This window comes from Podarcis pityusensis (assembly GCF_964106645.2).
Source record: "Podarcis pityusensis genome assembly, chromosome: 7".
Lineage (NCBI taxonomy): Eukaryota > Metazoa > Chordata > Lepidosauria > Squamata > Lacertidae > Podarcis > Podarcis pityusensis.
Genome location: NC_138031.1, coordinates 37,774,294 through 37,901,920, shown reverse-complemented (window position 1 = coordinate 37,901,920; position 127,627 = coordinate 37,774,294). Strand labels below are relative to the sequence as shown.

General features: G+C 41.0%; 1 protein-coding gene and 1 long non-coding RNA gene across 5 annotated transcripts in view; both read left to right on the top strand.

Annotated features, from left to right (window-relative positions):
- The first annotated feature begins 35,970 nt into the window (after positions 1-35,970).
- Positions 35,971-111,627, top strand: FAM110B (family with sequence similarity 110 member B). 4 transcript variants are annotated; one of them, XM_081013554.1, is made up of 3 exons: positions 35,971-36,637; positions 62,920-63,086; positions 108,468-111,627. In XM_081013554.1, the coding sequence occupies exon 3, from the start codon at positions 108,808-108,810 to the stop codon at positions 109,918-109,920; it is 1,113 nt and encodes a 370-aa protein (XP_080869680.1). In that variant the 5' UTR covers positions 35,971-36,637; positions 62,920-63,086; positions 108,468-108,807; the 3' UTR covers positions 109,921-111,627. The 4 variants fall into 4 exon arrangements, with proteins under 4 accessions (XP_080869680.1, XP_080869677.1, XP_080869679.1 ...); XM_081013551.1 differs by lacking the exon at positions 62,920-63,086; XM_081013553.1 differs by lacking the exons at positions 35,971-36,637; positions 62,920-63,086 and adding an exon at positions 73,410-73,540.
- A 14,390-nt stretch (positions 111,628-126,017) lies between these two features.
- Positions 126,018-127,627, top strand: part of LOC308481159 — a 1,626-nt gene continuing 16 nt past the window's right edge. Inside the window, exons 1-3 of the long non-coding RNA XR_013988488.1 lie at positions 126,018-126,083; positions 126,939-127,073; positions 127,335-127,627. The exon at positions 127,335-127,627 is cut by the window's right edge and continues 16 nt beyond it. This is a non-coding gene — a long non-coding RNA (uncharacterized lncRNA). The remainder of the gene's footprint in view (positions 126,084-126,938; positions 127,074-127,334) is intronic.

Sequence of the window (127,627 nt, the reverse complement as noted above, 5' to 3'; positions counted from 1 at the left end):
CCTAACATCCAGATCAGTCATTTGTTTCAACCATATCCTAGCAGGTGAGGTTCGAGGTTATTGTGTAAATTTACAAGGTCCTTAACTTGGGTCTAGGATTCCTCAAGGACCACATGATTCCTCAATTCCCTGCTCAAGATAACTGAGGTCTTTGGGGGAATCACTGTTAATCATCTCCTTTGGCTTAGATGCATGGTTTGTATCTACCAGTATCTAGTACTATGAGCCCCATTTTATGGAAATCCCTTCCAGTTGAGGTTAGATAGGCCCCCTTCCAGCTGAATGTGTGGCACCTACTGAGGACTTTTCCTTTCCAGCAGGCATTGAATTCTAATTTTAGAGTTTTAACTGATTCTTATCTTTATTGAACTGGGTTACTTGTTCACTACATAATAGATAAAATAAAATAAATAATAACATCTTTTATTCTTGAACAGGAATTTAGAGCTCAGTAATACTGATAGACAATTTTTCCATGTGAATTTGTTTTCTCTTTTTTATTGTGTCTTCTGCAAAGTATTCTGGGTTTAGTCCTTGCAATGTGGAGTCTTTCTTTGAATGCCCTGTTCTTTAATCGGACACTGCCTTTCTTGTCCAATCCAATAATCCAGCAGAGAGATGGAAGGAGATGAATGCAATCACTTTCTGGACATGTTTTTCACAGAAAAGATTTTCAGGACTGTCTTTCTAGGTCAGTAATTCACAAGACATTTCATAAAAACTCAGTTTCTTTTCCCCTCTTGGCCCATTGGTGATAAATGAAAGAAAGACTGCTTTCAGAAACTTCTCAAATCCCATTACTAGAAACTAAGATCGTCAGAGACTAGCTTTCCTGGGTATCTTTCATGTTTGAGAGTTTGCAGTCAGAGCAGTCTTTTATGTTACAGAAAGAAAAAACACCCTGGAATGTCCAGGAACACCTCTAAAAGTATTCATTTAGAACATAGCATCTGCTAGCAGTACCGCAAATATAAGAACATTAAAAAGAACCTGCTTGATCAGACCAAAGGCTCATCTAGTCCAGCACAGCCTGGATGACACCCTTGCACCACCGGCTTGCAGAGGTACTGTAGGTTAGATGGCGCCCTTATATGTGGAGGTAGTAGAGTCATTAGATCCTGATTGCCAGGAATCCCAGTTCAAGACACACACATCCTTATGGATCCATGCTCTCATTGGCTTAGCTTCTTACTTTGTATTATGGGAAGGAAGGTTTTTATTTTCTGGCAAATTTATTGATTTTTTTATAATTCTCTTATACTGATACTATCATGTCTATCATGAAGCCTAACTCGGTGGATATATTTTCATTTTGTTGATGGTGATCTCCTAGAGTTGATGGTTAGTGAATCTGTCTGTTGTGGTTTGGGCTTGGTTTAAATCAGTTATCTTGACTATTTTTTCTTATTGCCACGGGGCCACTGTAGACATGGGCTGAATAGAAATAAGGATAACAGAGGAAAATAAAGGAGCCTGACCTTTCCACTGAGGGCAAGGCTATCACTAATATGATTCCAGACTTGATGCTATTTCTAGTGTCAAGGACTGGGGTTAACAAATAGGTTTATAGGGGACCAAAGGGGACCAGAGCACATGTTACCCTCTCATTAGAAGGGGATGGGTGGTGTAAATGAGTAACCAGGAAGGCCAGGTTTGACCAGGGGAAGGGGTGTTTTTGGTGAGTATGTGGACAAATAGAACACAAATAGAGCACAAATGATATATTTCACGCCATTAAATAGTCTTCAAAAGTCCAATGTGGAGTGGGTATTTTCTCATCTTTCTGTTCATTTCCATTGGACTTGAAGCACACAGAGAAAGGAGGCAGAGTCCAGTTAAGAAGTCAGACAAACACAAAGACCAAAGTATATTTTGAAAATGTATTGTCCGTGTTTATTCAGTACATCTGAAATGGCAATGTTGTCCCCTTACCACCAGCTACCCATGGCTCACTCTGGGACAATCTGTTAAGAAGAAAGTGTAGAAGACCTTTAACTGCTATAATCAAACCTGCATGACTGTATCATTTACTCTGTATATGCATGGAAAGATTCTTGTGGGGTGGGAGTGAGATGGGGATTGTTTGTTGTATGTTTTTCATTAAATTGAAAAAGGAATTTTAAGAAAGAATTAAGTCAGATGAGAACAGCACCTTGGACAGCTCCAAGAGGGTCTCTGCTCAGAAACTTTCTTCCCCCCTAAGACAGCTACAGAAGATGTTATCTCTGCAGGGACCTAGAGCCATCTGAAACTGTCTAGACCTGCAGTGTAGGACGCTCCACCTCTCCGGAGGAACTGGCTAAGAGGCTAAAAAGTCCTCACCTTATTTTGCAATCTGGAGCTTCTGCATGGCTGGGGATATAGTGGGGATATTATCCTATGGGATAGTGGAAGGCTGTGTTTTCAGGCCAGGGGGTGTGACGGGGTGTGCTGGGTGGTTTGGGTCACCAAGTGTTTTCTTTTTCTTTTTCCCTGCCAGCAAACGGTTAATGAAATTCAGCTTCTGATTGGCTGGGGTTCCAGGAGAGGGAGTTGAAAAGGAGAGGTTGGGAGACATGTTGGGAGAGGAGAGAGAGTTGGTTCTGGGTAGAAACATCCACTCTGAGGAGTGTAACAAAAGCTACAGAAAGGAGTCTCTGAGCTTAGTGTGAAGGACAGTGTGTGGTGTCCAGTGAGAGTAATAGGCCAGGAATTAACTGGGAGACTGAGGCTGAGCCAGGAGAAGTAGAAGCTGGAAAGATACAGTCTACTTAGGTCTCATTCCAGTCAGGAGGGGGGAGATTCTGCTACAAAAAGAGAAGACTCCCAAACCAGTTAAGAGGGGTGTGGTGATCCCTTGGGTCTGTTACTTGGAGGACCTCAGGAGTAAGGTTGTCAAAGGGGTGTGTAACTATCAGAAAATACCTTGTTAAGAATCAAAGCATTAAGCGGCAACAGCTGTACAACAGCTGAGAAAGAACTGAGGTGAAATAACTGGAAATAAGCTGAGCATTTACCCTTTAGTCTATAAACCTGTAACATCTACCTGAAGCTAAGTAACTGAACATAAGCAACTGAAGTTTAAAAGAAGCTGTGCTTGATTAGAAGTCCATAACAACAGTTAGATTTAGTATAAATATTATTAGGTGAATGGTTACCTGAAATAACATTATAACATGAAGTGTCCTTTGTTTAATACAATCTTTCTTGTTTATTTGATCAACTCCTACCTGAGACTCCAAATCATTACGTTTTCCCTCACACAAGTCCCCCACTAGATAATCTGGGGTAATTTGTAGAAATTCAGGTAATTGGTGTACTGTGAGGTGGTGGCACTATATTTAATTGAGGGCCGGCCCAACGGCACCAGGGTGAAAAAGTGCTGTTGCGCCGTCACAGGGGGCACCAAATACGGTCCTGATAGTTCTGCACCCAAGGAAATAGCCTGAAAAGCATCCCCTTTAGAGTCCACCACACGCTAGTCTCCAGATCATGGGCCATGACAATTTCTGCATTCTGATTTAATTCATCACATAGCACTTAATGAATCAATTCTTCTTACTTTTTAAAAACGTTTATAAGATTTTTAGTAAGTTTCATGTGGAATTTGAACAGATTTAGGTTGGAATATATTATTTAAAATTATATGTACATGACACATTAATATTTTCAACATTGTGTAGCTACATTACTAGTTTCTGCTCTGTGGGATGATTGTTATTTTAAGAATGCAACCTTGAAGAATGTACTGGTGGCATGGAAGACCTCCCTCTCCACCAATACATAGCCTAGGCCTAAAGTTTTAAAAAACTTTGTGCTGGGATTGGTTGATTTAAATGAGAATATCTGGCTCCTGCACTTTCGCCTTATTCCTTCATGCTTCTTCTGTCCAATTATCAAATCCCTTGCTGTACTGAGAGAATTCTGCTGTGCTAAGGGATTAACTGAACCCTCAAATATAGAATGTGCAGCGCTCTGCATCTTGTAAATTACAATAACATGCACATCAGCCAGTTTTATCAAACACGCAATGATACACTCTTACAAACTAGATAAAGGAGAGCTCCCAAAGATCACCAGAAAAGGTATGGCACTATGGATAATACAGCAAAACGCGTATGTAAACACTTGACGCATCAGTAGGTACCAAAATTTTCTTACCATTGCAATATGAGCTGGAAAAACCCATCAGGTAAAATGGCTTCCCATTTACTCTGCACAGCCTGGCAACATTAAGTAAATTTTCTCTCTGTGACTGCAGAGGCAGATTATGGGGAGTGCAACCAGTTTGCCCATACTGGGTGCTGAGGGGCACCACAACAATGATGTAGAACAGAAGGTGAGAGGTAGGGGACTCTGAATTTGGGCGTTGCACAGGGTGCTGCTGAAATTTGAAAGTCCACCACTGCATATTGTTGCTTCAGGCATAAACAGTAGTACTCAGAAGTTCAGAACCTTCAATCAATATCTGCAGAACCAAAGCAATTTACTATATTTTCTTTCTCTGGTATGATCATATTGAAATATCAGTAGCGTTCAAGGACAAGGCCCAAATGACACCCATAACAAATGCCTTCCCCACCTCTCATACTGGAGAATTTGGAACACATAATGCCTCTTTTCTTTTTTTTTAGGATTCAGTTTATTGGCACACAACCAGCCATTACCACCTCCAAGAACCAGGATAGCACCTCAACTGCCTCTCCTGAAGGGATACAGGTTAACTGTACTGTCTTCAAAGTAGACATCTTGGGGTTGACTGCATACCGGTATATTTTCCCTAGGATATTCCTGCATGCCAATTTTTCTTTGGACTCATCCCTACTTCCCAGGCCATTCAGGAAAAAGTGGAAGGAATAACTCATTGGTACCTCAAACACCAGGGGAACTGTGACATCTAGAACAAATACCATCCTGGCCTTTCATAATTCAACACTGTCAGCCTGCAATATGGATTCTCCATCTTAAAGATGAATTGCACCTTAGATTGCTCATGGCAGTTGTGTTTGTAGGCATGAAGCCAATGCACAATGGGTCCATTAAAAATGATGGGGGGGAAATAAATAAAGCTCATTTGAACTAGCTTTATAGACAGATCATTGAAATTTTCTAACCACACAGGATGCACAATTTCAAATTTTTCATTTAAGAACATCACTTTAGAATTAGCACACACATCTTAACTACTTTCATGATGGGTATAGATTATTGTTTCATTTCAGCCCCTTCCTCAAGCAGGAAAAACCACAACATAAAATCACTATTTTATTGATGTTTTCATTGCTGTATTTTTGTAAGTCATTTGGAGACCTTTGCTGTGTAGAAAATAACTAGTAAGTTCAAATAATAATCATTCATAAAGGAAGGAGTGCATTTAAAAAAAGGAACACAGACTGAAAGTATTGCTTCTCCCTACTAAAAGTTTTGTTTTGTTTTGTTTTGTTTTGTTTTGTTATGTTATGTATTTTGACTAGCAGTGTCAGAGCACACAATAGATCCATTCTTCATTCTATGAAACCTTCAGTTGTCTTTAAAAAGCTGAACCATCGAAACCCATTATCCTCATGAATAAAATCAAATTGGAAATCGGTGCAATACTTATAGAACCAAAATGCCGCTTTCCCTTCCACATTATTCCAAAATATTATAGACATATTGCTTGCTTGAAGAGCTTCATTTTAAACTAAATAATAAATAGTAGTAGTAATAATAGTAATAATAAATAATTGGCATGTGGCATTTATTCCTTCTTGAAAGTAGTTGCATGAGTGATAGGAAGTAACAAGTTTTTCCTTGGAATATATAGCAAGAAGTTGCTTGGCTGAAGAGGAAATAAATAAAAGGAGACAATATTCACTTTTCATTCTAAGAAAAATACTAAAATACTTTTAAAATACTTAATTTTAAAAAATGTTTGCTGAGGATCATTTGGATGAACTGGAACTCTGATTTGAATGTGACCCAAATTAGTTTGTTTTGTAAGTGGTCAAATGTGAACTGGAATTAGTTTGGACATGTTGCACTAGAACTATTTCCTTTTTTAAATGATCTTTCCACCCTCTGGGGTGGCACCCCTTCCCTATCCCATGTACAGAAGCCGACTGGCCTGGCAGTTACATCTTACCTTGACCATGGTGATGGGATCGGATCCCGCACCAAATCTAAAGCAGTGGGACAGATTGGGGGGCATAATAGTCTGTGTGTCAAAAGAAGGGAATGAACTGGGGCTCAGGAAGTACAGCTGCTTCTCTCCAGTATCTGTTGCCTCACTCTGCCTAATAGTATGACTGGCCCTGACTCTCAAGTTTTCAGTCAGGGGTGCTTGCATTTACAAGCACTCTGATCAAATGCTTGCAACACCCATAATCACAGCTGACATAGTTTTTTTTAAAAAACAACAACGTTTAAAGCAGCTGCTACTAATTATATCCAAAAAGATTACAGAGCCAACCAGCACCAGCTACCAATTACTGGCAAAACACCCGGCAGCAAAAGTGTGGCTTTTTCATTCTCCTTAACTCATAAAGGAGTACTGCCAGGTGAACTTCTTTCGGAAGGCACCCCAAAAATGTAGATCAAAGTATCTTAGCCCACACCTCTGCAAAGCTGGAAGCAGGGCCTCATCTATGGAGACTGGTTAATGGCTGTTGCTGCTTTGACACAGGAATTTGGGCATAAGGTAGCAAAGTGCACATGCAAATCCTAGCATAGCTAGGCCTAGCACTGGGAACTCAGTATCTGTAGAGAGGGGGTTACCTATAATTTATTTATTTTATTTGCAGATTTTTCTATGCCATCAATATTAAGCAAAAATACCAGGGTGCATAAAACAGCATAAAATCAACAAAATTAGTCACAAATCAGTAGATCAGCTTAGGACATTCAACATAGCTGGCTTATCCACCAGAAAATGGAAACCCTGGGTGAACAAATGAGTTCAAAAATTCAAAAGAAGAAGTTATAAAAACTGCGTAGTTTATCCCAACAAAGTTACATAAAGAAATATGGAAATTTATTCCTTCTCTCCTCTCTTCTTCACTCCAATTAGTAGGTTATGCTCATTATGCGTTTATAGCTCTAGGTATAAACCTTGTGTAAGGATGAAGGTATGGCTTGGGGAGTCAGCACAAGAGATCAGTGTTAATAGTACCTGGCAGAATTTCTCTCGAGATGCTCAAAGCTTCAGGTCAAAGAATAAGTACCATATGCTGCACAGCTGGCAAATGCAGAAGGGTTTTAGTCATTTTAAATGGATGACGCCATCTCTGGGCATGAAAAGAATAATTTGCTTACTATGCTAGCATTGATACGTTGACAGAATGTTTACGACTGTATCTGCTACTGCGCCTGCTCCAGTGTGAGACTGAATGCATATTTAGTATGAGGTGTGGACAGAGGGAATGCACAATAAATTGCTAATCTGTTCTAATGGAAGCAAAGTAGCACAAAGTAGCACGGCTACACTAGAATGTGAGGGTGGATGTTTCCATTTGTCTCCAGGAGACAGAGAGAACAGAAGGGAGAGTGGGAGGGGACAGGGAGGTCAGTGTGGTGCAAACATATTGGCAGAGGTGCCAGATTGGCTCTGTTGATGTGTTTGTGTTGTGTTGCCTCTCGTCTCCTGGTAAGCAGCAGTGTCTCACCTGCTGTGAAGCTGGTGTAGTGACTCTGCTGCATCTCATTAACTGCTTTTGGGAAGTAGGGAAGTGACTGCTTCAGAAGCAACATGGATGGAGCACCCCTCTAAAAATGACTGATGGGTTGAAGGGATCATTGAGTGAGAGTCAAGAAAAGGCACCCCAGGATGGGAGATTGAGGTGTAGACTGCTTCCGGTGGGGAGGGCAACCCCTGACGTGACTGGAAGAGAAAAAATGTGATCCTGTGGAGAAGACTGTAGTTACCAGTACTGACATCAATTGTGGAAATGGTAGTGGTTGAGCTGCTAAATCCTGTATAAGCCTGTGTGTGTGTGTGTGTGTGTGTGTGTGTGTGTAAAATGCTGTTGCTACTGAGGAAGGGAAAGGCAGAGGGTAAATTATAATGTGTGCTTTTATTTCTGTTATTACTTGATTATTTGGGATTTATTTTATTGTTCCACTATTAGCTGATGGTTATATTTTTATTGCCTCACTTATTAGTTGAATTGCTGTTGGATTATTAAGTGCTACACACTGAAATCTCAGCTGTCACTTGAGACAGAGTACAATTTTGTGGTTTCAGTTATGTGTTATTTTGTATAATTGTTTATCTATTGGATGTTAGATGCTCTATGCTCCAGATAGGAGCAATAGTGAGATGTAAGGATCTTCCATGAACGAATAAACAAATCATAACATCTCACCTGTCTTGCCAAAAGACATAATCACCTATACTACACTGATATTAAATTCATGTATTAAGAAGTAAACAAAACACAACAAAATGTCAATATTGCTGTTTCAGATCAAAACCAAATAAAAAGTAAACATTGTACTCCAAGCATTGTATTTCAGCCCTGCTATGCCCCGTTCTATTCCCTGCAGCCCCCCATTCTGCCTTCTACCGGGTCCCAAAGCACCCACGTGTTGCCAATCATGTGTCAGTTGGATGCGCCTAAAATGATTGCCACCAGTTTTCCCTACAAGTCACTCATTTGCAACGGTAATCCTATACTTGGAATTATGAGGCTTGTAGGTGCATTTAGAATGGCACTCTCAGCACTGTTAGTCCTTTTCCTTTCTTGCAAATTGTGTACTATATTTCTGCACATTAGGCAATCTAGCTCCACCTTGTAGGATGTTCAACAATTTTTCTGTTTGATTGTATGCTGTTCATATTTCATATTCAGTAAACCAACCCTGTGTGATAATGTTGTGGCCACTGTGTCATGAGACAAAGATTCTTGAGAGCAGAAGAAGCAGTAAGGCCTACAAAATCATTCAAGCCTAAGCCTGCTAACTGTTAACAGCAAACTGCTAAGTCACTGTGACTCGTGACTCATTCTCCCTATAAAAGTAGCCAGTCTCGCTATGGGCCTCCATCAGAGAGCTGTATGGATTGTGTATGGAGTAGTCTGTGGAATGGTGCTGTTGTTGCTGCTGCTGTGTAAAGCTAAGGCAGACAGAGTGGCTCCAGGACTCTAGTAAATCACTAACTAAGACTGTGCCTCTGTGAAGAGGCAGATAGCAGCTATGAGCACTCTGTGTATGCGCTTTAACTATCCTGTTTATGAACAAGTTTATTTTCTCCAGTAAAGTTTTAATTTGTTTATGAAGAAGACTCTGCGTGATTAATTTACCGCTGTGTGACACACTGAACAGAAAAGAAATCATTTAGAAGAAAATTATGCCCAGAAGTAACACTCAGTGCACACCTATGTATCCTGTGTATTCTGATTACACAAAGATCTGCATTTTTACATTTATTTGTTTTTTAATAAAAGCTTTGCTTGCGAGGCTTCAAATTAAAATTGGGTAACTGAATGAACATAGTACTGTTTGGAAATCAGCTGTATCTCTGTGAAGATAATTTTGCACTAGTCTTCCAGCTCTTTCTTGTAATAAGTGTTGTTGTTTTTCCTTTGTAAATATGGTCTTCAGTTGAGTGGCTTTGCAAAATAAAGACAGATGGCAGTGGATTATCTCTAACACTTCTTTTGCAGCAATGCAGTCATTACAGATCTTTCTAATGCGCTCACTACTGCCTTGTCCAACAGAATTTTTTATAACTCAATCACCAGCATTTAGGGAGTAGCAAACTCTATGCAAATTGTGATTTATGAGTTTTCAAAATGGCAAGGACACCACACGCTTTCCCGCAGAAGTTAGGCTCCTACACTGGTTCCAGATGCATATGTAGCCCTCTCCAGGCATCATCTAAATGTGTTAACTGAACATGTAAGGGGGGTAGTTGGGAGGAGCATGCTAGCTCCAGGCCCACATCATTATTCTCATTGCCCTTCACAAGTTGGAGGGCAACAGTCTGAAGTCGGGAGACCCCTGAACTTATGTAGCTAACCAGCACTTTTTAGAACTTTGCCAGGGAAAATGATAATAGTGGGTGCCACACTCATCTCTGCTAACCTCCTTGTGTGCTTAGTTAATACATTTAGAGAACACCTAGAGAGCGCTTAAAGGACATGTTGTTGTTGTTATCAGTTTTATTATTTATACCCTGCCCATCTGGCTGGGTTTCCCCAGCCACGCTGGGTGGCTCCCAACAAAATATTAAAAAGAACATAAAACATCAAACATTAGTCATTGTTGGGCTTTCACTGTTTGACAGAAATTTAGTTGTTTTTTCCCTAGCTTTCGGTGTCTACAGTTAGACTGTGTTTGAACCTTGAGCATCTTTGGTTTTATAGCAATTGTTTTGCATGCATGGTTTTATTATTGCTATTTTAATTGTGTTCTGTGAGTTGTAATGATGTGGTTTATCTTTTTTTTTTTATGTAAACCACTCTGTGGACATTGGGTGATTAGAATCAATATACTAGGAAAGAGGGCACAGGGGCCTCCAACTCCTTTTACTTCATTTGGTGATCTTACCCTAAAGTTGTTTTATTTTTGCTGGAAAGGGTTTCAATGAAATCAAACACATAACTAAGAAGAAAATTTTGCCTGACCCTAAGTCCACTCTCCATTCTCTTTTTGATCCCGTCTTTGAAACATTGTTCTATAAAGACTTAGTGATATACAGTACTGTATCTTATTGTAGCAACTGGTCTGACAATTGCTAAGCACTGGAGAACTGTGGTCGGAGACTTGTTGGAATGAACTACCTAAATATGGACCTGGGCATTAATGGGAAACTTGACTCATGAGAAATGAACATTCAACTGACAAGTTCTATACCAAGTTCTTTCAAGTTTTATGACATATGCTACAGCAAAAGATCATGGATTGCATCCACCGGGGATGCATAGACACATGTGGGAAAGCATTTTGGGATGGGATGGATTACATAATGCTCACTGGTGCAACCAAGGAGAGGGTGAAGAGGGAGAGTTGGGGATTTGTCTTTCCTTTTCTTGTTCTGCACCTATAAAACTAATATTATTAAATAAATAATATTTGCAAGACAGGAGTGCCTGGCATGCTCTGGTCCATGGGGTCATGAAAAGTTGGACACGACTAAACAACAACAATTTGCAAATAGATGCATGCCCAAAGTGATCTGAAGCCACCCCCATTCTTACTCTCCTCCCTCCTTGTTTCATGCATTTCACCTCCTCCCCAGCCTGGGTTGCTTCCAGTATCAGAACAGTGTTGGGGAGAAAGTCCCTTTAATACAGAGTTGGGGCGCTGCATTATTTGCATTTCTCATTCCTCTGTTTCTTCATGCATCTTTTGAACCGTCAGTGTGGGCACATTTCTCCCTATTGCATGCCACTTCTGCTGCCAGGATTCAGTCTTCATAATTGGATATTCTGCTTTCCCTGATTTGAACCTCTTGCTTATTGATTTGATTAATTGCATTTCTATGCCACTTTCCATTCAAAATAAGCCGAAGGGGCCTGCAAGCAATAAACAACAACAATAAAACAAAAAACACCATAGTTACAGCACAGCTTATATAATTAGTAGGTCATTAATAAGACAACTATAAATAATTCTAACCTATTTTAAAAATACAGCATCTAAAAAGTGAGCTAAGCATTATTAAATTCACCACTACCACCAAGAATAGTCCAATAATTATTCTCTCCACTCACTTCATAAAAATACATGGCCAGCATACAAGAGGACTATGATCCAACAGAAATGCCTACAAAGAGATCTGTAGTGTAACAAGCATCCAAATCATATAGATGCATGGGCAGCAGCCCTACTCCCAGCCAAGCTGCTGTCCCTTAAACTCAAGCTCTCATCTAGAGACTGGGATAAACTCTACACCTCTTCCTCTGGGACTTCACTCTCACTGAAATGAATCCTCTTCCAGGCCCCACAAACAGTAGCAATATAAAACAACCAACAAAGTTGGTGATATTCCGCAAATGCAGTTCTGGTTCTAAACGCAGCATAAGGAGTCTCTATAGTATACTGTATTTTAAAATGGGGTTTCAGAGTTTTTAGGGGTTTTTGAATGTTTTATATAGATTTTCAATTTCATTGTTCTGTATGGGACAATGACAATAAAGATATTGTATATCAATATTCTTGTGTGGCCTCGTTGTCCAACAGTTATGACCCCCGTGTAGGATAGCTCTATCTACCTATTTAGAAAATGTCCCAATTGCTTTAGAATCTCAAAGTGATGTACAGAAAATCAAAATCAAATACAATAAACCAGTGTTTCAAAGCATAATACAAAGTAGAGATCTTGTAGCATATGAAAGAACCTCAAAGCCATGGACAAAATATAGATCGAATATGGAATAAACAAAAGCTCAAGTTGATATAGAATATGAAAATCAAATATAGTATGTATAAAAGAATCTGAAAACTGCATGCAAAGTGTAGGTCAAAATACAATACCAAAAAATCAAACAATATACCAAGCAGAACTCAAAGACAATAAATAAATACATCTCAAAACAGAATACGAAAGAAAAATCAAATAGAGTACGAAATATGAATAATCAAATAAACCATTTTTAAACCAGTAATGATTGGAAAATCCTAATCATTCTGTCAAGCAAAGACAGCTGACCAGATAACAACTTATACAGCCTTGGAATTAAAGTAAAGATAAATCAATAATGTCGTCTCCTTGCCTCATCCCCAAAGGCAGCTCTGTGTCGATAAAATTCTTGCTCCAAACAGCAATAAGCAACTTTATCTCACCAATATTCCAGCTGCTCAGGCTCTTTCCCTGAGCTATAAACTCCCATTCCCAACCACCCATCAGACCAACTACTATAACCTTCGTACCTTCCAAAACAAACAGAAAACTGAGCAGGGAAGAAGAGAAGAAAGGAAGAGGAAAGGGTGGGAACCCAAAATAGAAAGGGGAAGGAAAGAGAAAGAGAAGGTTAAAAAAATAATAATAATCTACTACTGAGAGTTAGGAACTTAGGAAGCGGCCTTATACCAGGTCAGACCATTAGTCCAACTAGCTCAGTACCGTTGGCAGCTCGCCAGGATTTCAGAGAGGAGTCTCTCCCAACCCTAACTGGACATGTTAGGGATTGAACCAGGAACTTCTGCTTGCAAGGCAGACACTCTGCCACTGAGCTATGACCCTTCAAACAGCAGCACCCTTTAAATAAGTCTATGGGCCAGGTCTTTCACATTACCCACAGCTGGTTTCAGTTCTCTCCCTCCAAGATCAACCAAGACAAAGAAATAGCCCAGGTCAGCAGGGTAGCTAAGGAATAGGCAGGCAGATGGATTTAACAGCTTATCTTCCATTCCCAAACTCCTACCCCAGTGAAGCACTGAATTCCAGTCAGAATTCTTATCTTCCTAAGACTCTCATGGTCATGATGGCTCTGCTCCAGGCGTACATCTTCTTATAATCTATACTAAGTAAGTTAAGGGTAGCCAAATAAAATCTAATGCTAAATAATGAGTTGTAGTCCAACAACATCTGGAGGTCACCATGTTAGCAACCAAAGTTGCAGACCTTATCCTGTTTAAATATTGTTATATTATGTTCCCCTAATGTAGCAATCCCCTCCCTTTGCAAATCATCCTGGAATGCCATACAGAAAGATTTAACACATCTGTTGATAATTAGCATGGAATCTTGAGGAAACACGTCTCATAGAATACTAGTATAGCACATCAGAACTTCATTTTGCCACACATTTAGCTATATGAAATGCTCAGGCGAGAGCTCATACTCAGAATAACCTCCAAATGTCAGCTCCATCCGTCACCCAACCCCTGTGGCTGCATCATCGCCATCATCCTATGCCAATGAGTTAAGTTCCATTTTCACATGCAAGTTTGTCACTTCAGGAGATGTGTCAGTGTATTTATCATACTGCGTAGGCAGAGGGTAACCTTGGCATCCCTCTTTTCAATCACATTCATAGCCTTGTGAATATTTGCCTGAATCAGTGTGATGGATTCAAAAAGCCGAGTCCTGCTTGTATGCAGAATGGCATTTCATTTCTATGACGGCAAGTTTCCATTACTGTTATTATATCTGATCCAAGTTGTTTATTCATTCCTGTTGTCTACCCCAAGGTCAGACTCCAATGGCTCTTTTAAACTGATTTCTTTCCCATTCTCTTCAAGTGGCGCTAGGTCACAAAAGATGGCTACACATTTGTGCAAAAATTATTATTCACTGTTAATTGTAAAAGTGAAGGAGAGTTATCTTTTGCTATTCTTTTTTTGTGGTTAGATAACCTGCCTCCTTCCAGATAGCTGAAGCTGCAGTTTATAATGTGCCAGTCACAAAATACACAAGCATGGTGCCATATATTAAATGGTGACATGATCAAAGTGTATAGAGTTATATATAGTTTAGAGAAAATGGACATGGGATGCTTCTAGACTGTTGCTATTTACTAGTGAGAGTCAATCACAAACCAGCAGGTTGCACAATTATACTTGATTGGAAGGTCTTGTGTAACAGACCTGCTTCTTCAAAGTATCGAACGTTTGGCAACAAGGAAAGTGACAGGGAACTGCACTGGAAAGGGTGGGCAACACTTGCTTGGATACAACATTATCTAACCTTTCCACTACAGTGGGACCTCAGGTTACATATGCTTCAGGTTACATACGCTTCAGGTTACAGACTCTGCTAACCAAGAAATAGTGCTTCAGGTTAAGAACTTTGCTTCAGGTTGAGAACAGAAATCGTGCTCCGGCGGCACAGCAACAGCAGGAGGCCCCATTAGCTAAAGTGGTGCTTCAGGTTAAGAACAGCTTCAGGTTAAGTACGGACCTCCGGAACGAATTAAGTACTTAACCCGAAGTACCACTGTAACTGGGGAATGGAGGAGAAATTTGATTCATTTAACACTGTTGAACCCACACTTTCCAAAACAACATATGAACCGGAATACACATTGTGACGCAGTTCTCCAACCAAGCAATGTTTACAAAGATGCATATATTGTGGGGAAGTGTGCACAAAAACAATTATATTCATGAAAGGAACATAAAAAAATGCATTATATTAGGGGGACTTACACACATTAGTGAAAACTGCATATAAAGTGTGTTTACTAGGAAAAATTTGCACTAAAATGGTAATGAATTTTAATGAGGATTTTTGTTGCAAATTGCTGTAAGATGTGGAGAACTTAATTTGATTTGTAAAAATGAGAAACAAGAGAGAACCTAAACTGGCAGATTCTTCCAACCCTACTCTCAGCAAATCAGAATGTATATTAATTTAACAGACAACATGCATATGAAATGGATGCCTATATGAAAAGTAGCTAGGGCAGTGAAGTCCTAAGACCACTATAAATGCCATTGGGTATTTTTCTTTCCAGACTTGAAGTATAAGTGTCCTAGCCACCATAAGGAATCAAAAACTCAACTTTCACTGTCCATCCATTAATCCCCATACTACAGGAATATAGTTTAAAAGTACATGAAAATCTGTAAATATCAAGGATTTCACCAATACAAAAGTGCTGTAACGAATTAAGACCAAAGGGTAGATATCACTGGAGAAGCTGACGTCATAAGAGGCATTCTCAGCATTACATCTTCCACATCTGTATTATAAATGCTTTCCTATGCAAATGTTGTAGTATGCTCAAAAGACTGCCTTTTCCTGCGCCAATCTCAGTTTGAGGTCTAAAGAAACATTTTGTATAGACTCTATACCAATTTTCCATTGTTTCCATTGTATAATACCTTCTAATTCCCTGCTCCACACTTCTGCACAGAGAGCCAGTGTGGTGTAGTGGTTAAGAGCGGTAGACTCGTAATCTGGGGAACCGGGTTCGCGTCTCCGCTCCTCCACGTGCAGCTGCTAGGTGACCTTGGGCTAGTCACACTTCTTTGAAGTCTCTCAGCCCCACTCACCTCACAGAGTGTTTGTTGTGGGGGAGGAAGGGAAAGGAGAATGTTAGCCGCTTTGAGACTCCTTCGGGTAGTGATAAAGCGGGATATCAAATCCAAACTCTTCTTCTCTAAATTTATAAACTTCTACCTTACCAAAATCCATTTAACATGGCTTAAACATGGGTTTAGTTTTCTGTAAGTACCAAACAGTTTAAAGGTAAAGGTACCCCTGACCATTAGGTCCAGTTGCGGATGACTCTGGGGTTGTGTGCTCATCTCGCTCTATAGGCTGAGGGAGCCGGGGTTGTCTGCAGACAGCTTCCGAGTCATGTGGCCAGCATGACTAAGCCAATTCTGGCAAAGCGTGTTCTCATTAAAGAGAGAGCACGTGTTGCGGATGGGGCCAGACAAAACATCCTCAGTTGCCAGCCAGGCTGTTGCAAGGGAATTGAATTGATTGGTGACTGTTGTTACTGGGGTAAATTTGATGTTGCCAAGTAAGGGGTGGAGTCAGAGGTTATTTATACTGGGTCCACAGCTTGTTCCTTTCTCTTTCGCTGTGGACACCGGATCACATGGAGCACTTGGACTGTCTGGAGGACAGTGATGCAATCTTCTCATTGTCTGGTTACATTTCTTTATTTCCCCCTTCTTTTAATCCTCTCTAGTCCCTTAAATAATTTAATTCCCTCTTTTTCCTGTTTGATTTCCCACCCCACCCCTTACCCTGTCCTGTGAGAAGATTCTCCCTGTATCTGTGGCTTGCCTTTCCAATAGGGAGAGAGCCCCATTAGGGGCTTTCTTTCGCAAAAAGGTTTCCCCCATTTCTCCTGTTGTAAATTGTGGGGCTAGTCAGGGCTGTTCCCAGCTTAGCTGGAATCACTTTCGTTTATAGTATCCCCGAAGGTTGGCTTTATTTTGAGTGTGTGCAGTGCTGTTGGCCAAATTTTAATCTAGCCTTGGACAGGAGCACTATTTTGAGTTCCTTTAATATTGCTATGAGACTCAGATTCTCAAGAGCAGAAGCAGGGAGGCCTAGTCGGCCTGCACACAACTTCCAAGCTTAAGTCTGCTACAGGTACCAGTTAATTGTTAAGTCTCTGACACGTGATTCATTCTCTCTATGTATCTGCTTGCAGGCCCAGTTGCTGCTAAGGTATATCTGAGGCAGACAGAGGGTGCCAGAGGCTCTCTGTGCCTCCAGTGACTATGAGCCCGCTGTATATGCTCTTGAACTATACTGTTTCTGAACAAGTTTATTTTCTCCAAGTTTGTTTTGCCCTGATAGTGGTGACTGCCATTTTAGAGACGAGCCATTGTGGCTTAGTGGCTAAAGTGTAGGACTAGGACCTGGGAGACAGGGTTCATATCCCCCTCTTAGTCATTGTTGTAAAAAACCAAAACAAACTGCTCCTTTTGGGCTATTCTGTTGCTGGGTAGTTCGGCCCATTTGTGATAAAAGAATTTTGGGTTTCTTGAAGGGGTGCTTCCCTCTAAAAGGGCAAGCAGGGGTACCTGGACAAGCTGTGGGCTACCTCAACTCTGCTATTTCACTGGAAATATTTATGCCTGGCCTAGCAGGTGATCCTAGGGCTTTGCCCTAGTATTCGATGGCCTGGAAGCGTTTCCGGCCTGAATAGTGTCCCCATGTGGTCCATGAAGCATTGGTTTCACTGGGTCAGCGCATAGTGCCGGTAATGCCTAGGTTGCAGGATTGGTCCCTGTATGGGACAGCTGCATGCTCCCCCATTCCTCTACCTGGACACTTAGGTCCTTTTGGTGGTTACCTCACTGCGAGGGATGTAACGGGCGCCACGTTTGCAATATGCAAGCGGGAGAAAGCACCTTTGCGTGCCCGCATTGCAGTATGCTCTGTGCGTTGCAGGGCACGGTGCTGCACGGGCTGCAATTGCATTGCATTGCGTGAGAGATTTGCAGTTGCATTGCATGGAGGGTGTGTGCATTGCATAGAGGGTGTAGTTGCATTGCACAGAGTGTGTTTTTTGCATTGCACGGAGTGTGTGTGCATTGCACGGAGTGTGTAGTTGCATTGTACGAAGTGTGTTGTTGCATTGCACGGAGTGTGTGTGCATTGCATGGAGGGTGTAGTTGCATTGCACAGAGTGTGTTTTTTGCATTGCACGGAGTGTGTGTGCATTACACGGAGTGTGTAGTTGCATTGAACGGAGGGTGTGTGCAGTGCACGGAGTGTGTAGTTGCATTGCACAGAGTGTGTAGTTGCATTGCATGGAGTGTAGTTGCATTGCATGGAGTGTAGTTGCATTGCATGGAGTGTAGTTGCATTGCATGGAGTGTGTGTGCATTGCACAGAGTGTCTAGTTGCATTGAACGGAGTGTGTAGTTGCATTGCATGGAGTGTAGTTGCATTGCATGGAGTGTGTGTGCATTGCACGGAGTGTCTAGTTGCATTGAACGGAGTGTGTAGTTGCATTGCATGGAGTGTGTGTGCACTGCATGCAGTGTGTTTTTGCATTACACAGAGTGTGTGTCTGAAAAGGAAGCTGGCTCGGCGGCAGCTTTGTCGGGACTTCTTTAGGGGTTCTGGCCAGCGTCGGCCCTGTAAATTTACATATCATGATGGCAGCACAAGATGCCCCCTGCCCAAGCGGGGGGCTGGAAGCTGGCAAGCAATAGCTCAATACCTTTTGCCCATATTCCCATTTTATTTAGGGATCCAGTTGGATATCATTGCTAAAACATACCTCTTGCCTATGGAGAAGCTGTCTGCCTTGAAGGAAGTTATTTTGTAATACTTCCTCTGTAGCAAGTGATGCTTCATCAGATCCGATCTTGCTGGGTCACTTAATTAATCATGCAATGGTTGCAATTCCGAAATGAATGCAATAGTCGTTCGCCATGGCAGGATACCTTGAACCCGCACAGGGATTTTCAGGTTCAGGCTGCTGCTGCTGGATCTTTGCCCTTTGGTTGTTATTTCAAGGGCTGCTGGTGTGCAAAGCCATGGCCTCAAGCCCAGTGTGGTGAGGCAATCATGTGACCTAACTTTCTTGAGTTTTCCCCATTGTAGTAGCAGTTCACATGTGGCCCGAGGAGTCCAGTGACCATCGGATCTGCTTTTGGCCTGATAACCAGGTAGTGGTGAGCGTCTTGGCAAAACAGTCCTCACGCTCCAGCAGAGTCTCCGCCCCTCCGCTCACGTTTTCGAGCTGCGCCTTTTAAGGTTTAATATTGTGCTTTCTGCTCCTGATTACGGGATCCTCTAATGATGTCGCTGACACTCTATCCCATTTTCAGATGGAGCGCTTCAGATCCTGGGCTCCAGACACTCAGCTACTGCCAGAATTTTCCAGACCACCTGTGGCATTTTGACAACAATTAGTAATTACAGAGAGCAGCAGCTTCCATTTCCCCTGCTGCTTTTAGCTCTTATGGGAAGGCCTGGATGGATTTCTTAGACTTAAGCTGGCAGTCCTCGGCTATTCAGATGAACTGGCCCCCATCCTCTGAGCAGATCCTGCAGTATTTGGTCCACCTGCTGCAGATTGGGCATGCGGTTATAACTATTAGAATTCAGTCCGCTGCAATGTCTGTTATACTGAAGCTTTATTTTTCAGAGACCCTTGTATAAAGTTTTTAGTGCGCAGGGCCTTGGAAGGTTGGAATAGGCTCCAACCTCATAGGACAGTGGGCAGGAAGTCTGTCAATTTTTACCTATGCAGTAGCTGCAACAAGTTAAAACTTGTCTGCTGGTTAAAGATCAAGGCGAGACTCCTTTCAGCATTCCATTGCCTTTTGGTGCACTGAGGGTTGGGAGAATGGTTGTTGGTGCCAGCACGGGGCTGAGAGTCTGGAGGCTTATTGCTTCAGGACTTTTCCTTATCCGCTTTGGAGCTGGTCATTAGAGTTGGGAACTCTAAAACAGACTTAGTGGGCAGGAGTGCCACAATCTGGCTTCCCGACACAGGTGAGGAGGGCCCTTGCCCCGTTATGGATAACAGAATATTTGGCTTTTCATTCCCCTGGGGGCTGGCCCGCTCCTAGTGCATGAAAATGGGTTCCCGTTAGCCAAGCATCTATGTGCTTACCTCGTGCACCAGTTATTACGGCCTGCGGCTTGCTTACCGCTGAACACGCCTCATTCCTTCCGATTAGGTGCTGCTGCAAAGGCTGCACACTGGGGGCCTGTCAGTAGACAGGATTTTGAATACGGGTCATTGGAAGTCTGACGCTGACAAGGGTTATATCAGGAAGTGTCACAATGATGTCTGTGCTGATGCTTGTCTGTTATTTCCTTTTTTCATAGGAGCAGCTGTGCACATTTGGGCCACAGCATTGTACACTGGGCTGGCAAGCGCGCTGACGAGTCTGGACTGGGGCGCCATCTCAGTCTTCCTGCCCATGTGAACATATACTGGCTGTCCAGATGGGGAATGCTTTGGGAAGAGATCCTTCCTTTGGTGCGGTCGAGTGTGACCTGTGCAGATCCTCCCGCAGTGCTGGTGGTACAGCTGGGCGAGAATGATTTGCTGTCTTCCCTTAGTTTTACAGGGAGTAGCTGCATTTCTTGCCCCCTCCACTGTTGCCCCCTCTACTTTGAGGTCTTATAAAAAGGCCTGGGCAGATTTTTTATTATTTAATGGACAGACGGTTGAGGAGGTTACTGCCCCCCATTCTTCCTCTCAGGTGCTCAAGTATTTGGCACATCTATTCCAGATGCGCCGGGCGGCCAGGACGCTGCGACTTCATTCGGCAGCGATTTCCTTTTTTAGCAGGGCATTTTTTAACAAGGATCCGTGTGGGAAGTTTGTGGTGCGCAGAGCTGTGGAAGGTTGGGGGCGTCTCACTCCCTCTAAGCCTATTCCTAGACGGCCTATTACATTAGAGTTGCTGGCGCAGATGCATACTAAATTGCGTAGCATCTGTTGGTCTAAATTCGAGGCCCGTTTGTTTTCTGCAGCTTTCTCATTGGCTTTCTTTGGGGCCCTGAGAGTAGGAGAGGTGGTCCTTGAGCCAAAGCGGGATGGAGGTTCCAGGGGCTTGTTGTTGCAGGACGTGAGTATGTCTCCGTCTGACTTGCAAATTAATATCAGAAACTCAAAGACGGATCAGCTGGGTAGGGGAGCCGTTATCAGGCTCCCGGCGTCTGGGGAAGGTGGCCCTTGTCCGGTAAAGGACCTTAAGCGGTACCTGGCCTTGCGACCAGTGGGTGAAGGGCCCCTGTTTATTCACGAAGATGGGCACCCACTAGTACGGCATCAATTCACTAAGGTGATGCGTAAAGCCATTGTAGCGTGTGGGCTTGAGGCTTCGGAGTTCGCTCCTCACTCCTTCCGGATTGGTGCTGCAACTACAGCCGCCCATTGGGGTTTATCCGTGAAGAGGATAAAGGACTTGGGTCGATGGAGATCGGATGCTTTCAAAACGTATGTGAGGAAATAATGTGGCTGTGTACTTACATTTCTGTTTTAACCCTAGGTCCGGGCACTATCCGTATCTGGATAGTGGGCCACAGTATTGTGCATTGGGCCGCTGACAGAGCTCGTCAGTCTGGATTGGGAGATGGCCTGGGCCTTCCGCAGCATGTGCAGGTGTCCTGGATCTCCAGAAGGGGGATGCGTTGGAGGGAATTCTTGCCACTCATAAAAAGGCGTGTCCTCCTGCTTGGCCCACCTTCAGCGATTGTGGTGCAGCTTGGGGAGAATGATATGGTTTCTTTTCCTTGCTATACGCTGCGTACTGTTATTTTACAGGACCTAAGGGAGTTGGCGGCTATGGTGCCTAATACGAAATTGATTTGGTCACAGTTGCTTCAGCGCCGCATTTGGTGGGGCAGTTCTTGCCCAGCATCCACTGAGAAAGTTAGGAAGCGGATTAATTCCGCGGTGGGCAAGTTGGTGGTGAGCTTGGGCGGATGCGTGATTCCTCACCCTCGTATTTCACTTAAGGAGGAAGTCTTATACAGGGCTGATGGTGTTCATCTTTCCACGTCTGGGAATGATGTATGGTTGGATGCAGTGGTGTCCAAGTTGAGGGTGTGGTTTGCTTTGTGAGTGGTTGGCGGCGAGCATAAGGGCTCGGGTGGCGGTTAGGCATTGGTTAAATTGGTTGGTGGAGGGGTATGGATTGGCTGTGCCTACCCCTCCAATGCTGCTGCGGAATGGGAATTCCGTTAAAGGAATTCTGGGGCTTACCATCCCCTTGTCCAAACCCCTGGAATCGGGTGCGGGCCGTGTAAGACCCCAAGGCGCAGGCAGGGAGGAACTGAAGGGTCTGTAACGCAGCCCCAGTTGCCCTGCTTGTTCCTCCACACTGACTTACGCTGGAATCCGGGAGTCAGTGCTATCCCCCAAGGCGGGGGGGATAGCTAGTCATAACCAATGCCTACGCAACCACTCACAATTTTGTATGATAATAAAAGTTGTGGCCAAAATTATGCCAAAAACCTTAAACAAAAATTATGTGTGATGTGTGAGTTATTGGGGTAGGGATGATTTGGGGGACCTCAGCACGCAAAGCGTGTTCTCATTAAAGAGAGAGCACGTGTTGCGGATGGGGCCAGACAAAACATCCTCAGTTGCCAGCCAGGCTGTTGCAAGGGAATTGAATTGATTGGTGACTGTTGTTACTGGGGTAAATTTGATGTTGCCAAGTAAGGGGTGGAGTCAGAGGTTATTTATACTGGGTCCACAGCTTGTTCCTTTCTCTTTCGCTGTGGACACCGGATCACCCGCCCGCCCTCCCTTATTTGGGCTTCGCTCTGACCTTGCTATTGCCTGTCATGGGGTCGTCCGCCTTGGTGCGGGGGCCTAGTAGGAATTTTTCCTTTTGGCTGATTAGTGTGTGCCAATTGGGTTTTGCCTACTACGTAGCAAATCGTCACAACTTGTAAGGTTGGCGGTTAGGCATTGGTTAAATTGGTTGGTGGAGGGGTATGGATTGGCTGTGCCTACCCCTCCAATGCTGCTGCGGAATGGGAATTCCGTTAAAGGAATTCTGGGGCTTACCATCCCCTTGTCCAAACCCCTGGAATCGGGTGCGGGCCGTGTAAGACCCCAAGGCGCAGGCAGGGAGGAACTGAAGGGTCTGTAACGCAGCCCCAGTTGCCCTGCTTGTTCCTCCACACTGACTTACGCTGGAATCCGGGAGTCAGTGCTATCCCCCAAGGCGGGGGGGATAGCTAGTCATAACCAATGCCTACGCAACCACTCACAATTTTGTATGATAATAAAAGTTGTGGCCAAAATTATGCCAAAAACCTTAAACAAAAATTATGTGTGATGTGTGAGTTATTGGGGTAGGGATGATTTGGGGGACCTCAGCACGCAAACCAGAACAGCGCACAGAAACATTGTTTACCTTCCCGCCAGAGTGGTACCTATTTATCTACTTGCACTTGACGTGCTTTCAAACTGCTAGGTGGGCAGGAGCAGCGACCGAGCAACGGGAGCTCACGCCTTCGCGGCGATCTGAACTGCCCACCTTCCGATTGGCAAATCTCAGTCTGAGCCTCTCAGCTGGTATAATGTATATATTCCACATTCTAACCATTTCTCCCAAGACTACTTCTCTGTCTTCAGATCTGCATTACCCCATATGGTTAATTTAATGTGAGCATATGGATTAAATTGTAACTGACAGGCCAATAAATAACATGTCTCTCTAGCTGCTAAAATAGGACAATTTTTGAAACTATTTATGGAATAGGAACTTGTCTAGTTTGCCATGGAGTTCAGTTTCTTCAGAAAATTTCCATATTTTAAAATCTGTACATAATCAAATGTGCATGTGTGTACAGCTAGCACACTGCCAAAATAAGTGAAGTCTTAGTGTGATAATAATATGAGTATGGAATCTTAGGCTGAAGGGTGGGTAATAAAATATTACAACAACAACAACAACAACAACAACAACAGCAACAACAATTCCTTTTGTGCAGCTTTTTATTAATATACACATATGCACTTACGCATTAACAAAAATCTGGATGCAATCATATAATAATCGCACTGAGAGTGCAGCTTTTTGGCAGTGCTTTAGAAATACACACACACATTTGGTAATACAGAGTGGGGTGGAGAAGAGTCACAAATGAATTGAAGGAATCGATAGCTGTGCATTCACAGTGCTCTGAGCAAAGCTGAAAAATAAAAATCAATCAAATCATGATGGATTCAAATTAATCAGTTCTACTTCAGAAACAAGACCAAGTAATTTTGACCTGTACAATCCTGGGGAAAATTTGAATGAGGAGAAAGTGGTGAGCTGTTGGAAGATGCCAGCAGGAGCTGCTTCATGCAGGCAGGTTTCCATATAGTGCAGTGTTGCTGACTGAGGTCCATTTGTTGGCAGCTACCACGCTGCATGTTAAACCATACGATATGGACCCTATGTGTACAGAATGCATATGCTAGGATAAAATTTGCATCAAATGCATATCATAGTGAAAATAAGATATAAAAATGCATTATACTATGCAAAATTGCTTTGAAAAATGTGTGTATTAGGTAAAATTGCATACAGAAATATTGGGGAATTTTGCACTAAAATGCTGGTGAGTTTTCATAAGTTAAAGGAAACTGATGTTGATAACTGAAGACTTGAAAAATGAGAAGCTGCAATTGACGGATTCGCCCATCCCTACTGAATGTGTAATGTAGTTGTTCTCACAAATGAATCCCATTGTGTTCAAGGGGACTTAGTTTATGGCAAGTGAGTGTAAATTTGCTGCTTAGCACACAAGACTGCAATATTATGCCCACTTATGAGTCTCCTTAAATTCAGTGGGACTGAATTCTAAGTAGTATAGAATTGTGCCACATTGCTATGTTTAAAGTCCAAATCTGGAGCAAAAATAGGCAGGCCAGATAAATATAACAGCTTGGAGTAAAAAAAACAAACCAAAACCAAAACTGTGCAACTAGATAAGCCATGTCTTAGGGGAATTTGGTCTCATGTGTCTCAAACAGCTTCTCCTTGTGCCACACGACAAGCCTTTTTTAGATAGACAGATAGATAGATAGATAGATAGATAGATAGATAGATAGATAGATAGATAAATAAATAAGAGACTATAAAATCTAAAAAAGGAAACAAGTCACAACATAGCACTGGTCCTGCTAAATCCGCTGGGTGCACCAAAAGTGGCACTTCCCCCCTCTTCTTTTAATTGACCTTTTTGGGGTTTTGGACAGAGCAGTGATTTAATGAGCTTGCAGCAGACTTAAGTATAGCAGCAGCAGTTCTAACCTCAATTTCACACATGCTGCCCAACTGCTTCATGGCTGACTGCAAAATTTGGCCTCAAACCAACAGGTCAAATTAAACATGCTTTAACTAAACATTTTATCAAGGCTGTGCTATGTAATCTAATTTTCTATTGCCGCTTTGCGTATAACTGTGTAAACCAATGCCACAGAGCTTTCGTTCAAATGGGTCCGCTGTGGTTCTCTCCTAGAACGTCTTAAATAAACAGGAAATAGATGTAGCCTATTAATTCACACTGTATTAACTCCAATTTCTGATGAAATTACATGTTATGTTACATCATTTAAATTATGAAAAGCTGCATTATATTTAGAATGGTTGTGGCCACAGATCACAAAGGAAGTGAAGGTTGCAAACCTTCATTGTGTGCGAAGGTTTATTTTAAGTGTTAATGTATGAGGAGGACAATTTTAAGGCTTAGGAAGGCCAGAATCAAATGTGGCTTCCTTGGGGGCATGGTTCCCAGTGCCCACTCAGAGTTAAGAAGAATATGTAGGAGGGCTGGCTGTGGCAAGGTGACTATCTATTAATTCTCTTTGTGGAATGGGACCAACTTTCCATCCCTCCTCAAACTAGCCTTCTGGAAAAAAAGAGCTCAGGGGCAAAGGCTCTAGTTACTGAATATGTGTGTGTCCATGGACATGTTTGTCTGAATGTGTATGGACATTCTCTCTCTGAATTAGCAAGTACAGTGTGTGTGTGTGTGTGTGTGTGTGTGTGTGTAAAACAGAGGGAGTTTGTGCTGGCCAATTTCAGACCCTCTAAGTGTCCCTAAGTTCTGGATTTTGATTTGATCAAGATCACCCCAGGTTTTGATTTGATCCTGAAATGTCCCGTTTTTCCTTAGGACATCCCTATTTCCATCAGATAAATGGTGGAGGGTACAGAGTTATGCGACCCCTGAGCCAAGCAGATAATTTACTATACTAGCTTTAGAAGACATCTAAAGACAGATGTTTAATGTTTTATTATTTTTTTTATATATGTTGAAAGCCACCCATAGTAGTTGGGGCAACCCAGTTAGATGTGCGGGGTATAAATAAAAAAATGATGATGGTGATGGTGGTGATGAAATAGAACGTCCCTATTTTCATTAGAGAAATGTTGCAGAGTATGCAATTTTGCCATACTCACCACAGACATGCAGCCCTTAGTGCAGGGGTGGGGAACCTCAGGCCTGCAGGCCAAATGTGTCCTTCCAGGCCTTTCTGGTCCTTGGGACTTTCTCCAGGCCACACCACCTCCTCAGGCCATACCTTCTCCCCTCAGGCCACACCTCTGACCAGCTGTGCTTCATACCATCTTGGAATGTTTTTGGTTTTTTTCTGGCTGGAATGTATCCTTGACCTCTGATAATGCTTCACAGTTGCCTGAATAGATGATAAAGGGGGTGGTGAATGTGTGTTAGGGACAATTGTACAAAAGTAAAATTTAGATTCATTGTTCCACTCACTTTAGCCTCTGAACCCATCCACAAGTGGCATGTGCCCTATACAGGGCTGCCTAGAAGGTCATACGGCCAAACAAAAAAGGGTTTGGCCACGTCTGCATCTAGCATTCGGTTTTGTGTCAATTTCTTCCATTTGTATTTCTGCTTTTGTAGGTGGGTATTAATTTCGGCATTGGAACATGAGGGGAAAACCTCCTGATACAAGGCTACCTTCAGATGTATTCTAAAAGTTGTGTAATTCTTTATCTCCTTGACAACTGAAGGGAGTATGTTCCACAGGGAGGGCGCCACTACTGAGAAGGCCCTCTGCCTGGTTCCCTGTAACTTCACTTCTTTCAGTGAGTGAACCAGCAGAAGACCTTCAGAGGAGGAGGACCTCAGTATATCCCACCTTTCTGCCAAGGAGCTCAAGCTGCTATACAAGGACACTCCCTCCAATTCTTCACAACAATCCTGTAGGTTAGGCTGAGAGAAACTGTGACTATCTCTGGGTGGGTTTCATGGCATCCAGTGAGTTTCAGGGCTACACTGGGATTTTAACTCTGATCTCCCAGGCTTAGTGTAACACTGCAGCCACTACATGGTACTGACTCTCTGCAGTCCATACCTATCTTATGAACAGATAGGAACTTATTTGTCCAAGACTTCAACTGGCTTCATCCAGGTTATGCTGGTTTAGATCTTACACAGAGCCCAATTTCAGGGCTGCCTTCACCTGTCACAAGGTAGATCAATACTTTCTTGCAAATGGAATAAAAAAATTCTTTCAGTGATTTACCTTCTTTCAGTAATTAAGCCAATAATTTTAATCCATTCTATAAACACACACACTGCAAAATGTTACTTTTAAGTAGCCAGTTAATGATTTAGCAATACACATAATGAATTTCCTGTTGAGATCATTATTTCTCCCCAAATAGTGGAAAGCATTTACACTAATTCACTTCAAAGTTTATAATAAAAGTAATGGAATTCCTGTTGAGGTTATGTCTTCCAGAATATAGGAAAGCATTTATACTAATTCACTTAAATGTTCTCCCCACAGCTGCTTTGGAAGCTGGTTTTAATGGCATTCCATATGCAAATTGCATGCATTTGGGGAAGGGCTGTAGCTCAGCAGAAAAATAACTTCTACAGTACTTTGCATGCAGAAGGTTATTGGCTCAGTCTCCAGCATCTCCAGGTAAGGCTTGGAATCCTTTCTGTCTGAAACCCTGGAGAGCTACTTCCAGTCAGTGCATGGCAATAGTGAGCTAGATGGGCCAATGGTCTGCCTCAGTATGAGGCACGGGCCTATGTGTTACTCTCGTGTGATTTTTAGAGAGACAGAATAGCCTGACTGATGCACCCACTGAGGCTATCTCAGTCGGCAGAGCACGAGACTCTTAAACTTAGGGTCATGGGTTCGAGCCCCATGTTGGGCAAAAGATTCCTGCATGGCAGGGGGTTGGACTAGATGACCCCCGGGACCCCTTCCAGTTCTACCATTCTATGACTGTATGGTTCTAAGTGGTTCCCAGAAAGTGGTATATGGCCTTCCTGGTCATGGAAACAGAACTTTATAAAACTATTGTAAATACCGATCTGTTGCAAATTTATGTTCCAAGCTATAAAGATGCACAAGCAGCTTTTCCAGATCCATTACTGGTTTTAATTTTGTCCTAATCTAGCTTAATTTTTTCATTATGAAAAATATATTGACTTTCTTCTACTTTTCAGCTTTTTCATTGTATGAAATGAAATACTTTGGGGGGGGAATGTGAAGTGTTGTGGACTATAAATGTGACTGTTGTGTGTTTCAGTGTTTTCCCACAAAACCTGTCAAGATGGGGCAAAGCTTTCTTGATGCAAATCATAAATGGGCTAGGAACAATGAGTGGCATCTGTGAATGGGTGTTTTGCTTTTTAAAGGACATTTTATAGAGTTCTAACTTTGCTTCTTATTGCAAATGCACAACTGACACATTCTCACAATGTTGCTTAGGAGATGCCGTTCAGGAAGGTCCAGCATCAGCATGCATCAGCCTTGTGGGGCAACAGCTAGAGAAGGCTATTGCCCACATGCACTGCACATAGACTTCCCAGAGCATCTGTATAGCCACTGAGGGAACTAGAATAGTCAAGGGAATAAACTTTTGGTCTGATCCAGCAGGGTTGTTCTTACATACTGATCCATGTACTTAACTGTGTTATTAAACCATAATCATAATCAAGCAGTCAGTATCCCATAGCCATTGCTCAAGGGACATTTGCAGAGGCACTAATGCGCACACAGAACTTTGTGCAAACAAGAGTTTCTTCATTTACTTCAGGGTTGAGGAGTATGTGCATTTGTGTTTGGTGTTTGGTATTTTCACTACAGCTCAGTAGAGAGGATGAATTTAACAATCTCATTCAAACCCTGCTGACCTTATGACCACACCACATTATTTGGGGGATTACTCAGAGTTAGCATGTAAACCTAGTCACAAGTCTTCCCAGGAAAGAGACCATGCTTAAATTAGGCAATGCATTCTCCCCTTTACCAGGGTTTGCCTCTTTTGCTGCAGCACAAAGGAAGCCCACATGAGACCCTATCAGAACTGTGTGATTTAGAATTTGCACAGACAGTGGCTCTTTATATGCTCACTTTAACACTAATCGATACAATCTCTCTTTAGTTTTGAATTAAGCCGTGAACCCCACAGTAGAAATAAGTACATTATGAACTGTAAGGAAACAGAATCCTTCATCTACTATTTTAAAATACTGAATGAATAAATATTTGCCGCATTCATATACATTTCCATTTTGGAAGTTGGAGTGGTGGTGGTTCTGGGGTAAAACATTATAAAATGCTTATAGAATGGTAAATGAAGAGAGGTCAGGTTGATTTGATTTTTTTTAGCCTAATAATTTCCAGCTGGTGTATCCATGCAGTTAAATGGTTGATAAGTTCCTGAATTATATGACAATGTATGTATACTTGGAAGCACTTGTTTCAATGTTATGTATACTTACTCGAATACATCTCAGCTAAGTCAGTAGGTCTTGCATTCAAGGAAACAAACAATTGAATGGGTTATGCACACCTTTTGTGAATGAAAGGTTTGTCCATTATTTATTTACTAGGAGAAGTGTAAGATGATGGCATAAAATTAATTTTTTGAAAAACATCAGTTGAAAATAGTGCCAGTTAAGAATTAAATATATATTTTTTCTGCAAATAAGGACACATTCACTAGGGAAAGTTTATTGGTAATAACAATCTTGATTGCCTGAGAGCTTTTGTGGAAACAAAAGGCTATTACATTTGGCATCATGAAAAATTCAACATGTTTTAATTTTATTTTAATGTTCCAAATGTACTAAGCATTTCCCACAAATTAGAAAGCTAGATGATATTTATATCTATGCTGTGCAGCATGATGTCTATGCAAAAATAACCCCCACTGTGTTCGTTGGGTCTTATTTCCAGGTAAATGTGTAATTCCACCTTGTTCATGTTTTAGTGAAGCAGACTGTATGCCCAAAATGAAACATGTGTCCTAGTGTTTTCCTGTATCAAGCTCATAAACATTGCTTTAAGTACCTTTACGGTATCAGTGCTAGTTGAACTTGCCATTATTTAGCATCTTTGCACCAGAAAATACATAAATCAACTGACCTACTGTCAGCATGGTCCATTGTAGGTTCATTTCTGAACTATCTAACAGCAAAGGGCTGCACTGGGGATCCAGAAGAGGCTCACAACCTGTCCTGGCTCATGCTGGAGAAAGGACGATTACCATTTTCTGCCAAAAATGTTATATACCACCAGTCAGTATGGTGGTACATAAGCAAGGCAAAGTTCAAAGGTGCAGCAGGTTCAAGCCATGGCTACACAGGCTGTTCTGTTGATCCAACAGTTGACATGCCCCCTGGCTTGCTGTTATATTATTATTTATAACAACAACATCATTTATATTTTATACCCCACCCATCTGACTGGGTTGCCCCAGCCACGGCAAGCATTAAAAACTTCCCTATAGTACAGTGCTGCCTTCAGGTGTCTTCTAAAAGTTGTGTAGTTATTTACTTCCTTTACAACTGATGGAGAGCATTCCATAGGGAGGGTGCCACTGCCAAGAAGGCCCTTTGTCTGATTCCCTGTGACTTCACTTCTCACAGTGAGGGAACTGCCAGAAGGCCCTCGGATCTGGACCTCAGAGGGGCAGGCATGGTTTTACTGCAGCAAATGGGATGTTTCTTTGGACTGTACAAGTAAACAAGAACCCTTTCAGGTAAGTTGGGTCTCAGCAGTCTGTTCACACTGGTGCTGGTATCTCCGAGTCCTAGGTAATGGAGGTCTCAGTGGGTACATCTTTGGTCACCTCATCTGTAAAGTAAGGACAGAGGCAGGCTTTCTGGCAACATTGAAGGCAGTGCTGGAACTAGCAGTGAGGCTGGCATGGAGTGCTTGAATGACAGGAGGGTAGGCAGAGCAGCGTGTCGGGGTAACACATCACTGGGACCCTCCCTGAGATTGTTGAGCAGCAACTCCTCCAACTCCTCCCATCCCTCATCTTGATCAGGCCCTCCAAGATGTATCATTGGGATTCATAATACAACCTAGGTTTCAATGTAGCTCCCAACAGTAAAAGATCTATATAATAGCTAGAGTGGGAAAAGTTGAGGGATGGAGCTGACCTTTCACCAGAGCTGATGGAGTGAGCCTGCTTCCCAATTTTCCTATGGCTACAACAGTAGACATTCCTCTATAGAAGAGATGTCAGATCTAAACATCCTTTGATTGTTAAGTCTTCTCTTATTTGAAATTGACAAAAGCTTACTAGTTTTAGGTAGTTTCATTACACTAAAATGAGCAAATTCTGTTCCATCAAGTGAGACTTAATAACAAAGGGAAAATACAAATACTAAAATTCATGCTGCTAAAATGTATTCATCTAATCAGGAGCTTTCACTGATGAATATATTATAAATTAAAGAGATTTCTGTTTTGCAGATTTTAAAAAGTGATCTCAGAAGTACAGTGAATTGCCACCAAGATTATCTCATTGGCTTATTAGCAGCTTACATTTCAAGTAGTGCCAGAAGTTATGGGTTCTAATATGAATGCTTTTCTTCAACCTGTGCTATGAAATAGTTTGAAATATGAAAACAAGTGAACTGTCAAGATTACCAGATGGCAAAAGTGTTGCTAGAATATACCAAGGGAACTGATGTTTGGATATAAAGGTTATGATGGCTAAAAGCATAACTACTTATAGCCAACTTTCTTGTGAATGGATCCCATTTGCACTACAATGCAGAAATGGACAGCTTTTACCTCTGAGGGAATGCAGTAACAAGAACAAGGCATATCCAAGCCCCCCTTCTCTGTCTCCTTCTAGAAGAAAACACTAACTCAATAGGTACTGTCCCCCTGTAAAAGTGTATAATGTGGAGTTTGCATTTTTAAAAATGGGCAGAGTTGGAGTTTCATGGCTCAGCAGGAAGTAGTGTGCAAGAGATGCCATACAGAATAATTTCCTAAATATCTAAACTCCCCATCTAAACTCACAGGTAGGCAGTACCTATTTACTGTTTTCTTCTGGAAAGAGACAGAGACCTAGCTAATACATGCCCTGCGCTGTATAGAGGATGCCCTCAATTTTCATGAGTCTCTATCCTTTTGGATCTGTTCTTGGGATAGAGGCCTTGGGTCAATCCCTTTTCCTCCAGCTCCTTTCACTTTGTCATCCAAGCCACAACCCAGTTGGGTGAGCCTCTGCTGGCCAGCAGTAGGGCACTGTGCTTTTGACCTGTTCAGAGACATAGCCTTGCCAACAAAGGTCTGTATAGTTAAAGCTATGGTTTTCCCAGTAGTAATGTATGGAAGTGAGAGCTGGACCATAAAGAAGGCTGATCGCCAAAGAATTGATGCTTTTGAATTATGGTGCTGGAGGAGACTCTTGAGAGCCCCATGGAATGCAAGAAGATCAAACCTATCCATTCTTAAGGAAATCAGCCCTGAGTGCTCACTGGAAGGACAGATCCTGAAGCTGACACTCCAATACTTTGGCCACCTCATGAGAAGAGAAGACTCCCTGGAAAAGACCCTGATGTTGGGAAAGATTGAGGGCACAAGGAGAAGGGGACGACAGAGGACGAGATGGTTGGATAGTGTTCTCGAAGCTACCAGCATGAGTTTGACCAAACTGCGGGAGGCAGTGGAAGACAGGAGTGCCTGGCGTGCTCTGGTACATGGGGTCACGAAGAGTCGGACACGACTAAACAACAACAAAAGCTGTCCTACCTGCATCAGCATACACAACTTGGGAGAAGCCAAGTTAGGACCAGAAATGGAAAGAGCAATAAAATCAACAGACAACAACAAGCATGCCATTAGACTATCTTCCATAGTCAGCCCCTCATTCATCTCAAAGGGACACGTGGAGGAGAGGTACCCAATGACCACCACCCAAATCTAGAAGCAGTTCACTAGATTTGTTTTTCTGCTGGAAGCATGGTTTTGGTACCAAAGCAGGTTATGGATTCATCATTGGCTCTTGAATCTACCTATAGATTCCAAAACAGTTTGACTCCTGAAGCTTGTAAATCTATTATAATACAGAAATCCTGCAACTAAATCCTGCAAGATAAATCATACATTAAAAATGGAGTAAAAGTTTATATATATAGTAAGGCTAAGCCTCAGCATTTAAATTTTATAGTGTTTATCCTAATCTCGAGGTCCTGAGATTTGCAAAATGAAACATGATAAGATGTGGCAAGAAGCACAGCCACATTGTGTCATTGTGTGTATTTGAACAAAACAGTGAAGATTTATCATAGAGTTAGGAGGATTAGCAATAAAGCTTTGCCATGTTCTTCAAAATCAGTCATATTAACAGCAGCTTTGCGAGACATCTGTGCAGTACGCTGTAGATGAAATACAAATAAATACACATAAAGAAAGCGATTATCACTTCTATAAGACTCCCAACCTAATGCTTTATACCCACAACAGCCCTAATTAGATAATTAATGGTCTCATTTTATGGACAGGAAAATGAGGCTTAGCCAGTGACTTGTCTAGACCAGCTTTCCCCCTCCCCTACTGGTTCTGCAGGCTAGGGATAATGGAAGTTACAGTCCAACAACATCTGGAGAGGGGACCCAAGGTTGGGAAAGTCCAGTCTAGGCAACTAGAAAGTCCATGGGTGAAAGGGATTTGAACCAAAAAAAAAAAAAAATCCTGTGGTGCAACATACACAATGAAACATGATTCAGGTAAGTAGCTGAATAAGTGTGCATGCACATGAAAGCTTATACCCAGAACAAACTTAATTGGTCTCTAAGGTGCTACTGGACAATTTATTTATTTATTTATTTCAAAATGAAACATGATGTTCTCAAGAAGTGCAAGTGTGAATTAGAACACTCATATGCTTAAATATGTGTTATTAGGACACTTCTGCATTCTATCCACTGCAGTGGGAACTTCGTCATTCTAGTCCCCAGCATACTTCCATTCTGGGAAAAGTCTAGAGAGCCATAGAAGCAGACTTGAAAATGAATAGAGTGTCCTTACTCCATACAGAGCTCCTTCACTACAAACATATCTATAGGTGCCACCTGTGGAATGCTGAACAGCATAGGGCAGGATGGTCATGGCTTCCATTTATAGGAAGATGGTTTGGCTTCCTACAGGATAACTTGCATGAGGGAGTTGTTCTGAGGTGGTTTGGCCTTTAGCAGCAGGCACAGGTTATACTTTCCTGCACTTCTGCTTGATTTCGTGCAAGCTGCCCTTGCTATATTTTAATCAATATAAGCTTTAAACATATTCCTATGTCAAGTCTTCATTCCAGGTGCACCAACATGCCCCCTTCCCTAAAAAAAAAAGGGGGGGGAGAACGCAGCAAAATGGTTTCTGCTCTTTCTCAATTTAATCTTATTTCATGTGATATTGGGGGGGTGGGTATTTAAAAGTGCAACACTTCTACCTTCAAAAGCAATAAGACTGCTGCATGCAGATAAGGTTTTCATTTGAGCTGGGAAGACTTCCGAGGAGCTGGGAAGACTTCCGAGGAACTTCCGAGGTTTTATTATCAAACCTAATTGTCACTTGTCACCCAAAGGGTCTCCCAGCAATTCACATTTTAAAAATATACATATATATAGAACTATGTGCTATACATAGAAAGGATGGGAATAATGTAACATATTAATATTCTATACAACATATTGGAAAATCAAAAACAATTTAGGTAGATTGACCTTTGCTGCAGCCTGATAGGCTGCTTTGTATCCCCTTCCATCCAAAGTCCCACCAATGACTTGAAATACTGACAACACTACAGGACTGTCATAAACAACATCTTTAACCATGGTCTCCCATCCTGAAATAGCAAGCTAAGAGATTGCATTTTTACTGGAATTGCATTGGCAGGGCCTTTTCATACATTTTTTTTATAAGGAGGGGGGCGGAACCAAAATGAAGCATGGTAGTAACGAGTCAGTATATACAGTGGTACCTCAGGTTAAGAACTTAATTCGTTCTGGAGGTCCGTTCTTAACCTGAAACTGTTCTTAACCTGAAGCACCACTTTAGCTAATGGAGCATCCCACTGCCACTGCGCCGCCAGAGCACAATTTCTGTTCTCATCCTGAAGCAAAGTTCTTAACCCGAGGTACTATTTTGAATTAGCAGAGTCTGTAACCTGAAGCGTCTGTAACCCGAGGTACCACTGTAATTATAATGGGACTTAGGTTGCAATCCTACTTCCATTTACCAGGGAGTAAGTCTATTAAATTCAATAGTGTCTGCTTCCAAGTAGACATGTTTTAAGACTGCAGTCTATGTACACTGTAGGTATATTTGACCCCAATGACATATGCCTTGCAGGAAAACATTTGGCCATTGGCTCATTATTTACAAATCACCGATAACAACCATCCATAGAAAGTGTGAAGAATTCCGTTTCCTAGCGCCAGCTTTAAACTGACTGTATACAGTACTACAATGAGTTTCAAATTGGCATCATAGCCTGGAAGGGGGGGGGGGGGAGAGGTTAAAGCAACAACAGGCCAAACCAAGAACTGGTTCAGGCCACACAAAACCAGTGTGAGAAAACACCCTCGCTTTAATCCTATACTTTTTTTTTTTAACCTGAGAGTAAACTTTAACTGAACCGATGTTACTTCGGAGGAAAAGCTCAGAGGCTTTTAGGCTGACAGTTCTCAGGGGGAGGGCGAGGGCTTGCGCGCAAATCACTTTGCGCAGCTTCGCACATGCTGCTAAAACAACAAAGCCGAATGCGGAAGAATAGATCGTCACACTTCTCGCAATCCAAATTATTTCTGGTTTAAAGGTAAAAAGGGGGGGGGGGACCTTTCCCTGGCTTACTATTCATTTATTTGGACGCCTGCATTGGCTGGCTGCCTTCTCTCTCTTCCTCCCCTCACACGTCTTGGTCCAAACCCAGAGCATTGCCTTTAAAAAGAAAGAAAAGGGAGGGGATGACGAGAGCGCCGCTTTCTCGGCAGCGTCTGCTCCGTTACACGGAGGGGGCCGATTCAAGCCTATTGTGTGCGGGCAGCAGCATCCCCCGCCCCGCCCCCTTCCCCATTTCAGTCTGGACCAAACCATCCCGAAGTCGAGGGGGCCCCGAGAGGCAGCGGGGAAAGGAGCATGCCAGCCCCTTGGCCCAGCCGCGCTCTCCCGAGAGCTCAAGGCCGGAGCTCGAACCGGGGCTTCTGGCTGCTTTTTGGCTAGACCCTGCGAGGCCGCCCATGGAGAAAAGGCAGCCCCGGAGCAAGGCAGCTTCTTTCCCTCGACTCCCCCTCCGCGTTGGCGAGGCAGTGGGAAGGACGGAGCTCGGCGCCGCCGCCGCAGCCAGCGGCTCTAGCTGTGGCAGCAGCAGCAGCAGCTCTGTCGTGGGAGAGTTTCATTCAGCGCGTGGAGGGAGCCCCGCGCGCGCCGGCGGGACGGCTTAGCGGGCTGCGCTGCTCCCGCGCCCCCTCAGCGGTTCCCTTTCCACGGGAGCTGGCGTCGCCTGGCGCGGGGCTTGGTATCTCTGAGGAGAGGCGCGGCAGGTAAGGGTGCTTCTGAGAGAAACGGAGAGGGAATCCGGGCGCCTCGGGACCGGTGGCGGCGGCGGAAGAATACCGAAGGGGTGTGTGGAGAAGGGTGGCTGTCTGTCTGTCGCGCTCGTTGTCTGGCGCAGCTACAGCTCCGTCTCGTCTGCCCTCCCCAACCCCCTCACATCTCGGCTGCTCTGACTGGAGCGCCTGTGCCTTGTTTTGTTGCAATGGCCATAAGCACAGGCAAGCAAGCCAGCAAGCAACGCTGCTGCCCGTTGAAATAGCAGCAGCTGAGTGCTTTGGGAAAGGGTTTGTGCATGCGCCAACCACCTGGACTGAGCCCCCCCCCCCCAAAAGGGCATTGTTCTTCCAGTCTCTCGGAGATATTTGGCTTAGAAGCAGGAAGTGGGGGCAGGTTTTGGGGGGAGGTTGCTCGTGTAAACTGGGTTTGTACTGCAGAGAGGAGGGTGGGTTATCTGCGTGTGCGTAGAGGGAGGCAGGCTTGTTTCCTTGCAGATCTCCAGAGATGGAAGTAATTCCAGGAGAATAGCAAAAGGTTGGATACCCAGAGCTGCCAAGAGGATTCTGTTGGCTCTGCCTGGGAAGGGAAGAGCTGTTGGTTGCTGAGATCCAGGTGCAGCAGCTTCTGGTTCCAAAGTCTTGCTAGTATCACTGTTGCATCCCGAGGCTGGGATCACGTGCATACTTACTCGGGGATGCCTGAACTTGGACTGAAGACAGCCAAAGTTGGGGGGGAACTGCTTTGAACGAACATCCTCCCCGCCCCAAATAATTGCTACAGTTTGCTTGAGAGCACCAGCACCACACTTGTGATGATCAGTCTCTCTTCACCTTAGGTGAGATTATTTTTGAGTAAGCATGCACAGGAATAGGCTGTATGGCTCCTGAGAATATGTATGTTGTGAATAGTTTGCTTTTGGCATTGTGCATGGCAATCCTCAGAAGCCATACTCATTGGAGTTTACTCCCTAGTAAGTATTTTTAGGGTTTCAGCTTTAATGTCATTCTCTCTCTCTCTCTTTATAATAGTTCAGCAGTGTTTTTGGTTGCAGTCCTAGGAACATTTACTTGGGGAGTAAGTGGAACTAAGCACAGTGGGACTTGCTTCCAAGTAAACATCCATAGGGTTGCATTATTGGAGGACAACTGTGTTTTCACATTTGAGGTGCTCCTGTTAGGTGGGAACAGGAGTTACAGTTGCAACTGAATAAATTGTGTTAAGGCAGTGTCCTAGACTTCTAGTAATGGCACGGATCCAGAGGAGGACTTTTCACACAGGCTTTCCTTACCTAAAACATCCATGATACTTGCCTGCCAAACTTCTTTCATCAGTGTCATTTCATTTTAGTGCAGGTCCTTGTAATGGCAATATTATGATCTCAGTCTCATCCATAGATGTGGTATAGTGGCTAGGAGTATAAGTTGTGATGTGGGAAGATTCTACTTAAAATCTCATCTAATTTATGGGGGGGGGACTTTCTCCCTCCCCTTTTAGAATCATGTAATTGTAGAGTTGGAAGGGACTCTGAGGGTCACCTAGTTCATAGGCAGGTGGCCCGTATGGGGCTCAAACTCATGACCTTGGCATTATCAACACCATTCTCTAACCACCTGAGCTAACTGAGCCCATTTGTTGTGTGAGGATAAGAATACAGTAATGGTCTACTGCATAGGGCTGTTACAGTAACTTTTAAGAAAACATGAAATATTCAACCAGTTAGGCAATAGGTTATGTACTAGAACTGCTTAGATATGAATGGGCCTCATGAAGAGGCTATGTAAAATTCTTGCTTGTGGTGGCATTCTATACAGTAGGCTTAAAGCGATTTACTCCATGCCACCTCTCCAGTCATAGTTTTAAAACCCTTCTAGGGAATCCTGGTGTTTTTGGAGAACTTATCAGTGCATTCTTTAGTGAGAAGACCTATGATGTTAGACAAAGTTCATTACATTTAGTCCTCCATTATTGATCTTTCTTTCCTGAACAGTTTTGCCAGAAGATGTTGGGTGCATTTAAGGCATGCTTATGAATAGGATAACAGTGGAACTCAAAATGTATGGCCAGTGCCTGACGATTGCAGTGCATGATCTCCTACAACAGAGATGGGGAACCTGTGTCTGTCCAAATATTGCTGAACTACAACTCCCATCATTCCTGACCATTGGTCATAACTGACTAGAACTGATGGAAGTTTTAGGTCAGCAGTATTTGGAGGGTCACAGGTTCCCCGACCTTGCCCTACAGTATACAAGGATTTTTTGGTCATGTGCTAATGTTCTGTAGCAAGTATGTAGTTGTATGTATTCCTGGCAGATAAGTTGATGCAGAAGAGGTTTCCTGAAGACAGAGAGTTCTAAAACCACTGGTATAAGAGACTCTTCATGCCCATTCCATGTGCAGCCTTGTTTGTAGAGCATCTCTTGCCCTCTGCAAAAGCATTTTTCATTGCTATCCACATGTGGGCTGCAATATTTGAATGGACCTTTTAGTAGCTTTGTGAAAATGGAAGCAAAAATGTTTTGCATTTAAAAAAAAATCTCACTGGTATCAAGAGAAATTGCATTAATAAGCATTTGACTTCAGGATATGCTATGAGCAGCAAACTCAGTGGAAAAACTATTGAGCCAGTGCAAATATAAATCCAGGTTAGTTCTTCCTTACATCAAGAATTTGTCTTGGGCCTGTTGTATGTCTGAAATACTTTTTTTTATTTAATTCATTGAGCAATTTTGCTTCACTTAAATGGTCCTGAGTAAGCTGCTCCTTACAGGACCATTGAAAAGCTGTTAATAAAATTTAAAACTATAACAACACTGGCCTAGAAAGATTACATATTTATGACTTGATCTTGGGGTTGTCCAATGTGCTTTAATTCTTTTATGATGAATGAATAAACACAAGGTTCCTTCCTCTAACCCAGACTTCTGTCCTGTTCCAAATCTGGTACACATCTGTCACAACACTACATGAAATTAGGCTCCTATGAGGGTAACTTTTTTGAATAAAAGGTTGGTAACTGGTCAGATTTCAAAGGGATGCTTTTTCTTTTCAGAGAGGTGAACCTAGTGCGGCAAAAATGCTAAAAAGATACATAGAGACTATACTTCCTTATATTTTCTCTAGCTCTTTAGAGGTTATTTTGTTAGTCAGTCAACTGAGCACTGGTTTCACAGTAGTCAGATATATGTCATGTATCCTTTTTATGGAAATGGCGATGTACCTTTTTTATCTCAATCATGATGTCTCCTGATAGGAAATACAAGGAGCTCCTTGCTGCACCCTGCCACAGTCAGCTTCAGGAATGCCAGGGTCCTAAGTCTTAACCATTTGTAAAACGATCAGACAATTGTGATGGAGGTAGCAAATAATGAAATGGGGGCGGGGAAATCTCTTGGTTGCTACAACAATGTGACGTGAAATTCCAGCGGATCAATCAAGGCAGCTTGCTCCTTCATGATAGTGGAAAGGGTGGAGACTGCCTTATGGATCAGCCATAGTTGCAGAAATTATTGTGTTGCTGCTAGTGCGGAATGGAATCGGTCAGCTTGCAGAATCAACTTTCCAAGAGCCAGAAATCAATTTCAAGCCTTCCATTGTCGTAAGACAGATATCCGCATATCTCAGTTTTAAGTTGTGAAGAATGCCTGATTAAGACTTGTGTCAGTGAGCAGGAGTATACAAGAGGAGGGTGGGGGATACTGATGAGAAAGGTGATGACACTGAAGCATCTGAGTTGGATAATATGAAGCAAAAATGCTTGTGTTGGCCTGACGTCTGCTTAGTGTAACCTTCACCACATTTAAAATCTGGCTTTTGCTGTGCATTCAACATGTGTGTTTCATATGTACTCTGTATTTTATTTGTTTGACTTCATTTTTTAAAATATCTCTTTGGGCTCTTCCTGAGATTCCATGATGAAAACTAAGAACTCTTTATTCTCTTCAGTATTATGTACCTTTGTATTTACAGAACATTATTGGTAATTTCCCTTAAAATAGTTAACCTTTTATTTCATCATGTCATAATAACAGTTGATGGACTTGGTTCTGTTTTGTAAGTGATGTCAGTGTCTCATGCACACTTCTCTTAAGTTGATGATTTAAATACTTGTCTACTCTTTGATAATATTTGACTGGTCAATTGAGCAATATTCCTTTACCAATGAGTTGCCTGAAATCTTGTATTTCATTTCATAATGTTATGTTCTCAGAAGCATGATAATGATTTGCCCTATGTTGAGGTGGAAAAGTAATTGATAGATCATAGTGGTTGATTATAAGATACAGCCATTAAAATTTCATTTCAAGTAAAACTGTGTTATTACCAGAGCAGACAGGTAACCCATTATTTTGTAGCTGGTCAAATGGAATCAGATATCTGTAAAAGCCTATCGAAAGAGAGATGTATTTCAGCTGACACGGAAAAGTAAACTGTTGATGCTTGGAGAGCATTCCATAGTTGGGCTGCCGCTACAGAGAAAACTGTATCCTGTTCACTACACAATGCTACTTATGTGGTAATGGGATTGAGAAGCCACCCCGCTTAAGCTTCTTTGACAAAAATGCAGGAGAAAAGTGCAGTAAAATAAATAAATGTATAGATTGCAAGACAACAAGTTGCAGTCATATATATATATCCATTTATGTTTTTAGAGCATTGTGATGTATTCAAAATCCCAGATTAAGAAAGTCTGTGCTGAGGTGTTTGCCATGCAGTGTCAGTACTCCAAGATCATGGCAGCAAAGGATTTTCTTCAGTCTTGAATCGTCAAACTTCAAAAAATCATGTAAAACCTTTAGGATGACTTTCGTGGAACAAGGTTGATTTTCACTCTCATATCTGAATGCTGGCTTTTGTACTTCTATGCAGATTCAGAAGTAAGCTTTGCATAGATGAGTAGAACATGAGATTAGGACTCTGTGGAAATACTTGATGTGAAAATTAATGGCCATGGTTATTGCTTTGAATCTAACCTTCAAAACCCCTATTTGCAACTCAGCTGGATGGGCAAATTCATTTTGCATTAGTTTCTGTTGGTTTCTTTGTTACACAGATATCTTCTTGTGGTTTCTGGGCTAGTTTTGCTCTCTAGAGTAGCAACTCCCAAACTGTGTTCCACAGGCAACTACAGTGGTACCCCTGGTTAAGAACTTAATTCGTTCTGGAGGTCCGTTCTTAACCTGAAACTGTTCTTAACCTGAGGTACCACTTTCGCTAATGGGGCTGCCTGCTGCGGCCGCTGCACAATTTCTGTTCTCATCCTGAAGCAAAGTTCTTAACCTGAGGTACTATTTCTGAGTTAGTGGAGTCTGTAACCTGAAGTGTCTGTGACCTGAAGCGTCTGTAACCCGAGGTACCATGGTAGTTGTCCACAAGCTTCGTTCAGGTGGTCCACAGCATATCTGTGAAGAACAGTTACAATTTGAATTCCATAAAATTTGATGGCATTCAAATTCTGTTACAATAAAATGCATTACAGTGGTACCTCGGTTTAACAACAGCCCTGTTTATGAACTATTCCGGTTTAAGAATGCCGCAAAACTGGAAATAGTATCCTGGTTTGCGAACTTTACCTCAGTATAAGAACGGAAGCCGAACAGTGGAAGGGCGCCGGCGGCAGGAGGCCTCATTAGGGAAAGCACGTCTCAGTTTAAGAACAGTTTCAGTTTAAGAACAGACTTCCGGAATAGATTAAGTTCGTAAACTGAGGTACCACTGTATAAGAAAATAAGAAGCAATAAAAATACAACTAAAGATCATATAGCATCTAGCAAAGTGCATTACAGTTGCTACAACAGGCAGAAAACAAGGTTCTGCCAGGAACCTTAGCACTTTTCAAGTGGTTCATGGCGAAAGGAAGTTTGGGAACCACTGCTCTGCAGGAGCCAACTAAAGCATGCCTGATTTCTTCTGGCTACAGCCCATTATGTAGAAAGGATTTTCCATGTGGACATCTATGCAGCTTTGTGGTCTGTTCTGTCAACGTAAATAATGTACATTCAGTTAGAAGGAAATATAATAAGCACGCAACGTATGCACATTTAACTTGTGCACATTCCGCTTTATGTGCTTGGCAAAAAACAAACAAATAAGGGGTGGAAAGGCGTCAGTGTCTGGGGGGAAAAGACTTTGGCAATCCCACCTGCCATTGAACCCATGACCATATGCAATTTTGGCTTTAGGCATGATCCCCAGAACTATAGTGAATGTTGAGAAATCTGTGTAGTTACAAATAATGCCCCGCCCTTATCAATATTCATATTGTATTGCCATTGGTATTCCAGGTGACAAAAGTTGCATACTTTCATCTGTATAGACACGCTTGTGTTTACTCTTGATGCTGCATGACATTTTGATCCTAAACAGTCTTACCTCTTGTTTGCTTACTATCAAATCAACTGTGTGAGATATTAAAGATTTATATTGCAGCAAAATTAAGCATTTGCAAAAGCCTCAAAGTAATACTGATTTAAGGTAGTCTTTTAATGTCTATTCATGGCTGTTTATAGCCATAAGACTGCAAATCTATTGTTGCCTCCTTTTATTTAATTTAATTATAAGACAAGTAGATGCCATTTCTTTCTCTTCCTGCCCACAGCGAAACTATACTACTACAACAGAACTGTCTTTGTTTTTATGAATCTATGAAATTGTGTAACTCCAAGAGCAATCCTTCCTTTCAGGAAGAGACTGTTCCGTTTAGGTCAAAAGTGACAAAATTAATAACTGGTGACACAGCATTTGCTAACTCTGTAATCCCACTGTTAGTAAAATAAAATACACCCCCCTCAAGTTCCATGAATTAAAACATAAGCTTCGTAGAAATGAGATAAAACAAAGCTCCCTCTCCTCACTTTTAATCAATGTAAAATTTAGCATGAAATTGGAGAAGATAAAAGGCTTACGTTTAAGGAGTTACCCCTTTGAGTTTAGAAGTATAGCTGAACTGCTAGCTTGACAACTTTCTACATTTTCCCTCACCGTAATGTGCTTTGGCGCTACATAATGGAAATGTTATTTATACATGCCTGGTTGCAGCCTTGCAAGTGCAAATAGTAAAGAAATCCATTTGATCCATGCCTTGCACTTACCATACTTTTCTGTGTATAACATGCCCCCATGTATAAGATGCCCCCTATTTTGGGGGACTAAAATTAAAGAAAATGGGGGAAGATTGCCGAAAATCACTCACCCAACTGACGAACGCTAACAATCGCGACACCCGCCAAATTGCCAAAGCCAATCCAAAGCAGCCCTTGCTGCATCCGCTAATAACCCACCCATTTGACAAAGCAGCAGCCAATCCAAAGCAGCCCTTGCAGCAGACTCCATTCACCCACCCAATCGCAAGGTCCTGCTTGCGGCTGCAACCAATCGCCCGTTGTCGTCCCCCCTCAGCGCTACCCATGTATAAGATCCCCCCCCCCATTTAAAACTTTATTTTTGTGTAAAAAAAACCTTTGTCTTATACACGGAAAAGTATAGTATATTGAGCAAATTTTAAAAGTGGGCATGCCATTGGGTTGCAACCCTGCGCCTTGTTCCACTTGCAAGAAATCCTGCTGATTTTTTTTTTTAATGGCCACCTCCTACCATGATACTCACCGCTTGAACTGATGACAAGCTGCTACCAATATGGGGGAGAGGCAGTCATGTGAGGAGCACCATTGTGTACAGATGTGTTTGCAGTTGCTTGATAAATGTCACTGGGCACTGAGTTCTTAGTATACTGAGAAGAATGTCCATGTATGTATTTTTGTAGTAATTTAAAAAAATGTGCCATGAATTTAGCGTGGTTCCTTCATCCCTTTGGTGTCCGTGTTTTTGGCATGTGTTTTCAGGAAAGAGACTTGTTCGATGAATCATAAAGGATTTCCTATCAATAATATGATAATTTACAAGGCCAGATAGGATATTTATTTGTCTGGAGCCAATGAATGTTCCTTACTCTCTTTTCACCCCGCTCCAAAAAAAAAGATTGTCTAATTCTGACTTCTTTTATTTTTCATTGAGAAACCAGTGAAACCAAATCCTTAATATATGGGACTGGTGTTTAAGGCTGCAGTCCTACAAACACATTGCGAGTTATATAATTGAACTAGTTTTTAAGATATTTTCATTGTTTTATTGTTTGTTTGCTTCCTTGGGCTCCTTTAGGAGGGAGGACAGGGTATAAACTTAATAACTAAATAAACTAGTGGCTTTACTTTTGAGTAAGCTGCATAGAATCAATTGCTGTGCTAGCTAAATATTTTTCTGCTATGGAAATGCATCTGGGTTTGTTTGTTTTTTTATCTCTTGGAATTTAGTGTACTCTTACTAGTCTTTTGGTAGCTCTGATTAGGATGGTTTCAGTTTTATGTCATTATGAAGCTAATATGTTACTTCTTTAGAGTAAAAACTACTTTAGTTTGGGAGATCTATGATTCCCAAGGACAATGAGTTGGATAACTTCCATGTGCTGCCTTACCTGCCACACCCTCTGGGCTCATGGAGCCTTCCCACAGAGTCCCTTTGACATGCAATCTATTGCAAATTATCCATGAACTACAGTAATTCTTTTATAATACTTATCCTAGTGACTGAAATAGCAAAATTTGCTAACTGTGCAGAGAAAGACTTGCTGGTTAATATCTATTAATTTTAACATGCTTTTGTGCGAAAAGAGTTTGCTCTATCAAATGAACCTTAGAAACATCTTACAATGCATCAATATATCATATATACCTGCCTAAATGATAAGTGACAGTCTCTGAACATTACTGTTCTCTGCACCCCCAGGGCCCCGCACAAGCAAGCTGTAGTTGTAGTGGTAGAGCACATGCAAAGCAGAAAGTCCCAGGTTGAGTCCCATTATCTAAAAATCTCCAGGTAGTCCAAGTCCATGTAAATGCTGAGCTAAATACACCAGTAATGTCACTTAGCCTAAGGCAGCTTCCTAAACTATGGGAGGTAATTGCAAAAAGGGGGGGAAAGGAGGGGGATATAAGAACGCAAGTATGTGAGGACATGCTAAAGTAAAGTATCAACTATATTTGTGTAGTTTTGCTGCTGCTCAAGGTGCTGTGTGTTGTGTGTTTGCTCTTTTCATTTAACCCCATTCTCTTTTCCAATAATCTGATAACTCCGGTACAAACTTTCTACCAGTGGGTTTCCATAAGAAGTGAGGTGGGTGGCAGCCTGGGTTCTCATGGCTGAGCAACTGGGTGAATATTTTGCCATGGACTCACTTTTCCAGCTTTAAACATGAAAGTTATCAAACCAGTTCAATTAAAATGTAATCCTCATAAGGGGAAAAGGAACCGCATTGACATAACTCGTTCCAGATGTGCTTACCAATAGGCTCTTTCTTTCTCTGGCTTGGGATTTAGCCAGGTTCATCCGCTCTGTGCCTGTTTTTGGTCAGTTCCTGGGAAATCGGGAAGAGCAGCTAGTGTGGGAAAAGGCAAATGCTGATAAAATTTTGTATTTGCGAAGTGTCAGGAAAGTGGACAACAGAGATGAGAAGCATTAATGAAAGTCTCTTATAGTAGCTATGACAGGATAGCACTCCAAATTGCTATATCGTGTTCTTGTGTTAAGATACTGTATCTTCACTGCTAGGGTCGGGAACCTTGGGTCCAGAGGCCAAATGGGCCTTTCTCTCTGGCCTTGGAACTCTCCTCAGGCAACACCTACTCACCAACTCTGCTTCCCACCCTTGTTGAGTGCTCTTGTCTGGTTGGAATGTGTCCTAGAACTGCAATAACAACTCTTTCTTATCTGGATGGAAAATAGAGGTGGATGTGTGTAGAAATTAGCCTACTGTCACTAAATGTTTCTTCCCTTGTTCCAGCCACTTTTTCCTTTGGTCCCACCCACCACTTGCATATGGGGGCTTGGAAACAGCTTCCCCACTTTTGCTTTACTTGGAGGTCTTGGAAGTGTTGGTCCAGCTGTAGTATTGTTCAACTGGCAAAGGGAACAGAGACAGAGTTGGGAGGGCTGAAGCTGATTTTCAGTTTTGGAGCCTTAGATTGTGTGCCTAGATAGCTCAGTTGGCTAGAGCATGGTGCTGATGACACCAAGGTTTCAAGTTCAATCCCCATATGCGACAGCTGCATTACAGAAGGTTGAAATAGATGATCCCCAGGGTTCTTTCCAACTCTATAATTCTATGATACTAGTGAAATACTTTTAATTGTGTGCTCCCCTCGTAAGTATACAGTGTATGTGTGTGACATTAATGTTTGCACTCTCTTGTGAGTTGTATTTTTAAAACCATAATTCTAAATAGTGATGCTCAGGGTTCAACAATGTTGCTCACCCCAGGGGCTGAGTATGCTCAAAGCTTTCTCTGAAACTTGGAGCCGCAGAGGTGAAAGAGTAAAGCCTGTTGCCTCCCCAACCTCAAATTTCCACTGAAGCTTGTGATTTGTTTTGGTCCTACACTTGCCTAGTGTGTTCTATGTCCCCTGGAGTGAGGACTCCTAGCTCAGAGTCTGCATTAGGTAGAACGTGAGTTTTCATGCTGTGTTTCAGAGGTGTGTCATGAGGTAAGGGGTTAAGGTAGTGTGGTCATAGCAACAACTAATTATTGGTTCAAGCATCTAGAGAACAAGCTGCCTTCAGGTCAGTTCTAGTAGCTTGATGTATTGGAGTGTTCTCAGCAAGCCTTAGGAGACAACTTTTTTGTTGGACCGTTCTTCCTGGCTTGTAGTGTTATTCCATGCATACTGATGGTGCCTAATACATATTTCTATCACATTGTAGTGTAGTTTGGGTTGATACTCCCAAGTATTATTGTTATTATGGAGAGTACAGATGCTGCAACAGAATCTCAGATGCAACAGCTGTTCAGAATCTCTCCAGCTGTTATCCATGCAACACAATATTGCCTTGCAATTTTACATGCTTTTTATTTATTTATTTATTTATTTATTGAATTTAGTTATTGGATATAGTTTTGTTGCAATCTGTGAGAGTTCACTTGATAATAAGGAGTTAACATATAAAGAATCAATGCCCATTTCCCCCAAAATCAATGCCCATTTCCCCCAAAAAGCAGCTCACTTTCATCACCTGGCTGACTATGGACTTTGTGTGCACAGCGTCTCAATTTAGGTTTCAATCCACATAATAAGTTCAGGAGGAAATTGTTGTTGATTAATCATACAGCCAAATGTATATGGTTTTGTATGCTAAAAAAGGAAATTAGGAACTTTGGATACACTGTTAATTCAAAAGTGCATTCCAGTATAGATCTGTTTCTCTGATGCAGATGAATTTGGCTTTCAAAATATGTTTCAGAATAACACAATAGGAGATTTATTATATGATCATTTAAGGTTTTTTGAGGGAGAGCCACAGGTTCAACATCTCCCTTAGAAGGCCTTTTCAATTTAGATTCTATTACTTTGGGGTGGTTTTTTTAAAAAGCCCTGAATTTTTGTGTTAGCTTTGTTTCTGGGTTTGTTTGTTTTTTAATCATTATAAAAATAAATGAGATTATGAGAATGCAAACTATTTTTGATAGCCTAACGTTTAATCTGTTGCACAGATAATATATATTAATATCAAAGCTGTTATAAATAAAACAAAAATCCAGCAAGCATCTCTCTTGGAAGTTAAATCTAGATATACTACTGTGCTGGGGATGCCTACATGTAAACATTTAATTAAACAACAGTAAGAGAAAGAAGAAATCAAATAAGTTTGAAAATAAATCTTTAACCCTAGTCCAAATAAACCGGATTTTGACCCAAAGTACAAGCACTCTTTCAATTATATGCAATCCAGCAGAGTGTAGATATTCTTTTAGTTTTACTTGTTCATATCTGTCTAATATAATTCAGTATGTGGTATAATATGTTGCTTCTTCTTCTTTTTAAAATGCAGTCTCTTTCCTTCTTGTAGCTAGGAAAAAAAATCTAGGTCAAAGAGATGCTGTCTTATTAATAACTTAGGGCTCCGTTCAACAGAAATTATCTTCAGTGGCTTCCTAGGTTCTCTGTTCCATATCCATTGTTCTGAGACCCTTGCTTCTGACCTTTTCCTCCTCTACAGCCTTCTAAGTTTCATACAGCCAAAGGTTGTGTGACTGTGTGTGGTTATGATTGATTTCTTTGGATTTTTTTCAGCTTTTGTTTCTGCATTTACATTGCTGTTCCTCCAACAGAAATACTTGCTAGCATGACTCAGTGGCTAAACATATTTTACTCAGAAGCAAGTCCTTTTGATTTAAGTGAGAATAAGGTCTACTTCACATGCACATTACTATATGTTGGCACTGTGACTATTCCACTGTGGGGTGCCACGGGGTACCATTCTGTCTCTGAAGCGGTTTAACAGTGCTTAGGGGATTTGGCGTACTGTATCATCAAGATGCAAGTGACACACAGCTCTGTCACAACTGAATAATGTGCAGATGTGCAAGTTCTGAGCCCAGTGCCTGGATACATTGGTGGTCTGCATGAGGGCCACAAGCTGAAGCTGAATGCTGACAAAGCTGAGACCCTGGCTGTGAGTGGTGGTCCCCAGTTCTGGGAGTTAGTCTCCCTGTTTTGGACTGAGGTGGCTCTCCCAATTAGGGAGCAGGTGTGTGCCCTGGGGGAACTCACCTTTAACACTGGAGCCCCAAGTGCCTGGCTAGGAACATTTTTTACAGCTTCATTTGGTGTGCTATCTACTTTTATATCTGGACAAGGATAGGTTGGCAACAGTGATCCATGCACAGGTAACCTCATGATTAGATGATTGCAATGTGCTCTCTGTGGCGCTGCCCTTGACATTGGTCTAGAATTATATACTTTGAAGGGAACCTGAGGCTCATCTTGTCCAATGCCCCGCAATGCAGGAATCCTGCCCACAACCATCCCTGGGTGGGCTTGAACCATTAACCTTGTTAACAGCCATATGCACCAACCCTTTACGCCACGAGGCTTCTGCAGCTGTGCAAAATGCAGTGGTAATGCTGCTAGCTGGAGCAACCTACTATGGTCATGTAACACCATTGCTGAAAGAGCAGCAACGGCTGTCAGTTTGCTACCAGGCCAAGTTTAAGGTTTTGTTGTCTTACAAAGCCTTAAGCAGTTTGGAACCTGAAGGAATGTGTTCACCCATATAGACTGGCTATCAAGATATTAGGATATGGCCCGTTCAGTTGTTCACAACATGCAGAAGAGCATTTGGCAGGAATCAGGGTGAGGGCTCTCCCCCCCCCCCTCTTGTGGCACCTGGTCCATGGAAATAAGATGGACACCAATTCTGTTGAGTTTTTGGCACCTCCTGAAAACACGACACAATTGCTGTCCATCTTATTTCCATGGACCAGGTGCCACAAGAGGGGGGGAAAGCCTTCACCCTGATTCCTGCCAAATGCTCTTCTGCATGTTGTGAACAACCGAATGGGCCATATCCTTTTATGGATCACTGGTGCAAGGCATTGACTGGTAATGATGAATTTAGTGTGTTTGTTTATTGTGATTTTACTTTGTTTTCCTGTATTGTTTTGTTAAGTTGTATTTTACTGTTGTAAACTACTTTGGGATTTGTATGAAGGCTGGTATAAAATATATATTAAATAATTGTTCTCATGTTCTCACTCTATATATGTCCTTACAGCTGTAGCTTTCCAAATTAGCTGCTAGTTCAGAATGGGAGGCATGTGTTTGAAGGGTACTATATTTCCCAGTAATAATGCCTAGGGTTGGAACCCTGAACTTCTTGTTGGGAAGTATACTTTATCTATTGTTTTTGGTCAGCATTTAGGAAGGCTGTCCCAGGAGAAGTTTTCTGCAATGATGAGGGTTAATATGTTGAGATTATTTCTGGATGAGGGGAAGGTTTTAGAGAAAACTCATGAAAGCCCATCACTACATCTTAGATGGAGGGAAATCCTTATGCATTTAACTAATATTTTGTAAGAGGCTGGGGGGCATTTGCAGAAATTGGCTACACAAAAGAAGTTGCATCTTTTCGTGATGTAAATGCATGGGTTTGCATGAGCCTGAGATGTGAAAGGAAGAAGTTAATCTAGAGGAATTACTCCCAGCACAACTACTTCCAAGGTGAACCAAAATCTTACTAGGTAGCTCACCTGCAGCATCAATTTTTGGTACCCAGACAGTAATAGAAGGTTCTCCACAGGAGGGTCATCATCATAGGGGAAGGCCTGTTTTCCAGGTCTAAGAAAGCTGTCTTCTGTGATTGTATCTGGGGCAAGAGGTGCCTTTCACTCACAACCCAATATGGCTTCTTGCTTCTACAAGTAGATGACCATATAAGGAGTTAAATGCAAAACTCATATATCAACATTTATTAGATTGTTTAGATTATGTACAATAAGTTAAATGAAAACAGCTTTAAAACGTAACAATGAAAAAAATTCATACTGAAAGTCAAACCAGCACTAAATAATAAAACAATGTCAAACACAATTCATTTTATACACCAGAAACCTAAAATTATATTGAAATGTAAAAAAGGCCCACCCACATCAAACAGCATAGACAACACTAAATTAAGAAATGATACTGGTATTTGGCCCACTGTGTGAACTACTGCAGTTAATTTGGCCCCAAAATTCATCCCCCTTTGAAATAAGGCCTACTTGTATTAATGTCTTTTTCTGGTTTTGATTTGTAGCATTGCCTTGTTGAGTTGCAAACTCTGTCATAGTGACTAGTTGGACTGCAGGCTTTAATATGATGTTCTTTTAAGTTGCTAAATAAATAATAATCCAGTTTGGAGGTGCTAAGTACAAAGAATTGGTGCACTGTTACAACATTCAGTATTTTGTTTACTAGAACAGCTGAGCCCACACCTTGTTAATAAATCATTTCCAAAAATAAAACATTTGTTGCATTTTATGCTAGTCAGACTTAAAAGAGGTGTGTGAATTTTGAGGGAAAGCAGGTTAATAAGCAGAGGCAGGACATGCACTTTCTAAATCGTGTTTGCATGTTAAAACAACTAAGGGTGTAATCTAACAGGGAGGGAAGAAACAGGTGGATGAACGGCCTAATCCAGGAGTCAGCAAACGTTTTCAGCAGGGGGCCAATCCACTGTCCCCTCAGACCTTGTGGGGGGGCCGGATTATGTTCTTTTGGGGGGGGATGAACAAATTCCTATGCCCCATAAATAACCCAGAGATGCATTTTTTTAAAAAAGGACACATTCTACTCATGTAAAAACACGCTGATTCCCGGACCGTCCGTGGGCTGGATTTAGAAGGCGATTGAGCTGGATCCTGGGCCTTAGTTTGCCTACCCATGGCCTAATTCAATGCCCTGTTGGGCTTATGCCATCAGAGGAAAGTGTGGGTGGAGTAGTGTGTCAGGGGAATGGGAGGATTCTCCCAGAATGACCATGGAGAACCACCTGATGTATCCTCTTTGTTGGAGAAGAACCTCTAATGGACTTTCCCAGATCCTTACAGAAGGGACTTGCAACATTGTATATTTCTCTGCAATGGTGGACTTTTCTCTCTGCCACTAGAGAGGGAGATTTGACACATCCAGTGGCCCCTGGGATGGGGGCCCTCTCCCCCAGTACTGTAGGGTAGTTAACTTTCAAGGTTAACACATTTATTACGTCATACGCTTTCGTGGACTCTGGTCCAGGAAAGTAAGTGTCCATAAGACTCACCTAGTTTTTAGAGGGGGAAAACAAGAAAAAAAATATTCTGAATCAAATGTTGTACTAAACTATTTAATAAACTACCGGTATATCAGAATAATATTTTAACCATGTAAGGTGAACAGCAGTCAACAGTGGCATTAACAAATGAAGAGAGACTTTAAGGTTTGAGTACTCTTCTAGTCTCCCTGAACCCCAAGAACTCATCAGTGCTATAGTCAGAATTTATGAAGCTCAGTTGCTCACAATCACTGACATCACTTTCTTCGCTATCTTCATACAAGATACCATCTTCGTTTCCATCCAAAGCATTGCTAATGCCACATTTTTTCAATGACTGTACAACAGTTTCCTCCTTCACCGAGTGTTTTCACCCATTCACAAACTTGAGTGATAGTGGGCCTCTTCATTTGTCCAGTAGGTGTGAGATCATGATTGCCAGCAGCCATCCATTTGTTCCACTCTTCTCGCATAAAGACCTTAAATGGCTTTTTGATGGAAACGTTGAGAGGTTGCAACTGGCTGGTAAGACCTCCAGGAATTATAGCTAGATGAGTCTTCACTTCTTTAAAGCACTTTTTTGTAGTTTCGCTAATATGTGCTCTAAACTGGTCAAGTACTAATAAGGCAGGTTTTTTCAAAAGCCCTCCAGGACGTTTGGACCACACTTTTTCAACCCATACTCTCATTCCATTTTCGTCCATCCATCCTTTCTCATGAACATGTACAACAACTCCTCTTGGAATCACTTCTTTTGAAAATGTTTTCCTTTTGAAAATTAACATGGGTGGCAATTTGGTGCCGTCTGCACAGCAAGACAACACAACCGTGTAACGGGTTTTCTCATGTCCGGAGGTTTTCACAACGATATTTTTGGCACCTTTCAGATCAACAGTGCTATTAGATGGCACATCAAAGGTTAGCGGGACTTCATCCATATTCCCAATCTGGCCAATTTCAAACTCATTTCTCTTCCTAGCATCACTTACAAATTTATGAAAAGACAGAATCTTAGATTCATATTCTTCTGGCATTTTTTGTGCAATTCTAGTTTTGGTGTGCATAGCAAGGCCACATGGCCTCATAAATCTGTAGCACCACAATGGTGATCCAGTAAAATCGTGAATGCCTTTCTCTACAGCAATGCTTTTGGCTTCATATATTATCATTTTTGTAGAGACTGAGAAGCCATTATTCCAGTGATTTGTGATCCATTATTTCATGGCCACGTCCAACTGTGGCCACTTTGCAGCATTTCCATGAAAAGTGTGCTTTTATCTGCTTTTTGCAGCTGATCCTCCTGTTTCCTCCACTCTCTTACCATTTTTTCAGTTGGAGGTGGCCCAAAATGTCTCTCCGCTGCTCTATTTCCATGCTCCTTAGCATATTTTACAACCTCTAGTTTAAAAGGAATCTTATATGCTAGTCTTGTATGTAGAATCCCTCCACCCATGCAAGCATCATCCCAAGGGGGTTTCACGAGCGCGCCCACCCATCCCAATGGGGTGGCCGAGCACGGGGGCGGAGGGATTACATGGCTCCCGCTATGCTTGCTTTACACCCGTGTAAGTGGCTCCTTTCCTGCTCTGCTGCTTTAAAGCAAGCCATGGAGGAGGGATGGACAGGAACCATGGCTCCAGTCCGTCCTTCCTCTGCGCAGCATTCACTTCATAAGACACACAGACATTTCCCCTTACTTTTTAGGAGAAAAAAAGTGCATCTTACGGAGTGAAAAATACGGTAACTTCATAGCACAATCACTAAGATGGATGGCACTGTATTTCACAACAAGCCCCTTCCCTTGAATTATGTAGCTTTTTAAATTTTATTTTATTTGTTAGTGGTAATAGTGCAGACATGGTGCATCTGTATGACCTGAATATAATCTGACCTAGTCACCCAAATTCTGTCTCTTCCTGTATGTTGGATTGACTTTTCCCCCCAGCTCCCCTGCTTGCACCTGTAAATTCCTACCTTAGTGCAGGAAGTATTTCTAAATAGTTATGGACAATTCTGTTTCTGCTTCCATCCGCTTTCAAGTGTGTTCTAACCCTTTTCTGCATTAATTGGTGAATTTTGAAAACCAAGTGGGATTAAAATTTCCATTTAAATGTGTTTTTAAATAGGCATTTCTAAATGCATTTTCTATCAAAATAAGGATTTTAGAATATGTAGTTTGATTCTGCACCCCCCCCCCGAAAATCACTATGTCACAGTGTGAATTCCAGTGGATGGCTGCATTCCAACCTGTGCATTAATCTAGGAGTCGTCAGCAGGCTCATCTCAGCTATCTGCCAATCTCCCATTCCCACCACCCTTCTGAGTAATACCCCTCCCCACCTTCTCACTATATAGAAGGATCTGGCAACTTCTGTTTCAGTGTATCTGAAGAAGTGTGCTTGCACACGAAAGCTCATACCAAGAACTAACTTAGTTGGTCTTAAAGGTGCTACTGGAAGGATTTTTTTTATTTTGACTATGGCAGACCAACACGGCTACCTATCTGTAACATTAATCTAGGAGATGCAGAATAATTCAGTTTGTACTGGAAACTGCAAAAAACTCCACATTCCCCCAGTAGCCTCATCTATCGCTAATAAACTAGTGTTTGCCAGTGTGACAGGTCCCTGGCATTGGTATCAAATGCCATTTTCTTTCCGTTTGTTTGTTTGTTTAAAAAAAAACCTTTGCTTGTTGCCTACATAACATATTTAGATGTATCTGAAATAACAGAATTCTTTTCCATGAACATCATTTTTGCTTGCATGAGTGTCCTTTAAATTATGCATTTCCCTGGGCATAAGCTGAATATCTTGAACGTCCTTAAAGTCACTAGCATATCAGAGGCATTATCATAAAACAAAAAATAAATACATTTTCTGTCATTCTGTTTATTCTAGCTTCTGATTTCATCACATCTTCCGCATAAAGGATGGAAAGCACTGGGCTCAAAAGGGAAAATTAGGGCACCAGGAAACCTAAAATCTAACTTACTCATGAATATTGCATTGTGTGTCCTTCTCTAACCCACACAAAAAGAACTAATATCTCTGCCTTTTATCCAATTGCATATTTTTTGCAGTGCTGTAGAACATAGATGTGGGCAGGGAGGAAAATGAAGAAACCCTTTTGTTTAAAATATCATTTTAATTAGCTAGTTGCAGCAAGCCTTTAAAAAGTTGAGAAAACTGTCTCCTTGCCTAGGACTGTGTTCTATTTAAAACATTTTTGGATGACTTCATAGATTTTGAAACTTTGGTTTCTACCCCCTCCCTCATTTGGCATACTGTTTGAATTCTCATATTGCATACATTTCTTTCCAGAGTTCTCAGTTGTATTTCTGTGTGTTTGTATGGTCATACATTGCTGTCTTAATTCAGTTCTATTTTGTTACATTTGAGGATTTTCATGGAGTTTTGCACTATGTCTTGCCATGGTCTCAGATATCCATGGGAAGTCTACAGAGTGTCTTGGATATCCTTGCTTTTCCAAGCAATTCTTCCAGTGTTCTGCCCTCCCTCTGAAAGAGCAGTTGCACAAACTGATGCACATTTATAGTGGCAGGCGAGATGTATTTATCTTAGCTGGTTTGGGATGGGGATTTGCATTTGAATGTTCATCCCCACTGCAATCCTTCGTCCATTTTACCCTGTACCAAAGGGTTTTATTTGGTTAACGTTTACTCAGGGTAGACCCATTGAGATTAAGGTCTATGACTTATTTAGGCCTAGTAATTTCAATGGGTCTACTCTGAGTAAAGGTTAGTTGAATACCACCCAAGACTTTGCACATCCAACAGCCAACTCTTCCCTCTCAGACAAGAAAATAAATTGGATAGAAGGTCATAAATTTCAGTCACCATCAGAACAACAAATATTTGCATTGGAAATAGAACATCACCAGTTACTTACCATGATAGTCCATTTATGGCTAGGGAAGGAGAAATTAAAGGCTTTGGTGTTAGACGCCTCTCTAAAGACATGCAAAATGTTATTAAATAGTTAATAATAATATTTTCATTAAAAGTACCGTATTTTTTGCTCTATAAGACTCACTTTTTCCCTCCTAAAAAGTAAGGGGAAATGTGTGTGCGTCTTATGGAGCGAATGCAGGCTGTGCAGCTATCCCAGAAGCTAGAACAGCAAGAGGGATTGCTGCTTTCACTGCGCAGCGATCCCTCTTGCTATTCTGGCTTCTGAGATTCAGAATATATTTTTTTCTTGTTTTCCTCCTCCAGAAACTAGATGCGTCTTGTGGTCTGGTGCGTCTTATAGAGTGAAAAATACGGTAATCAGAGTGGTGAGTTTCACTGGAGCCTAGGTCTATAAGGGAACTTGTGTTCTTTATTTTCACAGCTTCTGCTATGAATACCCCCCCCCCTTTCCTTTGCTTATGATGGAACTCTTTCATGTGTACTGGTTAATAGTGTGCACCACATGAGCACTGTCTGTGTTCACACATCGCCCCTCTACTTTCTCAATTCTTCTCTTTGCCACATTTGTATAGTAGCACCAAACAGCTTCCTTGGAGTTTCTGTGGAAGAATGATGGGAAAACTTTCTCCATCTGCTGTTTCAGAACTTCTCGTATAAAATCTGTTTCCTATTAAGTGAAACTGTAGAAGACACAAGCTTTCCAAGAGGGCTGGATGTCAAATGCACTCTCATAAGTAAGAAGTACAAAAATACTAAACATAGAATAATGGCTACAAGGTGACTAAACATGTGATGTGCACTTCTTTTGTATACATGTCATTTCCTTCTGTTCTAATATTTCAAGGTTGTCAGAAGGCTACTGAAAGGTGATAGTGGTGAGCTGAAATGCCAAAGCAATTGGGCTGATATTCTTGTGTGCTGATATAACAACTTGTAGCTGATTAGTTTCAGCATAACATGGATAGGGATGTGCTTTCATTCAGTAATACAGTATGGAATGGTGGAGCGACATATTTATTTGGCTATATGGTTGTCCATCCATAGTATATTGCTTTAAATGGGATGTGCATTGGAATGTGCATTCCCCCATTCATGTTCTGCAATTCGTCACTCTTAACTAAGTGAAACTAGAGCTTTCTCAGGGCAAAAGCCTTGCTACACCATGCTGCCATGCAATGAAACTGAGCCTCAGCAACATGAACACATTCCTTCCTCTTCAAATGAGCCCTAAAATGGTGTTGAAGCAGCAGTAACTGAGGACTACAACTTGCAGCAAAAAATAAACTTTTCCAAGAGGGTTGTTGTTTTTCTTTCTGCATCTCTTGAAAGCCCACTTTGTCCCTTGGAAATGCTTGAGTGAACATTTTGACACAGAATTTCCTTTCAGTAGAAAGCTACAGAAAGGTGAACTCAAAAAGCTAGGTGCCCATCAGGATTTCTGTTGCATTAGGGGAATAACAGTGCTGAATAATGAAGGCAGAGGGCAAGGTACCAATAATTAAATCCCACTGTACTGCAGCCCATTTTCATTTTGGGGTTTGTCACAACTTCTTGGCTTCCAGAATGAGGATATGGCAGTCAGCACGGAGAGACCATGGTGTTGTGGTTTCCACTTTGGAGGGGGGGGAAAGGATTGGGCATCGGATATTCTAGGAGATGCTTGTTCTAACTCTGAGTATATATTTTGCTTGCTTTAGTGAGCATCTATTCAATCCTGCTCATATATGTCGACACGAAAAATATTGCACGCACACAGATTCATGGAAACTATGAGATGTTGAATGACAAAGGACTTTCTATTGCGCAACAGAACTTCACCACTTCCCCCATGTGTACTCCTGAAATATGCTCTGGGTTTCCCCTGACTCCCCAGAGCAGATTTGAGGAGAGTGCAGGGCATGCATACAGAGAGGAGAAGGGAAGTTGCACTACACAAGCAAAAATCATTGTGCTGGCAGAAACAATTGGATATTGTCCAGGGCCTGCACCATACATAAACATAGATTTCTCATTAGTGTAAGGTTGGATCATGTTCAGACATTTATTTGAAAGTGTGTAGGGAGAGGGGAGCAAGATTGTGTGTGCTGACTTCATACCTGCCCTACATGTATTCAGTGTGATATCAGAAAGATATTTGTATTGCACGCCTATGCAAACTCTCTGCACTTAGGCTCTGTCTTTGCAATCAGATCTCGTAAATAAGTAGCAGTTGAATATTAAGTGGTAAAGAAACACAGTGGTACCGTGGTTGTCGAACGTAATCCGTTCTGGAAGACAGTTCAACTTCCAAAACATTCAACAACCGAGGCACAGAGGGGGGTTGGCAAAGTCAGTGGAGAAAAAAGAAGAAAACGCAGCAGAAGCCGTTTGATTTCTGAGGAACATTTGAAAATGGAAGCAATTACTTCTGTGTTTTTGGCGTTTAGGTTCTAAAATGTTCGGCTTCCGAGATGCTCGAAAACTGAGGTACAGTGGTACCTCGGGTTAAGAATTTAATTCGTTTTGGAGGTCCGTTCTTAACCTGAAACTGTTCTTAACCTGAGGTACCACTTTAGCTAATGGGGCCTCCCGCTGCTGTCGCGCCGCCAGAGCACGATTTCTGTTCTCATCCCGAAGCAAAGTTCTTAACCTGAGGTACTATTTCTGGGTTAGCAGAGTCTGTAACCTGAAGCTTCTGTAACCCGAGGTACCACTGTACTTGAAATAAACTGTACGAGTAATGACTCTTGTGTTGGTGTACATTAAAAGTTTATATATAAGATGTCATAAGGTGTTTTAATTTTAAAATATTTCATATGCAAATAGGCTTATTGCAAGATGCATGTTTTGGTTAAATGATTATTTTTTAGCTGAATCCTTGCCTATGTATGATTATTTCAATTTAATTTGTCCTTTCTGTTAAAGTGATACACATTTTTGTTAATGCTGTGGGGCCTTTTAAAGTTTGACATAGCTTAGGGGCTCCTCAGGCCTTAGCCTGACCCTCGTTGTAGTCCATCAATGTTTAGGGGCCCACAGGTTCCCCAGCGCTGTGCTGAAGAGGTCTATTAAGGCACATGTTATGGACAAACTATAAACAGATGTTATACATAATTCATTTTATGTAGTATGGGTGGCTTGAGTCGCTGTAGAACATGTTGCATAGTTTGTCTTCTGCATTTTCATTTCCGAATCTTATCATTGATTTTATGCAGGTGGCTTGATGTGGGAGTGGCAAAAGTGTTTGTTTGGTGTCTTAATGCCACTGTGGAAGTTGTTTGATTCTATTTATTTCCTTAAACAGAAATGCACTTCTCAGATTATATGGGGTGCGATAACTTTTAAAGGTTTCCTGTTGCGACCTCATTTGGGCTTCAGTTATTCCTGTAAAGTGTGTGTGTGTGTGTGTGTGTGTGTGTGTTTTAAAAAATAGTGACTCAGCCTGCCTGTCTCCTTGAATTGAGAGTATTCTTTTTACAGACTGATTCTCTTTGTCATAATGTCCACTGGCAAAGATCTTCTGTTTCCAATTAGATGCAAGGCCAGGATCTCCCACACCTTTTCTGTTTTGTCAAATCACTTCTCTTGTTCCAAGAATAGAACTATCTTTCCTAGTTCAGTTGCAGAGCAGAAGGTGCTCTTTTGGAAGAGACTGTCATGCTTCAACTGAATAGTCACAGAATCCTGTAGCTGTCTAGTCAGTTAAAATTGGCATAATTCTTTCTCTTTCATTAGTATGTTAATTCTGTTTATAGTGTTAAAGTGCTATATCAGTAGCTTCTGTATGTTCCTGTTAAGTATCAAAATTGGCATTGCTTATCATCTTTAAGACTGAGCAATGGATTAAAACATCCTTTTGTAGATTTGAATACATGTAGTGGCTCTTCAGGGAATGTTAGTCAACCCAGCTTCATAAATTTGTCCCAAACTAACCTTGGCTTGTTTTGAGAACATAGTACTGTATACTTTCACAGGCATGGAATGTAATCAACAAGAGTAAAGAGAGGTCAGGCGATGTCAGATGAGCAAACTGTATCTAATATAAACAGAACTGATATCCTAAAATGACAAGATTAGGGCAATAGGCTCAACAGTTGTGGATTATTGAATTTCCAGACTGAAACATGGGGCAGATTAGCATACTCAGAATAAATCGGAGTTTTTGTGTTAGAAGCTAAAAAGAAGAGACTGTTACATTTAATAGGCATGTAAAGAGGATCTTGCAGAGTTCTGTGGTATCAATTTGATTTACCTCTGGCAGGACTCAAGGTGGCATACAGATATTAAATAAGAACTGCTAAAATTCAACTTAAAAGTATGGATTTGCACATTCTTGCTGAAAAATATGTATGTTTGTATGTGTGGAAGATCTTGCCCTGATAATCCCAGGTAGAAAAGGTCCATGTATATTCTGAGCCCAGGATTGCAGCTTACCTGGCATGGCCAAACAGGCTGCATAAATTCCCAGGATAGTGACACACATGGTATGTTTGGGGAGTGTTCGTTTGTGGTAGTATGTGGCTTACCCACACTTTATTTTGGGGAGCAGTGAGCCTAATCTGCAACCCAAAGGGACACAACGTGCCCTGGATGTGACAGATCTGGCAGTTCTCACATCATTGTACATAGTGCAGTACATTTTGTCATTTTGTTTGCTGAAATTCTAAAATACCAGTATTGTATTGAGAATAACGCTAACCATCTTCAGCTTTAGACAGAGTTCAAAGTGGTTTGCAAACCACAGTTAACACTAACTCTTATGAGTTTAAACATATTTTCTGCAAATAACTTTTTAAATCGCGTGTGTGTGTTTCATATAGGGATGGCACCTGGAAGGGACAGAACAGCACCCATGTGTTTATTTCACCCAGGGTCTTAACAGGAGATCAGAAAATGTTACATCTGCCTTGGGCCTCATAAGGAAGATCTCACTTTTTAGGTGTAGTAGTAGTAGTAGTAGTAGTTGTTGTTGTTGTTGTGTGTTATTGCTGAAGCATGCACTACATTATCATTTGTCTTCAGTTTGAAATGCCAGGTCTTCAGAGGTTACCATATATGGGAGTAAGAGGACAAGTGAATTACTCTGCTTACTTTCACTTGTACGTTTATATTGTACCTTTCCTCCAAGGAGCTCAGGGTGGCATATATAGTTATTCCCCCTCCTGATTTAATCCCCACAACTATGTTGAGAGTAGATTAGGTTAAGAGACCGTGACTGGTCCAAGGTGACCCAGTAAACTTTGTGGTTGAGTGGGGATTTGAACCCTTCTCTCCCAGGTTCTAGTCCAGCACTCTAACCACCATGGCACATTGACTCTTGAAATTACTTCACAAGGAGAGTTCAAATTCTTCACTATAAACAACTCCATATTCTGAGAATGACTTTGTTTAAAATGGGCATTTTAAAAGCTGTTTTTGGGCTACAGTCCCAATCATCCCTGACCACTAGTCCTGCTGGCTAGGGATGATGGAAGTTGTTGTCTAAAAACAGCTGGAGACCCAAATTTGAGAAACTCTGATTTATGCCCTCTCTACTGACAACGGTCATCAACCTGAGTAGCCAAAGTAGTTTTGGTTCCATATCCGGGCCTCAAATCAGATTGAAATGGGTTTAGATAATCCACTTCTTCCAAGCATGTTTGCAGGTGGGCTGTGAGTACTAAAGTAAGGTGTATGCTCTCTTTCAAGTGTGCAGAGAAGTTTCTAATGCCATTTATCTTTATGTAAGTGGTGAGACGCTGTTGCTTATTCTGTTGTAGCTGAACAGAATATGGCCTGTAAGCACTTATCATTGTGAATGTGACTTGGTTTTCTGACAGTCTGTAGAGGTGCAATCCTTAGGGCTAGAGCTGTTTATTTAAAAGAGAGCTTAGTTTTGACTGCAAATATTACCAAACCACAATTTTGAAAAAAAGCTATTCTAGCTTGAAATTGCTGTGGTTCATGTATCTTAGTAACTTCCCTCACGCAGCAGCTGCATTCTGCATTTTGTGGTAAAGGCACATATCCATCAATAGCTGCTTTCTCTTGGCACAAGGCTGTAGGAAGTTGTCAATAGCTTATTCAGCACTTGTTCCCTTGCTTGTGAAAAGAGATTCTGTAACACTTAAGTAGTTCTCGAGACAAACAACTTGATTGAATTTTTAGCTAAATATTATGTGCTTGTATACAAGACTGTTGTTAATGTATCTGCTTTACACTTCCATTTAATCAGTTGGACTTAAAGGGATATAATACTGGGTAGGTTGTTCTTCCTATTGAATAGGTATCATTCTTCTGGATTTTTATTTATTTATTTATTTTGCATTGTAGTCCCGTCCATCCCCCCTTCTTTTGAAAATGATGACCCAGTTACCCTGATAAACTAGGTCTTTGTGTCTGATATTTGTATGATATTATAAAAATGAATCAATATATGTTTATTCAGCCCACTTAAAAAAGAACCCTATTCACAGTGAGTTGTGAATTTTTAGAAACTAAATTAAATAATCAACATCATTGTTCTTAGTCTTCCACTCAGAGGTAATATTTACTATTGAAAATCAGTCCAAAGAATTTCCTAACACCTCAAGTTGTACTCATTAATTTGTAGGGCATTTAACATATATTTTCTTGTCAGTGCAAGTTGTTTTGACAGCTACTTAGACAAGTGCTTGGATAAATGTTATGGCTTTACAAAAATGTGGCTTCCGAGACTGTGGACCCACCAACCTGACTATCTTCTGCTGTTACTTGCTCTAGGCGCTGCAAAAAAAATATCCTGAAAGTGCTTGTAGAGGAGTTTGGCCTTGGAGAGCTACTAACACCCCCGCCCCCCAAAAAAATTCAAATCTGAAACAACACCTTACATCAAGAAACTACCTGTGGTCCAGACGAGCATAACAAAAATTCTGAAAACACACTAGCTGGTGAGATGCTTTTTATACATTTATTCTGACAAAATGATTGATAGAGTGCAGCATTCAGTTCTTCCCCTGGTATGGAATTTCTGTGTACCATCTCTTTGCTTGCTTCAGCTATCTTAATTTTTCATCCTAATATGGTATGGGTTTATTTACCTTGGAAGGACTTTCAAAATATGTGGAGAATCTTGGCTGATTAAACTACATTCAGCTCATAGGACCAGTTAAAGGTAAAGGCTGCAAGGAACAGGACTGGTTTTGTGCAATTACTTTTCTGCTCCTCCTCCCAGACTTTAGTACTTACATGGGGGGAGCAGAGTTCATCATTCCCTTGAAGTAGTGGTTTTCACATTGGGGTTTCCTGAAGCTTACTAATTTTCCCCAAGAACAGAAAGCTACTGCAAAAGTTGATTCTCGTTGCCTTAAAGTTTATTACAACCAAAGGCTTCAAGCTGGCTTTATAGTTCTCTGAAATACAGTGGTACCTCTGGTTACAAACTTAATTCATTCCAGAGGTCCATTCTTAACCTGAAACCGTTCTTAACCTGAGGTACCACTTTAGCTAATGGGGTCTCCCACTGCCACTATGCCACCAGCGCTATTTCAGTTCTCATCCTGAGGTAAAGTTCTTAACCTGAGGTACTACTTCCAGGTTAGCGGAGTCTGTAACCCGAAGTGTTTGTAACCCAAGCTGTTTGTAACCCGAGGTACCACTGTAGTGAAATAGGCAGTAAAAGCAACTGCTCCATGCATTTGTGTATCGTTTCTGCTTTGTCTTGAGGAAGAGGAAAACATGAATGGGAACCTGTCTACCTGTGTGCTTTCATGGCTTCTAATGCTCAACTCATCCTTCATCGTGGAGTCATTCACTCTGGTGGAACCTAACTGGGAGCTCTTGGTGGTAGAAGAGTTTCAAACAGCTGTTCAGTTCATTCAGCTACGCATTGGTCCACTGACTGACTTGGTCTACCAACAACATACAGAGAGGAAGCGCTTGTATCAAAGCCAATTTTGTAACATTTTGGCTTGCAGCCTGACACATTTATTTGACTGGCACTAGGAACAATTGGAGTGACCCACAGTAACACAGTTCATCAAAGTTAAATGCAGGCTATTTTAAAAGGCTGTTGCCAACTTAGCACTTAGAAAATGAATAATTGAATAAATAAGTTTCACTCTTCTGAATGGAGCTCTTTCAAAAGAAGCGTCATCAATTAAAAATATCCTTTGAATAGCGAAAGGCAGCTTTGTGCTTAGCTGTTCTTAAAACTGTGGGGTGTTTATCATTCAGGCAGTAGGTAATCAGGACTAGATTTCTTATACTGAGAAATGCAAGTAATATTAGACACTTCTCTTGATCAAAAGAATAAGCAGCAGCTTTGGAAGTGTGCTGAAGCCCTTCATCATCTTTCCCCCGTGTTCTTTAGTTTTTACCCTGCCAGCCGTCTTTAGAAGTTTGCATTGAGATTTTGTTGGTTTCTGCTAAACACTCTTGAACAAGGCACAAGAAAAGGTGTGAACCATCAGCAGATTGGTGGAGCTATTTTAATAACTGCATCACTGGAAGGGCATAGCAGAAACAATGTCCACAATACATGATTACACTAAGTAAATTTCCTCTGGCACCAGGAAGCTGGAGTAATGTTACCTTGGATTCTCTTTTTAATTGTACTGATATCTAAATAGAGCCTAAAATAAAATAAGAATGGAATGATTTTGTCAAACTTGGTAGAAAATGGAAAGTACGTTTTCCTTATGAAAAATTAAAATTATTTAATATCCAACACAATTTGCATCTCAACTCAGAAATTTATTCCATTGATTTCAGTGAACTAAACTCTTTAGTCAATGTACTTAAGATGATGCTTTAGGCTGCTATGAGAGTAGAAAATTTAATGGCAGCTCAATGTGAGACAGAGCCTTTTCTGTAGCAGCACCCATGTTGTGGAATTCCCTGCTAGGAAGTGGTGAGACAAGCCATGTCCATGATTGTATTTAGGGAGGCAGTGAATATATACTTATTCTCTTTGGTTCTTAATACATGGTTGAAGATTTAGCTTTATTTTTTGTTGATTAAGTAGCAAAAATTAAAACTAAATCTCAGTGCTAGTCAACACATTTTGGAAGTTAGGTTTTGTTTTTCTAGATATATTGGTTTGCAGGGCTGAAAAACAATATAAATGTGTGTGTGTGTGTGTGTGTGTGTGTGTATGGGGAATAGTAGGAGATACAGGATGGAGCACTTGTCTTGGACACCCTTCTTCTTTGCAGTACATTGGTGTGTTGTTTCTCCTTCCCCTAAAATGTGGGTGGAATGAAGGTACTACTAGGAAATATTTGAAATACTACCACTGCAATATGTTCAAGGAAAATGGAAGGTTCTCTTTAAAGTTGTCAAGGTGATGTTTGTCCTACTTTATTTCTCCTCACTGAAGCAAGTTTAACTGTTGCAGATTGTATGAATAATTGAACAAGGATACCTCACTCGTTACCCAAAGTAATATTCTGCTCACTTGCTGCTCAGAGCTGTGCTTCACTCTTTATTATGGCACAGAGCTTCTTAGATGTTTGTGATGTTTCATTCCCCAGTGTGAGTGCTGGCTTTTGCTTCAATTCCCTCCATGATTTAAATAAAACCTAACATTAGAAATCAACATTAGTATTGAAACAAACATCTGCCTGCCCCCCTTTCCTCCCTCCTCCAAAAAAAAAAAAAATCACAGACCTAGAAGAGATGTTTCCTCACAAGTCTGGATTTGCTGTCTTTACGGATATTAAACATGAGGGGTTTGCCACATAGTATTTTGTAAGGGGAGACTCCAAAAGAAATGAAAACAGAGCTCTGTGTATCTGTTTTGCTGTTTCTAGCGGAAGACATTTAATTTGCCTTCTAAAGCCAACCTCGAAAATGATGCAATTCAGCTGAAGTAGATTTATGGTGCCTTTTCCTCTGGAAATCAATACAGCTTGGAGGGGCTGTCATGGGAACTGGCTGACTGAGATGCAGCTGTGTTCAAATATAAACTTCTGTACCGCAAACCCAAAGTAATGACTCTTGGTTTTTGTTTTTTAGTCAGCACTTTAGCTCTGAGACATTATGGGGTAAGCTTTAATTGACTGCTTTGTTTCCATTAGGAAGTTATTGAAACTTTGCTATAGCAAATTCAGCAAGTTGATGTGATGTTCTAAAAGCCATTGGTATTCTTACTTGCCCTTGTGTATTTTGTGGTTTGTAAGGACCTGGAAATGTGTTGTGGGGCAAGGCAACATTTGTATACTGCAAGAGATGGAACCACTTCTCTCTCTAGTTTTATAAGTTACAGATAGGTAGCCGTGTTGGTCTGCCATAGCCAAAATAAAAAAAAATCCTTCCAGTAGCACCTTTAAGACCAACTAAGTTAGTTCTTGGTATGAGCTTTCGTGTGCAAGCACACTTCTTCAGATACACTGAAACAGAAGTTGCCAGATATAGAAGGATCTGGCAACTTCTGTTTCAGTGTATCTGAAGAAGTGTGCTTGCACACGAAAGCTCATACCAAGAACTAACTTAGTTGGTCTTAAAGGTGCTACTGGAAGGATTTTTTTTAGTTTTATAAGCTTTGTAGTTGCTTGGCCTGTAAACAAGGGCTCAGATAAAGCAATTTCTTCTTACTTATTGTAGGGATCAGCCTTCTTCATACTGAGTACATCAGCGACATGTTTGCTGATGTCATCAGCAAGTTCTATTTTATGCTGCTGGAAACTGGATTTTTCAAATCATATTTGTCGCAATACTGCGATCCTTCAATTTTTTAAATATAATTGATAGTACCATTGCCTTCAGAAGCTCAGGGTGATGGTGATGATTTGGGAGAGGGAATTCTCTTCCCTGAGTTGCACTTGGCACCTTCATCATATGCTGAAGAAATACCTTTTTACTCTGACCTCTGACACTTGGAATGAGTCCTTTTAGGGCTTGTCCTATTTTTGTGACCATAATTTGTTTGAAACTATTTTTCTTTTGTTTTAAATTGATGTGACCCACCCTGGGACCTTAGGGTAAAGAGCATATAATAAATCAAATATATTGTTATGGTTGCTATTATTAACAGCAACAATGGTGATGTTTACACCACAGATAAGATACAAATTCCATCTAGACTTAAAGGGATACCCAGCAGCAACCACCTTCTCTCCTCATTTCACAGATGCTCCAAAGCCAGTCATAGAAAGAGCCATCCAAGAAATGTCGTCTTAAGACAGGTTTAGTCAGCTATTGTTGGACTACAACTCCCATCAGCTCCAGCCAGTATGGGTTTGTTGGTATTTGGAGTTCAGCAACATCTGGAGAGCACCATGTTAGCTATCCCTGAGAAAACTGAAGAGCTGGAACAGAATTTGTACAGGCCTGGGAAAGCATCCATGACATAAGAGAGTGCATCAGCTTTAGTATACCAAAAAGTACAATAATAACCTGAAGCAAATCTTCTTTTGAAAACAGTGTTTCTCAGAACTTGGCAAGCCTGCTTTTTCCCTATTTGAATGGAATATAGAATATACCATGTCATGGACTGCTGTTAAAATCAATATTCTGTTTTGATTTAAAACTTATAAAATGTTGGGTTGTAGCCGAAGGTTCTGTTCCTCCCAAAAGAAGGAGTTGTCCTCCCATGGAAGAATGGGCTCTTTGGATCCAGCCCATTAAAAGCTGGATTTGGGTACATAATAAACAGGGAATTGGCCACATCAAGTCATAATATTGTATTTGGAACAACAAGCTGGATATAATTGCTTCAGAATCAGATCTCATAATTTAAAAGCTTAAAATCTGATTTAAACATATGGTATTAAAGGAGAAAAAAACTTTATAAAAATGAAATCTGAATTAAGTACCAACCACCATCTACATTTAGGGTGTGGTATTCTGTTGCTTTCTCACTCTTATAAAGAAAAACAACAATGCAGTTTTAAAGTAGAGAAATGCCCAGCAGTTTGCTGGTTTTGGGGAGGAAGCAGCATCGTGGGCAATTTTATGTAATGCTGAAAGATTTGCAGAATTTTTTCTGATGTGAAAATAACAAGCTTAGTATTTGTGACCTAGATTACTATTTCTTTGTTGCAGTTATGAGCGAATGTACTTATGAGTGGGGTGTTTTTTGTTTGTTTGTTTGTTTTGTTTTGTTTTGTTTTTAAAGCAGCTCATTGGCAAATGTAGCCACAGGCTGCAAAGGGTTCAGTCAAGAAATCAATGCTCTTTTTCCATCTGACTGCCTTGAAGACTATGTAAATTAAATGTACTTAACCATAAAACCTGTCTACATTGCTAGAGGTACAGTTGGCAGTTACAAACTACCACCAACTCCATTTTGGGAAATGGATCGATTTATATATTTGAAAACAGTCATAGCTAGGATTCCTTGGAATTTCTCATAGTGACTTTCTAATAAATATGTAACTTGAACTAATAAGGTTTTATTCCTTATGAAATAAATCAGAGGGCCAATTATCTTCCCATTTTGCATCTTTGTTAGGCTGGCATTCTAAAGTATGAGAGCAAATACCTTAACATGCATATGACCATATTTATCATAAATTTAAATAGCAAGAAAAATGCTCCAGGTTTCAGCTACTTAGATTTCCAGATGATTGAGGACTTGACTGAAAGGCACATAAGGGCTGCTTTCCAGAATTGTATGGAGTGCATTTCAGTAATGATGGTGATGTTATTATTATGTGCATGAGTTTGAAAAGAACTAAATAGGTTGCATTGTTTAAATGGGCTAATTAGATTTAAGGGAAATAGGATGAACTGAGATGTTTACTGCTTATAATAAAATACTTAAACCAGTACATTTTGTTTGCTCAGTCCCAGTTTGTATTCAGGTAGCTCCAGATTGCTAGCCTGCTGCATGTTCCTCCAAATAGTTTCAGACAATTCACATATCTAAAGGTACCATGCTGTGACTGTACTGATTTGCAAGAATGGATGGAGCATATTTTAAACTATTGCAGGTAGCAGGATATGACTATCCTCCATATTGCCCAGGAACTTGTATGATAGTCTGGAGCAATTGCCACTGTGCGGTGAAATTCAGCATGCATATGAGCGTAACATTGCCCCAAAAGTATTTCATAGTCCAACACACTTTCAAAAAGGGAAACTTGTTAAACATGAAGAAAAAAGGTAAAATGAAGTAGAATTAAGGGTTTGGGTATCGAGAGATTAACTCAGTCGGTGGACTGCAGCTGAGAAATAAATCTGACACATGCCTATTACTGGTAGCCACAGCTACTATGGCAGGGGAGGCTGGTTTTGTTCCACTGGCATAATCCCAGAGAGACCCAAAGGGAACCCTTGTCTGTGTAGCTCTACCAGGTTGTGTTTCTTTGTAGTGTGTAGCAAAAGAGACAAAGCATGCAACTCTTTTCCTTTTATAGACAAAAGATTCTACCAAGTGAATTCCATGGCCTTCTAACAAGTATATTCTAACAGTATATATGAGTGTCTTATGAGAAAGGAAGGAGATTATTTGAAAATGGCATTCTGTTCCCTTACCTTCACTACAGGCTTATGGGAGTGCTGCTCTTGCTTCTACTTCCTGGAAGCTTTCACCCCTCTATTTATTGTGATGTAGGTGTGTCAGAACCAAGAGCTCATTCTGCACTAGGAATACTCATCCTAGCTTGACTTCCTATGGCAAAGCAATCCAAAGATTTGCCTGAGGTAGAAATTGCAAAAGTTGCTGAAGAGAGCGCTAACAAGATTCCAAAATGCCCTTGTGGCATATGTTTAGATATCTTAGAAAGGTGTGCAGGATGCTATTTAACATAAGGGATAAAATTCAGAAGTAGTACTCCTCTCTTAATGCAAAGTAGCATTCTGAAATCCAGAAGAGCTTAATGGTTACTGTTCTAGTTGTGCAACACTGATATTCTAAATAAAGCAGGGGAGGCTGGTTCCTTGGGTAACTGGGGTACAGTACTTACTGAGGATGACCAACCTCTGTCATTTTCAGTCAATCTGCAGTCTTCCAAGCAATTGTGGGTGGCCCTGCATGTCATTGTCTCTGGCTCCGCCTGCTCCTCTCCTCCCTGCCTTCCACCCTAGCAGTCCCAATGAACAGCCACCACCACAGCACATAATATAACTTCAGCAGTTAATCCCACTTGTTTATTTTTTGTTTGCAAGCAAGCCCTTAATATCTCGTCCACGTTTCTTATGCAGCTTCCTGCTTGCCTGAGAGATAGAAGGGGACTGCAAATGCTCTTCTCAGTTTTTTTTAGGAAGTGAAACTCTCTTAGACTGCAATCCTATGGATGTTTAGTTGGGAGTCAGCTTTGCTGAACTTATTGGCTCTTACCTCTGAGTAAATCTTTGTAGGAACAGTCTGGGAATCTTAAATTCTGGAAGAGTAATTGTATTAATCTGTGCTAGAAAAAGCAACAAAAGCTTGCAGCACCTTAGTTTTAAGATATTACAAGCCATTTTTTAGTCTAGAAAAATACAATAAGAGTTTTCATTAATTTATAGAATGGGGAATAAATTTATGAATGGAAACTAGATATGTTGGCTGTGTTTTCATTACTGGCATTTTCTCAAGGCAATCAAGATGCACATTTTTGCTCTCCTTTCATTTTAAACTTGTTAAAGTTTTCTGCAAAATGTGAACGTGGGCAGTGAGACATTCCATCTTTTTACATTCCAATTAAATTCCTAGGCATGCTCAGTTTGGGAGATTTGTTTATTGAAATTGAATGTTTGAGCAGCATGTCAGCCTTGCATGTTAAATTTTCTTCTTCTTCACCAGTTCAGTAAAATAATTTGCAGATATGTCAATAACACTTTTTATCAACTAATTTGGATTAATGTTGGAAAAGCTTTAATTATGTTGGTTATGGCACAGGAATTGCAAGCTTAATTTTGCTACCATGGTATGTCTGATGCAACAGAAAGATAAGTCATAATCCAATACAGAAGGAAAGTACCTCATAACTTGCATTATTAATAATAAGAAATGCAGTACAGTCCCACAGATGTCTTTTGACAAGTATACTCATTTGAGTTCAGTGGAATTTACTCCCACAGTAAGTGTCCATAGGTGTTAAACATGACATGAATTTCAGGTTGCCATGAATTTAGCACACATAACATCTGGATGTTAAATTCATGGCTACTTATTAAATAAATCTGGGCCAATATGCTAAAACTTCAGAGTGGGATAAAGGGTCTTTCCTCAATTCATATAATGTGCAAAGACGGATGTACATGTTGATGGCAAGATACTAGAGTGTGACAAATAGTGGCTTGTCAGTGAATGACCTGTAATATAACTTCACTCAATTTATTGCCATATTCAAGGAATTCAGTAATGTTTTTGTGTAAAAACAAAAGTCCACAAAGGCCTGCTTTCACCCTAATAATTACTGGTGGTTTCCATTGATTATGTATACAAAAAGATTTGTTGGGAAGGGCTTGATCATGTTTCATTTACAGAAGGAAGGACAAGCCTAAATAGCATAGATTTTGTGAATCTCCAGATGAAGCATCTTCATAATTTGAGAATCATTAGAGAATGTGGGTGTCAAATAAAATACAGTTATGGACCTAACAAGTTCAATCTGGTTTTTGTTCTTTTTTTAAGTGTGCTTAAGTACTACTGGAGTAAATTGGGACAGATACGGTTGATGTCTATGTTTCATTCAGTGAGTTTAAGCACATGCATTTTTAGCAAAGTTTAAAAATACTTCGCAACATATAATATATAGCTGCATAAACAGTTTTAAGTTTTTATTCCTGGGTTGAATTAGTGTATTCATTATTCAGATGGTAATTTTTACTACCGACCAGATTGGGTCAAGAGAAGGAAAGAAAATGAGAACTGGGAGGCTAGCTTCAAGCCCTGCCTCTAGCACTGATTTGTTTTGCTGGCTTTCCCTTAATTGTAGGTTGTTGAAATAAGCATTATTACTTTGCCCTGTTTTAGCTATTTGACCACCCTAAATCAGGATTCCATAAATTTTATCTTGGCTAGTCATTATTTGTGCTCGCCATCATAGCCACTGCCCACTTTACTCTATAGGTTGCTTGGCGTATGCAATTACTGTAGAGGATGGGGCAGATAATTCATGTCATTTCACATTGTTGTAATGGGGTGTGACTTGTCTTGTCATGCTCCCCAAATCAAGTAACCTAAACCCCAGCCACATACCTGCCTTCCAGGCTAACTACCCCACTCCTTTCTCACTACATGACACCACCTGAATGGAAGCGGGAACAAGCCTAGTGTGGAGGAACAGGAGGAGCAGTGGCCTAGATCCACTGCCAACTTTCCTAGTTCTCCTGGCTGCTGAGACTTGATATTGTTGCACATCTTACACTTGTTCCTCACAATATGCCATCAAGAAAATGATTAGTGGGCATCCTCTGCCGATCCTAATATCCTGTACGTACCTGCTGCACACAAAATAAGGTTCTTTGCATACAAAAAACTTGGAAGAGGACAGAGCTGGTCTGTTGTGCCCAACACATAATACTTCTTTCTTCCAGAGGTCCCTGCCAAGTGCAGATAATGTATGGAAAGGAATCTTTGTACTGGGCAGGGATGCTCACTGATAGAGAAGAACATTTGCTTCTGGGGAACTAGTGAGGGTATGTAGACCCCTGAATTGTTTTTGGAAACACAGATATAGAGTCACAATTCAGCAAAATACTCAAGCATATTCTTTACAAGTTTCAGCAGCTCCACTATAACTTTGCTTTGAGAAGCTATGTGCCAAACGTTTATATGCATCCTCATTACACTAGCACAATAAACCAGAATTGGAATTACTCATCCTTCTCTACTGTCAGTCTGTGATATGTCAAGGAAAATGATCGTATTTCATGCAAATGCAACAATTTTGCATATAAAAAGTGAAACACTATATTGTAGCATAACCTATGAAGGAAACTGGCTTTGAAATTGATGAATGCTGCTTCGTGGTTTCAGATCTCATGAGGGAGTATTGAAATAAGCTGAATGTGTGAATTTGATTTTTTGCAATTAAAGAAATAGCACATGTACACACACACTCATACACATACAATTAGACATTCCTAGAATACCTGCCTTGGGGGGGGGGTGTTTTATTTTCTTGATCATGTGCCGTTTTTCATAGTACTGTGCTAGCAAACTGCTATAATTAGATTAACAGCCTGCTAAACAGCAGTGACAGTATCCAAGTCTCAGAGAGCATGTGCTAGATTCTGCATGCGCTTTTCTCCGATTGGCTGCTGGCGTTTGCTGCTTGCCAATTTGATAGGTTTCCACAGTAATCTTTATGCTGCATTAGAGACATAGATACAGAGGTACAGTGTTCATGCAACGGTGGAGGAAGTCTGCCTCTTCTGTGTAGAATAAAAGAAAAGCCTACAGACGATAGAGGCATTGCTCTTTGTTATAAACCCATCAGCATTTAACAACTGCTGGCTGCAAGCAGAGGTCAGTGAAGGAGTTTCAGTTAATGGTAATTACTTTCAGGTCTTTATCTCCCCCCCATAAAACACATCCATGCATGAAATGAATACAGTTAATCATGTCATCTGTTTAATTTGATCTTGCTTTCATTAATATTGTGTGTACTCCAGCGAGATGGTCATCACATTATAAAACACATCATTATACTAAGAATTTAGCAGAGAAGTATAATGTGTACTGCATGAAGAAATAGCTCTCATATGAAATCTGGAGCGTGGCATGTACCTTTTTTGTTATTCTAAGAGCAGTGTTGGTGGTTATTTGAAGGGGGGTGGCTGAACATTTGAATTAGAGCATATATGATTTTGCCTTTCATGGAGACGGAGATATTTCTAAGCAACGAGCAGATAACAGGGAATAATGTCAGGATGTATGCTTTAATGTGATCGGTGCAATAACTGCCTGCCGATTTATGCATAGGGAAAGGAATTTGGATTAATATGCTCCATTGTCTGTCTGTCACCTTACTTGTTTGGGTGAATTCTTTGTTTGATCCTTTGAATTTTTTAAGCAGCCTTTCAAAAACAGCCACTATAGTGCAGTGAATCCATCTCTGCACACTCATTGTTCCCAAAGGCCAAACAGTGAGATCAAGCGTGTGTGTGTGTGTGTGTGTGTTTAGGGACCTTGCCCTGAATGTAGTGAAAGAGGTATATATTGCTGCAGTGATATATCTGACAAGCTTGGGTGGGTTTTTTGGTTTTTGTTTTTTTGGTGGGGCCGGGGGGGGGGCTGTTCAGGAAAAAAACATTTCCGAAATTTGATTCATCTTGTATTGTCCTGTTTTTTCATTTGGGATTTGTGTGGTGACCGATCCAAACTTATTCAAAACTATGCTGATTGCGAGGGTTTATTAAAAGAGCAGCCAAAGAGAGCTCTATCTCCATGTAGTCTCAGAGTGCGCTGTGAGTTACTGTGTTCAAATCCCATTCAAATGCATGGGACCTTGCACATGATGACGATGGTTTCAGTGGGTTTCTGCAGGAGAGGTTCTTTGAGGATGTTGCCTTGGTTTGTTTTGACTGCTGATAGCCCATAAATGTGCATTAGGTCACCAGTTGTCCAGCTGGCACTTCGCCACCATGCGTCTGGGTAACAGGAGATTTGCCTCAAGTGAGCACAAGCTATGGACTTTCACTACTTTGCTTTCACTTCTTATCTCTCCCACTAATCTCTGGCTCCTTCCCTCCCCCCCTCTCAGTGAAGTTTTGCACTGCATTGCAAAGCAAAACTAGGTGAGTCATAGCTGTCAGTCTTTTGCCCATAAAAGCAGGGTTTTTTTGTCATTTGTTGTCAGCTTTGTGCATTTTACATTTGAACACAGAGAGGATGGAAAGCAAACACAAGAAAGTAGTCGTTCATCAAATATTTTACTGAGTTTAACCTTCAGCCTAGATTGCTTTAATATGGTGCATAATGTTGATAGTTTGTTTTGTTCTATTTGTAGAACAAGAGTTAAACTAGTGGTTATGACTGACACCCCAAATTTGGTTCATCACACTTTTGAATCTGAGCCCAGCTATGAACTGGTTGGTGGCTTTTGGCAACCCTCTCAACCTCAACTTTCCTCTCCCAGCTTTAAAATATTAATAATACTCATCATATTACAGGATTAAATTGATAATATATGCAAAGAACTTTGAACATGAATGTGGGGGTGGAACTGTAGATTATTTTTTTATTTAATTTACTTGTTTATTGCCTTAAAGAAACTTCAGTACCAGTGTTTTCTGAACTCTGTATTCCCAGAAATTATAGAATAGCCCTTTTGCATATCAACAGTTAAGTCTAGGACAGTGATGAATAGAGAGAGTGGGTGTGCACATACAACCTGTGTGTTACTGTCTGCTAGCCCCTCTCTGTGCTATATTGCCAATTATAATTGTCCTGTGTTTTCTTTTTCAAAAGAGACCTACTGCCTCCTGTAATTATCTATGTGGGTGGAAAATAAAATGTTGCAGTCTTTTTATGGCATGGCACGATGCTGCCAGTGCCTTGCAGATGTTGACAGCAGCTCATGTGACAGTTCTAGACAGTTTTAATTCAAAATGAGAAGTACGTACCTGTCTTTTCTGTGCCAGCAACTACCGGTATATAGGACAAGCTCCAGTTTTCTGAAAACATGGATGTAACTCCTTAATTTGTGGCAGGTTTTATATACATCTCTTAATAACCATTTCATGCATGTGGTATCTTCCATACTGAAAGCTGTTTCTGACACAGTAACCCTGTCAGCCTTTCCCAACCTGGTGCCCTCCAGAAGATATTATTGGACTACACTTCCCATCGGTTTCAGACAGTATGGGAAATGGTCATAAAATGATGGGCGGTGTAATCCAACAATATCTGGAAGACATCAGGTTGGAGAAAACTGATCTAGTCCCTTATCAGTACTGTGCTAGCAAGATGACATGAAAGCTTGGTGGTTTCTAACAATGTTAAAGAATGGAAGGAAGAAGGTGTTCCTACAATACACCCTCATTTTGTTGTGATAATAGAATTGTAGAGTTTGAAGGTACCCTGAGGGTCGTCTAGTCCAACCCCTGCTATGCATTGTTCTCAACTAAATCTTACAGGACAGATGGCCATCCAACCTGTGCTTAAAAACCTACAAGGAGAGTCCACCACCCTCCTGGAGAATCCATTCCATTGTCGAACAGCTCTTACTTGTCAGAAAGTTCTTCCTGGTGTTTATCTGACAAATACATGTTTCTGAGTTTTTCTGACCATCTTCCAAACATTTGTGCCTGATTTGTTTCCTAACAGCTTCCCTTCCCCATAATTTATTTATTTTTAATGCAAGTGAGGAAAAGCAATGTCAAAGGCAGTCTAGTAATGCATATGGTATCTGTCCTGCTTTTCATGTTAAGAGACCTTGTAAACATAAGAACGAATGTGATATTGCATCACATTAAGATATTGCTGAGAAATAAGATGGTTTATGTTTTGTTTTGCAAAGGTGTATTGGACTCCTAACTCCCATCAGCCACAGCCATATAGCCAATGGTCAGAGACAGTGGGAGCTATAATCTAACAGCATCCAGAGGGTACCAGGTTGGAGAATGCTATAAAATTTCCTGGGAGAGGGCTAAGAGAAAGAGGGATACCAGATTTGTTTGTTTTTTCTTATCATGCTGGGTCACCTTCCATTTTTTCCAAGAAGCTCCCTGTGTGTGACAGTGGTACTTTTCCAAGGGTGGAAACAGTTGTTGAGAAGAGCACTACTGCCACCAGTTTGCATTCATTGTAGATCCCAAGGGATGCTTTCTTCCAGTGAATTGTGCCAACAATCTGCCCTCAGATGTTTGGGACCACTCTTAAGAGACTGCATGTTTCTATCTTAACAAGGTTCTTCGGAAACTTCTTTGTGAGATAACCGATGAATAGTTAAATACCAAACAAAAGAATACCAGTAAACACCAGTATACATTAGAACAAACAGTTTCATGATGAATGTAGCAGTATGGTTTTATAAAAGGAAGAACTCTGGATTCTGGCCAACCAACACTACCACAAAAATAAACAACCACATAACATATTAGGAGAATGTCAGATATAGCTGTGTTCATAGATTACGTGGACTCTTGGTCCTAGACTCTCTGCTTTATCACAGTATTTTAAAAGTTCAGAAATCATGGTCACTCTGTGCATGAGGATGTTACACACAATGAATTATGTACTGGGGGCTTTTTCTATATCCAGCAGTCAGATAACATTTCCACCCCCACTCATGTTCCTCAGTCATTTGTATCAATGTACAAATAGAACTTCAATTGCCAGCAATCTATATGGGATGGCCGCCTTTCCTGGAATGAAAAAAAGGAACTATGGTGGACTTCCGGGTTGGCACGACCGGCTAATGGCGGATTCCCTCAGAGCTCCGGAGGGAATCGGCTTAGCAGGGGGTTGGGTCTTGCCGTGCCGGCGACACGGGGACCCTCAAAAACCACGGGCATAGGAGCCCGTGGACATGGTGACTCGGCGGGCACCGTAAGCGCCCTCCCGACCCGTGAAGGAGCCTTTTTAAAGGCTACGGAACGGGTGCCGGGGAGAGGCGTGGTGCTGTGAGTCCTTCGCTTCCCCTGCCGAGCGAAGCCGCAAGCCATTTGCCGGACAGCGCTGACTTCTTCCTATCAAATCTGGACTTAAAAGCAAGAACAACAGCCCGTGAGTAACTTGAAAATTGGATTATAAATTTGGATTTGGCACGAGCGGGGGAGTTGAAAAAAAAAAAAAGAGGAAGTCCGTCTCCCCCCTATTGTAAACAGTTCAAAGCAAGGACCTGTCAACTAAGGTTGCGGGAAGAATTGTCGTGATTGGATAAGGATATAAATTTCACAGATTCAAAGGACTAAGTTAATGTGCTGGAGGACTAGAGTTTACTTTGTTTGGATTAAGCACCACCTTTCTCAAGCCCGGGAGTAACCCGTGTAAAGAGCCTGCTGAGGATCTACAGGAACTTTTGACAGCTGTCAAAATAGCTGTCAAAGTTGGAAAAACTGAAAGCTGAAACTCTAACCGGTTATATTGCTACAAAATATTGAAAGCTAAGAAAAATTGATACAAATTGATACAAATAAATTTGACTGTTGGATTGGAAGGGGAAAGAACACTAAGTAATCAGAATCCCTCTAGAGGGGATTCTTGGACATTACAAGAATGGAGCTAAAACAGGGAATACAGGAAATACGTGATGGCTTGAAAAATCTGATCTTTCTCGTGGGAAAGTTGCGTGAGAGGAATGAAAAAGGCCATGTTTTGTCTACGAGCTCTTCAAACCCGAAGTTAACTGAAAATATACCCATTGAGTTGGAAAGGGGCTCGATGATCAAAACACAGGCAGCTGGACAAGAAAAAGAACCAAAGATTGAGGAGGAAAAGACATTTGCCAAACAGGAGGAGCTGAAAGAAGGGATGGCTGAAACGTCACAGAAGAAAAAAGAGAGCTGGAGACCTACCAAGAAGAAGTTTAAACTGACCAAGGCGAAAGTTGGATTATTTGGGATATACAGATTTAAGAAACAGAGCTGGAGCACTACCTTTAAACAAGTAGGCCTCGTTGGAAGAACCGTGGCCAGCATTGGGAAAATACTTCATCGATTTTGGGTGTTGAGCATGAGAGACTTTCGAAAAAACCGGCTGAAAGGGACTGAGAGAGATTTGCGAGCCTCGGACATAAGATCACCAGGCTAGAAAGATGGACTAATTGGACTTTGGTTAGGGATTGAAACCGGGGAGAGAAGGGTGGGATCTAGAAGTCCAAAGGGGGTTTGTTTTTCGTTTTTGCAGTGTAACTATAGGTTTTTTATTATTATAAGAATGGGGAATCTGTGGAGGGGAAATAGTGGCAACCTTAGGAAAGGTACCTTTTTTAATTTTATTTTTACATTTCTGTCTCTTCTTTTTATATAGGATTAAGGTATATATTTTAAAAATTGCCAAGGAACAACAACGAATTAAAGTTAAAAACTACTACAAAAATTATTTTAATTAAACTAAGGTTAAGTGATTTTAATAAACTATGTTTAGGACATTAAGGGAAGAACTTGCTTGAATAAACAACTGGAGTTGGAATACAATAAGGGGAGACGTGGGGAAGTCCTGAAAAGAAGTTACTGAAAATGAGTGGTAAAAGGTGGAAATTTCCTATGTTGGTTTTTTTCGTGTTTTCTTTTGGTTTTCTTACTTTTTTCTTTTCTATTTTTTCTTATTTGCTTTGTTATTTGTAATTTTTTGAAAATCTAATAAAGATTATTAAAAAAAGAAAAAGAAAAAAAGGAACTATGGTTATTACAAATGGAGGACCTCCTGTTAGGCCCAGTAATAAGAGCCATTAGGCTGACAAGCATCAGAGACAGGGCCTTTTCAGTAGTGGCCCCACATTTTTGGGGGAATCCCTCCCCAAGGGCGTCACTGTTGCTATTCTCCTGGAGACACCTGGTTTGGTTGTCTTAGGGGATTTTAACATCCACGCCGACCTTACAAGGGGCTGCTCGGGACTTTGTGGGAAGCATAAAGCATGGCCTCCATGGGGCTGTCCCTGAATAAGTCTGGCCCAACTCATAGCCGCGGACATGCCTTAGACCTGGTGTTCACCTCTATGGATGTTGGTGATTTGACACTAAGTAAAAGCAAAACTAATGAAGTGCCATGGTCAGATCACTTCCTGGTGCAACTGGACTTCTCCGCAACCCTTCCCCTCTGCAGGGAGGTGGGACCGATTCGGATGGTCCGCCCCCACCACTTAATGGATCCAAATGGTTTCCAGAGAGTGGTAGGGGATGTTTTATCCCATGTTGATGACCTTTCAGCTGATTCCCGGGTGGTCCACTGGAATGTGGCGTTAACCAGGGCTACTGACTGTTTGGCTCTGAAATGCCCTCTCTGATTGCATGGAGCCCAGGCAGCCCCGTGGTTTTCCTTGGATCTGAGGGCAATGAAACAATCGCTGAGACGGCTAGAGTGCCGGTGGCAGATAACTCATTCTGCATCTGACTGGACAAGGGTTAGAGCTCAATGTCGAGCCTACCAAGTGGCGATAGCAACGGCGAAGAAGACCTTCTTCACCTGTATTGCATCTGTGGAAAACAGCAGCAGGAGACTCTTTCAGGTGGTTCACAATTTAGCGGAACAACCTGCTGCATTGGGGCCCAGTACAGGCCACATGATCTCCTGCAATGATTTTGCAAAGTTTTTTGCAGATAAAGTCGCTCAGATTCAGGAATAGGTGGACTCCACCATGGGAGCAGGGCTGGAGCTGGAGAGTGCTAGAGTCCTGTCTAGTCAAGTTGCGTGGGATTAATTCCAATCTGTTACCTTTGAGGATGTGGACAGGCTGCTTGGACGAGTGAAACCAACCACCTGTCTCCTTGATTCTTGCCCATCCTGGCTTATAAAAGCTAGCCGGGAAGGGCTTGGCGATGGGCTTCACGGGGTGGTGAATGCTTCTCTTTGTGAGGGAGCCTTCCCAGACCCACTGAAAGAGGCAGTTATCAAACCGCTTCTTAAAAAACCATCTTTAGATGCGGCCAGTATGGCCAACTATCACCCAGTCTTAAATCTTCCATTCTGGGGCAAGGTGATTGAGCGAGTGGTTGCTGAACAACTCCAGGCACGCCTGGAAGAAGCAGACCATTTGGATCCCTTCCAGTCGGGATTCAGGCCTCATCATGAGACTGAAACTGCCTTGGTCACACTGATTGATGATCTCCAGCGGGATAGGGACAAAGGTGAGAGCTGTTTCCTAGTTCTGCAGGATCTCTCAGCGGCGTTTGATACCATCGACCATAACATCCTTCTGGACAGTCTAGAGGGACTGGGGGCACTGTTATACAGTGGTTCCGCTCCTTCCTCCTGGGACGTGTTCAGAAAGTGGGGGGGGGGGTGAGTGTTCAGACCCCTGGGCTCTCACCTGTGGAGTGCCTCAGGGTTCTGTCCTCTCCCCCATGCTTTTCAACATCTGCATGCAGCCACTGGAAGAGATCATCAGGGGGTTTGGGCTGGGTGTCCATCAATATGCGGATGATAGCCAGCTCTACCTCTCTTTCAAATCAGAACCAGTGAAGGTCCTGTGTGAGTGTCTGGAGGCAGTTAGAGGATGGATGGAGGCTAACAGATAGAGGTTGAATCCTGACAAGACAGAAGTACTGTTTTGGGGGGGGCAGGAGGTGGGTGTGGAGGACTCCCCGGTCCTGAATGGGGTAACTGTGCCCCTGAAGGACCAGGTGTGCAGCCTGGGAGTTATTTTGGACTCACAGCTGTCCATGGAGGTGCAGGTCAATTCTGTGTCCAGGGCAGCTGTTTACCAGCTCCATCTGGTACACAGGCTGAGACCCTATCTGCCCATATACTGCCTCGCCAGAGTGGTGCATGCTCTGGTTATCTCTCGCTTGGACTACTGCAATGCGCTCTATGTGGGGCTACCTTTGAAGGTGACCCGAAAACTACAACTAATCCAGAATTTGGCAGCTAGACTGGTGCCTGGGAGCGGCCGCCAAGACCACATAACACCGGTCTTGAAAGACCTACATTGGCTCCCAGTACGTTTCTGAGCAGAATTCAAAGTGTTGGTGCTGACCTTTAAAGCCCTAAACGGCCTCAGTCCAGTATATCTGAAGGAGCGTCTCCACCCCTATCGTTCTACCCAGACACTGAGGTCCAGCGCTGAGGGCCTTCTGGCAGTTCCCTCACTGTGAGAAGCCAAGTTACAGGGAACCAGGCAGAGGGCCTTCTCGGTAGTGGCACCCACCCTGTGGAATGCCCTCCCACCAGATGCCAAAGAGAACAAGAACTACCAGACTTTTAGAAGACATCTGAAGGCAGTCCTGTTTAGGGAAGCTTTCAATGTTTGATGCATTACTGTATCTTTATATTTTGTTAGAACCCGCCCAGAGTGGCTGGGGAAGCCCAGCCAGATGGGCAGGGTATAAATAATATTATATTATTATTATTATTATTATTATTATTATTATTATTATTTATTTTATTAATTAACTTTGGAATATATATTTTTTTTAATTTCCAGGCTGTTTAACTAATTTTGGAAATTTTAACTGCTGCTGGCTTTTAATTTTAACATTGTACTTCTTGTAGCTTGGGGTAAAATATATGTTTACATATGTTAAAATGTTTTGGCAAGCCACCTTGGGAGGGCAGTGTGTATGCTTTAAATAAGTAAATACAGCAAGGTGAAACAATATTTTGACCAAGAGTTATAAAGAAGTATTTTTTTTTTCTTTTACCTGGTTAAACATCAGTTTTCCCAGCTGATAGAAATGCACTTCAACTTTATAATACACTCTCATAAAAAATTCATAACTCCTACTTTGTCAGAGAAATCTGATTTTCCTTGGATACATAAATATTGCCTTTGACAAGAGAATGTCCTCCTGACAGGCAGTGAAAATGTGCTGTAAAACTTTAATATTTCAAGGCAGGCAGTCAAACCAGTTGCAAAGAGGCTACAGTAAAAACTTCCACACATGGCTAGTTTCACTCAGGAAAAAGTTGGATTTTTAAGGGAATGCATGATATGAAATAATTTGCTCACACTTTGTTTTAGCAGACAAAACATTCACCCATAGCTAAAACTGCTTGATTTCTGCTCTGTTTCACCAATTGACAAGCCACCTATTAAGCTATTAATCCAGCAGATATGAGAAAATGCAGCATTCAACTCTTATTTTCCAACTATCTTGGTCTGCCTGTTACAGCTCCGTTAATTTTTGTAGTTGAAATGGTGCTTGTATCATTATCTCTCAATATGAAAATATGATACACTAGCCAACAGTATTATTATCTCATAAAAGTGCAGGGACATGTTATCTTTCAAAAACATTAATTTGCATTTAAAATGGTTCTGATATATTGTCATTCTCACTGAAAGCAAAGTTGTTTACACTGTGTCCGCTTGCCATAAACCCAAGTTCTCTGACATCAAGGAATCAAGGATATGTCCATGGTTGGGGTTCTCTCCCCCGCTTCTTTTGGGGAGTGGGGTGGGCTAGTGACATCTCCAGTGTCTTAACTACCAGCCTCTCTTTTCAATGTCACCACCTCCTCAGTCCCCTTTCTGTGTGCATGCACACTACTTCAAGCAATGGAAAAGGGATGAAATGACAGTAAAGAGGAATGGGATAGACTACAGCTGATTCTTTCTTTGGCTCCTTTTGGACCTTCTTGCCCTGATCTTCTTTGAAGCAAGTTCAGTGCTGGTGGGATTTTATTTGCTCCACTGGAGAATGGGAAGTCATTCCGGAGCCCCTGCATCATCCACAGCAGTAGCGGATTTAGTAGAACATGACACTCTTTCATGCTGTTTTCCCCTGCCAGCGCCAGCCTTCTGCTTCAAATCTGTTTCCTTTTCCTTAGCATCTCTGATTGGGACTTTGCCAGTTGGTGATACTGAACTTGGGTGCATAGTACATAGCTACAGAGGCAACAAATTGCTTGTAAGCTCTTCTTTGAAATCCTGAAGCTTTTGTTTCTGCTTCTTTTCCCTCCCTTTTTAATACAGCAGAAAAATGTTGTATAGTGGCATGGTAATGTGAAAGGTTTAGAAGATGTGTAAAAAGAAAAGGAGTGAAAGTGGTCTGTTTTCCAATTGCTATAGTTTTGATTAGTGATGTGAAGTGAATATTCTCCACATCTATATTTTTCTGAAGAAAACTTTCCATTTCTAAACATTGGTTTACCAACATTAATTAGGAACATAATGAGGGCATGGGTAACTTTCTTCTGGGCTTTCAATGAATAAGTTTGTTTTGAAGGTATGTGCTGTAAAGAGAGATTTCTGTTGGGAAGAGATGACTGGAGCAGCATTTTTCATTGACTGTGGAAGTAGTTTTTCTATAGCCAGATTCTAAAAAGGAAGACCTTTAAAGACCTTTATCTTTCAAAAACAATGCAAGCTATTTGGATTTTTTTTCTTTTCTTTTCTTTTTAATGAAATAGGTGCCCTGTAAAACACATTTTTAGATGTCTTGACAGAAATGAAACCTTTTCTATCAGGTGGTTTGATTATTCTATATTATCCTAGAGTAATAAAGGATTATTCTAGCATAATCCTGACTCTAATAAGAAATATTATACTTAGTGGATAACAAGACATCCAACTTCTAGTGCTGTCTGCACACTGGCAAAGTTTGTGATGTGAGATAACTACATGAAAAAAATAGGGCGAACGTGTTTTTAACATCTGATGTTATTTGTACCGGTAATTTTCATGTGTATTTTACATAAACCACCTAGTGTTTTTGATGCTTAAGCAATATATTAATCCAGTTAAATCAACAATTTATCAAATCAAATAATCAAATAAAAATTAACATAAATGTGTTGTTATTATCCATGACGCATTGTGCCAAGTCATTTATAGGGTGAAATTTCACTGGTCTGCTGATGACACACTGCCCCATTTCTCCTTTTCATAACAGTGTGCTATTGTGATGCCTTCCCTGAATGATCTGCCTGAGTTCAAGCATAGACTAGATGATAATGAAAAAGCTTAAATTGAACTGAGACAAGAGAAGATGAGATGGTAACAGTTTGGTTCAGTTAAAGACGGCATTCTGTGTGCCTCTTTCTCCTGATTTCAACAGTAATGTTTCATTCAAAAACAATTTTTTTCAAAATGCCTCTTTCTCTCAAAATAATGTTTGCTATCTGCAAATAGCAGTAATTTCAAACCAAGTGAAAATCACAAATGAACTTCTGCTGCCTATGGCAGTTGCTCTTGCAGAACTGTTACCCACCTGATTTTATCGTAGTGATACAGAAATTATATTTTCTTTCTACAAGTTGCTAGGTTTGCTTCCTTTGCAAATGTGTGAAATAATTGTTCTTTGTTAACAAATGTGTTACCATGGAAACCCTCCAGGCTTCTTTACAAATATTATTGCTATGCATGTATACAAATAAGATATTATAGATCCAGTGTCTTAAATAACTGTTAAATGTTTGACTACAGAAATATGTACACATCAAAGTTCACCATAAAAACTTTATGGCTAAAAAGTGTGCTTGAGTAGATGCAGGATGGTTCTTTTAGGATTTTTTTTTGGGGGGTGAATTTTGGGGGATCCTCCATGCTCTTGAATTTTTGCTGGAGACAACGCCAGCAAAGTCCTACTTGCACCTGCTGCAAAATATATCTTCTAAGGGCAAGTACACTTCCTCCCTGAGTTCCCTGAAAAAAAGCAAGTATTTTGGGAGGAAAGGGTGAGTAGCAACACAAGCAATGGTTTTGCCTAATAAGGCAAGCTGAAATTTGTTGTTGACAACTTGATTACACTAGGACAGAGTTGCTCGAATTGAGCACTAAAGTTTAACATGATTAGTAGACCTTGGGCAGGGAGCTCAGTTTGCTGGACTTGCAAATAAGCATACTGATGATGGTACAAGAAGTAAGGCAGTGGAGCCTGGCAGCAGGGCTGTAGCTAGGGGGTGGTGAGGTGGGCCCCTGCCAGGGGCGCAGGAAAGGGGGGGGGCTAAAAATATGTCCATAAATATTTCTATAAATAAAAATACAGTGGTACCTTGGGTTAAGAACTTAATTTGTTCTGGAAGTCTGTTCTTAACCTGAAACTGTTCTTAACCTGAGGTACCACTTTAGCTAATGGGGCCTCCCGCTGCCGCCGCACCGCGATTTCTGTTCTCATCCTGAAGCAAAGTTCTTAACCCGAGGTACTATTTCTGAGTTAGCGGAGTCTGTAACCTGAAGCGCATGTAACCTGAAATGTCTGTAACCCGAGGTACCACTGTATTGATTATTGCCTCATAATAGAAGGTTTTAAATAGAGGGTGAATTGAATGGGGGGGGGTGTTGGAGGAGAGGTGGAAAGAAGAACTACCGGTAATTTGTCAGTGGCTAGGGGATGCAATCTGAACAATTCTGCCAGGAGCGCAAGTTATGGCTCTGCCTGGCAGCCAGTATATACTGCAACTAACAGGTAACTCACATAAAGCCAATATTGTGTATTGTCAAGGCAGCCCTGAAACCACCCCCATGTGTGCATCCCTACCTTTCCAAAGCTGGTGCATTGAGGAGGCATTTTTGCCATCACCCAACCACCACCAAACAAGGTGGGGAGCTTTTAAGCCATCCAAGTTCTTGCAAGGGCCTGATAAGCAAGGTGGAGAGTTTAAAAGCTTTTTCCAAGGCGGTGTGTAAGTTGTGAGTTACCTGTACTTTGCCCTATACGACTAAACCTCTTCTTAGTATATTTCTTTCACATAGCCTACAAGTTTTTGAGCTGGTGTGCGGGATGAATATAGCAGGGCTTACCAACTTTTGATGACAGTAGGGAATTTAAAGGCCAGCTAATGAGTAATCAAGTGTATTAAGAGACATTGAGCAGGCTTATCAGATCATAATCTCAGGTTCATATTCTGTCATGCTGATTTCTCCAACTATTGTCTACTGCCTAACTTACAGTTGTTTTCTCAATGCTGTAGGTCAAATCCTACACACGTTACTTAAGTCTTGGACAAATCTACTTTAAAAAAAAAATCAAATCTGATAATTCAAGGTTGTTTTCTCAGGGATTCTGACATCATGCTTCTATTTGCAACATCATGTAGCTGCCTGGTATGAAACCATCCACTTTTTCCTTTTTTTCTTTTTTTGGTTCTCTATATTCCAGTTTCAAAAAACATATTTTAGGAATGGACCACTCTGCAGCCTGCTGCAATATCCATAGTGTAATGGTTCTAGGGGTTGCTCGTGCGTAAGCCGGTGCTTATCTCCCCGGCTGGGTGCAAACACCTGGCTGGGTTGCCAAAGTGAACCTTTTCTGTCCGGACAGCCACTCACCCGTGGCTGACTCAATCGCTGCCAGAATCCGTCAGTGGGCGTTTCTTAAACTTCTTCCAGCAAATAAGCTCTTTGACACCTAGACTCCTCCTACTCTCTCTGCGTGAAAGCCTTCTGCACAAGGAGGGCGTGGGCAACAGAGGACCCCTACTCTCCCCGCTGGGAGTCGGAGTCATGGGACCGCCTCGCTGCTTCCCCCATCTGCCCCCCTTCTCCACTGGTGCTACGCTGATTCTCTTCCCCAGAAGATGGGCTGCTTCTCCCGATCCCTGGACGCTCTCTGGAATCCCTCTGGCTTTTGCTCTCTCCCTCCGGAACTGATGGCAGTTCCCTGACACATAGCATATACAATAAACTTATTGTTAGAGTAGGCTGATGTGGATATGACTTTGCTACCAATGGTGATAATGGCAAAATCAGGATTTGTCCTTATTTTCAAAGAAACTCTTTTCCATTAAACTAACATTTCAAGATCTGACATGACGACTGTATATTCCTACATCACAAGAGATGTACCTTTTGTAATATCCCAACAGTTTTCCACATTGAGATGTCAGAAAACTCCAATCTGTTGTGGGTTTTGAAAAAATTGATACACTTGAATCACAACAGCTGATGTATTTTAAGGCCACAGTCAGACAGCAATTTTGTCCTTTTGTCCTGACATTTATGTAGCTGATAATTTTCACATTTTATGTAACCTTTCACATACGAAAGCCACTTGTGGATATTTACCATAATCAGGTTGGAAGTTTAGGCATATCTGCGATAGCTCAACCAGGAGAGCATGAGACTCTTAATCTCAGGGTTGTGGGTTTAAGCCCCACGTTGGGCAAGATTCCTGCATTGCAGGAGGTTGTACTAGATGACCCTTGGGCTCCCTTTCAACTCTACAATTCTAGGCTTCTAGGCTTCCTTGATAATTGCATCAAGAAATGAACTCCTTTGCAGCCCTGTTAGAAAACCTGATTTTTTCTTGTGGTTTTCATGGATAATATCATCTCTGCTCACATGACAAAATGTGGGGCAGTTCTTTCCCACCATTTTCATGGGTGAATAATGAGGAAACAGAAGCGCACATGAACATAAAGGGTGATGACATGTCCAGTGACATCCAGTGTTGTGCTACACAGTGTCCACTGGCATGAATCAAATTTAGCATGACATGGCAGTATATCAATCAAAAAGTCACAATTCCATAATGCAACAACTAATGCAGTGTAAAATGAATATTAGAAATCAAGACAGAAGTACTAGCATAATGACCAGAAAAACTAGAGCAATAATCTCCATGTCTGAATGCACCTGGAATCTGCATCTGGAAACTTTTACCAGGTCAGTCGTGTTCCTGTTCTCCACGCCTAATTGGTCATATTGTTCAGCATTCTTATAATTTTCCTTATATTTATAAATAGTAATAGGTTCCATGATCTTTATTGTCCTTTAAGTACTGGGTAAGAATCAACAGATCTCCTAGAATTTTGGGGGGTGGGGAAGGGGTTTCCAACTACCAAGATTCATCAGGTTCTTGAAATGCTGACAAGTATTTGTCTAAAGCAAATCACCACTGAAGAATCTGCTAGAAGTGTTGCTACACTGTTTATTTTACCTACATAAGCTGATTCTATTTTATTAGACTTTCTGAGGAGGGAATTGTTGCTATTTCTATCTTAGTTTTTCATTTCTTGAAACAAGTGAAGTGTAAATGAAAGAGTTGTTTTAACCTCTTTTCTTCTCCAGATGCTATGTTTACTTAAAATCTAATCACTAAAGTGTTTGCAGGTCATCAGTTTATTTAACACTGAAGGTAGTATGCACAGTCAATATGTGCAATATGCTGTGTTCAAAATTTTCAATTATATCATGGATCTATTACATAAGCAACAGGAATTCAACTTGGTTAGAAGTTTATGCATCTTGGCATTAGTGTACAAACTAATTTATTTTTCATATTATATCATATTATATACTAATTGAACTTGTTCTGCAATATACTAACTTGATGTTAATCCATATGATCATACTGTTTGTTATCTGTGTACAATTTTGGTTTAAGTATCCGTGATTTGAATTAGGTGGCCAGACTGTTCGCATGTTGAAGGTATATAAAACAGCCTACACCTCCCATTGTATACACTAAATTACTTTTGTAAAGCGCAAAAGGGAGCCTTCTATCTTCTGTTATCTTGTTCAGCTGGCTATATCTCAAGCTGGCTGACCAGCTATCACTTGCCCATTCATGGGCTTTTGAAACTTTTAACTATTTATCTACATTTTCCAAAAAGTTTATCCGTATTTTCACTTTCAACTTTTTGCCACCTACATTTTTTAAGCATAGCAGTGTTCAGTACAAGACTGCTTGGCAGCATCAACCCACACAAATATAATTACATTTGGTGGCAGGAAAATTTAAGCAGAGTGAGTCATAGATAATATTTTGGTGAATATGGTTGTAGACTCTGCTGTGTAGCCTTATTTTTTCTTTTTATTTCCTATAAATCTGCTGAAACACAGGTCATCTGTCTGTAGATGTGATTTCTTTTGCAGCCAACCCGCTGCTGACACACACATGCTCACATATATTTTTTACCTTCTCACATTAAAACAAATATTGTGATTCTGAAGGCTTATTAGAAACAATGCTATCCCAAACAGAGATAAATTAGCCAAAAGAAACTTATGTATGATCAGCAAGAGCTTTTGAGGCCAGGAGTGAAGGAATTGTTTGGTGGTGGTACTATGGTATGCCATAGGAGGTATTCTACTGATACACCCCAAATTTAACTATTTCTGTGTGTCTTGTGTTCTGTGTCTCTATAATAAGTGGGGCTCAGGCAGAATAGGGCAAATTTTGGAAGGAGTCTGTTACTGGCTTGAAAATGTTTGCCTGTGCAAAGACACCAAAAACAATGGCGCTTGCATTGAATGGTCACATGATATCACTTTGTAGATTACTCGAGCTAAAATGTTTAATGCCATCATCACACTTATTACATGATGCCTGAGTGATTAGGATAATGTTCTTACTGTTGTAAAAGGATGCAGTTGCTTATCAGGTACTTAGCAGCCTTTGAAGAGCAGAGAAAGGTATTAGCAGACAGGTGGGAGGCAGTTTTGTCCATTGAAAATGCTGCCTTTTGTGCAAAAAAAAATGCATGTGAATATTTGTATAACCAATGGCTGACATATTAATTGCTTGATGTGCCTATTCAGTTAACTCTGTAGACCCCCTGTAGTGTCCCCAAGATAGAACCCTGGCCGTCTTAAGCATGATGTCTATGGCATACAAAAGGAATAAACAACGCTTGGGATTTATAGCAGCTGATATTCTAACTTGGTTCTGTGCTCTTCTTCCCTCTGCGCTTCATAAAAGTTTTATTCTAAAAGAATTTGAAGAGCTCTTTAGGCTGGAGTTGCAAGCCTCATTGCCCCAAGCATTAGATAAGGTGGTATACCTGTGTCTGGGTATCACTGCAAACTGCCATGGTAGGCATGAATGAATTACGTATAGGAATACATAATCAAATGTCATTTTTCTAGCCAAGTTTCTCCCATGCCCCCAACTTACTAATTTTCCGGGTGGAGGAATATTCTTTTCCTTCCCTCATACAAGTTCACACCTCAAAACTAAATCAAGGCACTGATTTATTACCTCAAACTGCTGGATTTTTTGGTAACTTGGCTTGGCTCTTCTGACCTTTTTTTGGAATTCATATCTCTCCTTCCAGGAGAACTAAAAATGTAGTCTAGCACGACAGTTTGCTGGTATATTGAAGCAATTATTTCTACATAATAATGCATAGATAATATGCAACGGTGTTGCTTTCAAATCTGTGTTACTTGATCTTTTAGGTGTAAATTCCAAGAGATACATTGTATTATTAGGGAGTCATTTGAAGGTAGACGTGCTGGCCCACAAGAAAAATGGCAAAATCTGCATTAGGGGATTACCTTCATTAGGCCAACCAAATTTTATGCTGAATATAGGATGCAGCTACAGCAGACGTCAGCTGCATCAAAGGTACAGTCCAGAGAGTGCATATCAACCCCACCCCCTTCATGATACGCATGTGTACTGTTGTGTTCTAGTGCTGCGCTTGTGATGACAAATGAGAGTTAGATAGCACCTCATAATATCAGTTTAAACTTTTTCAGAGTTTTCATATTTAGCCTGTGGAATGCTAATGATGCTGTGCTTCAAGAGTAATCACAGAATATAACTGGCCTCTTGTCTGATAACTATTCAGTCACTTGAAAAATATGTTGATTTATTTCTACTCTCTTAGAGTATTTTTTTTTTTCTTTTTTGGTAGGACTGAAATTACTGCAACACTGACTTGTAATTTTCATCCTAGGTTATCTGTGCCAAGAACAAATACTACTTACACTTCTGCAACACAAAAATAATGTGCTGCAGAAGAAGAAATAGAAATGGTTTAATTTAAGCACAAGCTTAGCAAGTTCCTTATTCACTGAACTAATGTTTTGTTGGAAACAAGATTTTTCCCCCCAACAATGTTTTTAATTTTAATGTGCTATATAAACAGCAACTTGTTTTTGGAAGAGGCTGCATGATAGAATTTGAAGTACTTCAACTGGGTTTAATTTCCACTGCATTGAAGCTAGTGACTAAGCTTCCATTGAAATTGAACAAAAGAGATAAATAGAGTCAAGGATGTGCAAGGATGAACATTAGGGGGTGATATTTATTTTTATTTGTTCTCGTCTTGTTTATTTATTTTCTTTGATTTATCTCTCTCCTGATCCAGATGTTAATGGAGAAGTATAGCTGCAGTCACCAGCATACTGATGCCACTATGTTCCAAAACTCCCAATAACCACTCCCAGTGGCTTCATATATTATTATTATTATTATTACTACTACTATTATTAATAGTATTTATTTATTAAATTTCTACAGCACCTTCACCCAAGGATCACAAGGATTACAATATAAAAACACAAAGATGCATAACAAACTAAAACAATAACCACACACACACACATTGTTTAAAAGGCCATAGATTGTTTAATTAGCCAAAGCCATAGCATATAGATGTTAAATAGCATTGGAAAGAAAATAGTGCCCCAGGGAACCCCATAGCACAGGTGCCAGGTAGTCTTAAGAACACTCCCCCAATGCTACTCTTTGGACTTGATGATGTAGGTAGGAATGGAACCCCTATAGTACAGTGCCTCTGATATCCACCCTACACAGCCAGTTTAGAAGGATACCATTGTCAATAGTATCAAAAGCTGCTGAGATATCAAGTAGTAGCAACAGGATTGAACTTCCCAACCCTTTCCCATTACAGATGACTGTCCCCCAAAGATCCTGTGCAGAAGAAATACATAGAAAATTGTTAGATTCACTCTCAAGTGTGCCTTTCTATGTACTAACATAAAGCAGAATGCTAAAGGTGGTATTGTGCCTATTTCTCAGTTTTAAGCAAAAACGCTTAAGGTACAATAAGTCTTATCCCCTCCACGGATTGTGTCATAGACTGGCTGGATGCCAAGGAGTGATGGGAGGCACCAGCTGAGGAACCCCCAAGGGAATAAGACTCAGGGCCTGAGGATTGGTGGTGGGATGATGATGATGAATGGTCAGAGGGAGAAGACTGGGAGGAGGAGGTGTCGGAAGCTGAAGAGGTAACAGGGTTTGGTCAGCAGGAAGAGAGCAGTCCAGAAGCAGAGGCCAAAGAGGAGGGGGATCAAGAAGCAGGGATATGAGTCAATCTGGTGATGAAGCCAGGGTGTCTTCCCCTCCTGCTGTGACCAGTTCCCCTCCCATTCTGGTCTCCTAGAGGAGGTATGAAGATGGAGGAGCAAAGACAGGCACGGCGATGGAGTCTCCGATTGCTTGGGAAGGGCCCAAGGGAAGACTTAGGACAACTGTAGAGAGGTGGGGTCCTTCAGTCCCCACAACTGCCTCATAGGAGCAGGATCTACCAGGATGAGTTGCTGTGCTCAGTAGGCCTGGCCTCCTGAGCCGAAATTTCCCCCTTGAATAAAAAGTTAACTGCACTGACGCTATGTGATTGATTGCTGACCTACTCCTGAAATCCGCTCCTGAAAGATTGTTTTCTGCTGCAAGTTTCTTGAAGATGAAATATATGGAGTGGTTGCAGAAGCACTCTGTCTAACCCTAACTATTGGAGGGGATCACTGTTTCCTTTAAGAGGTTTTACAGATGAGCTGTACAGGCTGGTGCCTTTACTCCATTTTCCTCCTCCAAACTTACTACTTTAGAGCATAGGTAGGAATTCAGTGGTCCTCCAGATGTTGCTGGACTACAACTCCCATCATCCTTGACCATTGACCATGCTGGCTAGGGCTGGTTGTAATTGGTGCCCAACAACATCTGGAGAATCACAGATTTCCTCTCCATATATCTTCCTTGTTCCTTCCTAAATACCTTCTGACATTTAACAGCTATTTGTTATTTTTTAATTATACCATTGCCCCTTTTAAAATAACTTTGAATTATTTGTGGTTCATGCATATATTTTCCACTTGCATCTAATAAGTTTTAATGTTCAAACATTTTTTCATTAACTTTCTTTACTGCTGCTTGTGCCATAAAGCTTTTCATCTGTCTTTTGAAGAAAATCGGGTTTGATTGCAAAGATATCACCATTGCACACAGCTTGCTCTCTGTGTATATCTTTTAGCTTGTGTTGGGACTATTGGAATATTCAGTCTTTCCACCCATAAGCCATAAAATTATCCATATGGGTATCATAGAATCATAGAGTTGGAAGAGACCACAAGGGCCATCGAGTCCGACCCCCTGCCAAGCAGGAAACACCATCAGAGCACTCCTGACATATGGTTGTCAAGCCTCTGCTTAAAGACCTCCAAAGAAGGAGACTCCACCACACTCCTTGGCAGCAAATTCCACTGTTGAACAGCTCTTACTGTCAGGAAGTTCTTCCTAATGTTTAGGTGGAATCTTCTTTCTTGTAGTTTGGATCCATTGCTCCGTGTCCGCTTCTCTGGAGCAGCAGAAAACCACCTTTCTCCCTCCTCTATGTGACATCCTTTTATATATTTGAACATGGCTATCATATCACCCCTTAACCTCCTCTTCTCCAGGCTAAACATGCCCAGCTCCCTTAGCCGTTCCTCATAAGGCATCGTTTCCAGGCCTTTGACCATTTTGGTTGCCCTCCTCTGGACACGTTCCAGTTTGTCCGTGTCCTTCTTGAACTGTGGTGCCCAGAACTGGACACAGTACTCCAGGTGAGGTCTGACCAGAGCAGAATACAGTGGCACTATTACTTCCCTTGATCTAGATGCAAGACTCCTATTGATGCAGCCCAGAATTGCATTGGCTTTTTTAGCTGCCACGTCACACTGTTGGCTCATGTCAAGTTTGTGGTCAACCAAGACTCCTAGATCCTTTTCACATGTACTGCTCTCAAGCCAGGTGTCACCCATCTTGTATTTGTGCCTCTCATTCTTTTTGCCCAAGTGCAATACTTTACATTTCTCCCTGTTAAAATTCATCTTGTTTGTTTTGGCCCAGTTCTCTAATCTGTCAAGGTCGTTTTGAAGTGTGATCCTGTCCTCTGGGGTGTTAGCCACCCCTCCCAGTTTGGTGTCATCTGCAAATTTGATCAGGATGCCCTTGAGTCCATCATCCAAGTCGTTGATAAAGATGTTGAATAAGACCGGGCCCAAGACAGAACCCTGTGGCACCCCACTAGTCACTCTTCTCCAGGATGAAGAGGAACCATTGATGAGCACCCTTTGGGTTCGGTCAGTCAGCCAGTTACAAATCCACTGAGTGGTAGCATAGTCAAGACCACATTTTACCAGCTTCTTTACAAGGATATCATGGGGCACCTTGTCAAATGCCTTGCTGAAATCAAGGTAGGCTACATCCACTGCGTTCCCTTCATCTACCAGGCTTGTAATTCTGTCAAAAAACGAGATCAGGTTAGTCTGACATGACTTATTTTTCAGAAATCCATGCTGACTATTGGTGATCACAGCATTCCTTTCTAGGTGCTCACAGACTGTTTGCTTAATGATCTGTTCCAGAATCTTCCCTGGTATTGATGTCAGACTGACTGGGCGGTAATTATTTGGGTCCTCTCTTTTCCCCTTTTTGAAAATAGGGGCAACATTTGCCCTCCTCCAGTCTGCCGGGACTTCGCCTGTTCTCCAGGAATTCTCAAAGATGACTGCCAGTGGTTCTGAGATCACATCTGCCAGTTCTTTTAATACTCTTGGATGCAGTTCATCTGGCCCTGGAGACTTGAATTCATCTAAACTAGCCAAGTATTCTTGTACTATCTCCTTAGTTATTCTGGGCTGTGTTTCCTTTGCTGAATCATTTGCTGCAAATTCTTCAGGTCGGGCATTGTTTTCTTTATCGGAGAAGACTGAGGCAAAGAAGGCATTGAGGAGTTCAGCCCTTTCTGTGTCCCCTGTTTGCATTTCACCATCTTCTCCTCTGAGTGACCCCACTGTTTCTTTGTTCTTCCTTTTGCTACGAACATACCCATAAAAGCCTTTTTTGTTGCTTTTAACCTCTCTAGCAAGCCTGAGTTCATTCTGTGCTTTAGCTTTTCTGACTTTGTGTCTACACATGCTGGCTATTTGTTTGAATTCCTCTTTGGTGGTTTCCCCCCTTTTCCATTTTTTGTACACATCCATTTTTAATCTTAACTCAGTTAAAAGTTCTTTAGATAGCCACCCTGGCTTCTTTAGGCACCTTCCATGTTTCCGTCTCATTGGTATTGCCTGAAGTTGTGCTTTTACTATCTCCCTCTTAACAAACTCCCAGCCATCATAAACTCCCTTTCCTTTTAGTATTACTGTCCATGGGATCTCACCCAGCACTTCCCTAAGTTTTATGAAGTCGGCTTTCTTAAAGTCAAGAAATTGAGTCCTAGTATGCTTGGCTGCTCCTTTCCGCTGTATAGTAAACTTCAGAAGAGCATGATCACTCGCGCCTAATGATCCTTCTACCCCACTAACCAGGTCATCAACATTGGTTAGGACCAGATCTAAAATGGCTGTTCCTCTTGTTGCTTCTCCCACTTTCTGGACAATGAAGTTGTCTGCAAGGCCAGTGAGGAATCTGTTTGACCTTATGCTCCTGGCTGAGTTTGACATCCAACAAATATCCGGGTAATTGAAGTCCCCCATTACTACTATCTCCCTTCCTTTTGCATGCTTGGCCATCTGTTCCAGGAAGGCATCATCTATGTCCTCCGTTTGGCTTGGGGATCTATAGTAAACTCCCACAATGAGGTCACTGTTATTCTTCTCTCCCTACATCTACACTTGGAGAGGTTTAATGATATCATATTAAATATTCCCAAGCTTTCTTGTCATGTTTTCAGTCCTGTATTATTGGAGGGAGAAGATGGAATGAGAGAGAGGTTTGGTCTGAAAAACATTGTCCATTTTAGTGCATGTTCAGCATATATTCTACAAGTAAAGTTTGCATAGTTTAAAGTTTGATCAGAATGTCCAGGTTTTTAAAAATTGAATTTTGTTATTTCTTTAAAAGCAAACAAATCCTCCCCCCTTCTACTATTACCGGTACATACTTCCTTATTTAAAAAATGTATTGGCTACTTCCACTTACTTTGATCTTTCTTTCTTTCTTTCTTTCTTTCTTTCTTTCTTTCTTGTGTTAAATAAATTTTTATTGTTTTCCACAATTTAATTCCACATTAACACCAATAAAAAAAGAACATTTTTACACACACACCCAATCCCCATGTGTAGCAATATCTTTTCAAAACCTTTTCTTCAAGATTCCAAGAATCTCTGGACTTCCCTCCATCCCCTCTTCTGGTTCTTTATATAAACAAAATTATCTTATATTTCCATATCCATTTACCCAATTTTCTAATAATTACACATAGTTAATCAAAACTTAGTAACACTTCAAATCATTTACCATTATTTAACACACACGTCATTTAAGCGTCTATAATATCATTTAACACAACTTTATGCATTCCACATCTGTACTATTATTTTTTCTTCTAATTTTATCCCCATCTCTATTAATTGCAAGCGTTTAATCAGAGCCTGCTCACTTACTTTGATTTTGTTGTGTCTCTGTAATAAATCAAACCAACAAGCACATCTATGATGATCTGGGTTTCAAATTCATTTTTGTTTGTAAGCCAAGTGGACACAGAGAGGGTGGGTGTCAAGATAATTGGTATTCCCACAATTGTTGGACAGATTTTATAACAAGAATAGTGTCTGTCTTAAGAACAGGAATGTTGTCACATCAGCCAGGCAACTGGAAAGAAAGCAATTGAATGGAAGTAAGGAATTGTATTAATGGATTGGATTTGTGAGGAACAATGACAAGTTTTGCACTCTCTTCTGTCTAAACTGTTCGGTGGGTCACTGAAATGGTGACATCTCACTAGTCAAAATGGCATGAATTAGAGTAGTCATATATATGTTTCTCTGGTATAGTGAATTATTTGTATTGGGGCTCTGAAATGATTCACAGATCTGTTTTACTATAGTGCTACATTGTTGGACTAGGTCTCAGAGAATATTCAGCTCTGATTCACAGGGTGACCTTGGGCCAGTCACCATCACTCAGCCTAACCTACCTCACAAGGTTGTATGGAAGACAAAATGGGGAGGACAAAACAATGTACTGTATATCACATTGAGCTCCTTGGAGAAAAGTTGAGATATAATTGCAGTGCTTTGGGAGAACCCGGTGGGGGTGTAAAAAATGAAGTGCCAGTGCTCATATCTTGATAAAACTGCCTTGGGTGCCAACACAGAGTGGTGCCATAAGCAGCAAAACAAGATGGTGGTACTCTATAAACTGTACAGGTCTAGTTAAATAAATGTGTTGGCCTTGGAGTACTTTCTCTGCAACATTGGTAGATATCTCTGGCAGATAGGTTGCCTCTGTGTGTGATGTCCAAGATAATTCAGGGAAAGGATCTCTGCCCCCAGCCTCGGGGTTCCAGGGCTGTTCTACTGCTGTAGAAGTGTCTGGATCCAGTTCATTGCAAAAAATGAAGTATCAAGGGTTACACCAGCAATTATCAAACAAGCTGTATAGATAAGACAGTTGAATTCAATTGTGAGTTAGCACTGTATATTCTAATTGGCTCTATTACATTTTGATTGATTGGTCTATGCTTCTGTATCCTATACATCTCTAGTACTAAAACTGAGCTTATAAACTATGATTGCATTTGACAGAGGTTATGCAGTTTGCTACTTGCTCAGTGTTTTCAATCACAAGGAATGAGATAAAAGTTTGAAAGAGCAATTCCGCTGAGGATTGGGCATTTAGTATCACTAGCTGTGCTGTGCCAAATTTACTCAGATCAGGAGAACAAGCTATTGTGATTGTTATTCTCCATATAAAAGCATGATGGAGCATCTAAATATAGAAACCCAGCATACTCTTCCCAGAATACAATTACTGATATATATTTATTGCATAGGCCTTGTAAATATTTTTGTGCAAATTTGTCTTGGAATATCTAAGGCAAAAAATAAAAATGAGGGGATGTTTCAAAGAATTATCTTAAGTGTTTCCAGCATTTGATGCTGTAACCCACTTCGCCTTAAAACATAATTATTGTAACTTAGATATCAGTTTACTAATTTAATTGTTTTCCTGATGTCTTCAGTAATTCTTTCCTCCATCAGTCTACATCTAAATATAAAGTTTAATAACTTGTACTTGAGGTCATTTTACTTTATTTATTGGAAATTCACTGAAGAAACAGAAACAGTGGTGAAATCAAGGTTTGGACTTTGAGTTTCCTTAAGGATAACTGTGATAAAATTTGTTCAACAGTGCATAGCATTTTGTTTTCTTTTTAAAAAGCAAATATCAATGTTTATCAATTATGCTGGGCTTTAGCACCCCATTGCAACCCATTGTTTCAGGTAGCATGCACCCCTCCTCTTGCCACCACCTCTCTCTCCCCCACCTGTCCAGGCACAAACACCTACCCATCCCCTGACATCAGTGAAGTGCATGCAGCTGTGAAAAAACTTAATGTGCTGATGATTATGTGAGGCTTAATGCGTTGTGAGCTAGAATTGCTGGAGAGGGTGGAACTCTTTGTTCACCTTCAGCAGAAAGGATTTGCATTTCATCTGCATTTGACTAAGAGCTACACATTAGTTTACACTTAATCACTGTTGTACTATATTCAGAATCACTCCCTGTAAATTGTAAACACTACCGTGCATGAAAGCAGTTTTCTTGGAATGTGCCTGGATCTGAGTCATGCCAAACACTGAATTTGTGTCCATAGAGAGGAAACAAATTGCCCCGTGGAAAGCAGTTTATTGAAACCAATTAAAAAACAAACAAACCCAAAGATGACTGCTTGAGCTACTACAGATGGATTTTTGATAAATTCAGAGTTTTGCAAGTAAATTTAATACTCCCTTGCTGCTGTTCTGCCAGATTTGCTCTCAAAGACTGACTGAATGCTAAAATATATAAGTGCTTAGAAGTTACTACTTTGCTTTGCAAAAATATTATTCTGCAGGAGTTGTGCTACAGGACTTCAAATGTGGTGAAAATAGTTGGATACATATCTTCCCTATTGTTATTTGAGACACTTGATTTTCTCTTCATGGACACCTTGAAAAACTATTTTGCCTTGCAGAGTTAATCAAGGGAATTCCCACAACTCAAAGTGTCCCTATTTGAAATGCAGTACAGATCCCTCGGCTTGTAAAGCGAGATGATCACTGCAACCCCAGAGTCGTCTGCAAGTGGACTTATCTGTCAGGGATCCTTTACCTTTACCTTTACCTTTACCTTTACAGATCCATGCACCAGATATATCCTGCTGTGGGTTTCTTTTTTTAAGTTAGCACTTTAAATCAAAGCAGAAGAGAAAATGTCTCTCCAGACTTGTGTTCATTGCAAATATGTAAAAAGTAGTCCATGCATTTTGCAGTTGCATACATGCAGTTTTGCAGGATGCAATTGCATTTGGAGGTTTGAGTCTTTAGATAGGTGCAAGGCAGGGCTTTCTGTTGTGCATTCACCTTATTTGTAGCCTGCTGTGATTACTGAGTTCTTTTTGCACAGCTAGACAAATAAAGGTTGTTGGTGAGCATTTTTTGTTTGTTTGTTTTTTTACAAGTGTTGTGAATAAAGTTTGTAGAGAAAATGGTAGGTGAAATGAGTGGAATTACTGAGAATTGCTGTTTTCTTAGGGAATAGCTATGTTCATGAGACAGATTGGGGGAAGGTTGTGTGACTGTGTGGGGGTCTCGCCCCACCCACTACTCCTGGAATGTGCTCCCTGACATATTATCTTCTTCTTCTTTGGCGATTACTCATAGCCGAGTAAGATTGTCTTCCATAAACACAGGTTTTTTTGGGAAGATGCCTGTGTGTGAATTTGTTTTATGTGTGTAGGTCAGTGCACGCTGACCAACACACAGTCTTTGCAGTAAGGCTCTGTTCCGATGGCATGAGTAGTCACGACGACCAGTAGATTCTTATCTGCTGCAGCCTTCATCTGCCTTCACAGCTGTTGTAACATACCGCTTGTTATCATCAGCCTGTTCTGCTGTAGAGGACTTCTTGGAACATTCTTTGTCTAGTTCCTTCCCTTTGACCATACCGCCTTGGGTGACCCTGCTGGGCGTACGAGATTCCTGACGGCTTTGCTCACAAGGGTCATAGGAACGTGCAAGCCCACTCACCATGACAAGGTGATGATCTAGCGAGTGAGGACATATTATAGGGGTCATGTGGCTCTCATCTCCAAAAAGTTTTCCCCCACCCCTGCTGTAGAGAGGGTTCTTATGGGGAAGAGGCAGTGCAGGGGCATGTATTTGGAGGAAGAATAGAATTGGAGATGCCTCTGCTCTTAACAAGAACAACAACAACACACCCTGAATATATATCTTGGTTGTATTATGTTAATTTTGTAGGTTGTCCTTAATAGAAAGAGAATGGGAAGTTTGCTTTTATTGAAATTCAGTAACAGACATCTGTGCTAAGTTGGGTGATGGAAAATATGAAGGGATACCAAATTTGACAATAAAATGTTAAACATGGACCTGCAGCAAAATCTTGCTGTGTGCAGTACTCTTGTTCAGTGTGCCAGCCAGCCATGTCTTCTTTCAGGGCACTCCCTTCCACCACAGTCAGTTTTCTCATGCCCAATTTATACTCACCATATTGTGGTGACTGAGAATGCTTGGTCATCATTGAACTGTTTGGTAGGTGCACAGCTGCTCCCTTAGAATTGTTTCCTAAATGGTGGTTTATACAGGCAATCTGCGCTTTGTGCACATTCAAAGAATGCGCAACCATGCATGCACAGGCCATTTTTTGACCCAGAAGAAGATGGAGTGGTGTAGGGTTGTAATGCACTCTTCACCGACTTGTGCAATAACCTGGAACTCAGCCATCATACCAATTGGGGCTTGCCTAAACTTTTGAAATGGGGCTCCCTGAAGCATGCTGATATCTTGCTCAATACCTCTGTTTTGCCTGCTTAGTCTTTCTAACTTGGTACCTGAATCTGTTACTGGATTTCCTTTATATTTTAGTCCCTGTTGTTGTTTAGTCGTTTAGTCGTGTCCGACTCTTCGTGACCCCATGGACCAGAGCATGCCAGGCACTCCTGTCTTCTACTGCCTCTCGCAGTTTGGTCAGACTCATGTTTGTAGCTTCGAGAGCACTGTCCAACCATTTTAGTCCCTACTCTCACTCTAAAACTCATCTTCAGGTTTCTCCTAAAATGCCATTGATTCTACCTGCAATCAATCAATCAATCAATCAATAAATGCAATTATCAATGAAAGGAACATCTAAGTAAATCACAGTACTTTAACAGACACTGCCTAAGCTGTACTAATCCATAACGCCCCTATCCCATTTGTTTTCCTTTATTTCACTGTTGCTTCTGTTATTCAAACTTTTATATCCATGGATCACAAATGTGTCTTTTCTGGAATGTTTTTCTCCATATCCGAAGCTGCTGTCTTGATCTAGAGCACTAAAAAGATCAATATTGGATCCAAATTATCTAAATTTCTCTTACTATCTTAAAGTGAGGTTGTCCTTCATCTCAGCACTGTAGCTGATTCCAGACTCTGCACAGACCGTGAAATTTTTGCAATATTCTAAGAACACTTGGAATTCCAAGCCATATAGGTGGAATCTACACACATATTAAAAAACTCTGTGAAAATGTTTTTTTAAGAAATGTTTTGAAAAATACATTGAATTTTGCATAGCTCACTGGCGCCATCTAGTGTCACATCTGTATATTGCACATCTAAAACATTTTATTTGCAGCTGTGTAGCTGAGTCCATATTAGGGACGTGGGTGGTGCTGTGGTCCATGCCGATCAGAAGGTCGGCAGTTCGAATGCCTGCGATGCGGTGAGCTCCCATTGCTCTGTCCCAGCTCCTGCCAACCTAGCACTTCGAAAGCACGTTAAAGTGCAAGTAGATAAATAGGTACTGCTCCAGCGGGAAGGTAAACAGCGTTTCCGTGTGCTGTTCTGATTTCACCAGAAGTGGCTTAGTCATGCTGGCCACATGACCCGGAAAAACTGTCTGAGGACAAATGTCGGCTCCCTTGGCCAGTAAAGCGAGATGAGCGCCGCAACCCCAGAGTCATTCACGACTGGACTTAACTGTCAGGGGTCCTTTACCTTTACCTTTTATCTGAGTCCATAGTCAGCTTGCAAGAAATCTGGCTCACTGCCCTAATCTGCTTCTAAAACACCTCTCTCTCCCCAACCCCCTTTGCATGAGCCATGGTGTCTATTTGGGAAGATATCTGATGTTTTCTTCTTAAGAGTTAAATGACCAATTTCCTCAGAACACTTTCACTTTGACTTTTCTGGCATCCAGCATATCACACTTCACAAATGCTAGCGTAGAAGCCATTCTTCCCCACTGACATGCTCCCCAACACAGAGGAGGAAAAAGCTGTGCCCACAGTTTTCCACCTTTGCTTCCGCTGTACGTATAATTCACACTAATATTACTCGGCATTCCACCTTAGATATAAGACTGGATTTTAAATACAAAATCAGACCGCTAAGTTTGAGTCCAGCAGCACCCTGTAGGATCCCAGAGTAGCCATGATGGCTATGTTGCAGCTCCTCTGTCAGAGGCAGCGTGCTGGGGATTACAGGTGATGGGGTCTTGTTGCATTCGTGTCTTCCTTGCAGGTTTTCCAGAGGCATCTGGTTGGCCACTGTGAGAACAGGATGCTTTCCTAGATGGGCCATTGGCCTGATCCAGCCGACTCTTCTTACGTTCTTATTTAACAGATTGCTTTTCAACTAGGGTCACTGGAGCCTCATTTTCAGAGAGATAACCCCTCCACCACCACCTTTGCCTACATCCAGTGCAACTGTACCATAGAAAACAACATTTTGTACCTGCTTCATTTTTTTCTGTTTCACAGCTCCTAAGGCAGTGGAAAATTTGCCTTTCATCTTGCTAGTTTAAAACCAAAATAAAAACCCTAAGATGCACAAGAAGTGCAATAACTTCCTGTAACTAATACCTGACTATCAGAGACTTAAGTGTGTCTTTGCTCTGATGGATCCTATACCAAAGGTTCATCTAATGCAACATTTTGTTCTTCATAGCCAGGCAGATACTTGAGAAGCTCAGAAGGAGAACATGAGTTCAGCGGTATACTCAGCACTCATGCAACCCAGCTACTAGCGTTCAGAGGCATACTGGTGACCTTGGAAGGTAGAGCATAGCCATCATGCCCAGTAGCCAGCTTGCCTAATCCCTTTTCTTCTAGGACAAGAAAAATCCTAAACGATGGTTCTTGAATTCTCATCTCTTAAGATTTCTGGTATTCACCACAGGACAGTCATTAAATCTCAGCCAGCCTTTCTTTATTTGAGGCTGCATACACAACATATATTTAAAGCTCTCTTAAAGCACCTGGACCAAGAATCCTGGGAACTGTAGCTTTTACCCCGCCATTGAACTACATTTCCCAGCACCTTTTACAAGCTACCGTTCCCTGGCTTCTTATGAGTGGAGAAATATGCTCTGAATGTATGTTGTGCAGAGACTGATTTTCTCTCACATCCAGTACTACGACTGCTTGTTTTATGGGCTTTTTAAAATATCCAAAATCTGACATTTTTTCCTTGTCAGGCCTGAGCAAAAGGGCAAGGAAGAAAACAGTTGCAAAGAAGTAAGCTAGTTTCTAAGCACACATTTTTTATATAGCACTAGGTTTTTGTTTGCTCTGTTCATATTTGCTAGTAATGTCAAAATAGGCTGTGGACACTCTCCATTTTGCTTGTTATCCAGTGTGCTCCCATGGCTGGTTTGGAAAGCCATGTACACAAGAGGTTAACCACAATCTACCCTATCCTGTGATTTCTTAAGAAATACTGCATTTTGATTCATTTCCCCCACAAACCTGCTTCGATCTGAATTGAGAAAAAGAATGACCTAGCTGTGTTTTAAGCCAGTAATGTGCACACTGCCTTAGATTGCAACAAGAGTAATCATGGTTTTTTCCCAGGGTGCTTTGAAAGCTAGCATAGTAGCCCTAAGATAAAAGGCTAATAGCAGAACACAAAGGGATCGCTTAAATTGAGAGTTCCAAAGAGTTTCCATTATTAATGATGTATAAGAGAGGGGAAGGATGGAAGCCAATAAATAGTAACCTTTACAGTGCCGTTATTGCAGAGAAGGCTGTTTTTAAGTAGCAGTCAAAAGGTAATAGGGTATAGTGCTATAAAGTTTTATGAATCACTATCCAGAAAACAAGATGATGGTTCAGCAGGGTATTCTGAACTCTTAACTGATTTGTTAACGTTAGAGACTATATGAAGTCAGATTTTGAAGTGCATATTTTAGCTCTACTTTCTAGAGATATTCAGTTCAACATCTACATGCCATTGAAGAGATGGCCAGCATGTGTGCAGCACAACAACTGTCTCATTTAAGTTTGCTTTCTAAAATTAAGTTCTGAGTCATGTGTCTCCTTGAAATACAGTGGTACCTCAGGTTACATATGCTTCAGGTTACAGGCTCCGCTAGCCCAGAAATAGTGCTTCAGGTTAAGAACTTTGCTTCAGGGTGAGAACAGAAATCGTGCTCCGGCGGCATGGCGGCAGCAGGAGACCCCATTAGCTAAAGTGGAGATTCAGGTTAAGAACAGTTTCAGGTTAAGAACAGACCTCCGGAATGAATTAAGTACTTAACCAGAGGTACCACTGTAAACAAATCTCGCTTTCCACAAGACATAGCTAAGGGATAAAAGTTGGCACACAATGTTGCTTAAAAACTTACAACACCCTTTTGAAGGACACTTCTACCTAGTGAGAAACCAGTAAGTCTATTCATAATCCAGATGCAAGGCGATGCAAGGCTTTTGTGTTTGGCAACCTTTTAAAGAGAATAATTTGCATTTGATAGCATATGAGTTACACATGTGCCAGGTTTTAACCCAGTTTTTTTTTACATGCTACTGTATTTACATTTTAGAAACTGAATTTAGATCCTCATTTACTGAAATAACACTGCAGTTCTGCAGCATAAAGAGAGATACAGCGATGCAAGGCATGCCATATCACAGCTGATATGTTTATGGTGTCAGTGTATCAGGACAGTGATTGTCAATTGCAGCAACTTCCAGGAACTGATTAGCAGCTTGTGCAAGAAACTTAGAATTCACTGCAGATTTAGTATGGAGTCACAAAAGCAATAAAAAGGGCAAGAATATAGTAACAGGAACCAGGACATTCCTTGGTGCTTGTTTTATTACTAGTATCTGCTGATTATATGGAACAATAAAGAACAACAACAACAACAACAACAACAACAACAACAACAACAAACTTTGAGTAGGGTGGGGGGAATCTAACTTAAAATATGAAACTAACAGGTTTTGTGATAGGAACATCTATTGTGAAAGTGGAGCTTGAGCTTTGATCGATAAATGGCATCCATTGACATTGAGCTTAGACTTCTGATACAGAAAGGGCACAAGTTAGTCCTGCATTGTCTGTACTGTAAATAAATGCAACAACAGTTTACTTGCTGTGCTGTTCTTCCTTTTCCCTTCCACCACCACCTCAGACTTTTGGGGGATATGTGTGTGACAGGGCGCTGTAGGGAGGACAGGGGGCTAGAGGGAAATAGGGAGAGAGAAATTTTCCCCTCTTTCACAAGTGGATACCTTTCAATGGAGGGGGCAATAATAATAATAATAATAATAATAATAATAATAATAATATCTTTATTGTCATTGCCCCCTTCGGGGACAACAATGGAGGTTAATTACCAGCCAGTGTTTATATGGCTGGAACACTTGCTTACCACACTCTTTAAACATCTTAGGTTTTGCAGTATTGCATATACTTTCTGGTTGGATATTCAATATAGCTTTGTTGCATAATTTGCTGCCTTTTTGTAGCCTTAGTGTTCCATAGTTTCCCTGGTAATGCCTATTAAAGAACTCATGCCGTATTCTTAATATCACTAAATGATGTATAATTCTGTCTTTATTGCTATGTTTATTTCAGTAGTTACTGAGGAAGTATGGCAAACCTTTCCTGCTCTATGAAGCTTTAAAGTACTTTTATTGAGTTGGATACAAATAAGCAGATTAAGAGATCTTAAGAATTAATAATATATGTGAATTACTGGTGTCATAATTTCATAGCAAGAAATAATAATAAATATTTTTATACCCATGTAACATCTCTGAAAAAGAAAGAAGATAATGTTCTGTTTGGAGTGCATTAACAAAATGTTACCAAATTGTGTTTTTATTTAATGCCCATGCTGGTAACATAATTTGCTTATTAAAAGGAAGACCTATAAAAACGCTTTTGGATCCCTCACTCAGTCCCAGTGCAAGGGCGTGGGGAGCACTTTCACACCCCTGGTGCAGAGCTACCCTCTATTCATTTGATTTATGTCCACTTCAAAATGAGATGTTTTCATACAAGCTGCCATATTGGATTAAACTAGTTTTCTGTCTAACTCATTATTTTGCCTGCTGACTGTGACCAGTCAGATACTATTGTGTGATTCTTGTGGAAGGCATGATGGTCATATCTTGGTCTGTCGCTCCCCAGCATTAGATAATCACAGGTATAGGTATAGGAATGGTGCTTCATGGCTTGTAGGCACTAAGTACCCTTTGATGGTGGATTAATTTGCTTGCAATTCAATTAGGTCGTTGTGGTTTTCACCCTGCATTATCAGCCATTCAATTCATCATTTACCACCAGTAAGTAGCAGCTGTGTTGATGGCAGATACATTAATTCATTCTCTGACCACCAGGTGCTGCCACTACATTCTTTTTCCTTACCCTTTTGTTGCTGGTGCTTCTACTTGAAGAAATACCATAACATCAGCAGTAGTAACTAGCAGAAGAAAGGCAATAAGCATAGCTGAAGGGAAAGAGTATTAGGTAAAGAAGTAGTGAGTGAGCAAGAGTAACAACAATAGGGTGGAAGGACTGGGGCATGAGTAGGCAGAGCAAGTAGAGGAGACAGGAGTCCCCCTTTGAAAGGTAAGGTTTGCAAGACTGATTTATTTTTGTATCTGATTTTGGCATGTGATCATATGAGATCAAAAGGGTTCTGTACACAGCATTTGGAACATGTTGCTTCCCTCAAAGAATTCTGGGCACTCTAGTTTACCACTCACAGGGTTTCAATTCCATCACTCCGGAACAAACTGCAGCACCCAGAATTCTTTAAGAAAAATATGCTCTGGATGTGCTTTAAAGGTATAGCGAGTACAGAGACAAATGATGAAGTAACCCTAAGACCAGAAGGAGATGTTTGTCTTAGACATTTGTAGCATTTGTCTTAAACATTCCAGAGGTGGAGCCATGATAATCTGTTGCAGCAGCAACAACAAAATGTGTTAAGTCTTTTCAAGGTGCCACAAAACTCCTTGTTGTTTAAACATTCACAGCAGAGACAAACATTAAGAGAGAAGGGAGCTATTGCTGTTTTTAACTCTGCATAAACTGTTCAGTATAAAATGCATGAATTAAGATCATCTAGGCAAAACGCCAACAGCTGCAGTTCTGGTTTTCTTTTGTGACAATAGATATAGCAGGAGGGATTATTAAATTTTCCCTCCCGGTTGGTCCTTTTCATTCAGCCTCTTTACCATGTTTCAAATGACAGGCAGAAATATAGGGACAGCCTTGAAAATTCAAGAGACCACATAAAATGTCTAAGCAAGAATATGATTTACCGTATAAGCCTGCAGCTTTGTCGCTGTAACTTATTTTTTAAAAAAACAACAGCATTTGAACCCCAGGCTTAGATTACAAATAACTAACATCTTTAAAAGATGCATAAATAACTAACATCTTTAAAAGATGCATAAATATACCTACATAGAAGTGCATTAATCCCAGTTTGTTAATCCCATATTAATAAAGCGCATGCCATTAGTCGAAAGTATGATGGAATGTTTTAGCTTGAACAGTCCACAGCTGTAGCTTAGCCAACAAATGAAGGGGTGTGGAGAGAGATCTCTGTTGCTATAGCTGTGATATCATACACGTTACTAACATGTGGTTGGTTATTTTGCGTTTCAGATCACTGCTTGTAGTGGAGCACAAAGGAACCGCAGAGACTTCCACGTCCTTCATTGAGAAGAAAGAAGCCAGCAGAGCAGGATTAATACAGGCTTGTTTCTGGTGGTCTTCTTATACAAAGGCTGCCTTCGAGGGTGGGGGAAGAAGGAAGAAAGAAACACCGTGCTTATTTAATGAGCTGTGAAATGAAGCGCTGCTGCTGCTGCTACTGCTGCTGCTAACCTCCCAATTCCTAGATTCATCTGCTATTCATTGTGCTTAATATACATGTTTCTGCACTGTGCATTTAGAAGATCCCAGAAAGGAATTCAAAACGGCTGCCGGGGAAAGACCACCAAACATGCCTACAGAAACACTACAGACAGGTAGCATGGTGAAACCTGTCAGCCCCGCCATCACTTTCACTTCAGCCGTTCCACTCCGCATTCTAAACAAAGGACCTGACTATTTTCGCAGGCAAGCAGAGCCTAACCCAAAAAGACTTAGTGCTGTGGAGAGGCTGGAAGCTGACAAGGCAAAATACGTCAAGAGCCAAGAGGTCATCAACGCCAAACAAGAGCCTGTGAAACCAGCAGTGCTTCCCAAGCCGCCAGTGTGTCCTGCAGCCAAGCGGGCTTTGGGCAGCCCTACCTTGAAAGTGTTTAGCAACAATGCAAAGACTGAGAGTGGTGTCCAAAGGGAGAATCTGAAGCTAGAGATTTTGAAAAACATAATCAATAGCTCAGAGGGCTCTAGTTCAGGTTCGGGTCACAAACATAGTTCACGAAACTGGCCTCCCCACAAATCCGATTCAGGAGACCTTAACCGGCATTCGTTTGCAGAATCCTTAAAGGTTTACCCCACCCAAGGCCGTAGCAGTCCTCAAGAAAGCAACTCCAATGTGGGTAGAAGGCTATTGGGACAGTCGCCAGAGTCATTCTTGCACGTTTCCCATAGCTCATCAGACATTAGGAAAGTATCTAGTGGCAAAACCTTAAAAGCAATACCGTGCAGTAGTTCAGCTCCACCTCTCCCTCCCAAACCCAAAATTGCTGCCATCACCACGCTGAAATCGCCAGAGATGGACACAGTAGAATCCAGCTGTGGAGTCAGTAGACGACCTTCTCTACAGCGCTCGAAGTCAGACTTAAGTGACAGATACTTTCGAGTTGATGCAGATGTTGAAAGATTCTTTAACTACTGTGGACTGGATCCTGAAGAACTTGAAAATCTTGGGATGGAAAATTTTGCAAGGGCTAACTCTGATATTATCTCTCTCAATTTTCGCAGTGCAAGTATGATAAGTTCAGACTGTGAACAGTCTCAGGACAGCAACAGTGACCTTAGAAACGATGATAGTGCCAATGACCGCGTGCCATATGGCATTTCTGCAATCGAAAGAAATGCCAGAATCATCAAGTGGTTATACAGCATCAAGCAAGCTAGAGAGTCACAGAAAGTGTCCCATGTGTGAGTTGGATCCGCAGGGGGGCAAAGAGGGACTGTATCTTTGTGAATATTGTGAAGGGTTGTGAAGTCTACTTGAAGTCTTAATACACTTCTCAGATCTCTTTTTGTGTTGCTTGTTGTGCAATGTTTTCAAGTTGCATGCCTGTCAACATGTGAACTGACCTGGCTTCCACTTGAACAATAACTAGCTACAGAGCCTGGCTAAGCATACACACATTATCTGCCAAAAGTTTAAGACCAGAATCTAAATAGGGCTTTGTTTATGAACAAATTGTTTACATTAAATGGTTATATGGCTTCTTTTTTCTAGATCTGTAGGTCCCTTGTGGTTGTTTTGGGGTTTTGTTTTGTACATTTTTGTGTGTGTCTTGAGCACAGGTATAGTTAAGACACAGGACAGAAATTGCCAACCTAAGATTGTTATAGCACCGTGCATTAGAACGGCATAGTAGTCTGTGGAATGAATGGGTCAGTACCAATAATAATAATAATAATAATAATAACAACAACAACAACAACAACAATAATTTTTATTATTTATACCCCGCCCATCTGGCTGGGTTTCCCCAGCTACTCTGAGCAGCTTCCAGCACATATAAAAATATAAAAAAATGTCAAACATTACAAATTTCCCTATACAGGGCTGCCTTCAGATGTCTTCATCTGTGAACAGCAGTAAAAGGCAGTGGTATAGGGCTGAGCTTGCAGGGAGGACGGGGGCTGGCCTGTCCATGAACTACATTGTATAATGCAATTATTTTTCTTTCTTTTTTTAAAAAAGGTTGTTTACCTTTCAAAGAAAGGATACACAGGTTTTCTGTCGTAATCTTCTAACTGAATCCCCCCTGCACACCCACCCACACGCCTGGTGCCCCCATATACAGCCTTTTTACAAGCAGTGGTCTGGAAAGCTATAAACTATTTTTTTTGATGTAGCAAGAACGGTAATGGTTTGGTTTCACCAATCTAGGGGTATTTTGAAAAGAGGCTGGGAAAATGAAAAGGATGGGTGGCATTTTAAAGGAAACTTCCTTGTCTTAAACTTTTGACAGGAATGGTTAGATCCTGTTTGCTGATCTTTGAATGCCTTTAAACTAGACAAAGCACATCATGATCACAAGCTCCTGCTGCTGACTACTTTTTTTGTAGACCTGTTTGAGCAGTTCATGAACAGAAAATGGAAGTACACAGCCATATCAGTATAATAAGAGCCTCTTACCCAGAAGTTTAAACACACTCAATATAGCTGAACTATATCTGAGAAATTGTGATTATGTTGTCTTAAATATGTTATATCTTAAGGCTGTGGAAGTTTGTTACAGCTCTAGGAAACTGTAGAAACATGACAGTATGTAGCTTCTTCTTTTTTGTACCCTTCTCTTCCTCCTTGCACCGTACAATGTTTAGTGCTGCACGTCAATCTGTTACACTTTTCTTTATTTTGACAATCTTGTGTCTTCCCAATGGTTTAACTGTCATGTCAAAGTGGCAGTTGTGGTGCATAGCGGAGAGTTGAAAGTGCAGTGGTCTGCTTCATTATTATTATCATTATTATTATTATTCATGCTTTGAAGTACTTTGCAGCACTCTTATACTTCATCAGCTAATAGGAAACTTTTTCTTGTGTAAATGCTGTAAGACTTTGTACATATTTCAGTTCTTACGAGATCTTTAAAAAAAAGTGTTATGCTAATAAATAGCTCTTGGTGCAGCTACTGGTCACGAGTTTCTCTGTTTGTCCTCATTATGCTAAAGTGGGCACAGGAAAAAGATTGAATGTAATGAGTGTGAAAGCAACTCCTGGTTAAATGTATAATGGAAATAGTCCCCATCCCCTAACTCAACCCTTTTACTGCTAGATTAGGCATAATCAGGGTTGCTGTTATTGTTAAAATTTGTAGTCTTAGCCTTCAACCCCAAGGTTCCCAGGGCAGTGCATAACAATACGTTTGTTCATCAATTCAATAAGTTTATTGTGCTAGCCAAAGGCCATAACAGTTCATAACAAAATCAACACAAATGTCATAAAGCAAATATCAAACCAATATATCAAGAAATCAGAATCAGACAACGCAGCAGCAATCTATCTGTTACATCAGCCCGGATCATATTCTTTTGTTTTTGTATAATTATGTATTTTGTACTCTTATTCGGTATTTTTCTGTTGTGAACCACCCTGGGATCTTCAGATGAAGGGCAATATACAAATTTGAATATAATAATAGTAATAATAATAATAATAATAATAATATGCCTGTAGAAATTAATGCATCTGAATCTGACACCTAAAAACAGTGTAGGCGACAGGTGGATCTCGATGGGGAGAGAATTCCACAACCAGATTGCTACAACAAAGATCCTAATCCACATCATTACATCACGAGATATCAGCAGAACTAAGAACAAGGCCTCTCTTGGAAATCTTAAGGCACGGGATACCAGGTAATAGGGGAGGCATTGTTTTAAATACTTTGGCTTAGGCTATATAGATGCCATAGGCCAAAGTCAGTATCATAAATTGGGCCCAGTAGAAAACAGGCAGCCATTAGATACCCTTAAGGCTAGGTGTTACAAATGTAGAGAGGTGTGTTATACCAGAGTCAGACTGTTGGTTCAACTACCACACCATTGTCTATTTTGACTGGCAGTGGCTCTCCCAACCGCACCTGGAGATGCAAACTTGCCTTCTAAGGCTAAAAGAAGAGGGGGTGATTTTCATGAGGGCCACATCTGGGCGGAAGGATTAAAACTCCTCACATACTGTCTCTTCTTTAGAGGCCATTCCTGAAAAAAGTGGTTCAGGTATAAGTATGTGTTCACAACAGCAGAGATGAAAGGAGGTGAAGAAGCTAACTTTTATCAATTAGTACCAGAATTTTAACAGATCACTGGGGCTCAGTGGCATGTGCTCAAGAGTTTTTAAATAATGCGAATATAAATTTGTTATACCTTTATGCAACTTGTCACCAGAATCCATCCTGAAAAACAGCCAATGCAATGCCAGTTCTTAAAAAGGGGTCTAAGGGAGAGTCACAACAATTAGCTAGTTACTCTTTGTCCTAGGTAAATTGGTAGAATTATTAAAGTTAGAATTATTATTTGTATTTTATTTTACTGGAGTACAAGTGCATATATTGCCACACAGAAAACCACAAATGTGAATAAGGGCATATAACGAATATGAATGAAGTCATAGCCCAAAGGACTAATAAGTTAGATTACAACATGATAACCATAATGTCAAATAAGTGAATCTTTCAAAAAGGATGAATTAGGTGGGGGATGAGTACTTGACACCCCTTTGTTGATGTAATTAAGGGAAATCACATTTCAAAGAAGTCTTATTTAGCTGCATCACTTGCCAGTCTACTTTGACATGTTATCTTTCAGGCACTGCCCAAAAAAACATAATTCTGGACTAATTCTGAACTGAATATCTAGAGAAGCATTTCCAGTTATATCTGCCTCCATTCTAACTGCTATAGGAAGAATACAATGAGGTCCTTCTGGAGAAGCTGTTATTGATGCTCTTCATATACACATACATGCAAAATGGTAACTTGGGGCAATGCAGTATGTTTAGACATACAATGTCTGATATATTCCTTAAACCGTTTCCCAGAATGTCTTAACCACTTGACCAGCCCACCCCATGAAGATCATTCACCCCCTTTTCCTTGCATCTCCTCCAGCACATGTGAGAGACATTGTTCCATCGATGTTGCAAAAATGGTTGGGGGTAAGATAGTACCTATGCATGAGTTTCAAGGAAACCACACATACTGAAGCTGAGGTGGACTTTGCAGAGCACTTTGGTCCGCATGAATGACAAGCAAAGCTCCAGAATAAAGGTTCCTGCATCCATTCCTCATAGAATTCTTAAAACTTCATTGTTATCAGAAGACTGAAAATGAATTCATTGCAAATGGTGGATACCACATGTTCAGGAACTGAGGTAACACGTGCCTTTTCAAACTGTAAGAGTGTTGCCTGCTGAATATTTAGAAGCTTAGATGCAAATGAGCTTATTTGATGGTGTAGCAGCTAGTTAAACTGATACCTTGAAGCTTTTCAGCAAGTTGTGCTTTGCCATCTAAAGAAGTCTGGTATTCTGTTCAGTCTGCATTTTCCACAACCAATGCATTTCTTACCCTATTTTTTGCTCCATAAGACGCACCTGACCATAAGGTGCACCTAGTTTTTAGAGGGGGAATGCAAGAAAAAAAATATTATTTAAAGGGAGCGCTGAGCTCCCTTTCACAAGCTGCGCGGAGTGTGTGTGCGGCGCTTGCAGGCTTTTCTCCGAGGAGTGCCACACACACACACTCCACGCGGCTCTTTAAAGGGAGCGCGGTTCTTGGGGGCTTTTGTGGGAGGTGGGGGAAATGAGAGAGCCTTGCTCTGTCCCTTCCCCCACCTCCCGCAAAAGCCAGGGATAGCCGCGTGAAGCCTCCGCAGGGCAGCGGGATGAGGCTTCGCTAAGGCAGAAGCTAGAACTGCTCGAAGGAGCGCTGCAGAGGCTTCGGGGGCTACCCCAGAGCTTCTCAGGAGCGTGGGGCATCTGCGTGCAGCCTGCCCGCTGCTCCCAGGACTGGCGGGGGAAGCCTGGGTCCCCCCCCCTCCAGCCCCAGGGACCACACATTCGCTCCATAAGACACACAGACATTTCCCCTTAGTTTTTAAGAGGAAACAAGTGCATCTTATGGAGCGAAAAATACGGTATATATCCCCATGTCTGTGAAACAGGGGTGATCCAAGAATCCAAATATATGTAACGTTAGCATTTTAGCCCAGGATTTCCACAGTGCCCTTAAAAAGATACTGTGTATTTCTATCATGGTTAAGAGAGGACTGCCCTTAATGATGGCGAATGAAGCAGAAGTTCCCAGGGAAGACTCATTCTTGATAACATGGATCAGTTGTTTGAATTTAAATGGGTCATAATATATTTTTAGAGTTGGAAAGCCAAATGCTCCTGTAGTGGTCTGTCCTTTATGTACCCTAGCTACAATAAAACCTGTAGCTCCTTGTATTGGTCTCTACCCCCACCGCAGGCATTGTAACTCTCCAAAGGAGTTAGCTACAGTACTTGGATTATGTATCTGCTTTGGAGAGAGCCAAGGCTGAACTCCTGTGGACTTAGTTGGATGTATTTGGCCCACCTCCAAAGCAAAGCAAATATTGTCTGAAGCAAAGCTGTCCCCTATTGGAAGCACTGAAGCAGGTTCCAAAATGAATTCTTTTTCTCTGCACACTCCTGTTAGCAACTATAGTACAAGCATTTGCTACTTCTTCGTTGTTAATACAAATAGGAGTTGCATGCCTATGTACTCCCATTAGCAGGAATTCAGATTTGTCATAAAGCATTGTACTTTCAAGTGTGTCATTCTCAACTCTGTTTCAAAAATGTAGAACAATGAATTAATAACTTCCTGCATATGCCCAAAAGGGAGAGTCACAAGAAAGTTAAAATGCAGCTGTTCTGCTACTACTTCATATTTTGCAGTTATATTCTGGTAGGAAAATAGGGACAAATGATGATGAAAAGTTTCAGATAGAAATTATGCATTTCAGTCTTGTGCTATAGAATGCTGTGTTTGTTTGCAAAAGAAATCTAACATCTGATGATCAAGGGCTTTTGAAGGGCAAACACAGAAGGAATAATGTGTTTGGCAGGAATTCAACAGTCAAAAGACACATTTAGAAAATGCAGCCAATCAGCATTGCTGACTTTCTCTTTCTTTTTTTCCTGCTGCAGCTTCATCCATCCATGGAGGCTGCACATATTTGATTCAAGTCTCTCTGCTCATTCAGTGAGAAACAAAGTGCTTAATGGAGCTCTGGGAAAGGGAGTTGAATAAACTCCCCGCAGAAGTCTATCACCCGGAAAGTGCCAAATATCAGCAGCTGGAGCAGACTTTTCCCTTGCCTGCATGTAATGCTATAATTCTTGGCTTCAGACAAAATAACTTATTTATTTTCTTTCTATTTTTTTCAAGTTCACAGGTAGCATAAACGTCAACATGAAAGAGATTAAAAGGGGACGATGCCTCAATAAATGGAATTGATCGGTGACAGAGGCTTTGACGATTACAGCTCAGGAGCCTACACTGCAGTTTATTAGAGGGTTTTCTCAGGGGCAATGAATTCACTGAGAGTGAGGCATTTTGGAGTTTTCATGAACATTCCAACTTCTCAGGAATGAAATGGTGAACTAGAGAGTCTCAGTCACTGGTTGGGCTTCTCTCTCTTCTTTCTTCCCTCATGGCCTGCAGATCTTAAGTCGCCTCAGAGAATGTGAGTAAAGAGGTGTCTCAACAGTTTTCTTAAGTCCTTTCAGGAGCAGTTCATACCTGACCATGGCATCTTCTATAATCAGTTGAGCTGATTTAATATGAAAGGTCGATGGGAGGGAAGGTCATCTCACAAACAGGCGAAGAAATAGAATGAAGCCGGGAGGGAAAATAAGAGGCCAAGCACACATTACACACAAACACGTGAAACAACACCAATGCTACTTAAAAATAAAATGAAAGATATACCAGGACCATGGGGGAGAAGGTGGTTTAACCATTTACACAAGTGATTCCAATCAATATTAGTGGGACTTAGTTTCAGTTAGAGATGTTGGAGAATTCCAATTAAAACAGGAACAGCAGTGGAAATTACCAGTGTTCACTTATTCATCCAATGTCCAGAGAGAAAACAATCCAGTAAATATGTTCGGTATTTGCTGTTGATTTCAAATGATACATAGTTGATTACATCCCCCCCCCCCAATGCATTGTGTTTGCTTTGCATTAGTGGGGGGGGGGTGGAACAACGTAATGGCAATGTAATTTATGCAATTAATAGTGCAAGTTACGCAATTTCATCTCAACAGATAGTGAGACGAATAATGTGATTTTTGGAAGAAGACGAACTGCAGCACAACACTAACACTGCTGCATGTAAGAAATACAGAACACAATGGAAAACAAGGCTTCTTAATCCCTCCACTCAGGTAGGAGGTACAGAATTGAAACTGAGCACTTCCATTTTCAGGGTGTATAACAGGGTTCAGCAAACCTTTTCAGCAGAGGGCCAGTCCACTGTCCCTCAGACCTTATGGGGGGCCAAACTGTATGTTTTTTTTGGGGGGGTGAACGATTTCCTGTGCCCCACAAATAACCCAGAGATGCATTTTAAACAAAAGCACACATTCTACTCATGTAAAAACACGCTGATTCCCAGACCGTCCGCGGGCCGGATTTAGAAGGCAATTGGGCCGGATCCTGCTCCCGGGCCTTAGTTTGCCTACCCATGGTGTACAAGAGGAGTTACAGGGCTGTTATTACACTAAACCAAAGGTGGAGAATTTGTAGTTCTCTGGATGCTGTTAGACTACAGTTCTCATCAGCTCAAAACAGAATAGCCAATGATTAGGGATTATGGGAGTTGTAGTCAATAACATGGGGGGCACAGGTCCCACACCCCTGTTCCACACCTGGAAGTAAGCCCCATTAAACTAACATCTGAGAATGCATATCTAGGATAGCACCGCTAGTGAACCAAAACAAAATGGATTCAGCTGCCTTAAAAAATGATTTAGCCTGATTAGAAGCTGGCACTCTTCTTGTGAGTACATGTTCTGGTCTGTTATTGAGAAAGTAATGGCCAATTGCCTCTAGTGTGTGAAAGACCAGTTTTGACTGTTGACACATCTACTCTGTCAGCGGTGAGCAGGTAAAGTCATTAAGAAAGTGTTAACAACTTCCAAAAGATTCAGAAGCAGCAAAAACGACAGTTCCTGATACTTCCCAGTGGCTTTATGCTAACAGGATAACTAGCATCTTAAAATGAAGAAAATTTTGGCATGAGAGCAGAAAAGATTGTATGAGGGCATTTTGGGTAATTCCGAATCATGACAGGAGGAAAATCGGGATGGGGGAAGGAATTGCTTATATAAATATAGGTTAGAAGAGAATAGCTTGGTGCTTTTAAAAGTGTGCTAAAATGTGTGACCTGCTTTTCAAGCATATTATTATTTTATAGTTAATCTTGCTTTTGTGAGGCGATTGAATAGTGCTAGGGTTTCTCTCTCCCTCCCTCCCTCCCTCTCTTCCTCTCTCTCTCTCTCTCTCTCTCTCTCTCTCTCTCTCTCTCGCACTGCAGATAATATTCCAGAGTACAAAAGAGAGTTTTCCTCCTCCACCCCCCCATTATAAATTATGGGATATAACACTGCTTTATCTGCAGTGTTTCAGTGTAGACCAATTTCCACATATCTTCTCCATTAACTCTGACCTGCAAATGACTTGGGAATGTGTGCTTTGCTAATGTGCCTCGCTGCATGAAAATTATAGTATTAAATCTCAATAAATGCTTAATTTGCTCTATCCATGTTATGCATATCGGCAAGCAGATCAGCTTACCATTATCTGGCACAAAATGAACTTCTCCTGAAAACCCTTCCTGTGAGCTTATGGATTTGGACTCCCATCTGCTGATGTGTCTGTTGTATAAAGCATTTGTGAAGAAAGAAAGCAGTCATAACACTCCCAGGTTTCCCAAGGTTCTCATTTTTTGCACTTTCTCCAGCTGTTAAACGCAAAATGGCAATTCAGATGAATTGTCTGTGTCCTATATGTTAACATGTGCATATTCTGGAGAATATGGCAAGCAAGTAAATCAAAAAAACAAAAAAGCACTGTTATCTAAATTGTAACATTCCTAGCATGCAGTGATATACAAGCAGAGTGGAGTTATACAGGCAAGCCTGATGAGTTTATAACCTTCATGTGTTGGGAAGAGATTGGAATACCTCTCTCTAATTTTCATTATAAAGTGTACTTTCGGCAAAATCTGGTGCTTTGTTTTTGGTGTCAGCTCAGATCATCCTTAGTTAAAGCATTCTTGCTCAGGTAGATCCTCTGTTGTATGCTGAGAATGGGCTTCAGCAGTGGAACAGTGGTTGTAGATTCTCCTTCCTCCTTGGAGGTTTTTAAGCAGAGGTTGGATGGCCATTGGTCATGGATCCTTTAGTTGAGATTCCTGCACTGCCAAGGGTTAGACTCGGTGACCCTCAGGTGTCCCTTCCAACTCTATGGTTCTGACCAAACCGCTTTCCGATTTCTTGGCACTTGGAAGGGTCTTTTTCCCAGATGGGCTGTTATAGGCTATATGAGGAAAGATGAAACACAGAAGGCTTTGCCACACACAAGGCACAAATACTTGTTTCACCAGATCATTCTAGCTTAACAGGTATCACCTGTGAGTTATAGAGGACTGATGAGGTTCAATGAGGTTCTCACATTGTATAGTAAGCAGTTGGTACTTTTAAAAACAAATTTGACTTTTTAAAACAAATTTTCCAAGAGAACCTTCTAAAGTTGAAACTGTGATAAAGTAAAGCAGAAACATTACAGCTGCAATCGTAAACTTGCTTAGGCAGCAGCAGGACATAAAGCAGCCGAGTCACCATTGCATTGCATTATAGAGCCAGGGAGGAAGAACTGGAAGAGGAGGAAGAGAAATGCTTTGTATTTTTGCCATGCCAGCTCCCAGGCTGGTGCAAGAAACAGTTGTGGCTTAGTATGCAGTATTGTTAGGCACACTAGTGAACAGTGTATGAACTTGAAAGGTGCTGCATTGCATCCTCTGTCACATTGTGAGAAAGTCTGGGAGGCACATCTCAGATCCTGGCATGCAAAAACAAGTGAGGTGAAGGCCATACAATTTTTGCATTGCTAATAAAAACTCATAGCATAAAGTCATCCTGCTTTTGGGCTGGTCTGTGATTGATTTTCTGTTTTGAAAATACCAGATAATCCATAAAAATAATCTGTAGAAACTGCAAGCCACAACTCCTACTTGCATTTCCTTTTCTTTTTTAAAGGAACCCAGTTTGCTGGGGGAGAGGGGGTTAAATCCATTCCTCCATCAGATCTGGTAGAATAGCTTAGAAGCATGTCTGTGATCAAAGCACCAAACCTTGGCAAAGGTTTGTCAAAAGCACTAAAGGTATATTAACCCAAATACAGCTTCTAATGGGAAGCTAAGGTTTAACCCCCCCCCCCCCAAAAAAAAAATCTGAAGAGGAAATAGCAATGGCTGTGCAATGCAAAGAAGAAAGCTACAATCAACTCTGATAAGTAGAGTCATGGATTTTCCTAAAACACATTTCTATTTATCTCCTATGTTCCATATCCAGAATAAACATGTAGTAACTGACAGAACTGATGTCTCCCTATTTTTTGTTGTGTTTCTGCAAATAGAACATTATGATGTTCAGTACTGACCAAACCTGCTTAATGAACAACACATCCTCTGTGGAACATAGGTCTGCATGACAAGATAGAAAGGGTGATGGCCTACAATTCGGGAAGGTATTGGAGATGGTTGGCACAGAGAACACCTTAATCATAAAATGGTTGTGTTTGTCTGACTTGCAGCTAAGCCCTTAATTGACTAAATTAACTGAATTTCTGCAATACAACCACCTTACTGATCTCTGCCTACAGTGGTTTCCAGAAGAACTAATATAATATATCAGTACTTAGTCATGAAAACATCCATTAATGAGTGAGACTTATTCTGTAATGTATTTGGTCCCCCACCACATCTCAAAAGTTTTAACATTTGTATATTACTCTAGTGGTTTGGGGTTTTTGTTTTATAGAAAAAAGTACAGAGTATTTCACAGTGATCATCTCAGCCATAAGAAGAGCCTGCTGGATCAGGCCAACAGCCCATCTAGTCCAGCATCCTGTTCCCATCATGGCCAGATGAAATGGGATCAGATGCATTAAACTCTGCAGGCTTCAATTTGGGAGGCCAAACATTGAGAAAAATGTATGCCTAAGACTTTTACAGGAACATATTCCAGATTCTTGGAGACACTTTTTTTTTCATCTTCTATAAAATAGACTATTTATGACAAGCTTATTATATTCAGAGACAGGTAGAGTATAACTTCATATAATGAGAACATGAGGGCCTTTAGATATTCTAATGTTAAGTGTTCCCAGTAAGTCAGAAAAATTCTCTGCTCACAAAAGTGATTTACTATTCTCCATTGCCCAGGGTAGATTGCCCCTTTAAGCAGGTAAGAGCATAATTTAAGGCTGAGGGCAGATAATAGGGCTTTCCCCTCCCCCTTGAGAACAGAGGGGAGCTTGAACATATGTTTAGGGGGGTGTAGTTTGAGTGGTTCATGTGCATAATAACTGGCCATTGTGCACATTCACCAGGCCTCTTAGAGAATATGCACATAATCCTTTCATGAAGAGGGAATTGTACAATGCGCCCTATGTGGGGCTGCTCTTGGGTCTGGTTCAGAAGCTCCAGCTGGTGCAGAATGCAGCAGCCAGACTGCTGATGGGGGCATCTGGCCAGGAACACATGGCACCATTGTTAAAACAGCTGCACTGGCTGCCCATTTACTACTGAGCCAGGTTTAAGGTCCTTGTATTAATTTGCAAAGCTTAGAACAACTTAGGTACCTTTGGGATTGCCTGAATCCTTATATCCTAGCTCAGTCGCTCAGATCTTCTGCAAGAGCTTCATTCATTGAGTTTCAGAAGCTCATTTGATAACAACAACAAATGCAGTCTTTAGTGTCTTTGGTCCGGTATTGTGGAATACTCAGCCGGTGCCTTCTGTTTCAACTGACTCAGTATAAGGCAACTTCCTATGTTTCTTACACTTGTAGAGTCCATTCTTTTACTTAAAGCATATGTTTGAAAGTTGATACAGTTCTTTGTTGACACCTTTTTGGTCAATAAATATGAAGCAAACATGAAAAGGAATTAAATTTGTGTAAATATCTTCCACATCCCAACTCTCAAAGTGCAATGGTTTTGTTTTTTTTAAAAAGTTAGTGTTTGCTTTGGGCTGGTTTTGTGGCACCCTGTTACTGCTAGTGATAGTAACGTAAGCAACCAAATTAAAATGGAACTGATTGACAGAGCTGTCAGGTTACTTATTCTGCTGAGCTGTGAGTTTGTCATACCACTTAGATTAAGAAGCCATGCCTAGCTAGAATTTGAATGGGAAGACATTTGGGATCCAGCAAGGGAATGGTGCTGATGATAAATCCACTCCTTTCTGCCATGTTGATCAACAATACTCTTTCAAGAAAGCATTTGAGTGCTCCACTATTTTAATTTGCTTGCTGATCAGGTTTTCCTCTCCTGTACAATCCTTGTTTCTTTTTTTGAAATCATTTCTTCTCTGTTCCTTTAACTTTGCTCTTCCTCACTTGGGCTGCATTCACATGGCAGTTCTGTTTTCACGACTTTCCCCTAACTTAAATTCTGAATTATATTTGTGTTTTCATGTGACTTAAAAGCTACTTCTGGAAACATAGTGGAATATAGTGCAAGTTTAGCGCTCATTCCCATTTTATTTGCTTCTGGGGGGAAAAACATATGCAAATAATATGAAAATGACCATTAAACTTGCATTATATTCCAATATAGTTCCACTATATTCAATTCAGTTCATATTGAAAGGTAAACCCACCTAATTCATGCTTTGTGAAGCAATACATGAACTGAAACTTAACCATCTTTCAAAAATCACACTTTCCCGAATTCTGTAATGCTGTTCTCTAGACACTTTAGTATATGAATTTTGTATCACCATCAATTCTTGCCATTGTGAAGGGTTCCTGTGCTTGTTTTTCATACATCCAGCTTCTCAGCCCATCTCTTTCCCCCCCATTCTGTTGTATCCTTTGCCTCTGTAGAAGTTGATGCCTAACAGCAAGGGAAGATTGCTTCCATTTTTAAGCATGCGTAAAAGAGCATATATTAATGCAAATAACATACAACTGCAGTATATTAGGGTAAAGTCCTTTGCAAATATGTGTATGTAGGGAGAAATTTGTACTAACATGCAGATGCAATTTTATGTGGACTTCTAACATTTTTTAACAGAATCACAAATGAATGTGGAAATATGATGAAATGACCTTAAAGACTGGGAAAATTAAAAAATGAGAGGAGCCAAAATCCCTAGGAGCAATATTCTTAAGAGGGTAAATGCAACTCCTACAAAAGCCCATAGCAGAAATAAAACTCCACAGTATTAACCTTCAAATAATACTTGTATTAGCATATATTTGACTAAGTAATGTGCTGAGATCAAAATACAATGCACCTTAGTAAGCAAATGTAAACAAAGTCTCCCATATTTTATCAATTCAATGCAGTTTTTAAATGGTTGCATGGGAGATTTCCAAATATGTGCTTTGCGCAAATTTGCTACTGTATACAGTTGCTTGAGAAAGTCTTCATGCAGGACTGACTTTAATGGATGCACTGTCTAGTTTTCATAACTGTTTTTGGTATCTGAGGGGTGCAAACCAGTGAACAATAGAGGCCTGAGTTTGCTTTGTGTGAGACTACAAGGATCACTCTAAAAGTTTATTGTGTGTTACTAGCAGTACTGTACATCATTAGACATGGGATAAATTGTTGCCAGTTTGCAACACAGCACTGAGGCTTCTTTTAATGTACCATGTAAACTTTAGCACAGTCTTTTGCTTCTGTATTTATGATGCTCTCTTCCCAATAAGTGTTCCAGCACAGTAATTGCTAGTCTTTCAGACAATCCTTATTACAAACAAATTAAGTTGTTTCAAGCCATGGTGCACCTAACATTACATGGGTTGATATAAATCACATTTAATCAGTTTCCTCATTATTCAGAGTTTGCAGCCAGTGTGAACAGGAAGCAAACAGCCAGGCAGTAATCAGTGTTATAATATATTCCCTGTCTATTAATAGCAGCTCTGCTTTGGTCTCGTAAGACTGGACTTAGAGTGTACACTGGTACCTTGGGTTACAGATGCTTCAGGTTACAGACTCCGCTAACCCAGAAATAGCACCTCGGGTTAAGAACTTCGCTTCAGGATGAGAACAGAAATTGCACAGCGGTGGGAGGCCCCATTAGCTAAAGTGGTACCTCAGGTTAAGAACAGTTTCAGGTTAAGAACGGACCTCCAGAACGAAGTTCTTAATCCAAGGTACCACTGTACTTCTGCAGTGGTAGGTTTAACTACCAACGCTTGGCATGTTATAGATTTTGTATCTTCAGGGGCATTTCTTGAATAACTTTCCCACGTGCTATACCACCAAGAGATTTCAACAGTAGCTTATGATGTAATGTAGATGGTGGATACATGGGACACAGCCTTCTTGGCTGTGGCCCACACATTCAGATTTGGCTCACACATAATGCCAAACCATGAGTCATCAGACTATGGTTTATGAAACCATGGTCAAGTGTTATATGTGTCATGGAATGCTACTCAATATTGATCCAGAGTAGATTCCAATGTATAGTTAGCGGAGTAAAAAATTAAACACGTTGCAGAATTCCCAAAAAAATAGACCAGAGGCAATTGTATTTCATCCAGCAGAGCTTTACTGCTACTGAAGGCAAATGAGCATAATGGTTACAAATCCAGTACATTCAGGATTGGCACTGACCATAAGAAATCCAGTTACGGCAGAATTAAACTTACAATAACTTATAAGTCTAAATCTTAACACTAAGCATGCTATGTACAGAACACCACACCAGAAGGAAGAGAGATAGAAAGAGAAAGTGAAACCTTCCAGCCTTACTTTTGTAGTCAGCATGACCTTGACAGAAAAGATAACAGAACCAGTTTAAGCCGAGTGTATTCAGCTTCTCTGAAGGAATAACCCAAACATCATGAACCTCCTGCTTGTTTCTTTCACACAGAGAAGCTTCCAGAACCCTCTTGAATTAATTAGAATAGGAAAGATCTCTACACATTATATAAATACTTTATGCACTAAGAAATGCAAACTGACAATATGTGAACACAGCCCTGCAGCTTAACTATTGTTTGCTTTCTGCCAATAAACCATTATCTGAAGCCATGGTTTGTTGTTGGCTTAAGAACTTCAGTTTGTTTTAACTACTGCTTGGTGTTACATATGAACCCAACACCCTAGGTTCTCACCAAGCTACAAAGTCCTGAGGCAAGAGCAGCTGGAAAATGAAACAAGCTTTGGAGAAATGAACCATAGTTTGTTTGATCAGCTGCGGGGGACAACTTGGGGTTAACCCGAAATTGGTTAAATGCACCATGACCTAAACAAAGCGTGGCTTAACACTGTGTGTGAACCAGGTCTCAGACTCTTTACCTCAGATAACTCATCTTGCTCTGTCTCTTTCAACTGTTTATAGGTTACAATCATAGAGTTGCTGAGTTGAAAAGTGTCTTGGAAAACATCTAATCCACCCCACCCTCCCGCTCAATGCAGGATTTGCAATGCAAGGTGCAACAGCATCTTCCTTATGCACAGATCTTTTTCCTGCATCTCTTTCTGGCGCTGCCAACAGGAATGAAAAGGAAGATTCAAGGGAGTCCAGGCCTCTTTTAAATGCCAGGGGATTACTCCAGCTGCTTAGTATGACAATCCCCATATAACAGTTAGCACTCCCTTACACAGACCAAGAACGTTTTTCAAAAGATAAAGGTTGGGCATGAGCCATTAATCATGGGACTTGCAGTTATCTTTCACCAGTGAGAAAGAAAGGAATTGGTTGCTCAAGGAGAAAATAGGGAACTCTCGCTGGGAGGGGGAAAATCTTTTTTAAAAATTGGAAATAAAATAGGACACTCCAAGCTCTTTGTTTTGCTTCCAAAAATCTTATCGGAGCAGATGCAGAATAAAATTTTGGCTGTGCTATAAATAATAAAACTTATCTTCTCATTATGAGGGCCACAGCACAGTAAGGAATCCACGCCCCAGGGTGTTACAAAATATATAGTCTGGACAAGATGTTTTCATTCCTAGGTTTTTATTTTTAGCTTTTTATATAGACGTGTTGGTTAGTAAACAAAAGAAAAGTTGATTGTTACGTATAACAGCAACTCAGTTTCTTAAATCTGGCATCAGAGGCATTACAAATGACCTTCTTTTCCTTTCAAAATAAGAGGCCTGACAAATGCTTCTTATTTCAAAACAAAATGTATAGACACTTTGTTTCTCATTGTAGGAAAGGAACTGCAGCACATACATAGTTTCTGGGTATCTCTGGTTCATGGTTTGAATGTAGCTGGAATGTCACTATGTATTCAGTAGCTGACAAACAGGGAACAGAAAGGTTTGGCTCCCTGAGAAGAGACTGACCAAGGAAAAGGTAAGAAAAAGAAAACTGGCATGACTTAACTATTGCTGGCCCTATTGGTCAACCTAATTTTGCCACAGAATCGTTGCTGTAAGACTAAATAGGACGACCTGCATTGAGTGTGCTAGAAGAAGAGTGGGGTACAAAATATAGGGAGAAGTGTAGCATGATGCTTTGGCAACCATCCCAGCAGCTCAAGCTTTTCAGCTTGTCGGGCAGAAAGATCTTCCCCTTTTTTCTCCCACACACCATTTTGTGGTTCTCCTGACCTACCCAAGTCACTTTCAGAGTGCATGGTGGGAGGAGAAGCCCTCTTGCACTAGTGGAAGTCCTTGCATAGGCTTCTGCTGGCAGGACTAGTTAGCTGAATCCTGCCCAAAACAATGACACCAAGAAAGTAATTTTCTTAAAGTTTGCTTTTTTAAAATAATAAATTAATTTTAATTTTAATAATTAAAATAATGGGATGGTATTCAGCTAAGTTTTACATGAATAAGTTAGGCCCATTCATTTCAGGAGGTCTGCTCTGAATAAAACTTAGTTGAATACCACCCAGTGGAAGTATACTTTCCCCCCCTCTAACGTTTGCTTTTATTAAAAACAGAAGTCATTGTTTTAAATTCATTATTATTCTCAGGCTATATAAGATATCTCCAGCAAGCAGAAGTGTCTGAAATTGTCTCTTAATTGTCTCTAGGAAAAGTCCCATCTAGTTAACCTTTCCCAAATGGACTGCAGACTTGGAGGATAATTGCAGACGCCAAAAGAGTTTGCCAGGTATTAGAGATATGATTAAAATTTCCTGTCTCCAAAGAGGAGTCTGTCAGGTTTTTTTCTCCCCCCTCCCTTGCTGTCCCCTGGACTCAGCTTTGGTATCAACATATGGGACATGACATGCAATCCATTTAAAGACGGAAAACTTAAGGAAGCAATAGATTCAAGCCCAATGTTGGTCTGGTGCCAAGATGAGGGGGGCGGAATCAGGAAAAGATACTGGGCCAGGTACTCGGGGTTTCTTTCTCTCTATCTCTTTTCCCTTTTTTGAATTTGCTTAACTGCATTGGCTTCAAATGAATGAAAGCAACATGCGCCAGCTGAGTGCTGGCTCCTTGCACTCAGATAACCAGCTGTTTGGGTCTCCTGCAAAGACTGCAGAGCTTCAAGCGCTGTCATCTCCACAGTTAAATCTGATTCCCAGACTTAAATTAAAACCACATTGCTTTCTCGCTCCCACAGACTAACCTTTTTTTTTTTTTTAAACAGATCTTATCTTCTCATTTTTCACGGACAGGCCCACATCCTCTGTGTTTTCACCATGGCCCCTGAATCCCACTCTGGTACTATAATAATTTATGAAGATGTTGAAAGAGGCTTGGATGCCACACCCACCCCTCGTGTTTTCCTCTGGAAAGGGATCGGGAGCAGTGGCAGGGGGAGATAACTTCAACGTTTGAAAGTTACGAATAGAAGAAGCTCGAGGGATAAGCTTACTTTTAAAACTGGTAAAGCCAAATGGGCAGTTGTTTGTGTTGCCACTGAAGCAGAAGGTAGATTGA

Coding starts and splice junctions, on each gene's coding strand:
- FAM110B (XM_081013551.1), top strand. CDS start 108,808: ATGCCTACAGAAACACTACAGACAGGTAGCATGGTGAAACCTGTCAGC.